Source organism: Pan paniscus, chromosome 19 (genome assembly GCF_029289425.2).
Source record: "Pan paniscus chromosome 19, NHGRI_mPanPan1-v2.0_pri, whole genome shotgun sequence".
NCBI classification, from domain to species: Eukaryota; Metazoa; Chordata; class Mammalia; order Primates; family Hominidae; genus Pan; species Pan paniscus.
In genome coordinates, this window is record NC_073268.2 from 88,371,076 (window position 1) to 88,515,254 (window position 144,179).

Sequence of the window (144,179 nt, forward strand, 5' to 3'; positions counted from 1 at the left end):
TGGAACGGTGAGTCAATTAAACCTCTTTCCTTTATAAATTACCCAGTCTCAGGTATTTCTTTATAGCAGTGTGAAAATAAACTAATACAGCTCCCTATGTCAGCCAGCTGTCTTCACCAGAACCTCCTTTCTGAGTTGCAGAGAGGACCTCCCAGGGGGCAGGCACCTTTGTGCACCCAACTAAAGCCTCTGGCCCCCAGGTTCCATATCCCACATCCTGCCAGCTCCTGGAGCCAGGCAGCAGCCTCTCCACCCCCCTTGGAGGTGGCTGGGAACACTGGTGCCTGGCTCAGGGAGGCTCCTGGAAGCCCTGGTTATGGCTCACTGCACTCAGCCGTCGGATTAAAGGGGCTCAGAGTGAGGACAGCCTGCACGGCTGGGCCTGCTGGGCTCCCCTGGAGCGAAGCCAGGCAGCCCTTCCTTCCTCTGGGCTGGCCAGTGGGGCACCAGGCAGCTTGAAGGAGCTGTGGACAGAAAACAGAAGCTGAGTTGGCCTCAACCTTTCCATCCAGCTGCCACATAGGGCAGGGCCCCTCGGGAGCTGGAGGTGGCCTTTCCCAGGGGTTGGAGCCCCTGGATGGGGTGTTCTGGCCCAGCCCACTGGGGTGTTGCCCTGCTTGGCGGACAGCGTCCCACCCGGGTCTTGTTTAGAGTGAATCACTTGGAAAGAGACCTGTAACTGTATCCTGCAGGAAATCACAGGCTGGAAGCCAGAAAGAAACCAGGTCAAGCTTCATGGAATCAGGCCGCCAGGAAGAAAGGCAAGGAGCCCAACATTTATGGAGTGTCTTCTCCATGCTGGGCACACTCAGCAAATGCAATGTGGCCCTTGTCCAGGGAGGTCGGGCTGAACCTCGTTTTGCAAATGGACCAAGACAATAAGTGATTTGGGGGCGGTTTAAATAAGCGGCAGGTGGCATAGCTGGGATGCAAACCCAGGTGTGCCTCACTCAAAGATCGATCAGTACACCATCAGTCACACCCAAGTCCACCCATTAATAATGCGGAGGTGGCCTCTCCTCACCGGCACCCTCCTCCAAACCCCAACTTAGGAGCATAGCAGCAGAGAGCCTGGCAGCTCTTGGAGGCCCCTCGCTATATAAGGTGGTGTAGTCTGGGGGTCAAAAGCATGCAACCCAGCTTTGAGTCCTGTCTCTGCACCTATGAGCTGTGTGACACTGGGCAAGTGTCTGAAATGAGGGATTCTGCATAATGTTTAGGAACATAGCAAGTGTTTTGCATATTTAGCTATTATTATTATCATCAGTATGGATATTGAATCTCAAAGACCCAGCTGGTGGCACCAGGCCTTCCCTTACCAAATCCCCTCCCTCTAAACCCCAACCAAGGAGCAGGTTTCCCAGCAGGTTGCAGATCCCTCAGGACAGCTCTGCAGAGGGAGTGAGACCAGCAAGAGAGGAGGGGCTCAGTGATTGAAAATAAACACTCCTCAGCAGACCACCCACTTCATCTCCCACCCCTCCCACTGTGAGCGGGGCAGCGGGGAGATAACACAGATTCCTCCACCTAAGTTGAGTCAAGGCAAGCATGTTTCTCTTTTTCAGAGGAGAGGAGACCACGTGAAGTCAAACACAAGCACCCCAAACTACCTCCTTGCCCCATCTCTCAGGTGCAGCCCCACCTGATGCACCTGGGGAGGAGTTAAGAGCTGGGAAACAGATCATCACAGGCTGGGAAGCCAGAGGTGGGCACGGAGCACACAGAGGGGTTCTCCATGCAAAGACACACGCACACTCCTGTCCAATGGCTCCTCAGCTCAAATGCCCTGGCCTGTGGGTGAACCACGCCACCATCTGACCTTCCCCCCAGGACAGGGCCCACATGGCCTGGGGGACTCTAAAAAACAACTTGGCATCAGATCCTCTTCAGGTCCCTAGAGACTGGACCCTTCTTATAGCTCCTGCCTGCGTCACACCCAGAGCATCTTGGGATGTTGAAAGTCCACTGTATTTGGAAAGACAACAGCACCTTTTCCTCTTTAATCCCTCACTGGCCTCGGTCAGAATGCAGAGTTTCTGCAGGTCTCTCAGTTTTTGTTTTGTTTTTGTTTTTGTTTTGAGATGGAGTCTTGCTCTGTCGCCCAGGCCAAAGTGCAGAGGTGCGATCTCGGCTCACTGCAATCTCTGCCTCCCAGGTTCGAGCAATTCTCCTGCCTCGGCCTCCCGAGTAGCTGGGATTACAGGCACGAATCACCACACCTGGCTTATTTTTGTATTTTTAGTAGAGACAGGGTTTCACCATGTTGGCCAGGCTGGTCTCGAACTCCTGACTTCAGGTGATCCGCCCACCTTGGCCTCCCAAAGTGCTGGGATTACAGGCGTGAGCCACCGTGCCCAGCTAGGTATCTCAGTTTTAATACTGAACCCACTCTCCCTCCATGGAAGCGTCTGTCTGCGTACTCTGAAGACCCCGTGTTGCAGCCATGATTCCTGCCCCCCTTAGATGTTTGTAACACGGTGGTCTCAGAACACCCCCTCTCCAGCAGCTCCCAACCAACACCCATGGGTGCCATCCAGGCAGCAAGCTCCACTCAAGCTGGGGCTCACCAGAACGAGTTTGCATCCAATTCTCAAGCCTCAACTCTTCAGCTTTGTTTCCACCCTTCACCACTCCCCATAGCATGCAAATAATACCGCATTTTATACGGAAAACACTATAATAAGATCACACCTTTTAAAAGATATTTCCACCTCGCAGCCTGAAATCAGACTTCACCTTTCTCCCATTCCTCACAACCACCAGGCCAGCCCCCTCCCCGCACACACGCGCATGCACACACACACGCACACACGCACTCACACACTCACACACACCCGTTTCACTACCAGACTTCCCTAAGCCACTTTAATTGAAAAGGCATGATTTAGACTAATTGACAGCAGATGGGTTCGGCTGCAAAATGCAGAGAAGCATTTGTTGAACATGATTTACAGCAACGAGGCAAAACTTTCTCCTTTTTATATCTTTCTCTGAGCTCCATGGCCAGAACAGCTCAGCAGAAATGAGAGGAGAAAAAAAAGTAATTAGTGTTTAATTTTTTAACAATTTTTAACTCCCTTTTTAATTGCTTTACATAAACCTGTCCTAGAATTTTACAGCCTTCAAATCTCTAAGTCTGGTCCTTGTTTCTGGTTTTAATTACAGGGAGGCTTGTCTGGCACATTAAATTAGAAGAAAAAAAAAAGCACACACAATTTCAGAACTATTTTGCTGTTGGACTCTCGACTGAACATCTAATATTTCAGCGTGCGAATGGGAAGGCACTGCCCGGGAGGGCTTTGGTAGGAGCAGACGTGGACCCAAGGGCTTCTGCAGCATTGTTGCATCGACCCAAAACTGTCTCTTAATGTTACGAGGAGGGAAAGAGCAGTCAGGATACAGTATCTGATGGGCCGTAGTGGCCCCTGGATGCTCAGCACTGCTTTGAATGCAGCTAGTTTCCTAGAACGGCTGTGTGCAGACTTTTGCAGGCTTTGGTCAGGCTGTAAGCTCTTATTTTTAAGCCGGGCCATCGATCTCATGCTCACTTCTCAGCAGTCCCTTTTAAGCAGGACAGTAACCAGAAAGAAGCACTGTGTGGAGAATACCAAGTGGATGGGTCTCCCCAGTGCAGGGTTCGTACGAGGGGAGAGTCAGGGCAGCAGATTCAGGGCACACGATGGAGGACCAGGTGGCCGTCTGCATCTGAGTCTGCATCTTCCTTGCAGGGAGAGAGGGCTTGCACCTGGACTTGTATGAACGAATGGAATCTTCTGTGCTGTCCAACATGGTAGCCACCAGCATATATGTGGCTATTTAAATGTACATGAATGAATATTCAATACAATTTAGAATTATCTTGCTCGGTTGCATGAGCCACATTTCAACAGCTCAATAGCCTCAGGAGGCTAGTGGCGACGTAACATATCCAATAGCACAGATATGAGACATTTCCATCACCAAGAAAAGTTCTACTGGACAGGGATGCCCTAGACCCTTGCTATTGAAAGTGTGTTCTGTGGCTAGGCCCTCTGCATCCCCCAGGAGCTGGTTAGAAATGCAAGATCACAGGCCTCACCCAGGCTTACTGACTCAGAATCTGCATGGTAACAAGACCCCCAGTGATCCAAGTACACATTATAGCGTATGTCCCGCTAGCTCGTGAGGATGAAAGTCTCAGAAGCTCCCCGACCCCGTAGCCTAGAAGAACCTTTCCAACTTGCAGATTGCATATGACCCTCTGGGTTGGGGATTATGGTCAATTTCTCCTTTTTCAGCTTGTTTGTATTTTCTGGATTTCTGCAGTTACCTTTACTTCCTCAAAAAAGAAAGCCTGGCCAGGCAGAGTGGCTCATGCCTGTAATCCCAGCACTTTGGGAGGCCAAGGCAGGAGGATCCTTGAAGGCCAGGAGTTCGAGACCAGCCTGGGAAACATAGCAAGAACCCCCTTCTCGCCAAAAAAGAGTTTTGAAAACTAGCCAGGTGTGATGGTGTGTGCCTGTTGTCCCAGCTACTCGGGAGACTGAGGCAGGAGGATCATCATTTGAGCCCAGGAGGTTGAGGCTGCAGTCAACTATAATCGTGCCACTGCACTCCAGCCTGGGGAACGAAGCAAGACCTTGAAAAGAGAGAAAGAGAGAGGAAGGAAGGAAGGAAGGAAGGAAGGAAGGAAGGAAGGAAGGAAGGAAGGAAAGGGAGGGAGGGAAGCCAGCCTAAGAAAGTTATTTTACTAATACCATGGTTTTGTAAAACTTTGTTCTACCGGTAATACAAACTCCCTGTCTGCAGTCAATGTAAGAGCTGGCATCCATGCCACGAACACAGGAACCTGCTGGAAGCCGGCAGGGGAAGAAAGGTCACATCCCTGAAGCAGCAGCTGCCTGGGGCCTGGAGCAGGGCAACGGGGCGTGGATTCTCTTAAAGGTGAGTGTGCAGGCAGGGGGAGGGCGGAAAGATGGGGGCAAGGGGTGGTGTGTCATAAAATGTCCTGAGGACATAAACCTTGCAGGGCCCAGCCCCCCACTCGCTGCTTGCGTTCATTAGCACTGAGGCCGCAGACCCCCTTGGCAGACCCTGCCCGTGCCTGCCCTGGGCTCCTGGAGGACTCCTGCTGGGGGCCGGAGGGCTGCCTGGCGCCGCTGGGCGAGCAACTTCAGGGATGGAGCCAGGCCAGCGCCGGCTCTCCACACATGGTCATTACCTCCCGAAAACCCAGGAGTTATTACAATTAAAACACGTTGCAGGGGGGAGTGAGGGCTGGGGGAGGTCCCTTTAGGAAGGAACACTGGGATTAAAAGAAATTAGAGCGGTTGTCTTGGCAACGCAGCCAGGCTGGGCCTACCCTGTGATTATTTCAATGGGAACAGCAGGATGGGGGCTGAGTGGGGCTGGGATAGCGGGTGCTGGAGACCCACGTACCCAGCTGCATGGGTGAGAGCTGTGCTCTGCTCTCAGAATGGGACTCAGCAGCCAGGGAAAATGCTCCCCAGGGTGATTCCTGCCGGCTGTCCTGTTCTCTGTAATTGTTACTTATCCCGTGAAACACTGAGTAGATGGCCCTCTGTCCTCCGGGGAGTTCAAACCCCAGACCTCTGTGATCCCTTTCTTTTTAAAATAGAACACTCCCAAGAGGGCCCCCGCTCTCCTGGCTTCATGGGTGGAAATCGCCCGGCCTGGTTTCCTATCAGTTCAACTCTGGCCGTTCAGAGCCGCAGGTGAAACCCAACCATCCCTTTTTCTAGGTGGCCTCGAAGCAAGGTGGAATAGAAAGCACAAGAGGTGTGCATGGCGGGAAGGGCAGGAGAGCTGGGCGAGTGAAAACGTTTTGGAAGTAGGCCCATGATAATGAGCAAGATGGAATCTGTGCCTGGGACACCTCCAGGCACCAGCACGGGATTGGGGTCTCTACGGAATGGGAATCCCGGTCTGGCAGAGCTACAGGGCCTGCGAAAGAGAAAACAGTAATTAGTTCTCCATCTTTCTGCTTGTCTCAGCAGCCCCGAGCATGTTTGGCAGACGGGCGAGGAGAACCTGTTTGGAAACCACTGGGGGAGAAGAGGATGGGGTGAGGGGGGAAGGGACAGGAGGAAGAGGAATCCAGTCTCCAAGCTTCCGGGGGTAGTTCTTGGCAAATGCCCACATCCCCAGTCTCATTTCCTCTGGAACTACCTTAGGGAGTCTAATAGCAGAGAGAGGCCTAGAAACACCAGACCCAGTACACCAGAAGAGTTTCAGGTGTACCAGGTGAGCGTTCCATGTGGAAGGTTAACTGGACCGGAGGCAAGGCCCCCTCAGAACCCAAAGCTGGAGATCTCTGAGCTGCCTAAGCCCAGCCAGGAGATGACATTTAGGAACATTCTCTTCCTAGCCTCCCCGTCCCTTTTGAAAACTGATGATTTCCAACCTCAGGTAGCCACTGTCGGTTGTTTGGGGCCTTCAGGAGAGCTTTTCCTATTTGTATGTGCAAGGTCTGAGGTGTCCTGATGGAAAACACGTTCTTAGAATTTGGCCTAAGTACAAGACTTAGCCACTGATTCCACGTGACCTTCAGCAACTCATTCAACATCTGTTTCCTTATCTATAAAAGTATCATCTAATTTACAGTGTCATCATGAAGGCTTGAAATAATGGACTTAAAATGCCTAGCTTTAGGGTAACAAGTCTTCCCAATTTGTCTAGGTCGGACGGGTTCCCAGGACTTTCAGGTTTAATGTCAGGCAGTCCCAGGTGAACGGGACAAGGTGGCCGCCCTACCAACTACTGAGTATGCATGAACTGGCGGGGGCGGGGGGCAGCTATTTTATGTTGGGGTCTTACTCCTTTGTAAAATTCTTGACACATTCTGTGTATATAAGTGCAAAAAGTATATATACATACACACATCCATATACATGAACTTTCCAGAGATAAACTGGGAGGCAATTATTCGCATTTCAAAAAAAAAAAAAAAACCTCCACCTGGCAAAATGATAAAATCCAGCATCCTTCTGTACAAGATTGAGGCAGAGAAAGAGACTGTGTGTGATGGAAAATTCAGAGATAATAAGCTGATGGATTGGAAAGCAATGAGAAATCATTTCTGAGAGCCTTTCATTTCTGGGTGAAACCCCAGCACTTTCAGAAGATTCTCTGTGCCCAGCTTTGCTGGACTCTCTCTAGCTACAGAGCCCAGTGCACCTATAGCATGGCTCCTTCGTGCATTGGCAGGAGATCACCAGCAGCCATTGGTCCGGGGAAGTGCTGTCAGGCTGGGGGTCAGAGGAGAGGGTCAAAAGCCTCCATGATGTGCTCCAAGTTCTAACTTGGCATTGCTTTTCATCACAGGAGAACTCTGTTTATTTTATTTTATTTTATTTTATTTTTGAGACAGAGTTTCACTCTTGTTGCCCAGGCTAGAGTGCAATGGCGCGATTTCGGCTCACTGCAACCTCTGCCACCTGGGTTCAAGCGATTCTCCTGCCTCAGCCTCCCAAGTAGCTGGGATTACAGGCACGTGCCACCACACCCGGCTAATTTTGTATTTTTAGTAGAAACAGGGTTTCTCCATGTTGGTCAGGCTGGTCTCAAACTCTCGACCTCAAGTGATCTGCCCGCCTTGGCCTCCCAAAGTGCTGGGATTACAAGTGTGAGCCACCGCACCTGGCCCTCTGTTTATTTTTCTACCTTCCCCTTGGTTCAGAGGGTTCAGGTTGCCCAGCTTTTATCAACTCTAAAAAAGCTTCAGGTGGGGAGTTCGTGCACCAATCAAAAACACCAGCATCACATCATCTTGCTGGAGTTTTTTTTTGTTGTTGTTGTTTTTAACCACCTAGTTCTTGGAACAACAGGTGAGAGGGAATAGGAGGGAAAGGAAGATGATAAAAAGATCGCAATACCCTCCCCATTCCCCCAGCTTCAAAACTCAGAGGTGACGGCTGAATAATGCAGGCAGCTTGGTCTGGTGGGGGAATCTTCAGAAGCAATGGAATCACGTGGAGCAGGCCACGCTGAGACCCTAACCCGGCTCCACCACAACCCACCTCAGCCTGGGCTCCAGGGTCTGCAGGTGCAAGCCACCAGCTGAGCAAGGGGTAAGGGGAGGTGCAATGAGGGCCTTCTGGCTGTCCTCCCCTCCCCACCACCACCTGATGCTTTCAGGTGAAACCTGAGCCATGTGGCTACAACCACAATCAGTTTAATGAGCTTCATTCACTCCCAGTCTAAATCGGGAAGAAAAAGGGCCCCACTGGAAACACATCCTGTCTCCTCCTCGGTGAGGTGACAGTGGGGCCGGGCACAGCAAGGGGGAAGGATATTGGAAGGTGCTGAAAAGGGAGAGCTCTCCCTTCTCCCCATTGGAGGGATCAAAGCCTTTATTTAATGTGGCCAGAGCAGATCACAGAGCCTCCAGGAGTGCTGGCTCCTCCCTGGCATCCCAGCTCATAGGCTCACGTGGTCCCAGATTCCAGCAGGCCAGCCCCATGGAGGCTAAGATTGCATCCTAGGGAGCAAACGGTGGCTGCCGAAAGTAGCCCAACCTTGCCAGACCACATAAGGCTGGAGACACAGGCAGCAGGACGGTGTGTTGAGGGGGTGGGGAGGGGCTTGGCAGTGATGCCTGGGTTTATTTCTTGGATTTTTATTTTGGTGAGAGGTGCCCTCAACATCTTGGATAACTAAGGCTGGGTCCTGCATGGAAGAGAGAGCTGAACCAAAGGTTATGTGACCACACAATGCACCCCCATCTCTATCCGAGCCTATTTCTGCCATCGCATTTACCAAACTACTTTGACATTCTCTCTTTCCTTGCCCCTCTTCTTCTCTCTCTTTCACCTCTTAGAGGGCAAGACTGAGCTTTTTTTCATGCCTTTGTATCCCATGCAGACAGTAAGCACTAAATAAATGTTTGCTTACCTAAATAGATTCTTTACAGCTTTATCATGATGCATGTCTTGGGAGAGAATCTCCCTGGCCGACAGGCCAAATCCCAGGAGTCCAGACAGAGCCTCCAGGCCTCTTCCTACCTCTTGCCTCCGCTTTTCTACACATTTCGCCAAAGGAGGCTGGGAACTCGCTCCACTACTGTGCCACACCAATTAACAACAACAAAAAAAAACACAAGCCATAGAGGAGGAAAAGTAGCAAAGGAAAAAAAAAAACAGACAAGGAGGAATGAAATGTGCATGTGTACACATATAATACGAGTTAGCCTATCCCAAAGCCCCCTGGGCAGAAACCAAACAGGAAATCGAGAATCATTACCAAATGCACTTCCCCGGCTCGCCCAGCCCCTGGCCCCCAGGAGTGGGTCAAGGATGCGCAGACGCAGCTCCCGGGGCCTAGGAGCCCCGGGAGGGCGGGGCTTTGATGGATTGATTGGCATTTCCTTCTCCCGCTACCCTCCTGACCTCTGGGGAGGGCGTCTCCGTGGATGGCTGGTGGGATGGGGCGGAAGCCTCTTGTTGCGGACACCGCCCGGGAGCAGCGGGGCTGGAGCTTTGCCACTCAGGCCTCCCACGGTGCTGGAGCAGAAGGTGACCGGCAGCTGGCCTCCCTCACCCCACTCCACAGAGAGCTGTGTGATGGCCCGGGCTTTGAGGTCAAGACCTTCTGCTCTTAAGAAAACAGATCTGAAATTTTGGCATCAAAATAAAATATGTGCAGAGGAAATAAGTAACCCTTGGAGCGCAAGGCAGGCCATAAGATTGAAATAAAATGTTCAAGCAGAAACCAGAGCTAGGTGGCCATAGGTTCAAGTTCATCCCGGCTGGGTCATTCCTTTTGCTCTGAGCTCTATGGAGGACTGAACCCTTGCTCGGTGCACTCTGCCTCAGCAATCCATCAAGCTGTTTCTGTAAAGGGCCAGAGAGTAAATATTTCAGGCGCTGTGGACCATCTCTGTTGCCACTATGCAGCTCTGCCCGTTGCATGAACGGAGCCACAGACCATACATAAATCAATGGTTATAGCTGTGTTCCCACGAAACTTTATTTATAAAAACAGACAGCTGTTCAGATTTGGCTTATGGGCTATATTTTACCAACCCCTGGCGTAGATCATGAAGACAACAGAATGATATAATGGTTCAAGGATATGGGCTTTGAAGTCAGGCAAACCCAGTTCAAATCTCTGTCCAAGACTTATTACTGCTGTCATCTTGGGCAAGTCACTTAACTCAATCAAGCTCAATTTCCTCATCTGTAAAATAGGATAATAATGCCTGCCTCACCAGGTTACTGTGATGATTAAATGATCTAATTAATGTAAAGTGCTTGACACTCAATAAATGCTGGCTGTTAATCATTCTCATTATGAGGAGAATTAAGTAGAATTGAGGGGAGGTAATTTTGAGCCTTTCACTATTAGTTACTGCTATTGTTACTGGAAAGCTCCTGCACACCTGAGTAATGAGGGCTGGCAGTGTCTTTCTGTGCAAAAATTTATTTCCTACAATTTAATATTCCACAGATTCACTGCATGCTATTAAGTCAGTGGTTGCATATTAGAATCATCTGAGAACCTTTTTTTTTTTTTTTTTTTTTGAGATGGAGTCTCGCTCTGTCGCCCAGGCTGGAGTGCAGTGGCGCGATCTCGGCTGTCTGCAAGCTCCGCCTCCCGGGTTCAGGCCATTCTTCTGCCTCAGCCTCCCGAGCAGCTGGGACCACAGGCGCCTGCCACCACGCCCGGCTAATTTTTTGGATTTTTAGTAGAGACGGGGTTTCACCGTGCTAGCCAGGATGGTCTCGATCTCCTGACCTCGTGATCCGCCCGCCTCTGCCTCCCAAAGTGCTGGGATTACAGGCTTGAGCCACCATGCCTGGCCCATCTGAGAAGTTTTTAAATCTCATTGTCCAGGCTGCAACCTAGACCAATCAAACCAGAAGCTCTGCGAGTAAGACACCGCCAGGCATCACTATAGTTTAAAACTCCCTAGATGATTCCAGTGTGAAGCCTAAGTGGAGAACCCCTGGGCTACGTAGCTGAAAAGAACAGGGGAGAGTCCTTTTGTTCCTTACTACTCAAGGGGGCGTCCAGGGACCAGCACCATCAGCATCACCTGGGAGCTTGTGAGACGTGCAGAATGTCAGGCCCCCCACCCTAGACCTGCTGAATGTGAATCTGCCTTTTGACAGAATCCCCAGGGACTGGTGTGCATATCTAGTTTGAGGAATATAGCTGTTCCACAGGCACCCGAACTTGGCTCATGAGCAGAATCACATGCAAAGTTTAAAAAATTACTAGACTTCAGGCCAGGCACAGTGGCTTACATCTGTAATCCTGGCGTTCTGTGAGGCCAAGGCAGGCAGATCACTTGAGCCCAGGAGTTCAAGACCATCCTGGGCAATATGGTGAAGTCCGGTCTGTAAAAAAAAAAAAAAAAAAAAAAAATTTAATTAGCCAGGTGTAGTGGCACCTGCCTGTAGTCCCAGCTACTGGGGAGGCTGAGGTGGGAGGATCGCTAGAGGCCAAGAAGTTGAGGCTGCAGTGAGCCATGATCACGCCACTGCACTCCAGCCTGGGCAACAGAGCAAGATGCTATCTCAAAAAATAAGACAAAAGAAAAAGTAAAATAAAATAATTTCTAGACTTCATCACCAACTCACTGAATCAAAATCATTGTTGGGTAGCCCAGGGATTGGTACTTTTCCCCAACGTTTTATTTGAAAAATTTCAGACATACAGAAATGTCGTACCCACATACTTACCACCCGGATCCTGTGATTGTCAAGATTTTGCTACATGTACTTTATCACAAATCTATGCGTTTATCCTCCGTTTATCTATCCATCAATCCAACTCATTTTTTCAACGCATGTCAAAGTAAATTGTAGGCATTAGGACACTTCATCTCTAAACACTTCAGTATGCACATCATTAATTTTTAACAAGGTCTGTAATTGATTCCTGGGCTGTGAACCCAACATCCTACCTTGGGCATTCAGGAGTTATTAATCTAGTGACAATCTCTCTGTCCTGAGGGGACAGTAGCTAAGACATTAGAGAACAGTCACTCACCACTGTCTGTATTCTATCTCTTAGTATTTAGTTAACAATGGCATTAAGTGTCTTTAGCCATGTCTCCTAAACCTTCTCTGGTGTTTCTCCTCCAAAGAAATATCTCCAGGCAAAACACTCTACAGTCTTTCCATGTTCCCTTTGTAGAGACTAAGCTGAGTCTCCCACTGCAGTTATCAATTCTGCAGCCAACAGCCTTAAAGGGGCCTGAGAGACAGGATGCTATGTCATCTTTGCTTCTGGATTTTGGCGTATCATCGGTCAGGGTGCAGCAATTTCACCTACGCATCTGGCTTTCCCTCCATCTTGGGTTTTCTTTTGACAAGCACCTGTCTAATACAAAAATCCAAGCCCTGTCAGGGCTGATGTGAAAGATATTTTTCTGGCTAGGTCAACCCAAAAAGGAGGCTGGCCCTAGGACACAAGGCAGGATCACTCATTGTGATCAACAATTCAAGGTCTTTTGAGAAAGAGGCTGACCATTCCACTACTGCACCCAGATTTTTTTTTTTTTTTTTTTTTTTTTGAGACAAGTTCTTGCTCTGTCTCCCAGGCTGGAGTGCAGTGATGCAATCATGACTCACTGAAGCCTCAGCCTCCTGAGTAGCTGGGCCTACAGGTGCAGACCACCATGCCCAACTAATTATTTTTTTAGAGATGGGGTCTCACTATGTTGCCCAGGCTGGTCTCAAACTCCTGGCATCAAGCAACCCTCCCTCCTTGACCTCCCAAAGTGCTGGAATTACAGGAGTGAGCCACTGTGCCCAGCCTGCACCCAGCTTTTTAGGACTCTTCCAGAATCCCTGAGGTGGGGCTGCAGTTAGTACCAATTCAGTCTGTATTCTTCTGCTCCTCCCCAAGGTACTTGGATAGCCGCCAACGCTCATGGGATAAATTAATAGGAGTTACTGCCCCTAAAGAATTGCCTAACCACTTCCAAATGCTCTCTTCCAACTGTCTAGGAGAGGGCTGTCTCAGAGTCTGAACACACACAAGCCCCAAGTCGCTCTATGTCATAGATAGAGACAGCTGGGTCACAAATAGTGTCATCCATCAGCATTTCCACCTACAAACATGAAAAGACACATGGGCTCCTCACTTCCAACCTTGCTCACTATTTTGCAGGCCACCCGCTCTCTGTTTGCATGGGGCCTCTAACCTTGAAACCCGACACCCTCCTTTCAGGAGCCACCCATGTTTAAACAAATAAATACCCCAAAGTAACCCACTCCCCGGTGGTATTCAAATAAATGGCCCAGGAAGGAGGATGGGGGGAGGGGGACTCCTGGGCCTCCTATGCCACTGGCCTGCCACAGAGCATCCTTGGGCCACTGCTATGCACAGGGCCACATAGAGGGACAGCATAGGTGAGGGGAGAGTTTGCCGCCACTGGAATTCAGGAAAGAGGAGGCAGAGGGATGGATGGTGTCCAATCAAAGATGAAGATCTGGCCCAGCATGGTGGCTCATGCCTGTAATCCCAGCACTTTGGAAGGCAGAGGCAGATGGATCACTTGAGGTCAGGAGTTTGAGACCAGCCTGGCCAACACGGTGAAACACTGTCTCTACCAAAAATACAAAAATTAGCCAGGCATGGTGGTCGGCATCTGTAATCCCAGCTACTCAGGGGGCTGAGGCAGGAGAATCACTTGAGACTGGGAGGCAGAGGTTGCAGTGAGCCGAGATCGCACCACTGCACTCCAGCCTGGGTGACAGAGTGAGAGTCTGTCTCAAAAAAAAAAAAAAAGAAAGAAAGATGAAAATCTTTGAAACATGTGCGGAGATTCTCTGTAACTCCCAGTTACTCAACCATAAGCCTTTAAATTCCTCTGGCCAGGGAGGGAGAGCTAAGAACCATTTGGTGGGTGGAGAGGAACAGGGATCAGTTATTTGATGAGTCAGAAATGCTTAAATGTAGTTCCGAGACTCTGCAGTTCTCACTCCTGCAGTGAGAAGGGGAGGGGTGGAGAGAAGTGGGAGAGGGAGACCCACAAGTCCAAAAATCTCCTTGTCTCTGGCTCAGTGGCGAGAACCACTGAAATGTCTTTGTTTCATGGAACGTGGACAGCTAGGAATAAAGTCGCTGCTTTGTCACGAGTCAGTTGGTCAATGGAGTTGCTGCTATATTATTTAGGATATTTTAAAATCCTAAAAAGGATTTTAAAGCATAAGGAAGAAGATGACAATGGTCTGCTTCAGAGCTGTGGACAGCTTCCTATGAAGGAAAGGAAGGAGAAGAGATGTTCTCAAGGGTTGGCCTAGTCGGTTTATAGATGAGCAAGGAAAGTGTGAACTAGATTATACTAGAAAGCTGGCCCCCTAAGTGTGTAAGGAAGTGAGGAGGAAAAAGGAGACCACGTTTCAAAAATAAACACAAACCCCAAAATAAACACTGTTAATGGAAGTGACTAATCAAGGGTGTGCTGAACTTGGTGGTTCTTGATAAGATACAGGAAGAAACGTACTTGGAAAAAATAACAGATCCCCCCCTACCTTTTGGTAAATAAAGTGTTGGGGAGAAGGTGGGGGGATTAGGGTTCGGACTTGGTTCAACGCTGCAGCAGAGGTTTAAGACACAATTTCTCAACCTTAGCACTACCAACTTTGAAGGCTAGATCCAGACAGTTGTGGGGGCTTTTGCCTTGTGCATTCTAAGTTGCTTTTTTTTTTTTTTTTTTTTTTGAGACAGGGTCTCACTCTGTCACCCAGGCTGGAGTGCAGTGGTGTGATCAGAGTTCACTGCAGCTCGACCTCCCAGGCTCAAGCCATCCTCCCACCTCAACCTCCCAAGTAGCAGGGACTACAGGTGCATGCCACCACACCCGGCTAATTTTTTGTATTTTTTGTGGAGATGGGGTCTCGCCATGTTGCCCAGACTGATTTTGAACTCCTGGGCTCAAGTGATCCACCTGCCACAGCCTCCCAAAGTCCTGGGATTACAGGCCTGAGCCGCCACACCTGGCCACTGTAGGATTTTTAATGGCATCCCTGTCCTTTACCTACCAGATGCCGGTAGGACCCTTGCCCCTAGCCGGGACAACCAAAAATGTCTCCAGACATGCAAACAACCGCTGGATGGGAGTAGGGGGACAAAATCACCCCCACTTGAGAACCACTGGTTTATAATATGGGGCATAGCTCCTCTCAGTGAGAGATGGCTTACCATGACTTAGGGCTTGGCCTAAGCAAAATTTGAGGCTAATTCAGCATCTGCACTGCAGGCCTAGAATTTGTCGTTCTGCGGCACTTCTCACTGTAGCCTGTTTTCCCCCTCCAGGGCCTCTGGCCGCTCTGCACTCCTGGCAGTCGGGGAGAAAACAATGAAAGGATGTGCCAGAGCCCCCATGCCCACCTTTGGCATGTATGGCTCTGTGGGTGCAGGATGGGTGAGTAGAGGTGCCTTCCTGCAGGGGGAGTGGAGAGACAGCAGGAAACACCATATCTGCCTGGAAGCTGCAGCCCCGTGTGAGGCCACAAGTCTAGTATCGTGACCCCTGGGGATGGATTTCAACCCCCACTCACCCCATCTGGCCTGGCACCTGTGGGCATTATGTAAACCGCAGCCCTGATTGTACGATGACTCAGCTAGAATGTACCCTTTGCAGTTGTCCTCATCCTCTCTCTTCATATCACTGAAGAACAGAAGACCAGAGAGGTGAAAAGAAAGTCTACAGTGGCTAGCTGTTTGGGTCAGGATGAGTTTCCTCTTACTGCTGCAACAAATGGCCATAAACTTAGCAGCTTAAATCAGGACAAACCTATTATCTTCAATTCTGGAGATTAGAATTTCAAAATCGGTCTCAGTGAGTCAAAATCAAGGCATCAGCAGGGCTGTACTCTTACATAGGCTCTAGAGGACGATCCGTGTCCCTGCCTTTTCCAGCTTTTTCTAAAGGCCACCTGCATTCCTGGCCTCATGGCCCCTTCCACCATCTTCAAAGCCAGGACTACAGCATCTACAAATCTCTGACTCTCCTGCCTCTCTCTTAAAGGGACTGTTGAAATTACCCTGGGCTTAACCAAGAATTATCTCCCTGTCTCAAGAACCTTAACTTGATTACATGTTCATGGATTCCAGGGAGCAGGACATGGGTATCTTTGGGGACCATTATTCTGTCTACCACATGGACAAAGCCAATACTCAGCTCAGATTTCCAAGTCCAGTGGGTTTCTGCTTGGGACTGCACTGAGAGCAAGACCATATGCACAGGATTGCATAGAAGAGCTGGCATTTTGGCTTTTATGGGAGGGGTCTTCTCAATGGTCCTCCTTAAACGACTCCAATAAGAATCAGAAATAAATACAAGAGGCTTCTCTTTTTTTCTTTTCTTTTTTTTTTTGAGACAGACTCTCACTCTGTTGCCCAGGCTGGAGTTCAATGGAACAATCTCAGCCCACTGTAACCCCAGTCTCCTGGACTCAAGCGATCCTCCCACCTCAGCCTCCCAAGTAGCTTGGACTACAGGCATGTGCCACCAAGGCAAGGCTAATTTTTGTAATTTTTTTAGTAGAGATGGGGTTTGTTATGTTGCCCAGGCTGGTCTTGAACTCCTGAGCTCAGACGATCCACCTGCCTCAGCCTCCCAAAGTACTGGGATTACAGGCATGAGCCACCATGCCTGGCCCTGAGCCTTCTTACCACGAAAACAGAGGCCGAAACCTGTAGATGTCTACTAAGGCCGTCGGTCATTAAAGCAATTATTGCCAGCCAAGAAAGCCTTCAAGGCCCACCGCAATCCAGATGGGCTAGCCAGGAACCTCCATGGAGTGAGCTATAACATGATGGGGTTTTATTCAATGGAGGATTTGTCTACTGAAGGAGGGAGGAACACTTGACTGAGTCAACTCAATAGTTCAACAAATGTTCTTTCAGACTCTGACCTAGGCACAGAATGCCAGGGAGAAGTAAGAACAGCCCTGGGCCTCACAACCTGGGACGGTGGGTGTTGCTCTCATTGTCTTCTCTTTATAAGTGAAGAAACAGACTTAGATCACAAGGGCAAGAGCAAAGGAGTCAGAATTAAACTCAGACCTGCCTAACCCTACAATTTGACTCTTAACTGTGTCACTGTTTGGAATTCCATGGGACCTGTATTAGTCTGTCCTCACGCTGCTATGAAGAAATACTCGAGACTGGGTAATTTATGAAGAAAAGAGGTTTAATTGACTCACAGTTCCATATGGCTGGGGAGGCCTCAGGAAACTTACAATCGTGGCAGAAAGCACCTCTTCACAGGGTGGCAGGAGAGAGAAGGACAGCCAGCAGGGGAAATGCCATAGGCTTATTATAAAACCATCAGATCTTGTGATAACTCACTCACTAGCACGAGAACAACATGGGGGAAATCGCCCCCAAGATCCAATCACTTCCCACCGGGTCCCTCCCACAGGAACTACAATTCAAGATGAGATTTGGGTGAGGACACAACCAAACCATATCAGGACCCATTCTATAAAAGATATGTAGGAAGTGCTTCCCCAGGGGTAGGGGTGATTACTTCTACCTGGGGAAGGTTAGGGGAATGTTTATCAGGGAGATAGTAACACTAGCAATAGCTAACACATGAGCTGGATGTATGACTCAGGCCCTGTGCTCTCAGAGCTACATATATTAATGCATACCTCCCTCTCCCACAAAAAAAGAAAAGAAAACCAGTGAGGTCAGTACTACTACAATCTTCAGATTATATAGGAGGATGCTGAGATGCAGAGATATGAAGTAAACAGGCTTAAATCACACAACCAACACAAGGTGGGGCTGGAATTGAGATGCTATCCCATCTCCTTCCTCTAAGCATTAGAAAGGCATCTAGGAAAGGTCTAATCCTGAGCTGGAAAGGCATCCATGGGCTCTCTGCAGGGGCTCGGAAGGGCTAGACAGCCAGCCAGCTGGAAAGCAATGCGGCATCTCATGCATTTGAGCATGTACAGGTCACTAATGGCTGTGCACAAAAAGGACCCCAGCAGGAAGCCATCCACTGGCCCCTGGACCAACACTACCAGGATCTTATTTGTTAGGAGGGCCAGAAAAACAGAGCTCGTCAATGTGCAAGTACACAGCTCTCTGGCTGCTTCCATTGGTCTCAAATTTGCCTTGGCCAGAGGGGCCATTGACTATGGTCCATTTTAAGGAGGAGAAGAGACATCCAGGATGCCAACTGGGGTCCAGGAGACACAGCCACCTGTCCCACGAGCTCCAGAGTGAGCCTGACATAGGGCAAGTGGAAGCCACTCCTCAGACTTCAAATTCCTCTTGCAAGACAAAGGCTAATGTAGGGAAGAGTTGTAAAAGACACTGTTTCCAGAAATCCTCTGACCACCCACAACGGTCTTGGCTTACAGAGTTTGCAGTGACCTAATCTGTATTTAGCAATGCTATCCCTTTGGTGGAGGAGGGTAAAGATTACCCAAATCCTGTAAGCAAAGCATCAACCACATCCTATGCTGTCTTCACTGACACACACCACTGTGCTGTCTAGGAATCAGGACAATCGTATGCCACTGTGCACCCAGGAAGCCTGACCTGCTGTGTCCCAAGTCTCACTCAACAATGCACGCTATGGCGGCAGGTGTTCACTGCGCCGGGGATTTTTATTGGGTGGACTTGTGGAACTTAAAATCTCAGTTGCCTATCTCACCTTGAACAAGTAAAAATGGTTTCAGATGCTTCTACCTTGCCCCATTTAAGTTTTCCCCAGAGATGGGCTGCTGAGCAGAGCTGGTGGGGACGTGGGGGATGGTTATGGGCAGTGGAGAGACAGAGAAAGGTGAGACCAGCCCACCTGGTCTGTCTTGCTCAAAGCCCTTTCCTTTCCCTCTCCATCTCCCCAACCCATGATTCAGAAAGCTGCATAGAATCAGCTTCCCCTCGCTGCCCTGATGCTTTCCTCCCCAACAATCTGCTTTCTACAAAAAAAAAAGTGTTCTAAATAGAGCGGAACTGAGCATGGGGCCGCAGCCCGGATGAAGTCTTCCCCTCCCTGGAGAGCCCAGCGTCTCACATGGAGGCTGGTCCACCCCCAGTGCCTCTTACTCAAAGCATTTTTGACCCGGGAGCACCCGACCTTGACTGAGTGCACAAAGCTACCACAAATGGATTTTGCTTCTGCAGCATTTTGCCCGGGCTGGAGCCTTCCTCCCTCCCAGGCATCCCAGATGCCTTCTCCGGTCTCCTCTCCTTGCATCTGCCCTTACAGGCATCTAGGGGATCCTATTCCAGGTGAGGACTCAAAGTTCTGCAGCAGTCAGAGTTCTCCAATAACTTGCCTGGTGAGACTGGATGGCTCAATTAACCCAACTGGACCTCAGCATTCCCAAGACTGAGAACTAGGACCACCAGCTCTCTCTCACAGGATTAGAGTGTTGGGTTATAATTTTTAAGTTAGAGTCTCCTGTTGCTCTCAAGGGGGCCTGAGCATCAGTCTGGGGGTGGGTCCCTTGACATTCCTCCTTGATTCTGGAAAAGTCTACCCAAAGCTCATACCCACCAGGTGCAGAGCCAGCAGCAGCTTTTTGGAATCAGCCATGGCACACACATGGTTCTGTGCATTTCACCCATTAACACACACATCAAGAATCATTCCAATGCCAGCCAGGTTTATTAATGAGGTTCTCACACCCTCTGGAATAAGCATCCTATCCTTCAGTCCTCAAAAGACAGGGCTCCCAAAGGGGAGAGTGACTGGTGGTTTCTCTTACCACCATGACACCAACTCAACCCAGGTACCAAGCCTAGGCCGGGTGGCCCTGTGACAGCCCTGGACCATCTTTGGAAGAAGGGTGGAGGGGTGGCAATCTGGAAGGGAGGAGGTAGGCAAGCAGAGGTGGGAGGACTCAAGGGGAAGTCATGAGTCCCCCCTCTCCATCTCCACTTCCTGGGGCCTCCACTGAGTTAAAGCATAAGGAATCTGAAGCCAAACTGATTGTATGACCAGTCAATGAGTCAGTACCACCCTGCTCTTCATGGCCTCTCTGAGGTCAGCACCTCCAGGATATCCGTTCACCCAACCAGGCAGAGGCAAGGAGTTTAGAAAGTGAAATTAACTATGGGGTATACCTCCTTCCTTCGCCATCCCAACACAGAAAGAAAATAGAGGGAAGAGGGGAAGGAGGGGACTGGAGAGATAGCTTAAAGTGTGTAAGTAGGAATCCTGGATTATACAATCCATTCATAAACAAGAATAACACTTGTTCAAAGACGGTTTTTTGGTTTTGTTTTTTGCCTCCTGTCATGCACTTCTGAGCTAGGAAATATCCGTTCTTCTCTATTCCCTTCCTCTCCAGTCTGTTTCAGAGCAAGAAAACTTAAATGCTGAAACAAGGTATTTTTTCCCCCTCTGGATGAACTGTTTTACAATAAGCTACCTGCTGGGGTCAGGAAACGTTAGATCAGTGGCTTTCTGCTCACACAAAAACTCACACAGGGGGTCAGGCTGAAGACTGCCCCCTCGACCCCCCACAGAGAGATAGTCACCCACATACAACCCCTCTGGATCTGTGCCACCTTTTATTGGAAACAATTTCTCCCTTCTGCTTCACCACTTTGCCCCTTGGTTCTCAGTCAACCAATGTTCCGAACTCTCCTGCGCACTGGAGGGGAGCAACCCCCAGCCAGCGCACCTGGGGCTCTGTGTCCACAGGCTCATGGGAAGTTGGAAGGTGAGGGGTAGTGGGAAGAAGACACGGGAGGGAAAGAAAGAGCTGTGCCCCATGCGCCAATAGGAAACATATTTCCTTTACTATTAGGTGTGTTATACTCAGAAGAGGGAGGAATGATCAAAATCAAAATAAATAGCCAGCGGAAATAGGCAGCCCCTCCCTGGGAATGGTAATTACACAGGATGGAAGTTTATCCAAACACTGGAGAAAAAATGGTTCCTGTAGGAGGACAGGGAAAGGAACGTTCCTTACTGGAAAGGAAATTTGTTTATGACATTTTATTTGCTCCTTATTTTTTAATGCGCTTCTGGCCCCATGTCCTGTAAACAGACCAGCTTTTCCATTCTCTGGCAGTGCCAGGAGAGCCAAAGACCAAACAGGCGGAGCTGGTGCCAGGATCCTGGGCCACTGAGGTCCTACAATTACAAGAGCTGAGGCCCAGGCCAGGGGGTCTGGAAGGGGGCCTTGCTGGCTGGCCTCTGCAGTATGCAGGGAAGGGTGTGATTTGAAATCTAGGTGTGGAAACGGGGAGAAGGTTCTCTGCCTCCTGAGCTCCCCCGAGGCTTGGAATCAGCTCTCTCTCTGCCCCAGTAGAGGGAGAAACAGGAAGGGCTTCATGCACCCAATGTATATGTCTCATGAGTGTTTTGCAGGGTCTCTGCAGTCGGTAGATGAAACTGACAGATTCTGGAGAGAACTTGGCCTTTAGGAAAACGCCTGACTGATGTTAAAGTCACGTGAGACTGATGTGGTGTGCATGGTGACCAGAAGGAGAGACCATTGAGTGCCAGTGTCTGCAGCTCAGCTCTGTCCCCAATCCCAAATAAAACCGCCACGGCCAGCAAGAGTCAGCGACACCTTCCCACAGCCGGACAAGAGACGCAATGGCAGAAGTTCACATTTGACGTTTCCTCTTCCCATCTGGGCATAGAGATCATCTGAGGCAGAGTTATGGCAGACGAGCCCTGATGGCGCCATGTTCAGAGTATAGAGAGAGCTCCAACGCCACACTGCTTGGGCGCTGTGCTCCTGGCACCGCCCTAGGAGCTGCACCTGTAATATCTCGGCCAAACTTTGCAACCACCCAAGGAAGCAGTTTAAAGGAAGGAAACTGAGGCACAGAGGGGCTTAGTCACTCACTCAAGGTTACACGGCTAGGGGCTGGTGAAGAAGCTCAGGCCCAGGCACTCTGGGCCAGAGCTGTCGTCCTCCACCATGACTCCATCCTGCTTCCCTTTGAGAGCCAGTAAGCCTGGGCAGAAGTCCTCAACTCTCTGAGCCTGGTAGTAGAAAAGCACTAAGCCTGCACACCCAGGCCTGTGACAATGGGGCATCCAGAAGGCCAGACCCACGGGCCTCAATGGCCACAACAGAGGCCAATAAGCTGCACCTCAGTAGCCCCACAGGGGGTTCAGTTTGCATGGCAGGAGCTGCAAGTCCTCCCCAGCACTCCTGTTCTCCACCCCCTCCTTCCATGGAGTTGGACATTTCCCAGCTCTCTTGCATCCAAGTGGAGCCTTGGGATCAATTCCTGCCAATGGAAAGTGAGCAGAAGCGATGGGTGTTTCTTCCAGGCCAAGACGGTCAAACAGGTGCATGCCCTCTCACAGCACTTTCTCTGTGTTCACTGGTAGAAGAGGATGCCTCTGAAGGTAGTGATATCCTAAAACAGAGGGAACCAGGGTCCCTGAATTTCTGCATGAAAAAGAGTCTCCGGTCCCTACTATTGCTAAGTCACATTTGACTAATGTGTAAATGAGAAAAACTTGTCAAGTGAAGGAACTGATATATGGAGGTGTTTTGTTGCAGCAGCCTTTGGTGACTGATACATAGAGAACCACAACACTGCCCTTAGGGACAGGGGCCTATGGGTGGTCTCTACAGCAAGTCAGTACACCTCCCTCAGCCTACAAAACAAGGTCTCTATCCTTCTCCCAAAGCCACTGCGAGATTCCAAGGAGAAGATTTACAAAGAGCTTGAAAACTGGAAAGTCCCATAAAACCACTGAACTTCATTATTTCCTGAATGGCCTGATCTTTCTTGGCTGAACGTTATATCATTTCTCTCATGTCTGAAGCCGTGCCTAGTGACTGTGGTTCACAGATGACAACCTCTTGGTCCAAACTCTTATTTTATTGGTGTGTATGAATTAAGAATGGGGTGAGCTTTCAGTGTCTCTCTTCTCCCAAACAGGCAAAGCTTCTGCCCTACATGTCAGTTCTCTTCAATCCTCCTTTATCTGCTCCACACACCCCCATACCCCCACCCCCACCCCCACAAACCCCCAGGAGGAGAAATCAGGAGTCAAGGGAGACAGACTTTTCCTCCCAGGGCCTGCTTGCCCCTGAGTGGTGCCTTTTCTCCCTTGGCCTTTGGTCCTCAGGTGGTAAGACCTTGAACCTAGGTCCAGTTCTCATGGCAAGGGGTCTGCCTATTAACACCGAAGGTCTCTACCTGTGAGGTTGGATATTAATGGGCAGGTCCCTTTTGTTTTTTCTGTAGTTCTCCCTATTAGACAGAGTGAAATTATTTGGATATTAATGGGAAGATCCTTTTTTTTTAGTTCTCCTTGTTAGACAGGGTGAACGAAACTCTAGAAATTTCGGTCTAAACTTTTGAACTGATATTTTTATTTCCCACCTTAAAAATGAAACTAGCTCATGGGGTAACTGGCAAAAATCAGACATAATTCTATTTTCAGGAAGAGTTTCTACATGGAAACCAACCAATCAGGCAACAAACAAAATTTCTCTGCTGTTTGGAAAACACTTTCTTTCTTTATTGATTTTTTGAGTCAGGGTTTTACTCTGTCACCCAGGCTGGAGTGCAGTGACTCAATCACAGTTCACTGCAGCCTTGACCTCCCAGGTTCAACCGATTCTCTCACCTCAGCCTCCCAAGTAGCTGGGACTACAGGCATGCACCACCACACTTGGCTATGTTTGTTTTTGTTTTTCTTTTTTTAATTTTGTAGAGATGGGGGTCTCCCTATGTTGCCCGGGCTGGTCTGAAACTCCTGGGCTTAAGTGATCCTCCTGTCTTGGCCTCCCAAAGTGGAAAACACTTAATTGATTACTCCTAAGCAAGCAAAAAAAAAAAAAAAAAAAAAAAAAAGGCAAATTTGGTGGTACACACAATAACAATATGTTGGTAATAGGAAAAGTCAACTCAACATCATTTTTGTACATCCTACCATGTAAAAGCCATCATGCTGCAACTTCACAAGCTCTGAATTTCAGATTGTCCATGACCCTGGTTTTGAATCTCAAAGTTCACATAAAAGACTTGGTCAAAGCAATTGATTCCTATAAAGTCTTGTTTGCCGATGATTAAATGAGAAGTACATGAAATGCCCATCACAGTGCTTCCCATGTGACCCTGGATGTTTGGGAGCATTTCAACCATAAATTTCAATGAGTAAAGAATGACTCAGTCCCTGTTCTTATGAAAGAGAGAGAAAGAGAGTTGGGAGAGAAGAGGGTGCCAAAACAAGTCCATTATAAGTGCAGTAAATGAGATACTAAAGTCCTATGGTCAAGGAAGGAAGATTGACATTTTTTTGAGTACCTATGTCAGAATATGTGAGGGAGAGGTCACAACTGGTTGAGAGGGAAGGAGAAATCCAGGACGGCTTCTGAGAGAAGGAAGCATTTGAGATGAGCCTCAAAGCATTCATAGGATTTCAGTACCCTGGATGCCCAATGTCTATCCTTTAAAAAATAGACTCTTCTGTGAAGAATTGCCAAAGGATTAACGATCATGCTGAATTCAATAAAAAATCATTACTGGGCCAAGCATGGTGGCTCACACCTGTAATCCCAGCACTTTGGGAGGCTGAGGTGGGAGGATTGCTTGAGTGGAGGAGTTCAAGACCAGCCTGGGCAACATAGTGAGACCCCATCTCAAAAAAAAAAAAATCATTACTGGAATGTGCAAGAAACTTTCTGAAGTAAGCAGTTCTAGAATGTGAGTAGTGATTTGGGAAGCCATAATGCCCCAGGTAGATGAGTAAGATGCATCCTGGGCCGGCGCAGTGGCTCACACCTGTAATCCCAGCACTTTGGGAGGCCGAGGCAGGCAGATCACGAGGTCAGGAGATCGAGACCATCCTGGCTAATATGGTGAAACCCCGTCTCTACTAAAAGTACAAAAAATTAGCCGGGCGCGGTGGCAGGCGCCTGTAGTCCCAGCTACTCGGGAGGCTGAGGCAGGAGAATGGCGTGAACCCAGGAGGCAGAGCTTGCAGTGAGCCGAGATCGCGCCACTGCACTCCAGCCTGGGCAATGGTGCAAGACTCTGTCTCAAAAGAAAAAAAAAAAAAAGATGCATCCTGGACAGTCACTGGGGTGGACCAGGAAATGGGCACTTAGGGTCTGGCATGGAGCAGTGTGTCCTGCTGTGCTGTACACGACAGTGGGTGGCTGTTAGCAAGCACCACCCATGAGACCTTAGCACCCACAAACTACAATGTTTTAGAATATCCTGGATTACACTGTGGATGTTTAAAGCAAAGGATAAACAATGCTCCATCTAGTTTAGTTTCACTGCAGCTCCTACTTGAAAACTGAATAGACTCGGTGGCCATCCAGCCCCTCTTGTCCCGATATTTCACTCCATGGTGAGTCACAAGCCCTGGTCAGACCCTAATGGGCATAGCCCCACCTTGAACAGTTCCTCTTTCAGGCTGAAATCATCTGCTGCGTATGAAGACTCAGATGGGATAGGAAAGTTAAAACTGAGAAATAGGCGTACTCTGTTCTTTTCCAATGCTTGTCATTATGCTCATTTTCGTGAGGGACAAGGCCTTTGCCTTACACCTGGGACCTAACATTAATAGTCCAGGAGAGAGGATGGAAGGGACCCATGAGGACTACCTGCTGGGGTCACTCCCCTGAGCCACCACATCCTGGGCATCGGCAATCCCTGGGCTGGCCAGAGCCCTGGGCAGAGACAGTTCTACAAGCAGAACATGTTTTTCACCCTTGCCCTTCTCACCCCTCCAAAACCCAGACCTAAGTTACCGAAAAAGGCGGGACATAGTGGGAAGGGGCAGGTGAAAGAGGAAGAAAAGACGGAGATGGAAAACAATTAAAAAAAAAAAAAAAAGAAAAAGGAAAACCCCAACAGAACTCGATAACCCGAGGGCCCAGTGATCGGCGCCGCACGGCATACAAAAGCCAAAAGGCAGGTCCCAGGACGGGTCAACTTAAGACTTAATATTTGCCTTTCACTAAGCAAACTAATAAATCCCCTATGGTTTTACCACGCAGAGCTCCCAGTTTTTATTTATTGGTCAAAACGGCAGGCAGGGTTTCTTTTTTTCCCTCCCAGCCACCCTGGGGGTAAATAGTGGTCCCCCTTCCACCCCTCCTGTCATCAGCCTGTATGTCTATTTACCTTCTCCCTCAACAAACTCATGTTCAGTGCAACTGACAATGCGTGCAAACAGCTTTGAAGTATTCTTTGGTAATGGACTTCCCGGACAGCCCTGTTTTTGACTTGCACAGCCAAAGGCAAAGGGAGAAAGGGATACTGCTTGTCAGGAACCAGCTGGGCCAGGCAAGGCTGAGAACTTGATGCATTGCAGGAAACTCAGAGGATCGTCAAGACCAACCCCTGCCCCTTCTCTGTCCCTTTTATAGATGAGAAAACTGAGACCCAGAGAAAAGGCTAGAGTGACTCACATGTGACCTGGACTTAGTTGAAGCCAAGGGCAGGGCCAGTGATCAGGTTTCCAGACCCCTCAGTTTAGGGCTGTCTTCAGGCCTCCCTCCACCTGTTCTCCACCAGCCTGGCATATAAGGGTCTTATCCAAGGTCAGTGACCACTTCCAGGGTCACCTTGAAATCCTTTAAACTGCAGCCTCCTGAGCAGAGGGACTTGTTTCACCACGAGAACCTCCTATCTCTCTTGTCAACATGACTAATATTTTCCCACATGGGTTTCCAGGGCCGCTTGAAGAGGATCAAAGTTCTCCTGTGGATCAAGTTCCAATGCCATGGAAAATCTCACAGGCGAGGCTAAACAAAATTGGGGGGTGGGGGCGGTGTCGGGGAGCTAATTTGAAATAGTTATGTTCATAATGAAATTAAGGCAAGATGAAATCACTTTACATTGCACCTTGGACAATGTCTAACGTACTATTCTGACCTGAGACCTAAAACCCCAGCAAATCATTAAGACATGGACTCCTAGAAGGCTGATAGCTTATCCATCAAATATGCCAGCATCGTGGATGTCAGAACTATTAATAGAAGAGGCTCCAGGGATCGTGTGGCCCAAACCCCTCATTTTATATGGAAGGAATTAAGATGATGAGGAGCTTTCTGAGACAAAAACTTAGGTCTCTCTGCCTCCCTGCACTATGCTTTTTTTTTTTTTTAAACCAGCACAAACATGGGGAAGAGGGCAAAAAGCATTTAGCACAAAATCTCATTAAGAAATTGACATTCATGGCCGCTTGACAGTGTATGAAACACTCTTTAAAATTCAACTCCTTCCCCATCAGGCTGGGTATCACTCAGCTTCTCTCACAGTCCTCTCTCCCCTGGGCTGAACGATCCTTTGCCTGATTTGAAAGGGGATTCCTGCATTAGTCTGAGATAAATCTAGAGAAGAGTGATGCTGTAGACCACTTCAGCCTCTCAGGTTCTGTCATTGCATATGGATAAGGAGATAAGAAAAGAGAGGGCCAGGAGCATTCGCTCACATACTTCAGGAGGCCAAGGCAGGAGGATTGCTTGAGCCCAGGAGTTCGAGATGAGCCTGGGCAAGATGGTGAGACCCTGTCTCTACAAAAAAATAAAAACAGAAAAAATTACCTGGGCATGATGGCATACAACTGTGATCACAGCTACTCGGAAGGCAGAGACAGGAGGATTTTTTGAGCCCAGGAAGTCGAGGCTGCAGTGAGCTGAGATCATGCCACTGCACTCCAACCTGGGTGACAGAGTGAGCCAGAGAGAGAGAGAGTGAGAGAGAGAGAGATTGAGAGAAGAGATTGTTGCCTTTGACATAAGATCAGGACTTCTTTTGAAACCAAAGAATGAAAGTGGAACATAAATGAAGGGATCATCTGAAATGCCTTCATCTTTTAAAAAAGAAAAATGGCACCCAAGGAGGTGGGTGAGCATCCCTCCAATGGTAGCGAAGGTAGTGAGAATCACTACAGGGGCAAACACCAAGGTGCATGATATGTCCATAAGTTCATCTCTACCCTAGCATGTAATTCCCTCCCTGTGGTCTTGCCATGCCGGATGAATGAAATTATCTGAAGGCCCCTGTTCCAGCACTGCAAACACTCATCCCTGTCTTTCAGCAGAGAAGATGGAGGTCAGATGCCCTGACAAGCAGCAACAACTTCAGGACGCCACGTGATCCTGAAAACCTGGCTTTTTCTAGTCCACAAAAGAACCTGTAATTTGCATTCAGGTTGTTCTTGTTATGAAGACCAAAAAAGTTGAGCTGGTGCAACTATCCCTTACCCACTCCCCTCCCTACCCCCGCCCTGACCACCACCTCCAAATTCTGCTCCCTCATCCCAGATAAAAGTCAGTGTCTAGAAAGGTAAGTATAAGCTGGGAGGCCCCACTCCACACTGAATTGAACTCAAAGGTTATCTAGGAGCCTTTAGAGAGAATGTACATACTTAGCCCCAGTTTACACACCCTTGATATTTTAAAGGATTCTAGAGTTCAAAGGAATTTCAGGAAGTCCTCTAGCCAACTCCTTTGCTTCCCAGACAACACCATCCCAAAGGTTTTAGTTCTTGATCTCTGTCTAGCAAAGATGCAGATTTGGAATCCTGGCTCACGATTCTACAGACAGCATGTGTATGCATGTGTGTGTGTGTGTGTGCTTGCACACACGTTACAGTCTCTCTTCCTCAGTTCCCAGTGGCTGTGTTAGTTTTGTTTCTTAATGAACTGTTTTGTTTTTCATGAGAAAGTTAGTTTCTCCTTTGTAAGTAAGGCTGTATTGGAGAGGAATCCCTGATACCTTGAAGGCCTGCCATGCCCACCATCCACAACACTCAGAAGGACATGGTCTCAGTTGGTTCTTCATACAACCCTACCATCCTGGAAACAATTGATTTGGTCAGCATTGGTGCCTGATCCAATAGCATCCATCTGTGGCTGCCTGAGGGCCAATGAAGTAACCAGACGCAAAAGCTCTGAATGCAGATTGGCTAAACCAGTCAACAGCATCAGTCAGTTAATAGTAAGTAACAAAGTAGAGGCATGGTCGTTGAGTCACCCAGGAGGGTGACCAGTTTTCCCAGTTTTCCCAGGACTGTCCCAGGTTTAGCACTGAATGTCCTTCATCCCAAGAAACCCTTTAGTCCTGGGCAAACTGGGACCATTGGTTACCTTCAGCTCATCACGATGGCAGAATTCTAAAGTCAGGAGAGCGAACCCTGCTGCTGAACAGAGGATCAAAATGACCATGATGGTATTGCTTTTGTTATCTTTGAAAACCAACTAGTGCTTCTGCATCTGCTGAATGACCTTGGGCTTTTTGAAAAGGCTTAGCTAGGCAGTGGCTGGGACTATTTCCTGTCTACCTTACTATCACTATGACTTTTGAATAAACCAGGATTTATGAAGTTAACGTAAGTGGATCTCTGTTCCTTGACACCTGTAGGAATCCAAGGAATACAATGCCTGTAACTGTGTGTCAAGAAAGGAAGGAAAAGGTGAAAACCCATCAACAATCTGTAAATTTCAATAGCTCTAAACATCTCCAAGAGGTTCTCCTCAATCATTTTGTGATGAATCTGAGATGTCCACAAGGACTCCACTGTTCTATTTAGAAGACACCAAATTCACTAAATGGTCATACAAGCACAGCAACTGCAACATACAAAAAACTTTAATTATTTTTGCAAAAAGAAAGCCATCTATTCGCCTTGGAAATAATAATGAAGTACAAATAGCTCTGACTCTGCATTTGGACAAGGATGAACCATGATAGATATTTAGAAAGGGTTTTAAATCATGTGTATGGTGGCTACAGAGTAAAAGGAACAGAGAAGACTCAAGCTATTGTCAGGTGTGTGTGTGTCATCAGCACACACTGGGGGAGGAGAGTCCTCACTAAGTGCCACAACCCCTGATAGCTGTTAGCCTCTCATGAAGCACCATGATCTGGCATGGACTCCCAACTGCCACTTGAGAGAAGGTCTTCACAGCAGACTGTGCATCTGTGTCACAAAACACGGCTGCAATGAACAACAGTGTTCATTTTTTGCCCTTCCAAATGTATTCTTGTGTATGATCCAAGCAAAGAAAGTTGAGGATGGAGAACACGAGCCTTCACCATCAGTTCTGCTGCTGAAGCCTTCTCCAACAGCCCTAAGGTCCGAGAGCCTGATGAACTTCTGCACTGATCCGTGTATCATTCTGGAACTTGGTGGCCAGATCCCAAACAAATGAGAAGAGTTACTATTCCAAGGCTGCTTGCAACACACAAACACTGGCCTCTTTACACGGAGCAGGAACAAAAATTTAGATCCTATTTGACCTAAGTGTGGTTAACTATTCACTCTGTATCCGGCTGGAAGATAATGGAGCAAACAAGAATTGCTGAGTACAAAGGCACAGCAGACATGGGAGGCGGGGGGCAAGAAAGGGTGTGGTAGAAAGCCCTTTGGTTCCCTGGGACAGGGAGGGGGAAGAGTCTCATGAGCAGTAGCAGCAGAGGAAACACTTTCCACAAGGAAGAAGGACAAGGTCTGTCATAATGAGTCTTCTTCAACTGTAGGTCACCTCCAGCGATGCATCCCTCTGCTCCTTCAGGTCAACACAGACTATTTCTCGGTGTAAAGGTCTTTTCTTTCTACCCAAATGGCACCTCAAATCCAGAGGTCTCTTTATTCTCCAAAATAAGATGATGATGATGATGATGATGATTAGTATTATTATTATTTGAGACAGGGTCTCTCGCTCTTTTGCCCAGGCTGGAGTGCAGTGGGGTAATCACAGTTCATTGCAGCCTCAACATCCCAGGCTCCAGCCATCCTCTTGCCTCAGCCTCCTGGGTAGCTGGGACTACAAGCACATGCCACCATGCCCTGCTAATTTTTTATTTTATTATTATTATTTTTTTAGAGATGGGGTCTCTCTGTGTTGCCCAGGCTAGTCTTGAACTCCTGGGCTCAAGAGATCCTCCCACATTGGCCTCCCAAAGTGTTGGGATTATAGGCATGAGGCACCATGCTCAGCAAAGAATTCTTGATCAAATCCGGAGCTCCTGCCTCTCAAGAGGTGGTCCAGCCTTAGCCAGGTCCTTCCAGGGGGTCCAGGTGGCACGCGGGGGTTCCGTTAAACTTCCTGGTAGGAATGTGGATCAGTCCTTCCCATCCTGTAGACAAAAAAACAGCATGAGAATAAGATTCTAGCTTCTGCCCTTTCAGGGGCTAGCATCACATTGCTGTCTTTGGTTTATAATGCTTTAGCTGTTGAACAGAACATATACTTCAAAAAGCAGTATTTTAGTTAAGTGTCGGGGGTGGGTGTGGGGGAATGCCTATTTATACCTCTCAAGGAACTATCCATCCACTGAATCATCACCAGGAACCCTCCTACACAAATCCCACTACGAAATCCAGAGCTGATTTTTTTAAATGCCACTGAGCGCAGCCAGTCCAGAGGAAGTGGAAAATTCTGTTTTTCAGCCAGTCACTATTATTTCTGTGATTTATGGGGCAGGGAGCATGGGGGTGGTAGATCACCCACTTTATAGTGGAAAGCCGAGGCACAGAGGGTGCCGGTGTTCTTGCTACAGAACAGCAGGGCTCTGGTCCCTAATCCTAATGTTTAGGATTTACTAGGAACTTCTCTCTGCTTCTGAAACACCCTTAACAATAAATTAGGAACTTACTCAGAGTGGATAGCTCAGAGGAAATGGTAAGACACCATTAAATATATTTATTTTTCCCTAATTCTGATAGCAAATAAATTAAGATGGAGTTGGACTCACGATACTTTCCTTGATGTTCACCCCCCAACATTACCTTCCATTACTGAGTAACAAATATATTGAATAGCACCAAATGCCTTCAGGAGAGTGCCCTATTTTAAAACTGATGAGTCTTAGCAGTGCAAGTCAGGGGCCTTGTATTAGTCTGTTTTCACACCACTATAAAGAAATACCTGAGACTGGGTAATTTGCAAAGGAGAGAGGTTTAATTGACTCTCAGTTCTACATGGCTGGGGAGGCCTCAGGAAACTTACAATCGTGACGGAAGGCAAAGAGGAGGCAAGGACCTTTCTCACATGGCGGTAGGAGAGAGAAGAGCAAGCAGGGGAAAGGCCAGACACTTGTAAAATCATCAGATCTTGTAAGAACTCACTCACTATCATGAGAACAGCATGGGGGAACCCGCCCCCATGATCCAATCACCTCCCACCAGATTCCTCCCTCCACGCCTGGGGATTATGGGGATTACAATTCAAGATGAGATTTGGGTGGGGACACAAAGCCAAACCATATCAGGCCTATTCACAGATACAGATAACATAGGCCTTACGAAAGAGGCTGCCCTCTGGGTCTCTGATTCTAGCAATCACTATCAACCCACAAGGAATACCTGGGCAACCACAAATCCATGCATTCACAAGTACCATATTGGATTAGATGCTGTGGATACAGGAATCAGCCAGACAGGCAAACCCCACCCTCACAGGCCATAATGGAGACATAACATGGATCAAAGGTTTCCTTAGGCAAGTATGGGGCCAGAGGACAGCAAGGCCTTGAGGGAAATGCACGATGGATTCTGGGGGCATTTGGAAACCAACAGGCCCCCTTCTGTCCCTCAAAAGACCTGGGGGCCCCACTCAACCTGGTGCAAAGGAACTCTCCTTCATGAGGGCTCTAGCTGAGGCCTTGGTGGGGATGTGTGCAGTGGCCAGGAAACCCAGAGAGAAGGGCACCAGTGGCCAGAGATGAGATAATGACACTGTGGTGTTATTTTATAGACACACACACACACACACACACACACACACGGGTTTTCGTCCTAAGTTCCTAGCTCATAACTCCCATAGCCCTTGTTACAGTCTTTTGCTATAATGTTGGGCCTCAGGAAACAGAATCCCTCTCCTGCCCTCCTTACACCTGCTCCAAGACAGGACTCTAATCTTCCCCACCTTTCTGACTCATGAGACCCTCCCCAGAGAGGAATCTGGCCTATACCTTGGGGAAGGAATGCTGACGTCATGAAGCTTCCATGAAACCCCAAGAAGTCAGGGTTCTTCAGGGAGCTTCCAGATAGCTGGGCACATGGAAGTTCCTGGAGGGTGGAGCATCCAGGGAGGACAGGGAAGCCCAGTGCCCCTTCCCCCACACCTCACCCTATGCATCTCTTCACCTGTATCCTTTGTAACAGCCTTTAGAATAAACCACTAAATGTGTTTCCCTGAGTTCTGTGAGCTGCTCCAGCAAATTAATTGAACCCAAAGAGGGGAGTCATGGGAACCCCAACTTAAAGCTGGTCGGTGAGAAGTTCCAGAGGCCCGGACTGGCCACTGGTGTCTGGGGAGGAGGGGGCAGTCTTGGGTACTGAGTCCTCAACCCATGGGATCTGATGCTATCTCCAGGTAGATGGTATCAGAGTTGAATTGGTGTCAGGGAGAAACCTGCACACATTCGGTCACCAGTGTCTTCCGTGTTGATTGTTGTAGTGTGAGGGCAGAGGAAAAGCATGGTTGGAGAGAGTTTTCCCTACACAGTCATAATGAGAGCCCAGAGGGACTGACAAGCAGAAAAATGGTTCAAGACATTTCTCTGCAGATGAACTGGGACAGGAGAGTCTGCATTTTAGAGTCAACTAAAAAATAAAAGGATGAAAAATCAAAAAGGCAACCAATGTGCAGACACAGAAGTGCTTGTGTGCTCCGGGCAGCTCTCTGATTGGTGGCCAAGAAGGAAGCCAGGAGTCTTTGCCACAGGTGTTGCCAGGGCCCTCTGGACACACCCTTTCATTTGGACCTGAAAACACCCCACACAAACCCAAAGTTCTGCTGACCTTCCTCTGGTTTCGTTTCTCCACCTGGTTAGCGGCCCTCTGAGCTGTCTCGGAGAGAGCCCTTTTCCCCTGGGAGATGCATGCAGCTCGCAAATTAATTGGCAACAGCCGGGTGAATCACCCAGGGACTTCCTTCTTGTTGCCGGGCAACTGCATGCACTTGGCAGTGGGACATTAAACACAGAGGGGAATGCTGTGAGGCATTTGCAAAATAAAATAAAAAGCAAAACATACAACACCCCAGACTCTCATCCCAGCCGGGCTGGCCCAGCCAAGGGGTGTGTGGGGGGATGAGGGAATCCACACAAGGGAGGAAAATGAGGTTAGGCCATAAGCAGATCCTAACTCTCCCTCCTTCCCACAAATCAAACTCTTCTAGATATGGCATTTGTATTGCACTAAAGACACACCTCTATTAGCCTAGAGAAAGACCATAGGAGGAGCAGGAATTAGAAGGCATCTAGAGATCTGATCCCCTAGAATTACAGGGAAGGTTTGCAAAGCTCACTACGGAACTACCATAGCTACTGATTATGCTTCTCCATCGTACATCACTCCACAGGTTAAGTCACCTGACTGAGGTGACACAGGCCCCTCTAGGGCAGGATCCTTCCATACCCTCCCCTCCACCCCCAGTCCCTTTCCACTTGAATATTTTCATGTCTGTTGCTATGGCCACTGGGAGTTGATTAGACAAACCCTCCCAACACATCGCCTTGCCCTGTAGACCATGTTTCTGGCCTTTTTAAAAAAAACCCAGACAGAAGTGAAATCTATGTACATTCTGTGTTTGGAAAAACAAGATGGGGACAAGAAATGGAAGAACAGTAGCAAGAGGGCTCCTGTTGGGGGCTGAATAGTAGCCCCCAAAGATATCCACATCCTGATCCCTGCAAGCTGTGAATCCTACCTCATATGGCAAAAAGGCCTGTGCAGATGTGATTAAGGATCTTGAGAAGTTGGCCTGGACTATCCAGGTAGGCCCTAACTGTGATCACAAGTGTCTTTATAAGAGAGAGGCAGAGGGAGATCTGATCCCAGAGAGGTAGTAGGCAGTGTGATAATGGAAGCAAGAGGTTGGAAGGATTCAAGGAAGGGGTCAAAGAAAACAGATTCTCCCCTAGAACTTCCAAAAGGAAGCCCCGCAAATGCCTGGACTTTTGCTCAGTGAAGCTGGTCTCCAGAACTGTGAAAGAATGAATTTGTGTTGTTTTAAGCCACTACTCTTCCCCAAGGCAGGACTAATCTTCCCCACCTTTCTGACTATAGGTCTTGAGACCCTCCCCAGAGTGGGACCCGCCCTATACCCTTGGGGAAGGAATGCTGATGTCATGAAGCTTCCATAAAACCCCAAGAGGACAGGGTTCTCTGGGGAGCTTCCAGATAGCTGAGCACATGGAGGTTCCTAGAGGGTGGAGCATCCAGGAAGGGCATGGAAGCTCCACACCCCTTCCCCCACACCTCACCCTATGCATCTCTTCACCTGTAGCCTTCGTAACAGCCTTTAGAATAAACCACTAAACGTGTTTCTCTGAGTTCTTCAAGCTGGAGAACCATCTTCTTCCTTGTCAGTCCCTCTGAGCCCTCATCGTGACTGTGCAGGGAAAACTCTCTCCAACCATGCTCTTCCTCTGCTCTCACCCCACAACAATCAACACAGAAGATGTTGGTGACCAAATCTGTGGGGATTATCCCCCCGACACGGAGCTGCGGACACCTGCTGGGTGTTCTCCAATTCAATTCTGACCACTGAGTTTGTGGTCATTTATCACACCAGCAATAAGAAACTAATCTTGTCAATACAGTGTATTTTCCGAGAGCCTTTTGAAGAGAGTATCACAGGAGAGATATTGGTAACAGTGAAGGGGAGCTGGGCAAAAGGGGTGGGAGCTGGAATTTGGCTTGGAAAGCTCAAACCAACACCCTGCAGCCTCAGCAAGAAAAGAGCAGGTCTGTGAGAGCATCTAAGGCAAGAAGTGGCCCTGGCTTCGAAGTGGAATATTAAATTAAACCATTTGCTGACTGATAACTTGGGCAGGTGGCTTCATCTCTGAAAGCCTCAGTTTCATCATTGCAAAATAGAGATATTATTATCCACCTTGCAAAGCTCTTAGGATTAAATGAGATAATACATGAAAAGCAACTGGCACATAGTAGATGCCAAATATACCACAACCCTTAGGAAAGGGTAGGTGTGCACAGATGAGCATAATCTGTTAGTTGGCCACTCCCGTATCTATTCTACCTTTTCCTCTTGGTAACAGAACTCTAATTTGGAGGTCACACATTGCAGCCCAGAGTAAAAAGACTACATTTCCCAGCCTTCCTGTAAGTGAGATATGACCATGTGACCAAGATCTGGCCAAGGAGATTAAAGCAGAAGTGCTGCAGGACTTCTGGGGAGGCTGCTTCAAAAGGTGCTGGAAGGACCCCAGTTTTTACTTGCCTGCCTTTACTATCTTCTGCTTTCAATGAGGACATGATGGCTGGTGCTCCAGCAATCATCTTGGACTCAGGGACATGGAAAATGGAAGGCATGCAGTCAGATGGTCTAATAAGAAGATGGGAGCCTAGATGGCTGACAACTCCACAGCTATCACGTTAGCCTTAAATGGCCTCCCTCTGGATTTCTATGTGAGAGAGAAATGCTCTTCTGTCTTAGTTAAGTCATTGTTGTGTTGTCTTGGATTTTTTTATTTTTTTTAGACAGAGCCTCACCCAGGCTGGAGTGCAGTGGCACGATCTCAGCTCACTGCAACCTCTGGCTTCCGGGTTCAAGTGATTCTCCTGCCTCAGCCTCCCGAGTATCTGGAATTACAGGTGTGTAAAACATGCCCAGCTAATTTTTGTATTCTTAGTAGAGGTGGGGTTTCACCATATTGGCCAGGCTGGTCTCGAACTCCTGGCCTCAAGTGATCCACCTGCCTCGGCCTCCCAAGGTGCTGGGATTACAGGCGTGAGCCACCGTGCCCAGCCCGTTGTCTTGGATTTTTAGTAATCATCATGGGTACAATATATCACAGATATAGGCAAGTAGGATTCAGAGTCACTCAAAGACAATGGTTCTCAAACTGTAGCCCTGATCAACAGGCTTGACATCACCTGGGAACTTGTTAGGAATGCAAGTTCCTGAGCTCCACTCCAGATTTACTGAATAAAAAACTCCTAGAGTGCAGCCCAGCAATTTGCTTTAATAAGCTCTCCAGGTGATTCTGATGCAAACTCAAGTGTGAGAACCACTAGTCTAGAGCAAGATTTCTCAACCAGGCATGCTTGGGGTGGGACAATTCTTGGTTGTGGGAAACTGTCCTGTGCATTGTGCGATGTTCAGTGCCATCCCCAGCCTCTACTCACTAGATGCCAGAGCCCCCCCAACCTGATCCTAGGCGTGATCATCAAAAATGTCTCAGACATCGGGGTATGCCTGGGATGGGGGGAGCGGACAGTAAAAGTGTCCCCAGTGTAGAAACACTGTCCCAAAGGAGTGATTCTTAACCTTGGCTACGCTATAGAATCATCTAGGAAGCTTTTCAAAATTCCACTGTCTCAGCCTCATCCCAACCCAGTTAAGGCAGAATCTATGAGGGCAGGACGGAGACAGCAGTGAAAACTCCCTGGCTGAGTCCAATGATGAGCCAACGTTAAGAATCGCTCATTGCAGAGGGGCAGCCAGCCAGAAGAGGAACTGTGTGCTCCGAGCTGGTGAAGGTACTGAATCCTGATCGTGAGCAGGACATAAGAGGTTCCAAAGCAAAAACTGTAATAAGAGTGGCTGGGGTAGACTTGGGAACCAACGTTGTACCTGCCAGATGGGTGACTAGACGGGGTGGAATTCCTGGCAGCTGTGTCACCTCATTTCCCATAAGAACAGGGTGGACACCTTTCAGTCTCTCACATAAATAACCACACAAAGCCTCAGTTTCCTCCCCTAATAAGCAGCAAACAATAAGCCAGCTCCCACGAGGTGCTAAGCATTAGCTCATCCCACGAAAAGAACTGTGTTAATAAAGGCAGCCATGTGACCGTGAGCCTCTTTCAAGATAAACTCCATGGGCACAAGGATACTCTCCGAGCAAGCACAGATTTCACATATATTTAATGGAGCCCTGACAATAAGCTTGGCAATGGGGCCATAAAGGAGGTGGAGCGGAGAAGGAAGAATTAAACGAGAAACCAGTGACCAAGAATGAGGGAGGGATGAACAAGCAGATGCCCTCTCCTTAAAAAGAAAGATTAAGTCCCGTATAAATTCTTTCTCCTGCCGGGAATTATTTTTTCTTCATTATTTCATTCCCAGCCTGCTCTGCTAAAATGCTGAGCCGAGCTTTTCCTTGTTTCCCTTGGCCTAAATCATTAAGTCCAGGATGTCAGTATGGGGAGGCAAGGGGGTGTAGAGAAGAGGAGGAGAAGAGGAGGAAGCCAACCGGCTCTCACTCTCTCAGGTGTACCAAGTCACTGCAGGACCAGGATCAATGGCTTCCCTGCACTCTACATTTTCAGCCCCACCTGGCTAGCCCAGATGGAAAGATAAAGGAACAAGTACCAGTCTATAAAGCATGTCTCCCAGAGGCCTTAGGGCCAGCATGTCCATTCTTTCCCAAGGGATTTGCCTTCTATTCTTTCAGTCCTTTTACTGCAGCTGATTGGGACAAGGAAGAAGTCCAATTGCTCCATACCAGCAAGATCAGAAAGACAAGGAACCCAGGATTCTGTTCCAGGTTCCTTTTCTGTGCCTAAGGATTTCTAACAGGTCACTGCAACAAGTGAGTCTGAAGAATATCGGACCTTGTTGCTTCCAGTGTTCCCACCTTCTTCTTTCTTTTTTTGAGACGTCGTTTTGCTCTTGTCACCCAGGCTGGAGTGCAGTGGAGCGATCTCAGCTCACTGCAACCTCCGCCTCCTGGGTTAAAGCGATTCTCCTGCCTCAGCCTCCCGAGTAGCTGGGATTACAGGCACGTGCCACCATGCCCAGCTAATTTATATAATTTTTTTTTTAGACGGAGTCTTGCTCTGTTGCCCAGGCTGGAGTGTAGGAGTGCAGTGGCGACATCTCGGCTCACTGCAAGCTCCGCCTCCCGGGTTCATGCCATTCTCTCCTGCCGCAGCCTCCCGAGTAGCTGGGACAACAGGCGCCCGCCACCACGCCCAGCTAATTTTTTTTTTTTTTTTGTATTTTTAGTAGAGACGGGGTTTCACCATGTTGGCCAGGCTGGTCTCGAACTCTTGACCTCAGGTGATCTGCCTGCCTCGGCCTCCCAAAGTGCTGGGATTACAGGCGTGAGCCACTGCACCCGGCCCACATTCCTTTCCTTACCCTCACCACCCCCTCCTCACAAAGTCAGAGATCTCCCACTTGACTCAAGTCCCTGGGTTCCCTCCAGCCAGTAAACCTCGTGTGCAAATGTCCTGACTCTTGCAAACGTGTTAAAAAACAAACCTTAAAAAGCTTCCAGATGTTCTGTTTGTATTGTGGTGCTTCTCTGCGCTGGTCTCCAGAGGCCAATACGCAGTGCACAGCATCCTGACTGCCCAGATAAAATATGAGGCAGCCAAGAGGCACAGCCTGGGGGTGAGTGGGGATGACCCTTCCCCCAGGACCACAGCTCCCCCAGTTCACCCATTAACTCTTCCATTGCCAAAGGGCAACTTTCCACGCAAAAACCTTCAAAAGACTGCAAAGGAACAAGTCTGATAAGCTTTTAGGTTTTGTCTCCTCTGAGTGTCCACCTCACTTCACCATTAAACTTCTCACACCAACTGCCTTTGGGATGTCGAGTCAGGGACTCAATGACACAAGAGTGACCCTCCTACTTAAGATGCTAAGTTACCATTTTCAAGGACATCTTAGGAGCTGGACCATCCAGAATGAGGGAACAGAGTTCATGAGTTGTCGAGGCCCCTCTGGGGCTGGTGGCCTCTGATCTACAGAAAGGTAATTGCCAACGGGCCAGCTTGTGCACACACACCACACACGCAACCCAAGGTGCACGCACCTGAGGGCCCACGATTCTTTGCACAGGGTGACGCCTGCTCCCTTTGATGCTTGCCGGATGTGTTCCCAATGGGCAAAAACCAGACCTCAATAAAACCCGGCATTATCAAGAGGCCGGTGGTTTGTGATTGCACCAGCCTGTTATCTCCGAGGCCCTGGGTGGGGCTGCTTTGCGGTTCTCCATTGAAAAGCATTAACTTATAGGTAGATCAAAGACCCTCCCGAACCAGCCGACCTGGATCCCTTGTTTGTCCCGGTGGACTGTGCCAAAAGATGGACTTTAAAGATAATAGGTACCCCAGTCCCAGACTCCCTTCTGCCCTCCCTCTCCTTCTCATGCACTACGTCCCTCAGGGGCCATCCAACAGCCAATCATAAGGCCTTTCCTTCTCTTTCTGCAGATGACCCATTTAGAACAAGTGGGGGACCTGGCCGGACAGAGTCCTGGCCCTGCTGCAACAATGGGGATCGAGGGGGAGAGAGAAACAGTGACTTTGAGACCAGGCAGGAGCTCTTCTCCCCTTTAATCAGGCCAGGAGTGAAGTTCCAGAGAGACGGTTGCTGATTCCACTCTCTCCTCATGAGGGATAAACTGCTAAGTCCTCTTCCCTTGGTCCCTAAAGTTCCCTGTTGGTCTCTACTGCCCACCCAGATGTTTGAGAGCCAGCAGTCAGTCTGCAGTGAGGACACAGTGGGACCTCTGAGTTGTTTGGATCTCGGTCACCGAGCAGGACTGCCCATTGATATGGGAGAGAAAGAGCATGTGTCCCCAGACTGTGGGTGCTGGCAGCCTGCTCGCCTCCTGATGTTCCCCAACCCAGTAGTGTAGGTCGACCCGGTCAGCTGCAGGCTGCAGTAGCAGCCATGTTTTTCTTCTTGTGTTGAGGGTACCAAGCTCACTGTCTGGCAAAGAAGAGGCAAACGAATGAATGAATGAACAAATGAATGGATCGCTAGCAGCACAAGCTAGTCATTTTAAAGCATGGGAGGCCGTTAGAACATGAACCCACTCATTCCTACCAACAGGAAAACACTTCAGGTGGCAATTCTCAGAGATCCCACAGCTTAATGATACGAAGTCAGATCAGGGTTCCAGTCCTGGGTTAGTTAGCCTCTTAGGAGTCGTAGGCTCCTGGGCAAGTTAACTCAAATCTCTTGAACCCATCTGTAAAACAGGGATAATTTCTAGGCTTGTTGTGAGGACTGAGTTAAGTACTAAAGACTCAGTTAATTTTTTTTTTTTTTTTTTTTTTGAGATGGAGTCTCTGTCTGTTGCCAGGGTGGAGTGCAATGGCACAATCTCGGCTCACTGCAACCTCTACCTCCCGAGTTCAAGCAATTCTCCTGCTTCAGCCTCCCAAGTAGCTGGGACTACAGGCGTGCACCACCATGCCCAGCTAATTTTTGTAGTTTTAGTAGAGACAGGGTTTCATCACATTGGCCAGGATAGTCTCAATCTCTTGACCTCATGATCTGCCCACCTCGACCTCCCAAAGTGCTGGGATTGCAGGCGTAAGCCACCATGCCCGGCCTATTTGTTCTTATTACTCTATTTCCCTATGGCATTATCTCCATTTCAAAAATACAGTCAGCACATTTCTGAAGAGGAAGGACATTAAGCCACTTCCGTGGTTATTTTCCTGCTATAAACCATTCCTAAAATGTGTACAATAAAGCCCAGATCCATCTTCCATTACTCCTTTTATTTCCTTTTTAAATCAATAAAATTGTTTGTAACATTTAGATTAACCCTTACCTCGCCTCCTTCTGTATTCCCTCAACCACCCCTAAAAGTTCTGAGAACTTGTGTCCACATGCAGGGAGGAGGTAATGAAGGCAGGAGTCATGAGCAGGGCACTTAAGACACCCTCACCATGAATGATTTAGCTCAGCTACTGATAAAGGCGTTATTCCAAAACAGCTAAGACTAATCCAAACTCTAGCTTGGCTATTATTTCATGCTACATTACATAGAAATCCAACTCCTGTATCTTTCCCTTGTATCTTTCATCTTTCTAATTTGTGTTCTCTCTTCCTTGAACCCCTGGTTTGTCTGTCTCTGTCTCACTCTCATTAGAGACACCACGGCCTTATGAGCCAAGATAGGCCAACTCAACTGGAAACGATGCTTATGGGGGCTCTGTCTGTTCTGCCTGGTCCTGGCCCCGCATGGCCTGGCCAGCTTGTGGCATCTGTGCCAAGGTGAGCGGGGGAGCTGGGCCTCGGCACCCTCCCATCACGATGGGGCCAGGCTGTTACCCAAGGCTGCAGCTGGACTCTCAGAGGCACGGGGAGGTCAGGCAGCAAGTTCACAGAACAGGCCACCCACACGGCACATCAGGGCTGCTGGACTGTCCCCAGGGCCAGAGCCGCTCTGGCCCTTGGCCCTGACTCGGAAGACTCCACCATATGGCCTCCCTCTGGGAGGGTGAGAGGAAGAAAAGAAGTAAACCAGGGGCTAGGAAGAGCCATGCTGCCCTCTGAATGCCAGAGACCCTTCTTGGGCACGGGGTTGGTGGGTATTAGATTTGCTCCCAGCAGGTCTGAGACAAGAAAGGCGGTGTCCAATAAATGAAACGGGTAACAGCTGATAGCAATACGATAGATGAGCAGATGAGATTGGGCTCTCCCTTTCTGCTCTTCTCGGGTTCGTTCTCTCTTTCTCTCTCCAGCCCCTAAATGTGTTTCCAGGGTTTGATCTGAACTTCAAAAACCCTAAAGTTTTTGGGAGTCTTCACACTTTTCTAATTAAAGACCCAAACTGGATTTTCATGTTTGCAGAGAACTTTGACCAAAAGTGTAGGCAGCACAGCAAAACAGGAAGAGAATGATCTCTCTCTTGTTCTCTTGTGTGTGTGTGTGTTTTTTGTTCTCTCTCCCTCTCTCTCTCTTTCTCCTCCCCCTAAAAAGTACTGGGGGGTAGGGGAAGGAAGCAAACAAAACCTCTCTGCAGCTTTGGCCCCTAAGTCCCCTGAGCCTGCCAGTGTTCTGTTGACAGCCTTTCTCTTTTCTGCGGTCCTATAGGCACCAGTTCCATCCCTGTTGGGGCAGGGGTGGGGGTGGGGAGAGCTGGGCAAGGCTCTGGGAAAAGAGAGGAAGGAGGCAAAGAGTAGATTCTCTGGCACAGCTGCCAAGAAAAGAGCCCAAATGCCTCATCTCAGCGGAAGGCAACCCTCCTGGGCTCCCAGGCATGCTGGGGCTTGCTGAAAACCAGAGCCCTGGCTGGCAGAGGCGGTGGACAGGGAACCAGAATTCAAAGGGGCGGCCGAAGGAGGGGGGTGCGGGGGAAGAGGGGGAGGTTTCAGTGAATCATATAAATTAGAGACAGAAAGGATGTCAGGCCACCTTCATTTCCTTCCTCTCCTAATGGGAATTATCTCATTAGCCCCGAGCTTCCTAGAGGCTAACTTTAAATGATTCCTGTAATGGGGGTTTCAATGTACACCCCACCTCCCCATCCGATCTGACTCTTAGGAGAGCTAAGAAAGGCTCTTAAAGGAACAGCAATAAAAAGATGCCAGTTCTATCTACTGACCACTGAATATTTCATGCAACCTAAGGATGGCCCTTTCTCCTTCTAGGTCCACTTTTAGGAATTTATTGTGAGAAAATAGTCATGAATATGGTGATGAGCTGAATAATGGCACAAACTCTTGCTCCCCTCCACTCCCTAACAAAAGACAGTCATGTTCTAATCCCTGCTATGTATGAATGTTACCTTATGGTATATGGTAAAAGGGACTTGGCAGATGGAATTAAGTTACAGGTCTTGAGATGGGGAGATTATCCTGGATTATCCAGATGGACCCTAAATGTAGCTGTAAGTGTTCATATAAGAAGGAGGCAGAGGGAGACTTGACTACAGAGAGGAGAACTCCACAAAGGCAGAGACTGGAGTGATGTGGCTCCAAGCCAAGGAATGCCAGCAGTCATCAGAAGCAAAAAACAATTCTCCCCTGAAGCCTCCAAAAGAAACCTGCCCTGATGACAATGACTTGGTTTTAGCTCCAGAAGTCTCAGTCAGACTTCTGACCTCCAGAGCTACAAGAGAAAAATCTGTGTTGCTTTAAACCACCAAGTTTGTGGTAACTTACTACATCAGCTTCAGGAAGCTAGTACAGATATAAATAAAGTTTGCTGCAAGGATTGTCATCAGAGCCTTATTTCACAGCAAAAGGGAAAAAAATGTTGGAAACATAAAAAAACTATTAAAAAATAACCATGTCACATGTTCCTACAATGAAATACTAACAATCAAGAAAATATTGAACTATTACTTAATGATAAAAGATTAACATCCTATAACTAAATATGGTTCCTAAGTATTTCCTTTGCTTTTATACATTTTTCTAATAGTAAGCATCTTATAATTCCTTCTGTCATTGTATAAGTTACATGTTTATTTGCAGAGTGGTATGAGTGTTAAGGATGGTTTGATCCCTTTCTATGAATAAAGATGCAGGAACTGGTGGAAATTTAGTAGAGGAAGTCAAACGGAGCAGGAGGTCCAGAGTTGGCATCCTTCTGGGTTCTGAAAACCTCCAAGGTTCCTGGCAAAAAGACTCTCCTCTACACACACCTCATCCTGGCACCATGAGGCATCTGGCCTGCAGACCCTGCCTGCTAACAAATGAAAGAGTCCAGTCTCCTTACCATGCAGCTCAATTCCCCAACCCCCCACCTCAAGTCTGGGAGAAATACAGACTTGAGGTGGGGGGTTGGGGAATTGGGCTGCAAAAATAACCCTCAAAGCATGGTTATTTTTGCCTCCTTACTCTTATCTGTCTTTCAAGGTTGGGTGGTGTATTAGTTTACTAGGGCTGCCATTTCAAGTTAGTACAAACTGATGGCTTAAAACAACAGGAATTTCTTCTCTCACAGTTCCGGAGGCCAGAAGGCCAAAATCAAGGTATGGAGAGGGTTGATTCCTTCTGGTGGTTTTAGGGGAGAATCTGCCCCCTGCCTCTCTCCTGGTTTCTGCAGGCAATCCTCAGCATTCCTTGGCTTGCGGATGCACCACTCCAATCTCTGCTCCATCTTCATAGTGCCTTTCTCTCTGTCTTCTTCTCTTCTAAGGATGTGTCATTGGATTTAGGACCTGAATCCAGGATGATTTCATCTCAAGATCCTAGCTAATTCCATGTGCAAAGCCCCTATTTCCAAATAAGGTTAGATTCTGAGGTTCTAGATGGACATGAATTTTGGAAGTTCACTACTCAAACTATTACAGAAAGCCTTCATCTTCTCTTTCTCTTTGGAGACAGGGTCTCACTCTGTAGCCTGCCTGGAGTAAAATGGTGCCATCTTGGCTAACTGCAACCTCCGCCTCCTGGGCTCAAGTGATCCTCCCACCAGGATCCTCTACAAAAACATACAAAAATTAGCTACCTGTGTGGCTAATTTTTGTAGAGACAGAGTCTCCCTATGTTGCCCAGGCTGGTCTTGAACTCCTGGGCTCAAGCAACCCACCCACCTCTGCTTCCCAAAGTGCTGGGATTACAGGTATGAGCCACCATAGCCAGCCTCCCTGCTCTCTCTCTACTTCAGTCCATTTTTTTCTCTAAGTTTCAGTAACTCCACGAGGTCTTCTCTGATTCTTCCAGGTCCCATCCCTTCACAGAACTTTTCTGTAGTCTGCATCCCACAATTCAGCCATAATGCCATACTCTCATCCCCTGTTCATTGCCCAGGACCTACAGATGGAAGTATCCAAAGGCAGATGGACACTCCCTAAACGGATGAACTTCCCAACAACTGCAGTTGCCAATGTTAGAATGGGTGGCCTCAGGAGAGATAAAATTCTCCATCATTAAAGTGTCCAAGCAGAAAGCACCTATCTGGACAGGCTGGGAGGATGTTGTGGGTCTGAATGGGAGATGGAATGAGGTGGTCAAAAAGAGTCTGATTTTATTAAATATGAGAGCAAAGACTGTACTCAAATAACTTAGCACAGTGCTGAGCACTGAAAAGGCACTAAGCAGATGGGTATTATCCCACTAGGGATGTTCCTTTAAATCTCAATCTTCCTCCTTTCAACAAATGCATGGAACTATACAAAGCAAAATAAACCATGAGAAAGAAAATGCTAAGTCTGAGACTATTTGTATATTCAATGGCCATTTGCAGACCACCTCCTTGGTATACTGCACTATGGGGTAGAATCTGACACTCTTCTGCAAGTCTCTCTTCTTTGATGGCAAGGTGACAAGCAGGGCATGGTGGCATGAGCCTGTAATCCCAGCTACTGAGGAGGCTGAGGTGGGAGAATCACTTGAGCTTGGGAGTTCAAGACCAGCCTGGGCAACATGGTGAGACCCCATCTTCAATTTTTTTAAAAAGGAGCAGCAGCAGCAGCAGGTGATAAACCAGGGCAAATCCCATGCCAGGAGACACCTAAATCAGCACCCCCAATGGTTATGTGACCTGAGAAAGGAACTCAATGCCACCAGAATGTCTAGATGAGCAGTTGGAGGGTCCCTTGGCAAAACCTAAGAGATGGGGTTCTGGGATCTATTTTTGCGCCTGCCCAACCCACTAAGAAAGGGAGAAAAGGCAGAGGAGCTGCTCTCTGCAGCTGCCAAGGGCAGGCTGTCTGCTCATGCTGGAGCCCAGACAAAGCACACCCACCCGGTGGTGATTTATCAGCCGTGGGAGGCCCAAGAAGCTCTCAAGCCGCAGGTGGGTGCCTGTAAAGCCACCCTCCCTGGGGAGCACAGACCTCAGGCCTTGCTCTGCTGCTAATCACCATAAGCACCCCGGTGCCTCAACCCCGATCTGGGTGGCCCTTAACCACTCCCAAAGCCCTGTCACATGCTCGGTGATCTCAGCCGGCCTCACATAAACCCTGTCAAGTAAGTAGGACAGGTGTTGTTATTATTCCCACTTTACAGATGGGGAAACTCTGGGGGAGCAGTTCGATGGCTTGCTCAGGGCCACCCAGGGAGCACATGTCCCAATTCCTCCCATAGACTAGGCAGGCAAGTGGCATCGCCACTCCCTCTGTGCTGCCCGCCAGCACTTGAGGGTTTTACAAAGGTGGCAACAAATACCAGGGATGTCTCTTCCCCCTGGGCCCTGGGTCCCTTTTTGGACACTGGGGAGCCTGACTCACTAAAACTCCTGTGTCTTTCTGTTCAATCATCCTCCCTCCTCCTGCTTGACAGTTTGGAAGTGGAGGGGCAGGGCCCTGGCAGGAGTAGACATAGCTTGTGCCCAGGCTGAGCCTCCCCCAGGAGCAGTAAAACATGCCTTTTGGGATCTGAGAGGAGAAGCTGCCCATTCTGTACTTTTCCAGACGTGGAAAAAGAAAGGAGAAGGCAGAGCTGATTTGAACTCCTGGCTCAACTCACCAGCCCTGTAGAGGTCCTCAGAGATGAGCCTTGTATTTCACTAAGCAGCCCCAGGAAGCGGTTTGGGGGACTTCAGAGCAGAATGGAGCAAGAGGAACACTGCCCTTGTTGGGGGCCAGAGGTCGGTGGGGTGTGAGTTAGTGATCCTCAGGTCAAGGGCCTCCACGGGAGGGTGGGCCCCCTGGACCCACATAACCCACGCTTCCCAAAGGCCTTCACTGCAGATTCGACGGAGCCGCAGGAACCAGGACTCAGGAGGTGGCACCTGCAGGGCCGGGAGGAGAGGGACATGCAAATGAGGCCAGGCCATCCACAGCCCACTCCTCCTGGAAGCCCAGAGTCTGGCTGGCAACTTGAACCTGATCTTCTAAACAGGACAAAAAAAGAAAAAAAAGTTGTGATTTCCCCTGACCAACCCATTTCTTTTTCCCCCTTCCCCCTTGCACCCTCAAGAGGCACCTGGGGAGCCACCAGCAACTAAGAGTTCAAGGGGCTCCTCTGCATTTGGGGTCAGGCAGAGAGGAGCCACAGCAAGGGAAGGTGAATGGACAGTTGCAAGCTGTGAAAAGCCAAGTTGCCTCCAGGCATCTAGGCCTGCGTTTGGTTCCCATGACACTCTTACTGGCAGCGTTAATAACTAACCACGTCCCAGACAGGTGCTGGCGGCCTAGCCTTAGGAGTTCTTGTTCAGGGCTGGAAATGAGTCACTTCCCTTTTATAGTTTGCTAGGAGACTGAGTCACCCAGGGGCCGACCCTTTCACACAAGTTCTCACACCCTGGCCAACTAATATCCATGTTCATACCCTAGACCTACCCATCTACCAGGTCAGCCAGGCCCAGTGGGGCTGACCCTCATGGTCTATGTCAAACAGCATCCCCAGGAGTGACCCAGTCCCTGCCTTTTCCCTTTGTCCCCCTACTCTCTCAATGGAGATGGCCCACTCACGGTCCCAAGAGGCAGCTTCTGCCTGGGCAGCTGTCTGAGAAGGACAGAGTCTGACAGGTAGGCGCCCATGCCCAAGGCCCAGTTAGATCCACCTCATCTTTGACCTTACTCTAAACATTGCTCTTATACATCCTCAATCCTCTGTTTGGAAACCAAAAACACCAGAAGTGGAAAGTTCCAGAGCTGATGAACTAAAGGACAAAACTGCGATGCAGTAAGTCAGCTTCAACCCTCTCGGGAAGGGCAGAGGCTGAAAGCAGGTAAACTGAGGCCTGTGACTGTTAATACACTCCCCTACTTCAGGAGTCAGGTGGGAGGCAGGATAGGTAGGTCATCGAGTCCAAGGCTCCGAGCACCCACATTCGTCAGGTGGCTCTGGTGTCAGTCTCTCAGGACTAATCTCCTGATAGACAACAAATAAACGTCATTAGAGAAAACAAGCTCATATGCATTTTTCAGTAACCCTTCTTTCCCCACTCTCGTGTGGCCTCTCTTATGTTTGCCAGCAGGTGGGTACCCATGCCCAAGACCCAGTGACATCCACCTCACCTTTGACCTTTACCCTAAACATTGCTCTCATAACTCCTCAACCCAAGGGGTGCATTTGGTCTCTCTTTTTTAATTTAAAAAATTAATTTTTCTTAATTAAAAAAGAGAGTGTATTTAAGAGAAAAAGAAATAATGAAACTAAAAAACAGGAGGTTAAAAAAAAAAAACCTCCCCGAAATAGTTTGGGGATTTACTTTTTTTTTTTTAATCCTCAGAAAGTCCCTCTTGCTACCTGGTTTCTAAAACAGACAATCAACAGAGATGACATCAGATTAAACAGCACTGGGTGTCTCACTGCCAGGGGCTCCAGGCAGGTGTGAGACTGACAGGTTGAGAAAAGATGACACTATTTCTTCCCTTAGAAGATGAAAACCAAGGAGGAGAAATGACAGCAGAGGCTGAGCCCCGGGTGTGGTGGGAAACGTGACACCCTGCCAGCCGTTGGCCTTTTGGGTGAACTCTGCTCGCTCCTCTGCATGGGACGACACTGCAACACGGTGCTTGTTAGTTCCCCCATCTCTCAGGTATCACAGCCAAACTCACCCCAAGGGCTCAGAAAGCTCAGCCTGTGGCTGTCTCACCTCCACAGAGCCCCCTGGACTTTCCAAGCCTGCATTTTGAACTCTGTTGGCTGCGGCCGTGGCTTTCACTTGACCTCTGCAGAGAGAGAGGGGCTTTCCCTGGGACACACATCTTGCACATAGCAGCTAAGAGCGCCAGCCAAGCTTCGTCGATAGCACCAAGGGTCCAGATGCCAGGAGAGAGACTCCACCCCCAGAGGTGGCTCAAGAGTCCAAGTGAGTCATGAGGTCTGACCAGCGACCATAATGTCCCAGGGTGAAGTGGGAGGCCTGGAGATGGAGCCCGCTGCAGGGACAGGAACCACAGTGACTCACAGTTGGACCCCGAGGGGAAGTTCCATCTGCAAATCCTCTAAATGGCTCTGGTCCCCGGGTGAGCTCATCCGCACTGCCGCTGACACTCAGAACCAGGACTGGCTTCTTTCTCCCAGGGCCCGGGTTTTTCACTCTCAATTATGGTTATGGCAGAAACCAACATTCGAGCCGCAGCACCTCTCCCCTACCCGCCACACACACACACACACACACACGCGATGGATGGACCTGGGGAGACAGCGTGTCCTCCTGGAGCGTCAGAGTTTTCACCTTTAAAAACAGTCCTTCCTCCTAATGATCTCACCACAGAAGCTTTTGGAGCTATATGGTAGGGAATGTGACAGTTCTTTAAAAGGAAGTATGTGAAATCCACACAAGGCAGTAACATTGTAATATCACTGTTTAAAACTTTGGCTCCAGGGACCCGGCCATGAGGCTACCATCTTGCTCCATCTCCCTGGGCCATTGGCCTGGGAGCAGAAGAATGCAAGGCATGGGGGAGGAAAGTGTCCATGTTGCCCAGGAGCCTGGCGGGATCACTCAGAAACACACTCAACCTTGGGAGAAACACACAGGTAAAGACCCCACCACTCCCATTGCCCTTTCCTGCTCTAAGCGCTTCCAGCAGACTGCAATATGTCCACAATTCTAAGGCTTTATCAGGTAGAAGGGGGTTCTGGCGTGGCCCCCAGCTAGCTCTCCACCGTGTGCATGAACAGCAAGGTTCCCCAACGAAGGGCACCAGGCATTCATTTCCCTTATAGGTTCTGTTTTCAGGTTACGTGCAATCACAGGACAGCTGCTAATCACCACCAAGACGGGGCCGTCCTGGAAGCATTCTTAGAAAGACACGCTGGTTCTGCGAGCTCTGAAGCACCCTTAGCCTGTCCTGCCTGGAGGATCATTGTGGCTGCAGGACGAGAAAGACAAGAGGAAAGACGGCCGACCCATTCATTCCTGCCGTTGTCAAGTTGTCCTTTCTTGGAGGGAGGAGGAAGACGGGAGGGTGCTAAGAGGCTGCAAGACAACAAGGGGACCCCTCAGAGAGCATCAGGGAGACCACGAAGAATGATCTCAAGCAGTATTAGCTGCTCCATGGCATGATAATGTCCCCGTTGGGTGTTCCCTGCACTCTGTACCCCTCATGCCCTAACTTCATCAGAACAGGAGGAAGGGGGCATTTGCTGTCTCTCTCTTCCTACCCATCTTCCCCACTCCCTTTCATTTCTTTTTTTTTTTTTTTTGCTGCTGGGGCTGCAATCTGCCAGTGTGACCCCTGGTGGCTCTGCAGGCAGCAGGGTGAGGAGAGTGACCCTCATATGAAGCCACGACCCCAATGCAAGAGACTATCCTGAATCTGGGAGTCACGGTTGTTGAGAATCAGTCCCTGTGATGTGGCACCGTGGCGTTTGACCTTATCACCACCATCGGTGTCATTCTATGGTAACGTATGTGTGCCATTGTGTGCCTGGGACACAAACAGGCACTTTCGATACCCCTCCTGCTTGGACCCTTCCCCTGCCATCCCCTCCTCCCACTGGCCGCCCTGTTGCTCTCAGCTTCCCTGTAAAGAGGCCTTTTTCCCTCAGAGGGAAGGCCCAAGGCCTCTGGGCCTGGCCTGGTCTGACAGTCACCGCCCCTCTCGGCGCTCAGCACTTACTGAGCTTGATTCTCAAGCACACCATATACTCCCGCCTGCTTTGGGCCCCAATGTACCTGCTCCCTCTGTCCCAAAGGCTCTTCCCCAAAACATCCTCCTACAAGTCTGTGCTCAAATGTCACCTTCTCCATTCAGCCCTACAACCTGCCCTCCACCTCTCTCCCTGCACTGCACACTGGAGCTGCCTTTCCTGCCTCTGTGTTTTTTTTTCCATAACACTATCACCTCCTTACATACTAGATAATTTACATACTATTTTTTACTGTTTAGCCTGCCCCACCTTGACAGCCAGTGTGGATGCAGGACAGGAAAGACAAAAGAGGAATGATGGCTGACCCAATGCTTCTCATCTTTCCTTGCCCCATGATGTGGTTTGGCTCTGTCCCTACCCAAATCTCATCTTGAATTGTAGCTCCTATAATTCCCAGTGTTGTGGGAGAGACCTGGTGGGAGTTAATTGAATCACGGGGACAGTTTCCCCCATCCTGTTCTCATGGTAGTGAATAAGCCTCATGAGATCTGAAGGTTTTATAAGGGGAAATCCCTTTTGCTTGGTTCTCATTCTCTATTGCCTGCCCCCACATAAGACATGCCTTTCACCTTCCGCCATGATTGTGAGGCCTCCCCAGCCACGTGGAGGAGGTATGTCTGTATCAGCAGACATAGGTCTCAGGTATGTCTGTATCAGCAGCATGAAAATGAACTAATATACCCCATTAGAAGCCAAGCTCCATGCCAGCAGGACAGAGCCTGTTTTGTTCAGTGTCTGTTCTCTGCCTAGAGCAGTGCCAGCAGTCCCGTAAATATCTATTAGGTGAGTGAATGAATGAATGAACCGATCGATGAACAAGTGAAGGGTGGAATTACTGCCACTCATGGGGAGGGGGCTATGCATCTCATGGAATGAGCTGGTCTTCAGGGTGGGGTTCCCTGGGGAGTGGGGGAGAGGGCTGGCAAAGGCAGAAGGTGCTGCTTCCAGAAAGGCAGTGCCCGAAGTTTGCCTGGAAATCCCCTTGGCATCACTCATTAACTAACCCCCACCCCAATACACATCCAAACCCAAACAGTAGCTGAAGAGTAACTTCAACCATAGACTCTCTTTCCAGGCCCACGCTCCCACCGGTGAGTGCATGTAGTCATCTGGGCACCTACTGTGTGCTCCTTGGATCCCAGGATGAGCAGTGAAGAAAGGATGGCGGGGGATGAAAGAGATCCCCTCCCACCCTCATCCCACTCTCAAGGCACTAGCTGGAAGGCAGAGGCAGCACTGCAGATGAAGTTCTGAAAGTGAGACGGTGGGCAGGTAAAGGAGCTGCCAGCCCCATGGTGCCATGGCTGTGGGGTTTTAAGCAGGTGAGGTACACAGATGGTGACACAGGGAGGGGGTGTGCTGAGCACAGTGGCAGGGTACGGTCAAGTCCAGTCTTGGGGTGGGATACAGACCAGGTGAGCTGGGCTGAAAGGATCCAAATGTGAGTGGGAAGTGATGGGAAGTGAGGTGGAGTGTCCAATGAGATTTGGTTGTTGGGACAATAAACAGAGAGCCATGATGGGTTTTTTCAAATAAGAAAATGCCATGTCCAATGCTGGATTTCAGAAAGAGGCTTAGGGAAGATACCGATAGGATTACTTTGGGGAGGAAAGACTTGGAGTCCAACGCCTGGGGCCCCTTGTGGTTATCCCAGCTTGTTCTACAAAAGCCAACATGAGAGGGATGACTCGGAGAAGGGAGGGAAAGGATCAAATGGAAAATTGCTGTGGAGTCATTGTCAGGACTTAGTATTCTAGTGAGTGGGGGAGTTAAAACCAATGTCCACCTTCCTTCTACTTGAGCCATGTGGAATATGATAAAGATAAATAAGGAAGGGAACTAATAGGCATCTACTGGGACCTAGACTTTGAATTTGGTTATTTCATTCAATTCTCAGTCTCCCCTGAGGACAGGGTATTAGCATCAGCATCTTATAGATGAGGAAATTGAGGCTTTGTAATTTACCCAAGATCATATCCAGAGCTAGGGAGATTGTAAAACACAGAAGAAAACCACTGACATTCATTGTAAATGCATAATACATCCCAGGCACTTAACTGTATATTCTTCCATTTCACTTCAAAACATGGAAGAGATTATTTTTATGATCTCCATTTTATAAATGTGGAAAGCATAGTCCAGAAAAGTGAAGGTCACCAGCCCCAGGTCACAAAGCAAAGACACAGTGGAAATGGAATTTGAACCCAGGGCATCTGGGTCCACACTCTACCACTACGCTAGCCTGACAGTGACAAATTTGCAACATAATCTGTCTAGTTCCAAAAATGTGTTTGCATTGTACAGCAACTCAAGCAGTATTAGCTGCTCCATGGCATGATAATGTCCCCATTGGGTGTTCCCTGCACTCTGTACCCCTCATGCCCTAACACCATCAGAACGGGAGGAAGGGGGCATTTGTTCTCTCTCCCTCTCTCCTCCTACCCATTTTCCCCACTCCCTTTCATTTCTTTTCTTTCTTTTTTTTTTTTTTGCTGCTGGGCCTGCAATCTGCCAGTATGACCCCTGGTGGCTCTGCAGGCAGCGGGGACAAACCTCTCCCAGGCTTCATACTAGTAGAGATGATCTGTTGCTTAGTACTTACGACTGAGACTTATACCCAGTGCTGTAACTGCTGTGGATGGTGGAATCTAGACAGCCCTGGGCAAACCCAGCCCTTGCAGTAGGAGAGCGGCCCCTTGTTCCACATCCTGTTTTATTGGGAGCAGACTTCAGTCGGCAGCATGCCAGAAAGCCCTGATATCCCATTTAACCCCATGGACAGTCTCTGTGCTCCTGAAGGCCAGCAGGTGCAATCCACCTGTTTATCTCCTGGACCCGCAGGCTTTGAGTCACCTGCTTCATGTTCTCCCTGCAAACTGCGAGACCTCTGTGCCCTGCAGTGGACTCGGCGTGTTCAGGGCAGGTAGCAGGAGCTGTTGCATGGTGCCCCGGGGAGCTGGGAAAATTCATGGTCACTCAAAACAGCAATAGATCCCAGCAACAGTCTAGGCCTGGCTCCCTCACTAGTTAACTGTGTGACCTTGGGCGAGTGACTGAACTTCAGTCTCCCCATCTGTAGGTTGGGCATAACAGGACCTGACTGCTAGAGTTGTGAGAGGTGAAAATGAGTTGATTCAACTAAAAGCCAGGAGCACACAGCCTGGCCTGAATTAATTGTGATGACTGTTTGTACTTATTAACCCCTGTCTCTGGGGCTCTCCGATGGCTAACTGCAAAGCTCCTGCCTGCCAACTGCTGCTCTGAGCTGGGGGCATTAGGGATGTCTGGGCAAAGGGTTGCACTGAAGAAGGAGCAAACCTCAAAGCAAGAAGAGCCACAGGGAGGTAGCTGTACTATAATTGCCAAGTGCAACTCACCTCTTTCTTGTCCTTTCCTGGTTCAAAGCACCCACTGAGTCAGCCAGAAACCTCTGATTCCACCTAGAAAAATAAGGGAAGAGTTACACCAGGAAGCAAGATAATGAAACTCATCTTGAAGCTTAAATGTGGACGGAGTGGTTCCTCAGTGCCAGACAGCTCCCCCCAAGCACATAGGAGTTTAATAGCTGTTTATTCTTCCATATAGACTAAAACTACATTCATCAGAAAAAGGGGAATAATTCATTTCCTATCCCAATTATGGATACAGCAGACTGAAGAATATTTTCAAAGAAATACAGTTTATTATGATCACAAACTTGACCTAGAGTAAACTAAGATGTAAATGGATATTTACACTGGATAGTAATTTTTTTCAAGTTATAAAAATACTTAAGTTTACAATGGACATTTACTACAAAACAACCTAATGCCACAGTGCCAAGTTGTTCTGTTTTTATTGGGTCTTTTACTCCTATGATCCTATTTCTGAATGTTTATATGTTCTAATTTATTATATGTCTGAATTCACTGAATGGGATGACATATGAGGAGCATCTAGTGCCATGTCTGGTCCCTATTTATTACTCAATAAACATCAGCTATACTATTATTAATTACACATTCCTGTTGTGGGTTTCTCTTTCATTCCACCCATATAATTCCTGAACAAACGTACACAGATATCAGCATACTTGCTGCTGCTAAAATAGATATTTAATCTTTAAACCCAACCTCTGTTCAATCTAATTCAGACACCAGGAAGAGTAGTATTTCAAAAGGTGTTTAAAGATAATAGCCCCATTCTAACTTTCCCCATCATTAGGCTCAAAGAAATCACTCTAGACCCTTAGGTTGGCAAATGAAAACAGAGAGAAGAAAGAAAAAAGGGAAAAAGAATACCATCAGATTTGAAACAGAAAACTTGTAACCTTCACACACAAGAGAAAGGATTGTCTCTGGCTGGTGTTTGTTCTTTTGCTGGGTGTACATTATACATGATGACTCCGGTGGTTTCTGAGTTACTGAGGACAGGATTGGGCTGGTACCCTGTGGCCAACTCCATCAACCAGCACCTACCACCAGATCAGATGGGAGGTCCCCTTGGGCTCCAGCACCCCCACAGCCCACAGCAGCAATACATGTTTGCTGGGCCTGCCTCCCACTACCACACCCATGAACTTAACCCAGGACCAACCTCCAATGCACAGGCTCTTGACTGCAGGGCAAAGGAAGTTGACAGTTTTAGTCCCAATGAATCATGCAACACTTGGGACCTAACTGGCCGATGCTGGACCTGACCTGCAAATGCTAGAAAACTCACCACAACAGAGCAAGCAAAACTCCACAAGACCCACCAACTCCAACCCCCGCATCTGGAACGGGTTCCTGTTTCTACTTTATACAGAGCCACCCCCATGCGTAACCCATTTTCAGTTTGTTACTAGGTAGGAAGCATCCAATAAACTCATTCAAGCTAAAGCCCAGCTGAATGGACGTAGCTTCAGTGTTACCCCTCCGTGGGGGATGTGCATTTTATCCTGACTCAGTCTTAACTCTTCACCCTGTCCCCGTGAAGCCTCAATTCTGCCAATTTAATAATGGCAGAGATTGGGGAGAGAGAGCAGTGGGACACTGGAGAGGGATCTTTTTGAAATCCTACAGTGGGGAGTAGGTGAAAGAGGGGAGGCAGAGGCTTACAGTGGAGGCTCTCAGACCTGGCTACTCATGGAAATCCCTGCCCCCTCCCCTGGGCAGCTGGAAAATCATTCTGAAGCCTGAGCCCCACCCCCAGAGGTTCTGATTGCTACAGGTGAGGCCTGGGCACTAGGAATTTTTTTTTTTTTTTAAGTTCCCCAGGTAAGTTTAATAAGTAGCAGACTCTGAGGATCATCTGGCCGTCTTGCTGAAATTTGCATTCGGGGGGTCTGGGGTGGCAGCCTGAGATTCTGCCTTTCTAAAATGCTCTTGGATGAACCCAGCACTGGGGGTCCTCAGAACACTCTGAGTTGCAGGGACTTAGAGGTATCCCCTCTTGCCCTCCTATGCTCCCGAGGAACCTCAGGCAAGCTGACCACATCCCTACCTCCAGCCACAGCTTTCTCCTCTGGGGTGGAAAACACTTTTCCAGGAGGCCCCAGAGACGTGCCCAGTTGACTTCTCGAGTGCCAACTGGGTAAGAGACATTACTCACGTCCCAAGAGACAGCTGCCCCCTTTCCCCTTTCCTGTAATCCTGTTCTAAGCAGTCCAGCTTGTACCCTGAAGTGCACCTGGATCACTGCATTCAACACAATGGTTTGTTTCTGCTCTGGTCCTTAAAGGGAGTAGGGGTCTCTTGCCTGCTGGCTTTTTGCATTGGCAGGATGATCAGGGCCACCAAGACACAGGGCCGCCCAGGGAGCCTGACTCTGTCCGGGGCCCACTGGCCTTGGCATCTGCCCTGTGAAGCCCTTCCGTGGCTTCATACACACCTCCCCACCACGTAGCACTGCCCTTACTGTCCTCACCGCGGACAGCGGTGGGACAGGGAGTGGATGGCACTCCCTCGGAAAGAGGCCAACAGCAGCACGCCACGCCCGACTCCAAACCTCTGAGGGAGGCCACAGACTGCAACTGGCTACCCACAACCTGCCCCCAAGGGTCCCTCCCTGCCTTCTGCACCCCCGGCCCCACCCCTCCTGGTTCCTTCCAGACATTCCCGGGGATGCCTGGAGCCATACACCACCTAGTGGTTCCCAGCTCAACATCAGCAGCAAGACACCTCCAACCAAGACGGAAGAGCCCTCTCCTCCAGGACACCTTAGACTGAGGAAACAAGAAATAAAAGGCCCAGCAGGTGAGGCCACAAGGACACATTAGGCTGGAATACGTCCAGTCCCACAAACTTGCCACGTTCTCCAAAAAGTGCACCAGGAAGGCAGGAGGCCGTGCTGGAAAAGGCGGCCACGCGCTACAGGAGAAGACCAGGCTGGAGAGGGAAAAATACCTGGAACGGGAAATGGGATGTCAACACTTTATGAGCTAGAGCCCCCTCTTTGGCCAGAATAAGAGTTGCAGGTTGGGGGAATTCTTGGACATTCTTGATGGGTCCAAAATCAAAGCGGAGTGATTTCAACAAAACATGCCAAGTAGTCAAGAAGCCAAACCACTGGGTCCAACTTCTAGAAACCTACCCAAGGCCAACACATCCACTGGGCCCCCAATACTTTTAGGGTGCCCAAGAAAATGTTCTAATTCCTTTGAAAACGAGAATGAATAAAATGACGGTAATATGAATGCCTAGATAACAATGAATCCAACCTGGATTCTATTCATCCTTGTATCACTGTAATTGTAAAATACAATTTTTTTTTTTTTTTTTTTGAGATGGAGTCTCACTCTGTCCCCCAGGCTGGAGTGCAATGGCACGATCTCAGCTCACTGCAACCTCCACCTTCCAGGTTCAAGCAATTCTCCTGCCTCAGCCACCCAAGCAGCTGGCACAAGCCACCACACCTGGTTAAGTTTTGTATTTTTAGTAAAGATGGGGTTTCACCATGTTGACCAGGCTGGTCTCAAACTCCTGATCTCATGTGATCCACCTGACTTGGCCTCTCAAAGTGCTGGGATTACAGGCATGAGCCACCGCGCCCGGCAGTAAAATACAATTTTTAATGTTTTATTTTTATGGAGGAAGGGGCCTAGGAAGACAAAAGTGCCAAAGATCATGAACATCACCATTTGGTTCTGAGTTTACCTACTTTTTTTCCAGTCTCCAAATTTGTCAGCCTTTACTGAAACCCCTTGCTGAAAGCTCTTTCTGGGAGACCCCCACTTGAGCCAGGGGACCCATCCCCACCTGCCTCCCATAGGTACATCCTTTTTACTCTGGGCTCTATTGAAAGTTTTCTGACCCACTCCAGGCAAGTTCATCAGAGGCCCCGGCACCCTGGGCCTGTTTCTGGCCAGGCAGAAGCTCCAACAGCTGCCACCGCCCCCTGTGTGTAAGAAGTGCAGTCTGGCAGGACGGAGCAGCAACTCTGAAGTCCAAACACACACACTCAGCCCCCTGCAGCATAAACACGGAGGATACATCACACCCAGGCCTATAAAAGATAATTACACAATCTGATCTGGCAAATTAGTGCCGCAGAATGTCTAATTCTCACAATGAATTCCAGGGTTGGATCGGCAGGAAAAATTAACCTGGATCTTTATTGGGATTTGCCCCCAGGTCAGGATTAGGGTTTATTTATCTCCTTTATTTTTCTGCTGCAGGAGGGTGGAAGGCCTTCTCTCCTGCCCGCCCCTCCCCACCGTATCCAGGCTTGGCTTTTCGATAAGCAAGCTGCCCGGTGATCTTTCCCACGCACTACCTAACCCAGCTCAGCTAAAATCAAAGAAAGCACCAACTAGGAGATACGTGTGATTTTTTTTCATAAGGAAGAGGAGGTCAGGCATCCCATATCAAGGGATTCACTAGTTGGAACAAACTCAATACAAGGTAAACAAAAGAATGAACATTTCCAGATGGCAATGTACCTCCTAATTATTCTGGCCCGGCTCTGAAATGTTTACTTGGAGAACACTCACATATACACATTTCTCCAAACACCTTTTTCTTTCTTTCTCTCTTTCATTTGCTCTCCCTTTCCAAGGAGTCTTTCCAGAGGAGATAGTGATTAACAGGAGTCGGTACTCATCTCCTATGCTCATTAAAGAGCTAGACACCAAAGAATTGTTACCGCAACACCAAGACAAGTTGACACCAAGCAAGGATTATCTTTCATCTAACAAAAACAAACCTGATGGCAGGCCGGCAAGTTTTCTCCTCTCTTTTTCTATCTTCCTGGGGGTTTCCCCTGCGGATGATCATTCCCTACCCAAACTCCCAAGTCAGCCCTGCAATGACCACACACCCAGAGCTTGAAAGACAAGACTCCAGTCAATATAGAGGGTTAGCATTCACACTTTTAGCCTACAGAAAATGTGAGTCTGTCAGATAAATGAGGTAAGCTTCCCTGCATCTAATACCCATGTGATCTGCTCACAAAATTCTTAAAAAGTGCCTCTCTCTGAGACTGACCTGGGTGAAAGAGAAACTGTGCTTTTCTAGGCTTACCAGTGGAGGGTTACAGTATTTTGCTCTGGCGTGGGCACCAAACTCCTCCACTTTGGGTTAAGGTTTATCATATGTGGGAACCTCACCTAAAAAAAACATATATACACGGGCAGAGGTGTGTATGTGTGTGTGCTCACGTGTGTGCATATATATATTTATATTTATATATATAAAATTATATATATATATATATAATTTTTTTTTCCAAGGGCAATGACTTTATGGAAAAACAAACCAGTTCTAAACAACTGCCTCTGACTTAAAGCAATGAAAATGTTGTTTTCTTGTGCCTCGCCCAGAGGGATTCTAGGTGACCCAGTGAGAGGTGGTGGAGAGAGAGACTAGAACGTGCAAACTTATCATCAGCTGGAGTGCAATCTTTGTAGAGTTCTAGCCAAATCGCAAACTCCAGTTCCAAATTGGGTGAGACAAGCATGCACTTTTTGGAAGGAGATAAACACCCACTCCGTGCAGGCTACATTGAGGAGTCTCATAAGGAGCTGAGAGATAGCAAAGAAAAATATCCCTCTTCCTGAATGGTGAACACAGTGATGCCAGCTTCATTCTGAACAGCCATCCATTCTAGGTGTGAATAGAGGCCATGGATGAGGAGCAAAAGAATGCCAAGGAGTCAGTAAAAATGCTGTAGACACAAGGAAAACACAATCTCAGCATATTATTAAATGATCAAAATCATGTCATACATGTATGGGTTCTAGAGGCAGAGAGTTGCAAACTAAAATCTTAGTCTAGACATTTTTTTTTTTTTTTTTTCAGATAGAGTTTTGTTCTTGTTGCCCACACTGGAGTTCAATGGCGCAACCTCAGCTCACTGCAACCTCCGCCTCCCAGGTTCAAGTGATTCTCCTGCCTCAGCCTTCGGAGTAGCTGGGATTACGGGTGTCCACCACCACGCCCAGCTAATTTTTTGTATTTTTAGTAGAGACCGGGTTTCGCCATGTTGGCCAAGCTGGTCTCGAACTCCTGACCTCAGGTGATCCACCCGCCTCGGCCTCCCAAAGTGCTGGGATTACAGGTGTGAGCCACCACGCCCAGCTTAGTCTAGACTCCTTCTGGGTGTCCATTTTCTCACCTGAAAACTGGGGATAGCTGTAGTGACTACTTCTTGCCCCTTGTAAACCCTCTACAACCATAATTGTTATTTTTATTTGAGGATGTAAAACAGGACTATGCTTTTTTCTATATTGCTTATTTCTATATATATAATTAATTCTAAATTAAACTGTGTATTCACCTGCTTTGCATATTTCCTGCACCATAGCAAGTAATCCATAAATGTTAGCTATTGCTAATACTGTAAAAAAAAATTATAGAATTGCATGGGTTATAAAAACAAACTTGGAAGAAGGAAGCAAAAGGTTAACATTAGTTATCTCTGGGTAGTCAGTTTAAGACTTATTTGTTTTCCTATTTTTACATGTCTAAAATAAACAGGCATTGTTTGGTGAAGACAAAAGTGTCATGGTATTTAAAAGATAATAAAAATAAGATGGACATTCATTGTTTTGAACTAGAAATAAAACTATTAAGTGTACTTAAAAAAAAAGCAGTAAAAATAGAAGCTACAGACTTGTTTGCTAAATCAGAAATGGCTTAGAAATCAAGGATAAACAGTACCCCAAATAGGGTACTCTTGGGACCACTGACATGACCCAAAGTGAGACAAGAGCCAGACGCACCCAGATGGCAAGTTCTGCTGTCAATTACAGGGATGGGAGGACAGCTCTTTCCACTGAATGATACAGTCAATACTGGCTTGAATGTGAACCTGACTGAGAATCCTAACCCAGCTAACAGGCTGCAGGCCACAGGGTTGAACAGACCTGCTCTGTGGCATTTCCCAAATACCTGTGCCATTATAGACAGACGGTTCTCACAACACCCACCTTTCGGTTCAGGACCTACAGCCCCTTGCACTTCCCCACGCCTGTTACACAAGCCCAGGCTGGGAGCAGAGGGCGAGCTCCACGACAGCCTGCAGAGGCCATGCCAGAAATACGGGGTCTGCGGCCCCACATGAGCCCAGGAAAGCAAGAGTAGACTTGATCCTCAGAGTCCTTCTGCCAACTCTTCAGGCCTCCCAAGAAGGTGGGAATGCAGGTGACAAGGGGGCCTCGCTCAAGTGCCCAGAGCTCTGAAGCTCCCTCCTACTTTCTTGGCTCCCCTTCTTCCTCCCAGGTCCAGCACAAAGGGGAACCCGAGGCACAGTCCTCAGCCCATCCTAATTCCTGTTGCTTGCCCTCTTCCTTGAAGATGTCCCAAACCCCCGTTTCGGACCTTTTTCCTAAAGCCCCATTTTGCCAAATGCCTACAGGGCAGGCTGATGACTGATTCCAGCCAGGATCTCAAATTCACTACATCCAAACAAATCCCCATATATCCTGAACCAGGCTCCTCTCAATACCTCCCCATTTCAGGAAACTGAACCTCACTCTCTTGGTCACCCAGATGGGATGCCCTCCCCTCCCATAAAGCTCATCACTGGATCCAAGCACCTCTGCTAATGCTGTTCATGATCCAACTTCTCTTATATTCCTATGACCATGAGAATGGCTAATCTCAGGTCTAGGATATTCCCATAATAATAATGTCATGTATTTGTCTATTATGTCTCTTCTTTCCTTCCTTCCTTCCTTCCTTTCTTGCTTGCTTCCTTCTCCGCCGCCCCCACCCCCCAACTCCTTCTGTCTCTTTCTTTCATTTTTATTTTTGAGACAGAGTCTTGCTCTGCCACCCAGGCTGGAGTACAGTGGCCTGACATGGCTCAATGCAGCCTCAACCTTGTAGGCTCAAGCAACCCTTATGCCTCAGCCTCCCAAGTAGCTGGGACTACAGACCTGCACCATCAGGCTCAGCTAATTTTTAAACATTTTGTAGAGATGGCGTCTCCCTATTTTTCCCAGGCTGGTCTTAAACTCTTGGCTTGAGCCATCCTCCCACCTAAGCCTCCCACAGGGCTAGGAATACAGGTGTGAGCCACCACACCTGGCCTCATCTCTTTACATATGTTCCTTTACTTAATTTCCTTGACAATCCTCCCTCATCTTGCATCATTTCTTGCCCTGTACACTGCTCTTCCATTCACTATCTCTATTTCCATGCTGGAAATCTCCAAGATCTTTGATACCTCAGGGTCTTTGCACTTGCTGTTTCCTTAACCTGAAACATTTTGCTTAACTTTCAAAGTCTCCACTCAGACTGCACTTCAGAGCCTAATCTGAAATCATATTTGTTTATTTCATTTTGGTTTGTGTCTCTGCCCACAAGATTGTTAAGATCCTTGAGTGCAGACAGCTTGTCTGTTTTATTCTCCATTTTATAATCAGCACCTGAAATGGGCCCTTTTAGGGTTGAATGAATGAATGAACACGAGCATCCCTAGGTGAAAGATACGGCAAGGAGGTACAGGAAGATTTAAAACTGGCTCAAGGTCTTATGGCTGGTAAGTGGCTGTGTCAACCTTTGCACCAAGGTTCTCTTTGCACAGGGGTAAAGCTGTGAGTGACCTTCTACTGTTAAAGCAACTCCCCATGTGGCTCCTTGATTTCAGACTTGCCTCTTCTGGTCCCTTCTACGGAGTTTTCCCAGCTGCTCATTCTAAAACACCAATTAGTTCTGCCAATCTCTGCTCAGTAGTTGTCCAGGGCTCCCTACTGCCTTCCACGTACAGACCCAACCTCTCTGCCTGAAATGAGAGGCCATCTGTACTCTGACCCCTTCTCTTTCCTCTCCAGCCTTGTTTGTAAGATGTCCCTATAGTCATCTTATCTCATATCTACCCCCACACACACACTAAAGCTCACTGCTCCCCACCACCTGTAACACCTTCCCCGCTTTGCCTCTCTGCAATACGTTCCCTTGAAGCCCACTCCCAAGTCCCACCACCCATAGAAAGCCTCCTGATTTTCTGGCCCTTGGTGAAGGCTCATACTTGAGCCTTGGGGTTCACTGCCTATGTCCCACGCTTAGCAGTAAGCATAAGATAATGGGGGACCAGGCGTGGTGGCTCATGCCTGTAATCCCAGCACTTTGGGAGGACGAGGTGGGTAGATTGCCTGAGCTCAAGAGTTCGAGACCAGCCTGGGCAACATGGTGAAACCCCGTCTCTACTAAACTACTAAAAAATTAGCCAGGTGTGGTGGCGTGTGTGCCTGTAGTCCCAGCTACTCCCGAGGCTGAAGCACAAGAATCACTTGAACCCTGGGGGCGGAGGTTGCAGTGAGTTGAGATTGCACCACTGCACTCCAGCCTGGACGACAGAGCAAGACTCTGTCTTCAAAATAATAATAATAATAAGATAATGGGAAAAAGGCTATCCATCTCTTGCTCCAAAAAGACCTTAAATTCCTTTAGGGTGGGTAACAGGCCTCATGTGTTTGAATTCCTAGAGCCTAGCACAGTGCACAACTCATTCGTACGAGTAGCCCTGGTTAACTGAGAGCAAGCTATGCCCCTCGCTCTGTGGTCTGTGGTCCTCCACCAACCTGTACAGACAACCTCCGCAACGTCAGAGCTCTCTGGAGACTGCTAAACTAGAAGGGCTGGACTTTCTGCTCTTGGTGGCTTGTCCATCCCTCCAGTCTTTCCCAATCCACCTCCATCTGGAGCTGCTAATGACTGTCCAAGTTTCAGCTCTCTCCCGGGTCTTCCTAGAGCAGAGTAGTCACTAACTTGAACTTAAAGATGGAGCCCAACATACTGTGCTTAAAAAAAAAAAAAATCAAAAGTTTATGAGCCCATGGGGGTTTCCTCCTTTAAAATCACTTCTTTGCCCCTAGGGATACCCATTGAATACGGTGTCCGTACCCATCAGCAAAGCAGAGGCCACAGAGGCCGAGCATCCCCTGGCAGAGATCATGATGTCACTGTGGTTGAACGCTGCTCCCAGCCTGTGAAGGCGGAACCACAGAAGGTGTCCTAGGCCCAGGTCCACCAACCTCATGCCAAGCCTTTGCCCCTATGTCTCGGTTTCACCATGTTTAAATGGAAAATAAAATGCTCCACTCAAAAACACTTTTCCAATGATATTTTAAGGAAAAATGAGATCACAGAAAATTAGGGAGGTAAGTTTAAATGGTGTGACCCCAAGCAACTTTTTTTTTTTTCAAAGAATCCCAAGAGGCTTGTTCACCAGAATGGTGGGAGGGGTGGGGAAGAACATTGGGGAAGATTGTAAGCCCCAGAGACCACCTGCACAGCAGCAACACTTACGCTAACGTGAAATGCTCACAATGCTATAAAAGCCCACACCTATTGCAAACAGCTCTGTCTTCCCTGGTCCTCATGCGCAACCGGACCCTGAAGTCCTTAGGTTTGTAAAAGCTGCCGACCGGCCAGGTCAACATCTGTCCCTGCCAGAGATACCAAATGTTTCCTAAACCCACCTCAAGCCCAGCTCACTGAGCTATGAATAGTTATTAATGTTAACTCACGGCATTAATTAAAAAACGTTCAGCCAGGCAAATTCTCATACTTTTAAAAAGTCATTTGGGTAATCGCCTTTCCATGCCGCAAACTTTCCAAACGACTGACAGGTTGACATTTCACAATGTTGTTTGTTTTAATCAAGAAGGAGGGGAAAGTCAGTGTGGTTCCCCAGTTCATTTTTCAGGTGCCTTGATTTATTGATTGGCAAATCCCCACTTAATAGCTGTACAGCGAGGCTGGGGATGAACGTGGCTCCCGCCACCCTGGGTTGGTGTCTGGGCTGGTGAGGAGGGAAATGGCTTCAGGGCAATGCCCCAGCCCTTCCTCCCCCTTCTCTTGAGTTTTAACACCCAGCCCCCAGGGACCAAGGCCACACTGCATGACTCCCAACCCTTATTTCAGAGGCTCACCCTCCCTACCAGACAAGGGCGACTTCCTGAACCAACACCGAAGGCGGTGGTGCTGGTTCAGCAAACTCAGGAGTCGGGGGCAGAGTGGACTAAACCCTTGGTGGTTTTCCAACCTAGTTCTTCAAAGCAGCAGAGCTCAGAGTCAAGCCAGTTCTGTGAGTATGAATCCTGCCTCCACTGTTTATCATCCTTGGACAAATGCCTTAATTTCTCTGTGCCTCAGTTTCCTCATCTGTCAAAATGGATATAATAATAGTATCTACCTATAAGTCCGTTCTGAGGGTGAAATCAATTAATATTTGTAATGCACTTGATATGGTTTGGCTGTGTCCCCACGCAAATCTCAACTTGAATTGTATCTCCCAGAATTCCCAAGTGTTGTGGGAGGGACCCAGGGGGAGGTAATAGAATCATGGGGGCCAGTCTTTCCCATGCAATCTCATGATAGTGAATAAGTCTCACGTGATCTAATGGGTTTATCAGGGGTTTCCACTTTTGTCTCTTCCTCATTTTCTCTAGCCACCACCATGTAAGAAGTGCCTTTTGCCTCCCGCCATGATTCTGAGGCCTCCCCGGCCGTGTGGAACTGTAAGTCCAATTGAACCTCTTTTTCTTCCCAGGCTCTGGTATGTCTTTATCAGCAACGTGAAAATGAACTAATACAGCACTTCAAACAGTATCTGCAGTAAAATAAATGCTGTGTTTGTGTGGGTTTAAAAACCTCCCTCGTCCCTCAAAAACTCTAATCCAGGAACCCAACAGTCAACTGACAACAGACTTGGATGTGCCCTGGCTGACGTGAGCAGGACAGGCTGGACCTCACCCATTGCTCTGGTGCCCTGTTTCCCCAGGGCACCACTGACGCCTCTCCAAGGCCCAGCCAGTCCTAGAGCACACGGTTTGAAAGCCACTGCTTATTCTAAGGACTGACCATCTTCAGCTTTCTACTGGACACACACACGCCTGCCCATGGCAAGAAGTCTTTTATGGAAAGCCAAACGCATTCTCCTGGAAAGGCCACACAGAGCACTCCAGCCTCCCTCTCCAGGTGTCCCCCCACCCTCTGTGTCTGGCGGCAAATGGCTAATGACAGATGGGCAGCCGGAGGAGGCCTGAGGTTTGCATGGAGGCTCACACTCACCCCCCAGCACATCACCACCGGGAGAACACTGCAGCCAAGCAGCCTAATGGAAACAGACAGCAGCAACCACACAGCCCTTAGGGAAGAAGGAGTTTTCTTAAGGAAAAAAAAATCACTAAGCCCTCAGGCAACCTTATAACAACAAAAGACAAGAAACTAGTGAGCAAAGACCTCTCTCTACAATCACCAGCACACCATAAGGTATTTCAGTATTGATGGAACGCCAAGTATGTGCCAGGGATTAGACCAGGCACTGGAAATGCAAAGAAGAGAAGGGAGCTTCCAGGCTTTCCAGAGTGGAAATCTACTAAGAAAGATGATACCAACTAACACTTATATTTTGTGATATGGATTATACATGTTTGTGCATATTATATATAATATATACATTAATGTATAGAATACACTCCATGTGCACACTGAGGCTGGGGGAGAAGGTGGCTCCCACCTCCCTGGGTTATCGGGGCAGGGGCGTCTGAGCTGGTGAGGAAGGAAATGGCCACAGGGTCATTTGCCAAAGGGTTAACTTGGAAAGAAAGCTGTTGGGTATATCTGAGTATGAATGGCAACTCTGGTATTCTCTAGCTGTTCCATCTTGGACACCGAGGTTTTTATAGCTTTTTAAGGCATGCACACCACCAGGCAGGCAGATAATAAGTGATCAATTAATCACCAAGGACAGAAAATGAGAAAGCCTGGCAGAGGTGGTATGTGAATGAGGCCACAGGGAGGTAGTTGGCTGTGCTCAAAGTCAGACAAGTAAGTGAGAGGAGCTCCCAGGAGTGCAGGGGTCGCGTGGCCTCGGGCCTGCATTTACACTGCTTTATCATCTCCATTGGCAAGATCTGAACCATTCTTCCTCCTCCTTCCTGTCTCTCTGGGGTGTCTGGAGGTACAGAAGAACCAAGTTGGGGGGCGGTGGTCAAGGGATGGGGAGAGGTTGAAGATCTTCGATTGCAGAAGGAAAGCCAGCTAGGAGGTAAAAGGATGATTCTTTTCCTTGTGGAAGCCATGTATGGGCAATGGTTGAAGGCGTCTTTGGGTTTATCAGAAAATCCTAACAGAAAAGAAATGATTTACCAGGTAAGAATGTGCAGATATTCTGAAATACTAAACGGAAATCCTAAAGCCCCATAATATGACACCTTCTTTGCCAGGCTCGGCTGACATTAAAGCCTCGTGCTGTGACCAGGAGCCTGATGGGAAGGTTGTTTAGCTGGGCTCTCCTGATCCCAAGGCCACCCCAGAGCACAGGACGACAGGCCCCTCTTGGAACCAGGCAACCGGGGGAACCCAGGCCTGCTCCTCGTGTCACCCCACTGGCTTCTGTGCTGTGGTGGGACTGTGGTTTTCAGAAAGTTACTTAAACCCAAAGTCTGAGATAAAGACAGCGATGGGAGCCTCAGTCATCCCATTCCAGGCTTCCGACATGGGACCTGTCAGTACCCCTGCACACCTGCTAGCCCAACAGACATGATTAACCAGGGAGGAAGGCAGGGAGGAAGAAGGTGGGGAGCAAAGCAAAAGAGGTCTGACCCTCCTCCCGAAAGTCTCAGAAACTCCAAACATGCGGTTAAACAGCCTCTTGAGGAGTATCACTTTGCACACTATGGCATGTGTATAAAGGAGCAAAGAATAAACACATGCCTTGCCTCCAAGGGCTTACAGTCAAATGCAGAAACTCAGCATAGCCCAACTCCACAGTGCACATATACAGGCTGTAGAATCATGCATGAAACCAAGACACGTGCAAGCAAAGTTTTACCAATGTACACAAGTCAAGGTTCAAGTTTATAACCGAGGAGGCGGAGATTGGGTATGCTAACTGCCTTAAATGTTTCAGAAAAAAAAATAGGTAGAATTTCAAATTAATGTAGGCATCAGTTCAAGCTTAGGACTATTTGTTTCCAGTATCATTTAGTATACATTCAACTCTTTCTACCGGGCTGTTCAGAGACCCACATCGTCTGCCTCCAACTCTCATGGCTTGTAAGTTTCTAGCTGGGTTTCTATTACAAGAACTTGTAGGCCTATGTTTCTGTTTCTGTTAAGATGGGTGCCTCTTGAAGGCATGGTCCAGAACTAAGTATCTTTTTCTGTTGTGAGATGAATGTAAAACATTTCAGAGTTTCACCTTAAGAAATCCCATTCCGGCCGGGCTCCGTGGTTCACACCTGTAATCCCAACACTTTGGGAGGCCGAGGTGGGTGGATCACCTGAGGTCAGGAGTTCAAGACCAGCCTGGCCAACATGGTGAAACCCCGTCTCTATGAAAAATACAAAAAATTAGCTGGGCGTGGTGGTGGGTGCCTATAATCCCAGCTACTCAGGAGGCTGAGGCAGGAGAATCGCTTGAACCTGGGAGGCAGAAGTTGCAGTGAGCCGATATCGCGCCATTGCACTCCAGCTTGGGCAAAAAGAGCGAAACTCCATCTCAAAAAAAAATTTTAAAAAAAGAAAAGAAAAGAAACCTTACTTCCCAAAATATCCTCCATTTAGTATAGGGATGGAGATTATTCCAGCATCTTGTATGTAGATAGATGTAGAAGAGTCCAATTCTGCCAGGCCATTTCCAATAAATAACGGGCAAAACTTCACATCATGTGGTCAAGAGATTGTTGAGAGAACTGAAGGCTGTAACTTTGACCACTAAATGGCTTAGGAGCCTCAGATAGACACTTGCCTTATTTACATCTTTACAAATTGTATACGTTGGATATTTGTACCTTGGGTTTTGTGTGTGTGTGTGTGTGTGTGTGTGTGTGTGTCTATGGTTACGTAGGATCAGTGAAATATGGGTGCCCAACTTTGGGGTAAAGGAAAGCCTTGGGGTGGAAGCAAAGCCAAGCCTAAAACTCCCAGCCCAGCCATTATTCTCTAGACCTCAGGGCCTGCAAGATTCATACTGTCCTCCCAAAAAATGTCCTGGGCCTCTTGTGTAGACATTCATACCAACTAGGCCCTTCAACCAGAAGATACTTAGAGAAGACTCCAAAGTTCCCAACCTCTAGGCATTTGAGAATTCATAACCAAAACCAGGCTCTCAGTTTAAAGCGATACTGTGATGAGCGACAAAACACGTGAGCCTTTTGAGCCCATCTGCAGAAAGTGTCCACTTGACACGGTCACACAATGAGTAGCCTCTGAGGTGCCCGGGGCCACCTCTCACCCAGGCAACAGCAGAAGGAACTGGGGACTTATACTAACACCAAATCAGAACCTACTACTTTTAGACACTGCCAAGAAGCAGAAGACCGCAATTTATTGGTTAAGAAAAATACTGCCATAATTAATTATTCATCTCTGCCAATAACAATAACAACCAACAGTGAGAACGCATGATCCTATTTGCATTTCTTTTCTCCATCTAAAATAAATACACCAATAAAAATTTAAAAATAAATAAGGCCAGGCACGCTTGCTCACACCTGTAATCTCAGCAATTTGGGAGGCAGAGGTGGGAGGATTGCTTGAGGCCAGGAGTTCAATACCAGCCTGCTCAACATAGGAAGACCCTGTCTCTACCTTATTTCCTTTTTATTTTTTGAGACAAGAGTCTCGCTCTGTCGTGCAGGCTGGAGTGCAGTGGTGTGATCTTGGCTCACTGCAAACTCTGCCTCCTGGGTTCAAGCTATTCTCCTGCCTCAGCCTCCCGAGTAGCTGGGATTAGAGGTGCGTACCACCTACACCCGGCTAATTTTTGTATTTTTAGTAGAGATGGGGTTTCACCATATTGGCCAGGCTGGTCTCAAACTGGCTGGTCTCGAACTCCTGACCTCGTGATTTGCCCGCCTCAGCCTCTCAAAGTGCTGGGATTACAGGCGTGAGCCACCACGCCCAGCCTCTACCTTTTTTACAAATGAAAAATAAAAATAAATAAATACTCCATAATCCCACAGCTCTGAGTATGCTGTAAGTCTGAGAGGTAAATAATCAGGTTTCAATGTTAAATGTCAATCCCCTTTCATCCTCCTTTCCCTAGAAGCAGCCAAGTATAAACCAGAGTCACAGTGATGTAGGAATCCAAAATGCAGAACTTCCCAACAGCAGTCGGGGTTTAATTTGCCACACATCTCCCACTCTGGAGGTATTAACTCAAATCCTGATGGGGCATCGATGGCGTGGCCGATGCTATGTTGGGAGCTAGGGCTTCGCCTCTGCCTGTGTGGTGTGTATTCCAGAGGGACACAGGTCAAAACAAGTAAACACAAACATTCAGTTATAAATCATGAAGTTTCTGCAAAGTAGAATGATATGGGGGTGGGAACAGCATCACAGCAACTGCAAAGGCCCCTCCAAGAAAATGACTTGAAGCAGATGCCTGACACAGATACAGTCAGCTACATGAATGAACCTAGGGAGCTGCATGCTGGCTGCACCCCAGGCAGAACTGGGGTGGACCCCAGCTCCAAAGCCACACTGTAGAAAGTGGAAATTCTGAAAATGTTTTAAAAAAATAATTAGACTTGGGAGAACACAAGACCCATGAGGATACAGGCTGGGGAACACTCCTTTTTACAAACTGCAGGCATGACCTCGAGGTAAGGTGAGAAACACAGAGAGCCCTGGAGAGCAGTCCTTGTTCTAGCACCTTCCACCGAGCTCAGTAACACGACAGTACATTTTGAAGCAAAGGGAAAAATCACGAGATGTTGCCTTTACCAGATAACTCATCTTGCTAAGGCACCTTTACCCCTCGTGGTCTTGAGGGTTCTGGGAAGGCATTGATGAGGACCTCCAGTACGTCCACCCAGCATTTTATTATCCTAAGTGCGAAGCTTGGTTACAATTTTACAAAATAAAATGAAGGCTTCCTGATTCCTAGTCCCTAGTTGGGATAACCTCCCCAAAGCAAGCCTGGAAAATCCCTGGGCGGCCAGGTCACTGGGGCTCAAAGTCCTCCTCCTCCCCACCCCACCCACCCATGGAAAAGTACTGGCATCTCAGCGGCTGGGTTTCTTCCAGGAGGCCCTGCTGGGGATGTGTCAGTGCCCCCAACCTGAAGCCCACAGGGAAATCTCACCCCACTGGGTTGAGCCCCAACCTCCCACTCTGGCCCCATTGGTTTCACACCCTTGAACAATCCTGCCCAAATAACCTAGCAGCTAAGTGTGGCCAGGGGCCAGGAAAAAAGCCCTGAAAAGCAGTGAGCTCTTCAGATCCGAGAGCTCACAGCTTAGCTGGGACGCTGCCCACTGTGGAAAATGGAACGTGAAGATCTGGTACAGTGAGGGTGGTGGGGGAGGGAAGCCCTGACCCCCACCCAGCCTGTGTAAGAGCAGAGGGTCAACTTCCCAGGGTATCTGGAAAGCTCTGGCAAGGGTGGGCAGAGGTGGGTGGCGATGGGGCCGGCGGACACACGGCCTCGTGCTTTTCATGCGATGACACACCTGACTGGCCAGGCACACCTGGACGTCGGGGCAGGCCAAGCTTTCCAACAGTCACTCACTGTTCCTTGAGTGGAGAGGCCTGGCAGCCACGCTCCTCACAGACAGGGGGGTTTTTCTCCTTCTTGGTGGGCCACGCCTCCCCCGGGCACATACTGCCTCTGTCCGAGGGTTTCGTCCAAGCCCTGGGCTCTGACCACAAAAAGCGCCCTTTTCTTTGGCGGGCTCGCCTCAGACGTGAGGTACCAGAGAGCCAAACCGTCTGCTAAAAGGACATCCCCAGCACATTTCTCCCTAGGCAGAGGGTCTGTGGCTGGCGGCCACAAACAGCACATCCTCCCTCCATCCTGGGGCCTTACAGAATTGCCCCTTGGTTCCTGCTATATTCATGGCAGGACAGTAAACTAAAGGAGCTCTTGGCTTGCTCGGGGTGCTCCCGTCTGACCCAAAGCAAACTGGGTAAATCCCTGGTAAAAACCAAGTTGTTGAACACAGGGCTTCAGGTCTCGGCCCATTCGGTGTGGCCATTCCCACTCCAATGTCTCTGTAAAAATGCAAAAATAAATAAATAAATAAATAAACACGAATGGCGACACCTTCCTCCAGCAGAGAGAGATTATGGCCTCCACCAAAACACTCAATGGGTTCCTGGCAGGGCTTCCACCCCAACTGTGGACACTAGATAGAGGGATGCTCTTCATGAGAGTCTTGAGGGTTCCTTGTTAAAAAAAAAAAAAAAGAAAGAAAAAAAAAGTGGGTTTTTTTTGGTTTTCTTTTTTTTTTTTTTTTTTGGTCATACAAAACCTAGTTGTGAAAGGAAAAGAAAATGCCAGCCCTGTTTGACAGACATCAGATTTATGATCGTTTTTTAAGCCTCAAGTACGTCACAAGAATCGGCCCACCCACTGCACTGCCCTGATTGTAAACACGGCCAAGTGCCCATCCCTGCTCTTCCCCTATCGGACCTGGGCTCCTCCGCTTCTGAACAGCCCTTGTTTCCCTCTCCTGGTCTCTGGTGGGTTAAAAAGATGCCTGGCTGTATATACATGGAGAGCGTACACCATGGAGCTCTCTGAGCTAAAACCTCCAAGACAAACACAGCCCGCTCACGCCTTCCCCGTCTGCTGGCAGGCCGCAGATGTTAATAAACATGGTTGGGGTTTAGGGTTCGCCCATTGATTCCTCCATCCATTTTACACTCGACAAGTCAGGAGAGCATTTTTTCCCCCTTCCCTTAACGTACAAACTCAGTAAACTGTTGTAAGGCTTGGCAACAAACTTATGAATTTTGGCCTCCAGATGTGGCTGGAAATAAAAGTAAACACAGGGTGTGAGCAACTGCGTTTCAGGTTTGTGTCCTGTGAGGCTGAGTCTGCAAAAACCAGGGCTCAGAGAGACTCATTTGCCCTTTGCCATGAGACACCGGGAGATAGTTTTCCTAAAGGTAGGGATGCTGTTTGGTGCAGGCAACAGATGTAGAGGTCCACTAGAAAATGTAGGTGAAGGTTTAGAGTGCAGAAATTTGGCCCCCTCTCCAGAGCACCATTCATAATCCATCCCTCTTGGCCAGGGTGGGTGACAGTGTGTCCTACAGCAACTCTGGCTAGAACACAAGTCTATAGGAGGAAAGTGCTCAGATCAGAAAAAAACTGAAAAAGCCTTATCATGAGATCCATTTCCGGTACCATTCCTACAGAAGCAGGACACAGAGAGATGTTCAAAAAGAAAGCAAAGGGTCAAGTGTAAACTGATAGGTCTACTTCAAACATGAATCAATAGGTTTTGTTTGATTTTACAGGTCGAAAGACTTGTGGGGCTTGAGGGCCTTTCAAATCAGAAGTCCAGCTTATCTATCCATAGCAAGAGGAAGGACAGAAAATACCACGCACATCTGAGAAATGTACTGCGTATATAACTTGCAATTATAAGATCCGTTTTTCATCTTGCAGATGAAGATTGGATCAGGTAAACTACTGATCCAATGTCTGGAGATAAATTATTATTATCTTCTTTTCTGGGACTGAACAAAGATGGATTGTAAGGACCACTGTACCCTTGTTAACATATACGCCCAGACTGTCTTTTTCCCCCTTGCTAAGAAATCATTTCCACGGGGGGATCATCTTCAGTATGTGCAGTTGGTCAAGACTTCACACATATTTCCTCTGAATTGTTACCAAGAAAACCTTCGCTTTATAAATTTTTGTTTTATTACTTTGCTAAAGCAAATACACACCAAAAAAAAAAAATGTGGTATTCCACTTCAGTGAAACACTATGCCTAGAGCTCTATCTCTTTTTTTTCTTCTAAAGAAAAATCACAAATGCCACCTTATAAAACAGTACATTTCAGATGCCCATGGTATTTTCTGTCCTCTTTCTTGCTATAAATAGATAAGCTGGACTTCCGATTTGAAAGGCCCTCAAGCCCCACAAGTCTTTTGACCTATACAATCAAATAAACCTCTTGGTTCATGTTTGAAGTAGACCTATCAGTTTACACTTGACCCTTTGCTTTCTTTTCTGAACATCTCTCTGTGTCTTGTTTCTGTAGGAATGATACGAGAAATGGATCTCATGATATGACTTTTTTCAGTTTTTTTCTAATCTGAGCACTTTCCTCCTACAGTCTTATGTTCTAGCCAGAGTTGCCGGAGGACACACTGTGACCCCCCTGGCCAAGAGGGATGGATTATGAATGGTGCTCTGGAGAGGGGTCCAAATCAATTTTCACGCAGGTGAAAACTTGGAAAACTACTGGGAATTGTGGCTTTGGGGGGGTCTTTAGCTATATGCTTGCAACTTACCATGAAAAGAAAATGGTTTGGCTGTTACATGTATGGATTTTTCATCTTGTTTTGTGTTTTGAATGAAACTTTAAAGGGCATGTTAAAGGCTTCCACTTCTAGATAAGAAATCATAGAATCATCAAATTCTATCCTCAGAAAGACTCATGGAAGGTCAACTTTTAATTCTCTGACTCTGTACTTTGATGTAATTAGGGGCTACAAGCCCTTCAGTGAGCTGGCTCAGCTTGTAGAACTGAAATGTACTTTTCTATTTTTGGAATTAGGTGATGAGATGTGAAGACGAGATGTAAAATGTAAAACATTTTAAGATGTTACATAAAAATCTGGATTCCTGGATGGTCTTGAAAAAAGGAGAAGATCTGGCAATCCTGCACCTGTGTTCCTACTTAGAAGCAAATCACTAAAGCTGAGAAGCTGCTACCTCTTTAAAGAAGAGTGTGTGCATTCCAGTGTACGACAATCCACATCATGCTAAAGCATTGGCCTTATTCATTCATTTGGCTCTTCTTCCTGAACCTTGTAGACATCTGAGTTTAGAATTCCTGGTTAAAAAAAAAAAAATCATCTCCACTTGAAGGTTCTTGTTTGATCTTTCTCATGTGAATATCAAAGATGGATATGAATATGCAACACAGCTTGGTAAAAAGAGCCTCACAGATAAAAGCGAATCTAATATCAATGATCAATACTCTTAGAATTTCCCAGTGCAAATCAGTAAAACTTTTTGGTGCTTTGACATGTTGAAGGTCCTAACCATAAAACAATTTGGTTGGATGTGGCTTAGATCTTTGCATTATAGATGTTACTTAACAATAGCAAAAAGGAAGCCAAGAAACAAATCTTACCTCCCAACACACACACATTTGAGTTACCGCCATATGTGGGTCACAATACTAATGTGTTCTCAAGAGGCGTATAATCTTTCAAGGGGCTTACAATAGAGCAAAGGTGTGTTTGTTTAACAGCATGGGAACCAGTTTGAAGGGGCTCCCAGTGGCCAAATCTGGGACAATATGAGCACCAAAATAATTAAGCAAAGTAGTGATAGGTGAACCATTGACTAATTAGGAATTCATGAGCCCATACCAATAATGAACAGACATACAGACAAATAAATAGGGATACAAATAAAAAGGTCTCTTGCTAACAGTGGAATGCCAAGAGCCAAACGGTAAATATTGAGGGAGAACTGGAGTTGGAAAATCATTTACAACCATCATGGTGACGACCTGATCAAGCAAGAATCATCACCAGATGCTAAATCTGAAAGGCAGTCTTTGAGAATGAGAATCTTTGCATATCCTTAAAGTGTCTCTCCACTGATTGCTTATTAGCTACAAGGGAGGAAAAACACATTAATTGTACAGTGAGGAAATCAGACAACATCTTACATGGGTAGTCAAAACTGACATCACCCATCAGAAAGAGATGGACATTGGGTACCTCCAGATGTGACATACTGAGAAAGATATCGCATCGCCTATGCAGCATTGTAGCCAAGAATCCATAACTTCAATCTAATCAAAAGCAAACTTCAAACACAAATGGGGAATTTTCCATTTAAAAAATTGGAGGAGAAACTATAGTCTTCAAAAATATCCATTTCATCAAAATCAAAGAAAGGCTATAGAAATCTTCCAGATTAAGGAGGCTAATGACATATGACAATTTAAAGCAATATCTGACTCTACATTGGATTTTTTTTTCAAACTTTAAGTTCTGGGATACATGTGCAGAAAGTACAGGTTTGTTACATAGGTATACATGTGCCATGGTGGTTTGCTGCACCTATCAACCCATAGTCTAGGTTTTAAGCCCCACATGCATTCAATATTTGTCCTAATGCTCTCCCTCCCCTTGCCCCCCACCCCCCCAACAGGCCCCAGTGTGTGATGTTCCCCTCTCTGTGTTCATGTGTTCTCATCATTCAACTCCCACTTATGAGTGAGAACATGCGGTATTTGGTTTTCTGTTCCTGTGTTAGTTTGCTGAGAACCATGGTTTCCAGCTTCATCCATGTCCCTGCAAAGGACATGAACTCATTCTTTTTTATGGCTGCATAGTATTCTATGGTGTATATGTGCCACATTTTCTTTATCCAGTCTAGACTGGACTCTGTACGGGAGAGAAATTGTGTCATAAAGGATAGCATTAGATCAACTAAGAGAACTGGAACACGAAGGAGATTAGGTAAAATAATTGTATCAATGTAAATTTATAAAGGCGATAACAGAGTTACGGTTCTATAAGAGAATCTCTCTTCTTAGGAAATATACACCGATGTATTTAGAAGTAAAGGCCCATGTTGTATGAGCTTACCCTCAAACCATTTAGGAAAAAAACTGCAGAAAGAGATAAAGAAAGATAAATTGAAAAAGTGAATGGCGTACAATGTTAATAACAGGTGAATCTGGGTAAAGGGGTTATGAATGTTCTTTGTGATGTTTTGATAACGTTTAAAATTATTTCCAAAGTAAAAGTTTAAAAAAAAAAGTGTGTGCACACGCACATATGTGTATAAAAGCAAGACAGCACATGAGCACACATTAAGTACAAATCTGTGGCACAAGCCACTCGGAGGTGAAGGAGGGAGTACCACTGATTAGAGAGGTCAGAAAGGTTGAACATGGGTCTGAGAGACAGGGTGCTCTTAAGAGTTGAAAGGGTTGGGCTTTTAACTCTAACAATAATAGGAGCCAGCATCAAGCAACTGGAGCCTCCATGGCTGCCAGGGGAAAAAATACTGCACAGAATGGACTCTATATGTCAAAAGGGAATTGATTTTAAGGCTAGAGAGACTGGGAGCCAGGGGTGGACCTAGGTACCAGGTCAAGGAGCTCACTTTCAGGATACAGTCCAGTGTGGAAGCAGAAAACCTCTTAGCAGGAGGCAACACATGCATAACCTACTAGTTATGCATAACCTACAGGTATGTAAGCTAGACTGCAGTGACAGGCAATCGGGAACCGCTGCAAAAGTCTGGGTGGGTGGTCACCAAATGTCAGCCATAAATTCCTGAGAGGCCACAGCACTGACATTAGGGTCCCACAAGACCCAAGGCACATTAAGCATTGTTGGAAGATTGAATATGTAATTTCTTACACAAACATGTTGTATTTTCCAACTCCTACAGACCACTATTTTCCAAATATTTACTAGATAAAATATTAAATCATTAGTCAATAGGAGCCTGCGAAACAATGTAGTACTAAACGGGTCTTCAATGTTCAAAAGAGTGAGAAGCTCTGGAGATGAGGTCTCAGCCTCCTGGCCAGGGCATTGCCATGGAGATCTGTCCAGGTAGGAGAACAATGCCTTTGGTTCACTTAGAACACACCTAAAGATGGCAGCATGTAATGTACTCCGAGAAAGTACAGAGAGGAACAAGGTAAAGCTCTTATTTTTAAAAAGCTAGTGTTACGGCTCATGCCTGTAATCGTAGCACTTTAGGAGTCCAAGTTGGGCAGATCAGTTGAGGCCAAGAGCTCAAGACCAACCTGGCCAACATGATGAAACTCTGTCTCCACTAAAAGTACAAAAATTAGCCTGGTATGGTGGTACATGCCTGTAATCCCAGCTACCTGGAGGCTGAGGCAGGAAAATCGCTTGAACCCGGGAGGTGGAGGTTGCAGTGAGCCAAGATCACGCCACTGCACTCCAGCCTGGGCAACACAGTGAAACTCTGTCTCAAAATAATAATAATAATAAATTAAAAGCTAGTGTTACAGGTAGGGCATTTAAATCATGGTGACAAGCTGAGTAAGAGCAAAAAGGTAAAGGAATAAAAATAGAGTTTAATGTTGACATCCAGACACATTATTTTGCCCTAATGAGAAAGGCAGGAGCCTAGAGCAGAGCTCAGCCTGGAAACGAGGACAGGGGTATGCTGGACTTCAAGGATCATGGACTTGAAGTGAACGTACAGGGGGCCACACAGAGCTGACACTTGGAGAAATCTCAAGGGCTCAGATGCAAGGTTGGGAGTGATTTTTATGAGGGGTGTAGTCAAAATCACGGCAGGAGATTGGACTTCAGAGCAGAAGCCAAGAGCCGAAGCTCATCCCTGTTTAGAGGTGGGATCTGCAGGAGCCTGTGGGTAGTTCAGTACTGAACCATCAGAAGCTGAGCAACCACAGGGAAGAAGGACCAAGGAAGGGCAACTAGATCTGATGAGGTTTGCAGGGTACCAAACCACAGGGTCATAAAAGCTGGACTTGGATTTCCAAGAAGAAGGAATAGGTGAGTGGTTAATATAAGATAGAGGATTCCCAGAAATCCCGATCTCTCTGTAGAAGGAAGGAAAATATTAAAGGGCAGTGCCCAAGATAAGTTTAAAGCTAATAAAGGCCCTTATAGAGGATCACAGACAGAGGGTCAGAGAGAAGAGAGGGAGTAATGATTCATATCAATTCTCAGTTGCACCCACAATTCTCTGGGCTCAGTTGGGGAGAGAATCACAACCCAAGACTTGGGCAAGAACTAAGCAGCAACTGCTTGGGAGGCACGGGGTCGGGGAGTGTGAGCAAATTCAATGTCAGAAATTGTCTGAAAAGAGTCAAGGTGAGGATGAGGCACAAACAAACTGGAGAGGCTGTGCTCCTCAGTGACCTCATCTCTATTTGTGATTTGGGGAGTAAGGGGTTAAGAGGGATAAGGGAAAGTCAGCACAGAAGTCGCTAGAGGAGGAAGGCAGGAAGAGCCTGCACTTCATGGAGAAGGGCAGGAGGAGGCTACCAGCCAGGTAATGTGCCCTGAGAGAGGTATTTTTATTCTAGTCTGAGCCCCGTCCCTTGTCCTCACCCCATTCTATCTGCATATCATTTACCTGTGTTTAGTTAGAAACCATGGTAACGAGGAAGCCTGAAGAAATGATTGAAATATTAGGAGGATACCAGGCCACCACGAGGCCACACTTCTGTTTTCTGGGGAACCAGATCCCTTAGGAACAAAGGGTGAGATGACAGGTAGCCCGCAGCAGTCTGTTCCAACAACCGGATTTGCCCTTTATGGGACAAATGAGCTGCCTGTGGTAAAACAGGGGACTAGAGATAACTGAAGCCTAGATTCCCAACGCTGCACCGGCTCTGGGGCTCTTGGAGCCCCTCCTGCCAGCTCTCACAGTCCTGCGCATCCTACAAGCGGGAAGCAATGAAGTTCATCCACAAATGCAGGAGGAACCTGACCTAGACTCTGCTGCTGCTCTTGGATCTGACTGAGTGATTCTGCATTCTTCTCCCCATCCATCCCCAGTGCTTTATTTTTATTCTTATTTCTTTTTAATTTTACTTTAAGTTCTGGGATACATGTGCAGAACGTGTAGGTTTGTTACACAGGTATACATGTGACATGGTAGTTTGCTGCACCTATCAACCCGTCACCTAGGTTTTAAGCCCCACATGCATTCGGTATTTGTTCTAATGCTCTCCCTCCCCTTGCCCCCCACCCCCGCACAGGCCCCAGTGTGTGATGTTCCCCTCCCTGTGTCCATGTGTTCTCATTGTTAAACTCCTACTTATGAGTGAGAACACGCAGCATTTGGTTTTCTGTTCCTGTGTTAGTTTGCTGAGAATGATGGCTTCCAGCTTCATCCATGTCCCGCAAAGGACATGAACTCATTCTTTTTTATGGCTGCCATCCCCACCATTGTACTTATGATTGAGCAAGATCCCATAGAAAGGTGCTACAGGCTGAATGTTTGTGTCTCTCCCAAAATTCATACATTGAAACCTTAATCCCCAATGCGATGGTGTTTGGAGATAGGGCCTTTGGGAGATAATCAGGTCATGAAGTCCCCATGATGGGATTAGTACCTCTATAAGAAGAAATATGAGAGAGCTTCCTCTCGCTCCCCCACTCCCTCACCCCCAACCCTGACCTTGTGAGTCAAGAAGAAAGTCATCTATAAACCAAGAAGGGGGCCTTCACCAAGAATCTGACCACGCTGGCACTCTGATTCTTGGACTTCCCACCCTCCAGAACCATGAGACATAAGGTTGCTTAACCTGCCTGGTCTGTGGTCATTTTGTTATAGCAGCCCAAGCTAGGACAAGAAAGCAAAGTTTTTAGGAAAATGCACGGCTGTGAGCTGAGTGTCCACTTCTCCATGGACAAGATTTAGAGTAACTCAGAATGTCCCATGGCTGATGGCAGGCACACAGTGGTGCCACAGAAAATTGGCTCAACCCACACTGGTGGCATAACCCAGGGGTCCCTACCCCTTGGGCCACAGACTGGTACTGCCCGTGGCCTGCTAGGAGCTGGGCTGTACAATAGGAGGTGGGCAGTTGGGGAGTGAGTGAAGCTTCATCTGTATTTACAGCCACTCTCCATCACTGGCATGACCGCTTCCTGTCAGATCAGTGACAGCATCAGGTTCTCACAGGCACGAGAACCCTATTGTAAACTATGCATGTGAGGGATCTAGGTTGTGTGCTCCTTATGAGAACCTAATGCCTGTCAGTGATGATCTGTCACTGTCTCCCATCATCCCCACATAGGACCATCTAGTTGCAGTAAACAAGCTCAGGGCTCCCACTGATTTACATTACAATGAATTGTATAATTATTTCACTATTATATGTAATATAATAGTGAAATAATTGTAATATGTAATAATACTAATGTATGTAATAAATTATATACTAAAATGTAATACATAATAATACTAGAAATAGAGTGCACAATAAATATAATGTGCTTGAATCATCCCGAAACCATCTCCCCAACCCCACCCCACCCCATCCCTGGTCCATGAAAAAAACTGTCTGCCGTGAAATTGGTCCCTGGTGCCAAAAAGGTTGGGGACCGCTGGCGTAACCAACATAAACAAAAACACACACTCAGGCCCATCTCTCAAGCTCCGGCTTTAAGGACATTTTCTGCCTTGATTTATTAAATCCTGCAGTAGACAGCATGTGAAAGCCCAGTGCCGAAGGACCCCACAGACTTCCAATGGGGTCAGCTCCCCTGAAACCACAAGACTCAGAGACCCGTGGTGTTCCAGGAACCGATTTAAATGTCGCTTGAATCCTGAGGATTTTACTTTATTATTTTTTTAACTCTTGGGAAATGGTATGAAATGGCTGCTGTCACCCTTGCAGCATCTGCCTCCCAAGCCCACTGCATGGGTTCTCCCGACAACTCCCCTTGGCTCCCCTCCTGGCCAAGTTCAGAAGTGTGATGGGCTCAAAGGAAATGCCCCAGCGCCCACAGGCACCCAGAGGCTGCGTGCACCCTGGTGGTCCCTGTCGAAGCGGTCACGGCTCACCGCCAGACACCCTTGGTCCTTACAGCTCTGGCTCTGCCAGCCACAGACATCTTCAAACAGAGCCCATGAAAAGAAACACTGCTTCAGCTTTGCTCCCACCGCCATCCTGGGACCCAGGGTCCACAAGGAAAATATTTTCTTAAAGTAACTCCCTGATTTGTGGGGGTTTACCTGCCGTAGGGGAAATTTTTTAAAAAAAGAAAAGGAAAGCATTAGGAGCTTCTGTAAGAGCAGCCCAAGGAGGGGAGGGGAAAAGAAATGTCACCCTTGCTCTCTCCAGACCCGCCTGAATTTGAGGTTTGGCACAAATACCAAGACAGGGCTGGCCAAGAGAAAGGTGTGGCCCGGTGAAGGACATGTCCAGGAGTCCAGCAACTGTAAACTTGAATCCCAACCCTAACCTTGCCTAACTCCCAGCCAGGACTGCCAGTGACTCACTCATCTCTCTTGCCTTGGTGGCACCATCCAGTAAAAGACAGGACTTCTGACCTCACTGGGGAGCAGGAAGATTAGCTCATGTTTATAAAGCGCTTTGAAGATTAAAAAGCCTGTGCCTAAAGGGGGCTATTATTATTATAACTACCTGTGAAAAAAGAGAAAAAAGATTCCCATCTAGGTCTAATATTAGCTCTCATACAGAGCCAGAGGGGCAGGGAGGCACTGACTTCGTAGCAGCTCATACTTGTGCCCCTGGCACTAAGACGGTGCTTCCCAAAGTTTGGGATGGGGAACATCATGGGGGGTGCATGGATTGGTGTTAGAGGGTGGGCAGACAGCACAGAACAGTGTGTAATCACCGAAGGAGAAAGCGACTCCCTCTTCCATTCTTTTTTTTTTTTTTTTTGAGATGGAGTCTCGCTCTGTTTGCCCAGGCTGGAGTGCAGTGGCACGATCTCGGCTCACTGCAACCTCTGCTTCCCCGGTTCAAGTGATTCTCCTGCCTCAGCCTCCTGAGTAGCTGGGATTATAGGCATGTGCCACTACACCCAGCTAATTTTAGTATTTTTAATAAAGACGGGGTTTCACCATGTTGACCAGGCTGTTCTTGATCTCCTGACCTCAGGTGATCCACCTGCCTCTCAATTCTCTTTTAATCCTCCTGATTCCATTTCAGGAGAAAGTCTCCATTTGGTGCTGCTAGGTCTGTAACATCTCTCCCTGGCCAATTTCCCTTCATTATAGACACAGCAATAACCTCCCTCAAACTCAAAGGTTCGGCAGACAACTGTAGCTACCTAGAATTTATAAACATTGTTTTGATTTCATTGTGCTCATTATTTGTATAATTACTTTGAATCTATGAGAAGTGATACTGATTCACTACATTTCACTTTAAAGTCACATTTCTTTTTTTTTTTTTCTTTTTCCACATTGAAGCGATTCTCTCACCTCAGCCTCCTGAGTAGCTGGGATTACAGGCTCCTGCCACCACACCCAGCTAATTTTTGTATTTTTAGCAGAGATGGGGTTTCACCATGTTGGCCAGGATAGTCTCCAACTCCCGACCTCAGGTGATCCACCCACCTCGGCCTCCCAAAGTGCTGGGATTACAGGTGGGAGCCACCGTGATTGGCCAAAATCATGATTCTTTAAATTGGAGTTTCTCAACCTCAGCCCTATTAGCATTTGGGGCCAGATCATTCTTTGTGGTGGAGGCTGTCTTGTGCCTTATAGGATGCTGATCACCCTGTCCTGTGCCTTGCAGGATGCTAAGCATCTTTGGCCTCCTCTTCTCACCAGATGCCAGAGCATCCCTCCACCACCCAACTGAGACAACCAAAAATGTCCCTAGACATTGCCCAGTGTTGCCTGGGGGATAAACCCCCACCCCCAACACCTCCTCTGTTAAGAACTACTGCTTTTAGATCAATTCACTAAAAAACAAAAACAAACAAAAAAAAACTTAAATGTGTTTAAATAGTAAGGTTGTACTAAAATGGCTCCAGTTTAGGAAAACCTGTAACAGAGAAGCAGTCCTTCTCGCCCATGTCTGCTCCAGCTCCTGAGTCACGATCTAATGCCTCCAGGGCAGGCATGTGCTCTGGAGCCCTCGTAGCCAAATACCATCATCCCAGTGGCTCCATTCATGGCAGGGGTCCTATCTGTGCTGACTGATTAGAAGAGCTTTAACCATTTCTGGAAGTCATAAACAAGGGTGTTTGGAAACAATTTTCATTCCAGGCCCCTTCCCTGGTGTCAAACCCTGCTTATCAGATCTTGAGATCTCAGTGGACACCTGCTTGTCATGGCTGGAGCAACTGCCTAGAGGCCAGAGAAAGGAGGCTCATGGGGCATCAATGGGAAACAAGGGTGGGCCCATTCAGGAATGTTGTTAAGCCCAGAAGGGCCTTACAAGAAAGATCTAGTCCTTTCTTCCACCTTATCAAAGGAGAAACTGAGGCCCGAGAAGAAAGGCTCTATGATGTGTCCCAGGACAGATGCAGCCTGTAACAGAACATGGCATAGAACTCGAGGCTTCCTCCAGTATTAATGTTCTCCAACACCACACTGTGCATGGCAATCCCCAGGCTAAAGAAAATGTCACTATCCTAATACTCAAAATAGGAGGCAAAGGCTTACACATATGCTGCTTTTGACGTTTAAAACTCAGCAAGAGCAAAACTACACAAATGAAATAATTAAAATCTGCATTGGCAGCCACCCAGCAGGCAGGGGCAGAGCCTGCTCCATCACCTGCTAAGCCCCCAGCACCCAACGGGCGGATGCCTACGGGCAGCTGCTATCAGAGGCTCCTTGGCATGCCTATCGCTGGGCTTTCCATGGGATGTTTTCCTTTCTTCTGCCTCTCCTATCTGGCATTTTCTTTGAGACGGAGTCTTGCTGTGTTGCCCAGACTGGAGTGCAGTGGTGCGATCTCAGCTCACTGCAACCTCCCCTTCCCCGGTTCAAGTGATTCTCTTGCCTCAGCCTTCTGAGTAGATGGGATTAGAGGCACACGTCATCATCATGCCTGGCTAATTTTTGTATTTTTAGTAGAGACGGGGTTTCACCCTGTTGGTCAGGCTGGTCTCGAACTCCTGACCTCATGAGCCGCCCGCCTCAGCCTCCCAAAGTGCTGGGATTACAGGCGTGAGCCACCGCGCCCGGTCCCCTCTGGCATTTTCATTCCACACCTCCTTCTCCCGAGATCACAAGGAAGTTAAATTGCCAAACTTCCTGGTTCATGCAAAGTTAAGACTGTCCATTAAATAGACGCCAGAGAAAATAAAGTCTAGTTTTGAAGATTTGGTATCAGCATGGCTCAAAGTACTTCTCTGTCTCAGGGACCAGCACCAGGCTTCTAAATGAAATCACAACCACAAAAGAGGCTTCTGGGACCTTCAGCAAAACATGCTCACTGTCCTCCAGCCCTGTCTCTGAGGGTCCCCTCTCTGGAGTGGGAGTAGAGGCTCTCTGTGTACTTCCAAAGACACTCTAGGAATCAACTTTTATTATTCCCAGTGTTCAGATGAGAAACCTGGAGGTCACACATACCGTAAATGACAAGACCGTGGACTGAGGCTTTAACCAGATTTGCTCGTTCCAAAGCCCATACGGCTACCCCCTCTACATACTGCTTCCCTATAAGCAAAGCTAACGTTGCCTGGAGATCCTTACTTTGTAGTTTGGAAAGCCAAGCCCAGGTAAGCTACGGACAGATATTAACAAGGCAACTTATCATTGCGATCCTATCAATGGTCTGGGCCATCAATCAATCAATCAATCAATCTTCACTGAACCTGCCACATAAAATCCCAGAGTTAGCCATGCAGGGACCAGCCAGGCATGGGAACCACGGTCTAACCAAGAACCCTGTGTTCTCACACAAGCTTAGAGAGATGGCACAGGGCGATGCCTGATTGATTGCTGATGAATGGCACAGTTACTAAATGCTATAAAGTCCAGAGAAAAATCTGAGAGTTGAAGCTGCTTTGTGGAAGAGCTGAGACGTGTAGCTGGGCCTGGAATGGTGAGAAAGACACAGATCTGCACAGAGGATCCAAGACCACCAAGCAAGAACACAGAATTCCAGGCCCTTGTTCATGTCCTCTGCAGCCCAGACAGAAACGCTGGTCAGGTCTATGCCATAAGCACGTCCGGGAGGCTCTCAACTGTCTATTCAGTGTGACACACCTCCCTCCAAAAACAGATACACACACACACACACACACAAACAACAACACCTGGACTCATTTCTGCTCAGCTTTAGAACGTAAATGATTGTTTTTAAATGAACAAATTTCTACTTCGCTTAGAAGAGCTTGACAGGAGGTGGCATTTCTTTATTCAAAAAGAACCTGTGATGTCCCTATTACGGGTCAGTGCTTTGCTGGGCCCTGGGAATAGAGGGAGGAATAAAAGATGGATCTTGCTCTTAGGAAGCTTCGGGGCTAGACTGGAGGACGTTGAAGGAAGATGAAAAATAAACAAAAATTCTAAAAATGTATACTATGGAGAGGTTACAACACCGCAGTTCAGAACAGCACCACTTCCCCTCCCCATCCCTGACATTTCCCAGGCATTTCTGGTTTTCTCAGTGCCTGTGTAAATGTGGTCCCTGGTCCCAGACGCCTGATTCATTCATTCTCCATGTTTGATGACACAGGAAACCCCTGAGAATGAAGGAATCAGGGGTATAACAGGCCCTAAACAAAGCCAAGATGAGCCATGTTTGTCCCCGAGAGAATCAACAGCCCCTGTATGAAAAGAGTGCTGTACAGTGGGATGGGACGAGGCAGGTTTTATAATCTGATTAAAATCGCCTGTTGGCAGTTTTCCGCTCTCCTGCTCACCCTAAATCTACAAAGAAGCTCCACTCCTGGAATCCCACACAGGTAAACCCCGTGACCTGGGGAGGATGTTTGTTGAAGAGTTGTCTCTCGTGGCGCCAAAGAGTTTGGGACAATGTAGGTGTCCGTCACTGGGGGAATGGACAGGTCTGCCTGGATCAGAAGCTGGCAAACTTTCTCTGTCCAGGGCCAGATACTATTTAGGCTTTATGGGTCAGGAGGCCCCAGTCACAATTCCTCAGCTCTGCCACAATAGTGAGAAGATAGCCATGGACGACAGGGAAATGAATGGGTGTGGCTGGGCTCCAATCACACTCTATTTACAAAAGCAAGTGGCCAACTGGATTTGGCTCAAGGGCCACAGTCTGCTGACCACAGGTCTAGAACATTCTTCTCCCAAGTATCTGCCCAGTCTCTGTTCAAATGTTATCTCCTGAGAAAACCTTTCTTGGCCACACTCTTTTTTTTTTTTTTTTTTTTTTTTTGAGGCAGGGTCTCACTCTGTTACCCAGGCTGGAGTGCAGTGGTGCAATCATAGCTCACTGCAGCTTCAACCTCCCCGGGCTCAGATGATCCTCCCACCTCAGCCTCCCAAGTAGCCGAGACTACAGGCATGCACCACCGTGCCTGGCTAATTTTTGTATTTTTTGCAAAGAAAGGGTTTCACCATGTTTCCCAAGCTAGTCTCAAATTCCCGAGCTCAAGCGATCTACCCTCCTTGCCTCCCGAAGTGCTAAGATTACAGGCGTGATTCACCGTGCCCAGCCTGGCCATACTCTTTTTTTTTTTTTTTTTTTCTTGAGACAGAGTTTGGCTCTTGTTGCCCAGGCTGGACTGCAGTTGTGCGATCTTGGCTCACCACAACCTCCGCCTCCCAGGTTCAAGAGATTCTCCTGCCTCAGCCTCCCAAGTAGCTGGGATTACAGGCATGCACCACCACGCCCGGCTAATTTTGTATTTTTAGTAGAGACGGGGTTTCTTCATGTCAGTCAGGCTGGTCTTGAACTCCTGACCTCAGGTGATCTACCTGCTTCGGCCTCCCAAAGTGCTGGGATTACAGGCGTGAGCCACCGCGCCCATCCCCGGCCACACTCTTAACTGTGCCCTCCATCACTCTTTATCCCTCACCCCTCTCTTTTATTCCACAGCATTTATCACTTCCAGATCAATTTGTCTATCAGCTTAGAGTCTGTTTTCACTCTAGCAAGGGAGAGCAAAGGTTTTTTTCTGTTTTGTTGGTCACTAGCGCCCAGCACTTAGTAGGCGCTCAGTGAATATCTGTTGGGTGAATGGACGAGCAGCTGCCACGTTCATCTGTACACGTCACCCAACAATGTATGTGCCTCGTCTTTCAGGGCTAGAGAAGTCCTGGAAAGGTCAGCCAGGTTGCCAAACCACCTCCCTGCCCCAAGGGAGGCTGCATGCAAAACTACCCCACACAGATCTCAATCTATCTTTCCTTCCTTCCTTCCTCTCCCTTCCCTTCTTCCCTTCCCTCCCCTCCCCTCTTCACCCCTTCCCTTCCTCTCTCTTTCCCTTTCTGTCCTTCTCTCTCTCTCCAGTGAAACAGGGCAGTGAGATGCCTGTTGGTACCAAGTCCCAGGGGGTCATCACTCTGTGCTGCCACTGAGACAATTCCAGGAGCCAACAGCATTTTCTTTTAGAATCTGCCAATCTTTTCCAAACATTCCACAGAGGACTTTAAAAGAGGGAAAAAAAAAAAAAAAAAAGAGAGAGAGAGAGAGAGAAGTGAAGAAAGTGACTCCTGACAGCCCACCCTGTAACCACCAAAAGCCAGTCCCACTTCTCTCCAGGAGACTGATAAAAGAATTTTTTCTTTTTAGCAGAGAATAATATTCACCTCTCTTCTAGCTATTGTGGGTTTTTCCTCCCTAAATTCCAAAACCAATCTTTCAGTGCTGACATAGTAAAATCTGCCTTCCTAAAAAACCTCAGGGCTTTTCAAGCAGCCAAAAACCTCAACCATTGCACAGCCCACAAGATTTTGCAGAACAGATTATAATCCCCAGCCTCCCTCTCCTCCTCGTGAATCACAAACCAGCTAAACTCCAGTGACAGATTATGGAGCTACTGCTCTGAACCCTCCATGGGTGGAGGGAGACCAGACAGGATTGCTGGCTGCAGAAAGAAAATCATTCCACCTCATCTGTGAAGGAATGAAACTGCAGCTTTTCTCTAAAGCACAAGTTGATGGAACTTTGATGTATATTGTTCCCCTAATCCCAAGGCCACTCATTTTTTTTTACCTCCTTGGTCTTGTGGACATGATCTATAGCAGGGGTTCCTAACCCCCAGGCCATGGACACATTACTGCTCCATGGCCTGTTAAGAACCAGGCTGCACAGCAGGAGGTGAGCGGTGGGTGAGTGAGCAAAGTGTCATTTGTATTGACAGCCGCTCCCCATTGCTCACATTACCACCTGAGCTCCACCTCCTGTCAGATCAGTGATGGCATCAAATTCTTATAGGAGCGAGAACCCTATTGTGAACTGCACATGTGAGGAATCTAGGTTGTGCATTCCTTATGAGAATCTAATGCCTGATGATCTGTCACTGTCTCCCATCACCCCCAGATGGGACTGTCTAGTTGTAGGAAAACAAGCTCAGGGCTCCCACAGATTCTACGTTACGGTGAATTGTATAATTATTTCATATTACAATGTAATAATAATAGAAATAAAGTACACAATAAGTGTAATGTGCTTGAATCATCCAGAAACTACCCCCACCCCACCCCACCATATCCATGGAAAAATTATCTTCCAGAAAACCGGTCCCTGGTGCCAAAAAGGTTGGGGATTGCTGCTCTATAGAGCCTCATGCGGCCTCAAAGTCCCTCACCTCTCAGCGTCCCTGGAAGACTTTTCGGCTACACTTTCTGTCCAACCGGTTCTGCCCTTTATTTTTGTTTCAGGGAGGATTATTGCCATGGCAATGTCCAGGTGACAGAGTCAGGAGGGGGAAGAAACCCACCTGTATTCAACCCTTAATCCCTTAAAGCCTGTCAGAAAGCAGCAGCCTTGGAAAATAAGAAGCCTCGCCAGTGTTTCCTATCGATCACAAGACAGAATAAACCAGAAAACAGCTCTCCACGAAGAAGCCTTGGTCAGTCAAGTGTCCCTAGGGGCTCTGCCAATCTCCCTGCATAGGAGATCTGCCCAACACACATTTGCATTTTCAGAAAGAGCAGAGCAGAAAGGAAGCAGAAAGCCAAGTCTGTGGTGGGGAAAAAGGAAAGTGGGTTTCCCATGAGATTCAGGTAGCTCCCCAGGACCGAAGGATCAGCTGGGCACGTGTGCTTCCTATCTGGGCAGTGCTGGTCATTTCTGTTTGCTGTGGCCACAGTGTGGCCATCCTATCGGCACCTCTACCCAAGAGTGGGTGGAGCAAACAAAACAAAATTCAGTTCCTGGGTATTAGCTTAGCACCCAGTCCACAAACCTCCTCTGCCTCTGAGGAAGTGAGAGGCCCTTAAAGCTACGGGCGTTCACAAAGAAACAGGAGGAAATGAGGAATTCACTGGAAATTTTTGCCATCTATGCTAGGAGGAACATCCCAGGTACCCACAGGGACTATCAACAAGTATCCACCCCAAAAAATAGATTCAATAAAACAATAAACTTACAAATATGAACTTGTAACTGTGGTTTACTATTCTTGGGGAAGTCTGTTTTATTTCTTTTCTTTTATTATTTCTTTGAGACAGGGTTTTCCTCTGTTTCCCAGGCTGGAGTGCAGCGGCACAGTCATGGTTCACTGCAGCCTTGACCTTCAGGGCTCAAGCAATCCTCCTGCCTCAGCCTCCCAAGTGGCTGGGACCACAGGTGTGTGCCACCACATCCAGCTAATTTTCAAATTTGTTGTAGAGATGAGGTCTCACTACATTGCCCAGGCTGGTCTTGAACTTCTGGGCTCAAGTGATCCTCCCGCCTCGGCCTCCCGAAGCGCTGGGGTTATAGGTGTAAGCCACCGCACTTGGCCTGTTTTAAATAAGTGTTGTATACTTGTGTGTGCTGGAAAACAGCTATCCAGAAAACACCACGGATAGACAAGCTTCCCCAACCAAATCGTGTTCCCAGTTCATGCGTTATCCACTGACCCTCATTTAAACCTGGTTTCAGCTCCCTGTGTTTTTCATTTCATTGTTAAGGAGGCATACACTAGATCCTTCCTCTTCTTGGGCTCAGTTATCCACAGAGATACAATATTTTAAAGGTTGTCATGTCCTTGCTTGGCTTATCAAGGAAGTAAGGGACAGCCCAAGGGCTTCCCAGGTAAGGAAAAACAAAGGTTTTATAAAGCCACGGCTGGTGACAGTGCAAAAGGAAAGGCTGCTTCCATTGTATCTGGTCATTGGGTTTGCTGTGTGCCTATCAGGTTTATAAAACAAACTGCAGCAGTGAGAGGCTGTGAGTAAGCTCTCTTCCTTCCCCTATTAACTATCTATGCAGTAAGAAGGCCTGATGCACCCATTTAGCTGGGAATAGTTGCCAGAACTTTAAGGCTGATGCCTGGGAGAGAGTCAGTGGGCGGCACCGGGCTGGCTTTCTGAATTCAATCAGAGGTGGCCAGCCCCCTCTAACCATGATCCGAATGTACATGCCAGATGAGGAGCCGTCGTGGTTGAACAGGGAATGTTTCATGCAAATCATGGGTTTGGAGCAGGATTTTGTGGAGGGAGCATCCTTGAGAAAAATGTCGGGATGGCTACGGACTGGCAGGCTATTAGTCACAGAGCTACCACCTCCCCCATGCACGATGAAAGTTCTTACCACCCTGGATGCACAGATCAGCAGTTAATAATGAGGTCTCAGCATGGAGGAGACACATTCTTTCACACACATGCACACACACACATATGCACACCTGCACACACATACACACATACATACAAGCATGCACAAGAAGTCTTAGAGCCCCATCTCCTTTTGGCTGGGATTTTGCATCCTGAGAATCTTGGGTGTTACCCATGGGAACAAGCTCCTCCGAAGCCACACATGGTTGAAACTCCTCTCCCAGTGACAACGACGTCACGTCTCCCAGGCACTGGCTCCCTTGGGAATGTGTGAGTTGCTCCCCTGGGGCAAAGAGCAGCTGCTCGGGGTGACTCATAAATTGTGCTCTCAGCCCTGTCACCCACTGTGCCTCCCGTCCATTACTCAGCCTTCTCCCTGCGCTTGTTCCTATGGCTGCCCCTCAACCCAGCTCACCGCTGCTCCCAGCTCGCTGGGCACTTTGCAAGGATTGGCATTTGCTTCGGGCAGACTCTTCTCTGTCCCTGCCTTCTCTCCTCCATGAGACCCAAGGCAACACAATTTGCCCTTTGAGGAGTTGGGAGTGGGAGCAGAGATCGGGGTGACAGGGGACAGAGAGATAAAGGCAAGAAAAGAATGTTCCCTCCGTTGAAAAACAGTTCAGCTCCAGGGTCACCTCTTTGAAATCATCAGTGACACCTCACTCTGCGTACTCCCCTCAAACACAGCCCCTAGGCATTGCTTCTTCTAGGATCTGGGATTTTGGACACTGAAGGGTCCTGGCTGCCTTAAATCCTTTCTAGAAGAAAGTGGAATGAGGCAGAGGATAAACAGACAAATACACCCAACAGGTGAAATAAAACTTGAGCTTCCTAAGCAATGCTCTGTTTCTACAAGCAGCTCCCACTTGTGGAAAGGCAGAGGGATGAGGAGGGTGGACATGAGTCAAGCCTCCCCCTTCCACTCCCCACTGTCAACCCCCACCCTGACCCATTCAACAGCCTAGGGAGTTCCCTGCTTAAGGGAATCTTAGAACACACACCCTCTGCAAATACCTACAGCCTGTGTACTGAAACTTAGAAATTACTTCTGAAAAAGTGACATCATCAACAGTACAGGATTCTCAAAAACTCAGTCCCTGTTTCCTTTTTACTTCTGTTATTTTAAAATACCAAAGATACTTGTATTTTCTTCTTTTCCAACTGTTAGTGAACTCTATTCCAATCAGCAATAAGCCCAGCAATTTTTGTACTAGGTACCTACTCCTACACTCCCTGTTTAATAATCAGTCATCTAGAATAGGGACTGGCAAGCTTTTTCTGTAAAGGACCAGAGAGTAAACATTTTCAACTTTGTGGGCCATGACATCTCCATCGGAGCTACTCAACTCTGCCATTGTAGCATGAAGCACCCATAGGCAATATGCAAATGAACAGGTATAGCTGAGTCTCAATAAAACTTTATTCATAGATCTGGAAATTTACATTTCATATAATTTTCACATGTCACAAAATATTCCTTTTTTTGATTTTAACTTTTAATGTGGAAAGGATTCTTAGCTCACGAGCTGTACAAAAACAGGTGGCAGGCTGGTCTTGACCCACAGACTGTAGTTAGCCAACTCCTGGTCTAGAACCATACATTTAAATGGAAACCCTGAGAGAGCTCTTTCTTTTGAAAAGAATATGATAATCGTGATAATAGCTCCCGTGTATTGAGCACTTGTTCCATGAAAGAACGTGATATGGAAAAACAGCTTTTTTGTTGGAAAAACAGCTTTTCATCCTCATATTAACATATGAGACAGGTAAATATTTTCTCTGTGTTTTGTGGAGGTAGTCACTGAAACTGATGAGAAGACAATTAACTCACCAGGTTCACTGCAGCAAGGACTGGAACCTGAAGCGCAATTCCAGACAGAGATACAGGATGCACGGGTTCAGCATTCTTAAAAACACAGATTCCCATTATGTTAAGGAGGTGATGAGAAGGAGGTGTCTGGGGAGCCACCCCATGGGATTTATATCACTTGTTCAGAAAAACCTTCCATCAAGGCTACCATGAAGGAGTAGTCTTCCTGCCCAACTCCTAAACATTTCGCTCAAGTGAAACACAGCTCAGATGGACTCCAAGAACCCTTTAGAACTGGGGAGAGGGAGGAGAGTGGATGCATTTGACAAATGGTTAAGGGCCACCTTGTACTGGGAGTCATAGAAGGTACTGGGGGTGATAGAAGGAACGGTGATTGAGAAGCCAACTGCAGGGATGTGAGCCTTGGCTCATTATTTTTGGCTCTGGCAGATGCCTGGGCCCCCTGCCCCTGTGAGTACTACCCCAGGATGCCCAGAAGCAGGGTTCTGTCTCCACATACTACCCCCAACAGGAGGTCTCTGCGTCCAGCAGCCTCCGCTTCCAAATATTCCCCATTTCTGCTCTTCCTCTAGGCCCAGCCCTCCCCACTGTCAGCCTCCAAGGTCCAGGCTGGAGGCAAAATGTCCCAGAGCTGAGTCTGCTGCCACCCAGAGAGAATTCTATTCAAAATGAGGGCCCTGGGAAAGAGTTGGGTGGCTGCTTTCAGTTCCTCTTAGGCCCGATGCCTGATTTCTTTTCCATTCTGGGCACCAAGGCTCATCTGGACAGAAGAGCACACTCCTTGGCTGCCTCTGGGCCCACCACACCCGGTGGAGAGGCACGGATCCTGGATATAAACCGACCAAAGCAAGACAAGGCCGTCTGCTGGAGCCGCCCTCCGCCCTCCAGACACGCACACTGGTTTCCTAATCCTTGGGATTTCAGGAAAAGGAGGCCCGACCCGCCAGGGCACTGAGAGGGAGGGAGGGAGGGAGGGAGGGAGGGAGAGAGGGAGAGAGGGAGAGAGGGAGAGGGAGAGAGAGAGAGAGAGACCAGGCGGGAGGCAAGCTTCTCATTATGTAAAACACTTGGCTCATTCCTCTTTCTCTGCATCCTGCTAGCGATTTTGTATCCGGTTTGGGAATTCCAGGAACATCTGCGATTGTCTTTTGCCCAACCACACATGTGCAAGCTGTAGGGCTCAGTCATGTTCCTACCTGCGGTGCCCTGTCATTAGCCCTGAACTGTGTGTGCTTTCTCTCCTCGGCGGCAAAACATATAAAACCCTGGCCGGCGACCACACCTGCAGGACTCCACCTCCCCGCCTCCTCCCACTGAGACCAAAGACAGAGAGACCAAGTCACCTTTCCGACAGTGAGAAATGCCAGGGCGAACAGGGCTTGTCTGAACAGTCCAAGTCCTCTAACCAAACAGACAGTACATTTTTAACACAGCGTTCTCCCCTACCTCTCCCTGTTTGTGTGGGAAGGCCTGGGGAGGCCGGGTGGAAAAGGGTAGGTGCAATTCAATTCAAGACTCTCAGAAGGGGTGCTCGCTTGCTTTGGTTCTACTTCAGCCAGCACTGATGACCTCCACCCAGATCAGAAAGGAACTCTTTGGACTATGAGTCTCCAAAGTGCAAGAAACATTGACCTCAGAAGCCAGCGACCACCTCTTCTTGCCACTCTGGGTGTGGCAAGATGGTATAAAAAATAATGCCTACTATTGCTGTCTTCCGAACTAAAATAAGCAATGCATAGAATGCATTTGAAGACTGAATGGTACACAGTCTGCAGTCAACCAGTTTGTTATGAATATTCATGATTATGATCAGTCCTCATCCTCTTTGTAAAACTCTTTCCCTCCTCCCCTTTTGTGCCATGCTGCACACTCCTGGCTTCCTTCCCCAGTCCCACTGTGCTTCCCATGTCCCCTGATCCCCACTGGCCTCCACACACCTAAACACTGCAGTGTTCTCCAGGAATCCATCTCTCCTTAGTCTCCCAGCTCTCCCACTATGGACCCAGCCCATGACTCCATCTTTTGCTGGGTGTGGATACACACCCCCAGTCCCTTGGCACAAACATTTTGGCCAGCCCTGGGTCCAGCTCCACCCTTTGCTCCTACCTGTCTTGCAGCACTGCTGACACTGTCCTGTAATTTCTTCATACGCTTATCTCACACTTGTCTGATCAGCAAGACTCCATGCCTGCATTTATCCCCACAACCTGGTATTATGTGATGTGCAGTAGGAACCTGGTCAACACTGTTTAAATAAACAAAGCACCACCCCTGGCCTCTCCGCCTCACCTCAAATCCCCATCTCTAGAGGTCAAGTAGACGTTTTCCCAAGCAAAAGACTCAGGCGATTCCAGGAACTCACCAGAACCCCTCCTGTGTCCTCCATCTCAGCTTATTCACTGCACCCAGATCTTAGTACAGGGGAGACAATCAAGAAGTGTGTGCTAAATAATTAGGGAAAGAATAACCACTTGTCTAGCTCAGGTTTACACTTCCGACATCATCTCGGGTGCACCCTCTCTTTCCCCACAAGCATTCTGACCCCATGCTGTCAATTCTACCTTCCCAGTGGCACCTGCTTTCATCCCCGCTTTGTCTCTGCCACTGCTGAGGCCTGGACCCTTACTGCTGCTCCTCCAGTCCACCAGCCAGCCCTCACCGCCGTCTGTCCCTCCCTAACCTGCTCTGAGAGGACCAGGCCAGGCCAATTCCTAACTCACAAGCTTCCCAAGCCTCCCACACTCACAGGCCAGCTGTAGAAACGCTGTCCCTTCTTGGCCCCACCCACCATTTCAACCCCATCTCCTCCGTCACCCCCATGGCTCCAGTCCCACCCAGCTACTTACTGGTCCTGGGAAGCCCTGTCCAGATTCACCTCCGGTCTTCAGCTCAAAGCAGGCTTCCTCTACCTGAACTGGCCATCTCTTCTTGCCCACTACAGCTCAGCCTTAACAGCCGGTGAGCCTTCAGGGCCTCCTCAAAACTCCTCTCTGACAACTCTCCCTGTCTTCCCCAGACGCTCTGGCCACATTCTCACACTGAAGTCAGGGGGATCACGAACCCAGAAGACACAAGCCAGACACTCTCCTTTATGTTATGTTTGTTTGCCACCCGCCTGAAGATAGGGACCGGATCTTACACTTCTGGGCCTGGAAAAAAACATCTTCCACAGAGCAGATGCTCGTATATTACAAGTATCTATTTATACATGAGTCTATATAAGTGCGCTTCCCTTCTCCCCACCCAGTCACCACTGGAGTAAGCCTTATGCAATTTACCAGTGACCACCTGGCAAGCCACAGGGCCCCCATTTTGCTCACATCAGGTAAGACTCATAGTATCTTAGGGAGCATCTAGTTTGGTGGTTAACAGTGTGTCGTCTGGAGGCTTCCCCCAGGGGCTTTCAGGAAGGATAGCAAACCGAGGCATGCCTCTCAGGACTCTCCGGCCCCCTTCAGCTGCACCATTCAGACGTCCCACAGATTCCGTTTTCACTTAAGATTTTGTTTACACAAAGGGATGGCTACAATTTGCCGTCCCTTCGTGTAAACAAAATCTTACATGAAAATGGTTGCACAAATAGGTGGCTACAATTTTTTTAACTAAACTATCAATGTACTCCAACCAGTTCACCTTATACAAGAGAAGAGAGAGGACCAGAGAGGGAAGGCAATTTGCCCAAGGTCACACAGCTAGTAGGGGGCAGATCTCCCTCCAAACTGGCCAATGCACTTACACCTGCCAAATAAGGCCACATCCCAGGGAGAGGCCCTGCAGCACACAGAAAAGAAGAAGCTGCACAAACCAGGGGTTCCCCCCAGTTTCCAACCATGGGTTCCATCACCTGCCTCATGTTCCTCAGTGGATCATTCAAGACCTCCTCAAAGGTAGAGGGGTCTCAAACTCAGCGGTCTTCAGGACCAGGTAGCAAACAGGAATGTTGCTTCAGGTAGCTTCAGGAACCAGGTAGCAAACAGAAATGAATGAAGCTGGCTGGACATAAGAATTAACTAGAAGGTGAGAGAAACCATGATGAACCCAAGGCACTTTGCAACTCACAAAGTCCATAGCCAAGGGAGAACCCTGACTCGGAGTCCTCAATGGGCCCACTTTTTCAATCAAAGCCGGAGATCCAAAACTTCATAGGAAATATCCACCATCTCAAAAGTGGCAGCTAACTCAAACCATTTTAGCGCCAGTTATCAGTAAAAAACACACCCATACCCAGGCCTCTGGACTGTTGGTTTGTGAACTCTGCCCCTAAGGAATGTCTTTCTGGTTGAGAGAGCAGTTAAGAAGACAGACATGCAAGGTCTGAGATCCTGAGGTTATGGTAACCCTTGGGTCTGAAAGAAGCTTTATAGCATAAGATGTAACTTTCTCTCCTTTTTTTTTTTTTTGTTTTTTTTTTTTTTTTGAGAGGGAGTCTCACTCTGTCATCCTGGCATGATCTCGGCTCACTGCAACCTCCACCTCCCAGGTTCAAGTGATTCTCCTGCCTTAGCCTCCTGAGTAGCTGGGATTATAGGCACGTGCCACCACACCCGGCTAATTTTTTGTATTTTTAGTAGAGACTGTGTTTCACCCTGTTAGCCAGGATGGTCTCAATCTCCTGACCTTGGGATCCTCCTACCTCAGCCTCCCAAAGTGCTGTGATTACAGGCATGAGCCACCGTGCCCAGCCGATGTCACTTTTCTAAAACTGAGGTGATTTCAAACAACTTACACAAATCCAGTTCTTGTATCCATGGTGCCCAGACAGCAGCTTGGGATATAGAGTGTTCTGGGGAAAACAGGCAGCAGAAAAAAACCAGTCATGTTTTTCTAATGAAACCCTTAAAGTGCCCTCCTTAAGTCAGTCCGGTTCTGATTTTAGAGTAATAATGACGACAATAAATTAAAGAGAGGAGTCCTAGCAGTTTCCAGCCTGAAGTTGTTCTCTGTTGGAACATCCTAAAATTCAGACAGACATAAGTAGGAGAAATGACCCTAGTTATCAGGGCCAGCCCATCTCCACTTCACTTTGCATCCTGTCCATAAAACAAGATGATTTACAGATACAGAGGGAGGGACCTCTCGCTTCCCCTCTGCAAAATTTATTCCTCTTTAATGAGCTGCCATGCCCCTCCCTTCCTTCTAATCTCTTCCTCCCCTTGTTTGCTCACCCTCTTCTGCCTCTGCCTTTGCCTCCTCCAAGGGAGAGTCAGCGTGTCCAGGTGGCAGGATGCTACTGGTAGAATAAAATGGTTTAGGAACAAAAGAAACAAGTGAAGTTGGCAGAAGGAGGGAAGCTATCTTCAGACTGAAGAGGTTGGACTGGCAGATATGGGATTTCCTAGGACGCACCTGGCTTTTATTGGGGAAAGAAACTTATTAAAGTGAACTATCCCACCTCTGGTGAAGAATCAGAATGCAGTGCACAGTGGCCAACGGGGGATGGGAGAATGGCTTCCCATAAGGGAGACACAAATGATTTCTGCTCCTTGCACACAGCTTTGGGACTAATGGGGACCAGGATCTATAATCAGACACCACTGCAATAACCCCACATGCTTACCCTTTCTTGCTCCCACCTCCCACTTGTCTTCTCCAATAAGTGATCACCCTGAGCCCTGGAGGCAAGAGGTTAGAAAGTGAGAGAAGGGCTTGAAAGTTACATGCCTGGTGATGAAGATTCCTGCCTTGGACTATGAGAAGGTCTCCTCTGGAAGATAGTAAAAAATCCCTCAACGCAAATAATAAAAAACACTTTTTTGATATATGAAAAAATGCTCAACATCATTAATGATCAGGGAAATGCAAATCAAAACCACAGTGCGATACCACCCTACTCCTGCAGGAATGGCCATAATAAAAAAATCAAAACATAATACATGCTAGTGTGGATGTAGTGAACAGGGAACACTTCTACACTACTGGTGGGAATGTAAACTAGTACAACCACGATGGAAAACAGTGTGGAGATTCCTTAAAGAACTAAAAGTAGATCTACCACTGGACCCAGCAATTCCACTCCTGGGTATCTACCCAGAGGAAAAGAAGTCACTATCCGAAAAAGATACTTGCACATGCGTGTTTATAGCAGCACAATTCACAATTGCAAAAACGTGGAAACAACCCAAATGTCCATCAATGAGTGGATGAAGAAACTTTATATATATATGAATATATATGAATATATATGAATATATATGAATATATATGAATATATATGAATATATATGAATATACATATGAATATATGTATATATGAATATATATGAATATATATGTATATATGAATATATATGAATATATGTATATGAATATATATGAATATATATGAATATATATGTATGTATGAATATATATGAATATATATGAATATATATGTATATATGAATATATATGAATATATATGTATATATGAATATATATGAATATATATGAATATATATGTATATATGAATATATATGAATATATATGAATATATATATGAATATATATGAGTATATATATGAATATATATGAGTATATATATGAATATATATGAGTATATATATGAATATATATGAGTATATATATGAATATATATGAGAATATATATGAATATATATGAGAATATATATGAGTATATATGAATATATATGAGTATATATGAATATATAAGTATGTATATACGTATATACGTATATGTATATATGTATATACATATATGTATATATGTATATACGTTTATGTATATATGTATATACGTATATGTATATATGTATATACGTTTATGTATATATGTATATACGTATATGTATATATGTATATATGTATATACGTATATGTATATATGTATATATGTATATACGTATATGTATATATGTATATATTCATACATATATGTATGAATATATGTATGAATATATATATGTGTGTGTGTATATATATATATGAATGATGGAATACTACTCAGCCATAAAAAGGAATGAATTAATGGCATTTGCAGCAACTGGATGGGATTGGAGACTATTATTCAAAGTGAAGTAACTCAGGAATGGAAAACCAAACATCATATGTTCTCACTCATAAGTGGGAGCTAAGCTATGAGGATACAAAGACATAAGAATGACACAATGGACTTTGGGGACGCGGGGAAAAGGGTAGGAAGGGAGTGAGGGATAAAAGACTACAAATTGGGTGCAGTGTATACTGCTCAGGTGATGATGCAAAAAAACTCACAAATCACCACTGAAGAACTCACCCATGTAACCAAACACCACTTGTTCCCCAATAACCTATGGAAATAAAAATTACAAAAATAAAACACTTCTTTGTCATACTTCACAAAGCTCCTTCATAGCCATGAGCCCATTTAGTCCTTTTAACAACTTCTTCTAGGTTAGTATGACTTCATCTTATGAACAAAGGACTAGGGCCCAGAGAGGTTCAATGACTTGGGCCAGGTCACACAGCTCGCTAGTCACAGATCTTCTTACTCCAAGTCTAGAATTATTCCTACTTAACGATACCTACCCAGGTTGCTTGGGGTCAGGAGACCAGGAAAGGAAAGGAGGGAAAAAAAATATAAAAGAGAAAAATGCAATATCCATGGTTAAAATAAAAGATGCAAAGGTCAAATGGAATTTTTGAAAGTCCTTCTCAGAAAACACTGAGAAACAGCCAAGCATGTATCCTGCTAAGTCATATTTTTCTTTTCAACAACAAGATATTTTTTCCCCTCTGCATCCCAAAATTATGTTGTCTCTCTTCCCTTCAGGCCCCAAATGCCTTTTAATCTTTGCAACAACTCTACAAGGAGGAGAGGGTTGGGGCGGAAGACTGTCAGGCATGATGGACTCCAGATTGCCCATAACTTCATCAGAGACCCTCTGCACAAACTCCCCAGCAGCCAAGTAACCCAGATGGCTCCTCTGGGACTGTTCTCTGAGTGAGACAAGGCAAAGTCAAGATTGTGCTGTGGTCTTCAGGCTCCAGACCCCCAGGTGCTCAGAAAGAAGGGTCTCTGTGGACTGGGTCTGTGTGTTGCTTCACGTGGATCCAGGACACACACCCCCACTGGCCAGACAGACACCTGTGGCCATTTGACTGAGTTTGCTGGAAGTGAAATGAGGATTTCTGAAGAGTATAGCCTGGTGTGAGCTGTGAGAATCTCACAGTACCCGTGAGAGCCTGTATGAAGATAGAATTGAGACCAGGTGACCTGGCAAAAGGGCTCCACCCACCCTGAGTAAACTTCAAGGCCAACCCACATCTCAGACCTGGTAGACCAGTAGGCTGGTCTCTCTCTCTCTCTCTCTCTCTCTCTTTTTTTTTTTTTCCTATTTCTCCATGGGAACTTCCATGCAAATGTGCTGCCTCTGACCCTACTAAAAACAATGGGAAATTTCAAGTTTTCACTTTTGCCTCTCGAAGTTGCAAGGCAACTTACCTTGCAACATCAGGAAAGACTGGTTCATTATACTAGCCTTAGAGATATAAGTACTAGGTCCTAAACTGGACCCTAACCCAAGCTTTGCTCACATAGAGGGGAAGGCCTTGGAGAGAATGAAATGAGACCCTTACGGGGGAAGCGCACCCCCTCCCTTAAAAGACTCGAGTTGAGACATTTAGTTTGGGAGCTCTCAGCTCCTGTTCTCTCCCTCCTGGGTTGCTCAACCCTCCCTCAGGTACGCAGCCTGGATCCAGGTCTGCCCACAAGGCCCTGGAAGGTGTTAGCTGATAATGAAGGCAGTCATTTAACCATCTATCTGCCTAAGTGTATACAACTCCTCCCAGGGACCTCTGCAGGCTAAGAGAAGGTTCTTTTTGAGAAAAAAAAAAAAAAAATGTTGCAAATTCAAAGGAAAAATGCTCTGATGCAGGGTTTCCCCATCTTGGTACAACTGACACTCTAGAGCGGACCACTCTTTGTTGAGGGGGCTGGCCCTGTAGGATGGTTGGCAGCGTCCTTGGCCTCTACCCACTAGATGCCCAGAGCACCCCTCTCCCCACAAAGCTGTCACAACTAAAAATGTTTCCAGACATTGCCAAACGTCCTCTGCAGGGCAAAACTGCCCCTGGTTGAGACCACTGATCTAATGGCAGAAGTTGGTACAGAGCTGAGAGCGGGAGGACCCATTTCTGAAGCCCCATCAGATAACCACCTGGGCAGCTGCCCGGCCAGGTTTGCCCGCAAGACTCTGATCACAGAGCATTCTGGAGACCTCGAGGTGAGGCAGCAGAGGGAACAAAATGGCCCTTCTACCTCGGAAGCAAAGGCCAAGGCAAAGTCAGGTTTCCAGAGCTCTCAATCCTTGGCAGGGGCAGGGGAACGAGACGTCGAAGGGAAAGCCGGACTCAAACGTTTCAGAGAAACCAAGGGCCACTTCCAAAGTCCTTGCCTTTGAATGGAGATGGCTTGTCTCACTACTGTTTTCTTTTCTAGTCCTTCTTTATTCACCGTGGTTAACTCCTCCTCTCCCAAGGTGTCCGTTTGTCCCTCCTAAGGAAAAGCCTCCTAGTGTTTGTCAGTCTAAGAGGAAAGAGAAACCTGAAAAGGCCTGGGCTGCTTTTAATTTACCTGGGCAGGTGTCTGTGCAGCCTCTGAAACTATCCTGAAGTTGGAGTCCAGCTGGGACCCTGATTAAGATGCAGAGAAAACCAGAGAGGAGAGGAGAGGAGTGAGGTGGGGGGCGGGGGCGGGCTGATTAATTGAGAAAAACGCAACCATGCCGTGTTTGAATAAGATTGCCCGGTGGAATGCAGAGCCCTTTTTTGTGTGCTCATTCGTTTGAAACAAAAGCGAATAGAGGGAACTACAAAGGGGTCAGGGGGAGGGGAGAGCGGCAGCCAATGGATTCCTGCGAACAGACCCTGTGTGGGGGGACGGAGGCGCTACCTTGGCAGGCACTTGTCAGGGCAGTCACGGGCATTTGCAGATGAAATCTTTTCCACACAAGTCCTTAACTTCATTTTTCATTCCTATTCTACCATGAGGAGTTCATCTCCAAAATTTAATCATTTAAACTTCCTCTCTAGACCAGCACGGTCCAGGACAGAAGCCTCTGGGCAATGAGCCTTAGAAACATGGCAAGTCTAAAACTGAGATGTGCTGTTGAGTGTGAAATACATGCCTGATTTTCTAGATAACGTATATTTTCTCGATAATGCATATCATCTCCCTAATAATTTGTTTTATATCGATTGCATGTTGCAGTAAGATTGGGGATATACTGGGGTAGAGATCAAATATATAACAGAAATTGACTTCATCTGTTTCCTTTGTCCTCCTTTCGGTGTGGCTACCAGAATGTCTGAAATCACCTGCGTGGCTTGCGTTTTATTTCTTTTGGACAGCACTGCTGTAGGTGGATGATTCTGGGTAGCTGGTCTCTCTCTTCCACCCTCCCTCCTGCCCTGGATTGCAGACCCTCCTCAGGTTGTCTGGATCCTTTCCATGAGTATATCAATCTTCATTCATTTGCCAAAGACAATTTGTGTGCAGAATTTTTTCTGCACACAAAGCACTACGTTGACATCTATAGGAGACCCCCAAATGAAAATAAGACTTTTGGATAGGAGGCCAAGGCTCCGAAGAACTTGACAAGGCCCCTTAAGAAGCAAGGCTGAGAGAGCCAGCCCCAGGGCTCCCACCGACAGAGAAACAGCGAAGCCTTCTCCCAGGCCTCGGCTGCCATATTGGACTGATTCCAACTGAGCAGCCGGGGAAGGTTAGTTTTCATTTCACCTTCCACAGAGAAGTGGCTTTTCTGGTTCTGCTTATCTTCCGGGTGACGCTAACCCTGCCACCTGTTGTCCTTCTATAGATCACAGCTTTTTTTTTTTCCCCCTTCTGACACAAGGATTGTACGGTTTTGAGAGAAGACCCTGTGTTTGAGGAGATGGGGTGTCAGGTCCTGGCCACCGACCCAGCACCTTCACTGGCCTTCAGCTTTGGTTTATGGCAGGCCCAAAAGAAGGCAATGGGAAGTGGTTAAGAAGGGCATTCTCCCAGGACTTTGGGAGGCTGAGGCAGGTGGATCACCTGAGGTCAGTAGTTTGAGACCAGCCTGACCGACATAGTGAAACCCTGTCTCTACTAAAAATACAACATTATCTGGGCGTGGTGGCAGGTGCCTGTAATCCCAGCTACTCGGGAGGCTGAGGCAGGAGAATCGCTTGAACCCAGGAGGCGGAGGTTGCAGTGAGCCAAGATCGTGCCACTGCACTCCAGACTGGGCGACAGAGTGAGACTCTGTCAAAAAAAATAAAAAGAAAGAAGAAAAGAAAAAAAAGCAGCAGCAGCAGCGCTTTCATGGGCAGGCACAGTGGCTCACGCCTGTAATCCCAACACTTCAGGAGGCCGAGGCAGGCAGATTGCTTGAGCTCAGGAGTTCGAGAACAGCCTGAGACACATAGTGAAACCCCCATCTCTACCAGAAATACAAAAATTAGCCAGATGTGGTGGCATGTCCCCATAGTCCCAGCTACTCAGGAGGCTGAGATGGGAGGATGGCTTGAGCCCAGGAGGCGGACTTTGCAGTGAGTTGAGATCATGTCACTGCATTCCAGCCTGGGTGACAGAACGACACTGTCTCAAAAAAAAAAAAGAAAGAAAGAAAGAAAAAGAAAAAGGAGGACATTCATCATCCCAGCCCACTGCATGGACTTTGAAGAGTATTTTCATCCAAAATGTCCAAGTTAAATATCAGTGGTCAGTATGATCTAGAAGAGGGGTTCTCAATGGAGAAATATTGACCCCCTCTCCAACGGGCGTTTGGCAGCATCTGGAGACATTTTTAGTTGTCACAATGGGGAAGGTGTACGCTACTGGCATCCACTGCATAGAGACCAGGGGTGCTGCTACACATCCCCCCCCCCCACCAAAGAGAATTGTCTAGCTCAAAATGCCCATAGTGCCGAGGCTGAGAAACTCCAATCTACAATATGGAGGAGACCAGTATCCTCACAACCCCCACCACCACCAAGCCAGAGCTTGCTCTAATCTCTGGCATCAGGAGTATCCATCCTCCTTCAACACTACCTTCCAATGCACCTGGGAGTGAATCCAGGAAAACCTGAAGGATCAGGACAAGAAGAACAACTGGGAGAAGAAAAACAGCACAAACATGATTAAATCAATTAGTCCCGCTAATTACCAAGTGTCTAACTTAGCACCTGGAGCAACAGCTGGGGTTGCACCGAATTGAGCAAACATCATCCCCAACTTGGGCAGGCTCTGGGCATACTGAGTTGTTCCTCCCTGCCTTCTTCTGGCAAAAGACTTTGAGTGAGAAAAGACTAAGCAATAAAGTCCTAGAGCAGAGTGACCGCCCTCTGGAGGCAGGTTCAATGCCACAGCCCCATCAGGCGCACCTGCCCACCCCACTGAGGACATTCCCCGAAGAGACAATTGCACAAGGCAGTAACACCTCCTCTTGAGCTGAGGTCCTGGCTTCCCAAGCTGCTGACGTCTGCAAACAACCTCCATGAAAAAGTCCAGGGAGATCTCCCACCTCCATCAGTATTGCTGACCCTACGCTTATGAAATATGCAAAGAGAATGAGATTGCCTCTTCTCCCCACTCTGCTTGAACTCATTCTACTCTGTTCCTCTGGGTCTGTGTTTTCTCAATTTCTCAATTATAAAAGACCTGTCATTTGTTCTACGAGGTGCTCCCACAAAGACCCACAGCCCTGCATCTTGACGCTATGATTTCCCTCCTTGGAAGTGCCTACCACTGCAAAGTCTTACCAGAAGCCCGCTGAGCTGGTAGCCTCCCCCAGCCACTCAGTGGCTCCACACTACCACAATGCAGTAACCAGACCCTGTGGCACCATGCATCTCACAGCTGCTTCCTCCTTGTCACCACTGAAATGCAGCTGTCCACAACCACGTGGCTGCAGGTAAGGTCCTCCAGGATTCCACTCAGGAACCACATTTGATTTTGATTTAATACCTGCTGTTGAAGTTATTCTCCCAGGTTCCATATTTTACCTGGTTAACTGGTGGCTCCCAAAAGATATGTCCACATCCTAATCCCAAGAAGCTTTGACTATCTCCTTATGGGAAAAAGGGTCTTTGCAAATGAAATTAAGGATCTCAAGATGAGATCATCCTGGATTACCCAGGAGGCCCTAAATCCAGTAACAGGTGTCCTTTATAAAAGAGAGAGCAGAAGACAGACACACAGAGGAAAAGGCCATGGGAAGACTGATGTGATGCCACCACAAGCTAAGGAATGCCTGGGGCCTCCAGATGCTGGAAGAGGTAATGGAGGATTCTTCCTTGGAGCCTTTGGAGGGAGCACAGCCCTGCTGACAACCTGATTTTGGACTTCTAGCCTCCAAATTCTATATTTGTGTACTTGGATATTATCTATCTCTCCCATTTGAATATATGCTCCTTAAGGGCAGGGGCGTGTTTGCTTATTTACTGCTAAAACTCCAGCAAGGAGAATGCCTAGCATATAGTTAGCTATTAAAAATATCTGGTTGGGGCCAGGCGCAGTGGCTTACGCCTGTAATCCCAGCACTTTGGGAGGCGGAAGTGGGCAGATCACTTGAGGTCAGGAGTTCGAGACCAGCCTAGCCAACATGGTGAAACCGTGTCTCTACTAAAAACACAAAAACTACCCGGGCATGGTGGTGGGTGCCTGTAATCCCAGCTACTTGGGAGGCTGAGGCAGGAGAGTCACTTAAACCTGGGAGGCAGACAATGCAGTGAGTTGATATCACACCACTGCACTCCAGCCTGGGCGATAGAGCAAGACTCAGTCTCGAAAAATAAATACATAAATATCTGGTTGGATGAATGAAGTCATAGTCCATATTTTCAAAAGCAGAGATAGTCTAGAACATGCTACTATATCCTAATTCTGGAGCATTTCTGCAAATAAAAAAACTCCCTGCATCTTCCCTTTGGGTTACCAAGGATTTTTACACATATCACACTGACCCCCCTGAGAAATCTACCCTGATTTGTCTTTTGGGGAAAAAAAAAATGGGAATTTTCTCTGAAGGGAAATTCCTGTGCTTCTGGTGGATAAATAAAGCACATTGCCTGAAATGCCCCTAAATTTTTAATAAGTGTTTTAACATCGTTTATTATGTCTCCCATTGCTAGCACTTTCTTAAAGAAACACAAATTAAGAGGCACAGTAGGTGAACATTTGGGGAAGGGGATGGTTCCTCAACAGGCAGAGGTCATGCTAGGAGCAAACTGATGCTCCCCAGTGTTGGCCAAGTGGATGGTCAACACTGAGATTTGCAACATCCCTGCACCTGGGGATATTCATAACGTTGACATCACAAACAAGACCTCTTCTTTAGGGACTCCAGACCAAAGAAACCTCTGTGTAAAGGAATGACACTCCTTGGTTGATGGGTAGCTCAGCCCAGATAAGCTCAACAGGACCCTCAATAACTGGCCATAGAGCATGCTCTGGTCTTTCCAGAAGGTACAAATGGGGCCCTCCCTCTTCACCCTTTCCTAAGATTTAGATCTGCTAGTAACATCATGGAACTTTTTGAGTTTGGGATAATAAGTAAACAGAAGTCTTTTAAGATTTTGATGCAGGGGACATTAACAGGAGACAGAATTCGGAGTAGCAGGAGAATTTGAAAATGTTAAAGAAACTTTGTCCTTCCAAAGAAAGCCAAAAATATTATTTGCACTTCAGTCTGCATTTGTCTGGAATGCTTACAAAACTAATTAATATGGTGGCTTCTTTTTTTTGAGCTTCCAGTTAAAAATTGCCGACTCACCATTTTGTTTTCCTGGCCCGGGGACAACGTCTGAAAAAAAGCTCTTCCCTCCAGAGATAGAGAAAAGAACAAAATAAGCCCCTCTCTGCTAGGGAAGGGGAAGGGATACCTCTAAGTAGAGCACATTTTAACATCTGCTTTAGGCTGAAATGGTACCACACACACCAAAATCCACCATCTCTCATCACATTTCCCATGGAGAACTCAGCCAATAAAGGAAGTGACATCTCAGGTGTTGGTCCAACAGCCATCCCAATTATAAAAGTCATCTCCATTATAAAAGACCTGTTATTTGTTCTGCGAGGTGCCTTTTGCCCCAGCTGTACACAAAGGGCAGCAATGGCATAAAATGATGACGCTGGAGTAGTGACAGCCGGAATGTCGCCGTGACAGTCAGAAAAGGTTGAGATGACCAACTAGCATCCCTCCCTGGGCAGGCAGATGAAAAAGAAAAAACTCAGTAAAAACAAAGGTTGGATCATGTGTTTCTTAACTCTTTACCAGTTCCAAAAAGAGCTAGGGTGCCTCCCTTGCTAATAACAAGAGGAAGAGCAGTAAAAACAGTCATGAAACACTTCCATGAGAGGGGCATCCGCCCTGGACACTCCACAGGCATCCTTTTACCTTCCCACTCACCAGCGCCAGCCTCAGGAGGGGGCATCATGGTCCCATTTCTAGAGATGAGGACTTTGAGGCTCAGATGAATGGAACAGCCATTTGCAATTAAATTATTGTTTGGTACTGCTGGGTGCTGTATTCGTTTGTTCTCACATTGCCAGAAAGAAATATCTGAGACTAGGTAATTTATAAAGAAAAGGGGTTTAGGCCGGGTGCAGTGGTTTACACCTGTAATCTTAACACTTTGGGAGGTGGAGATGGGTGGACCACTTGAGGTCAGGAGTTTGAGACCAGCCTGGCCAACATGGTGAAACCCCATCTCTACTAAAAACACAAAAATTAGCTGGGCGTGTTGGCACACGCCTGTAGTCCAGCTACTCAGGAGGCTGAGGCAGGAGAATCACTTGAACCCAGGAGGCAGAGGTTGCAGTGAGCCGAGATCGCATCACTGCCCTCCAGCTTGGGCAACAGAATGGGACTCTATCTGGAAAAAGAAAAGAAAAGAGAAAAAAGAAAAGAAAAGAAGGAAGGAAAGAAAGAAAAAGAAACAAAGAAAGAGGAAGAAAAGAGGTTTAATTGGCTCACAGTTTCACAGGCTGTACAGGAAGCACGAGGCTGGCATCTGCTCAGCTTCTGGAGAGGCCTCAGGAAACTTATGATCATGGCAGAAGGCAAAGGGGAAGGAGGCCTGTCTTACTTACATGGCCTGAGCAGATGGAAGAAAGAGAGAGGAAGGGGCGGGTGCTACACACTTTTAAACAACCAGATCTTGTGGGAACTCTATCACAAGAACAGCACTAGGAGAATGGTGTTAAGCCATAAGAAACCACCCCATGATCCAATCATCTCCCACCAGGCCCCCTCTCCAGAATTGGGGATTACATTTCAACATGAGATTTGGGTGGGGACACGGATCCAAACCCTATCAGGTGTCAACTTGGACAACCCAAGATTCTTCAAATATTTATCCTCCCCAGTTATCCTGAAGCTGAAGGCATTCATTCGCAAACACTTTTACCTCACAACCTCTTCTGAGGATCCCACTCATTACCCAGCTTTTCCCTATACCTCTCAGCATTGCCAGATCCCATCCCCAGCAACGCCTATCCCCTGGGAAAGAATTAATGCAGCCAAAGTTTTGGAACCCAAGGTTCTCCAAATCCCACACTTTGGCATGAAAAATGGTCAACGTTTCTAAGCACCCTAGGGGTATTTCTCTTGCTGTCTTGATGATACAACCAGAACGTAGGCAGCACCACCAGTCACACCCATCCAGGAGCCTACCTTGGTGACCCACAATTTAGCACCCCTATTTTCATTCCTGGTCAGTTTGTCCAAATACGAAGCCAGGATCAGCAAAGTTTTTCTGTGAAAACCCAGAGCGTAAATGTGTTTGGTCTGGTCAGCCACACGATCTCAGTCGAAACTACTCAACTTTGCTGCCGTAACTCAAAAGTAGCCACAGAGAGTATGCAAATGAATGTAAGTGGCTGTGTTCTAATAAAAGTTTATTTACAAAAGGTGGCAGGCTGGATTTGGTTCATGAGTTGTAGTTTGCCAACCCCTGTATTAGACTGTAAGCACTCTGAGGTGAGGGACTCCGTCCTTCAGTTCTCTGAATCTTTTTCAGACTTTGTCCAGAGTCCTGCTTAGACAAGGGACTTTGCGAATGTCTGCTGCCTGCAAGGAAGTTCCCTGGGGATCCACATGGGAAGAGAGAGTAGTGGGAAGGACAGAGGCTTTAGAATCACATACACCCGGATCCAAATCCCAGCTCTGCCACACAGCAGCCATACACTGTGGTTTCACTGTCCTGAACTTGAGTTGTAAAATGAGAAGAGCACTACCTACCCCATAGAATTGTGAGATTCAAATTAGACTAAATGTTGTTAACTTAAAAATAAAACATACAAGGAGTGCTGAGAAAGTAGGCACAAGGTTAACATATGGCTGGGGAAATTTTGGATAATCGTTTTGAAGTCTGTCCATCTATCTATTTGGGGTGTCATCTATCTGTATCAAGGACTATTGAAATATACATGGCCAGGAGCAGTGGCTCACGCCTGTAATCCCAGCACTTTGGGAGGCAGAGGCGGGCAGATCATGAGGTCAGGAGATCGAGACAATCCTGGCTAACACAGTGAAACCCCATCTCTACTAAAAATACAAAAAATTAGCCGGGCGTGGTGGTGGGCGCCTGTAGTCCCAGCTACTCAGGAGGGTGAGGCAGGAGAATGGTGTGAACCTGGGAGACGGAGCTTGCAGTGAGCAGAGAGCGCACTATTGCACTTCAGCCTGGGCAACAGAGCAAGACTCCATCTCAAAAAAAAAAAAGAAAGAAAGAAACATACATATTTCTCCTTATAAAAATTTATTTCAACAAAATAATCACGGATATATGCACAGGTTTTGTTACAAGGATGGCCATTGCAGCAACGTTTTTAATTTTTGCTACTTTCAACAATCTAAATGTCCAACCACAGGGGATTATTTAAATTAATTAAAGTACACCATGCAACAGAATACCAGGCAATTGAAAATGCTGTAGGACAGCAGTTCTCTATGCACGGTCCCTGGACCCTGAGAGTTTCCTGTACCCTCTTCTGGCAGGGAGGGCAGTCTACAAGATAAACACTACTTTCATAATAATATCAAGATGCTGAGGTCAGGAGTTCGAGACCAGCCTGACCAACATGGCAAAACCCCATCTCTGCTAAAAATACCAAATTAGCTGGGCGTGGTGGCACATGCCTGTAATCCCAGCTACTCAGGAGGCCAAGGCAAAAGAATCGCTTGAACCCAGGAGGCAGAGGTTGCAGTGAGCCAAGAGCGCGCATTGCACTCTAGCCTAGGCAACAAGAGCGAAACTCCATCCCCCCCACCGACCAAAAAAAGAAAAAAAAAGATGTTATTGCCTTTTTCACGGAGTACATCTGCACCAATGGTCCAAAAGAAATGGCAGGTATAATTATCAACACTTTAGCATGAATGAAGGCAGTGGTGCCAAACTGCTACCCCACACTCAAAATAAATATATATTTATGCAAATTTCACCTAAGAATATCCTTGGTGATGCAATAAAAATGGTCAATTTAATAAATCTTGACTCTTGAGTATGTCTCTTATTTCAATACTCTGTATGACAAAATGGGAAGTGTGCATAAAACGTTCCTGGCACATAGTGGAATATGATGTTTGTCTCAAGAGAAAGCACTTAGGGGAGTATTAAGCTGCCAGCAAAACCAGCTGCATTTTTCACTGAACACCATTTTTACTTGAAAGAACTGACAGACAAATTCTGGGTATTCACACTTGGGTATCTGGCAGACATTTGCTCGAGAATGAATTAAGAAAGCCCGCCATTTCAAGGGAAATAATAACGGTGAAGGATGATACAATTTGAGCTACAATAAAGAATTATAAGTTTTAAAAATTTGTCTTCATCACCATGAACTTGACAGATTCCCAGTTCTGACAGACCTCTCTAATATCGAGAGTGAGGTTAAAGAATGTGATTCTTTGACATTGTAAAATGAAATGTATTTATATTTGGAAGATCTGTATAACTTAATTGAATCAACATTTTCCAAATGACTAATAAATGATGTTTCAAAATCTGGCATGGGTAAAAGATCCATTCAAAGTGCAAGGCTGAATAAATATTAATGTAACAGAATAAGAAAGTTCATTAAAATGGTTTTTTAAGTTTACATTTCAACCACCTTTAAAAAGACTACCATTTGTCAAATTTTTGTGAAATACCAAAAAAATGCATAATTATCTGAAAAGGCTATGAATATACTTCTCTTTCTTCCAAATACATGTCTGATTGAGGCTGGATTTTCTTCATATACTTTACAACAACATGTCTTTATAGATGGAATGCAGACGCAGATTTCAGAATCCAGCTATTTTCTCTTAAGCCAGACAATATAGAATTTAGCAAGAATATAAAAAGTCTTACTCTTCTCACCAATTTTTATTTTGGAAAATATAGCTATGTATCATAAAAATATGATGTTAACATGCAATTGATTTATCATTATTTTAAAATAAATATTTTTTATTAATTTTTCAATTTGAATTTCTAATATAGTAAAAATCAGTAGTTCTGACCAACATAAAAAAAAGCTCTTTGAGGCTCTCACTAATTAAAAAATGCAAATGAGTCCTGAGACCAAATGTTTCAGAATCTCCATTGTAGAAGAATATTTAACAACTAGAGGAAATACCTACAGGACACTGTTAAATAGGGGGAAGTCAGACTGTAAAAGACTCTGGCAAATACAGGTGATTTTATTTCATGTTTTGGGGTGGGGGGGGTCTAATTTTCTAGAATACACAATGCATAGGTGAATAGTAAAGAACTGCTTTCAAAATTATTTCAGGTCTTGCCCCACTTAGACTCTCTCAGGAAGTCTGTAGACAGTGCCTAACACATAGTAGGTGCTTATTAGCTCTTTCAGGTGGCCTAAAATAGTTTTTCACAGACAGACAATGACTAATTGGCTTAGCATTAGTGTCCTCTCCCTGTCATGCTGGAGGGATGTTTGTTTGCTTAACAAAAAGCCTCATACTTTAAAATATACATGCATATATATTTCTGAGCATAAAATATATATATCTTAAAGTATGTCATATACATTTATCACCTACACAAATATAGCATTTAATCAACGCTTATATTTAATATTATTTTCCACCATGCAAAGAACAACATTTACAGTACACCTTAGGCTTCAATGTAGAATAACCTGATTCCTAAAATAGAATCTATTTTCTTCGGGAAAGTGGAAGAGCTACTAAATTCTCAAACGACAACAACGTACGATGATTTCAATTAAAACATTTCTTTTTTAAGCCACAGGAGATGCTGGGAAAGCCATAAAACTCAACCCAGGTTGGAGGTGAGGAGTCCTAACATCTAAGAGAAGGTTGAGAACGGAAGCTTGAATTTGTTTACCTTCTGTGAACAGGAAAAATAATCATTAATAGCAATGCTCCCATATCATTAGAAGATGCTAAGAAAAGAATAATTTAAAAAAAAAACAACTGCCTGGTCTTTGGTCACCTTGTTCGTGCTGGGTGGCCTTGAGTAACCAACTCTGAGATTTCTGTTTCTGCAGCCGTAAAAATAAGCTAATGAGCATTTCCAGGGGGCCAACGAGCGCCAGAATGCTAAAGACCAAGGTGGTTGGTTCAGAAGAATTTCTGGAATGGGCATCCTGGCTTTCAGAAGCTGCAGAGACCTCCAGCCTGGCACCCAGGAGGAATGATTCTGAATCTCTGCTCCCTCCTGCATGGAGAACCTCTGGGAGGCCAGTTTTGAAACCCATTCTTGTTGACATGCAGAGCAGCCAGTTCTGTTTCCCCCGGCCCTGGGGCCCAGCATCACGGCCCCTGAGGCTATTTCCTGGTCAGACCCAAGGCATACACAAGACCCCTTCTGAGGTTTTCCATGCCACCTCTCCGGGCGGCTCTGGCAGGTCGACATTGCTCCCCTAGGCTGCATAATTAGCAGGCTTCCAGTCGCCATGTGGTTGTGGTTGCCCGCTCCAAACACAGCCCTGCAGCCCCCTCCTCACTGGCGCCACCTCCACCGCCAGTCCACACACGTCCCCACCCTTTCTTCCCCCAGCCGCACCTCACCAACTGTGGGTCCCCACACGGCAGCTCCAGGGCTGCTGCCACCCCTCACATTGACACGTTTCCTAATCCTCTGGCAAACGCAGAGCAAGTCCACAGAACCCTGCTGTCACCACCTCGGAGCCAAACTTAGTCTCAACTCATTTAGAGACTTTGCAAGCTTCGGTGGGAAAAAGGAAAATGCAGAGAGCTCAGACTAATCTGTGTCTATCATCTAGATCCTGTCCTCTTCATCCCACGCCATTCTCCCTGCCCCTCCAATAATCACAAATCCCACTATTAGAAGGTAGAGTTTTAAGAGGTCATTTCGTCTATCCCTCTGTCTTTGGGTAGGACTGTCTTCAAAATACACATTAAAAATGCTCTGTCTATGTCTACAGGGCTGATGCCACAGCCTCCTCCTTTGTATAGGTGCATGGGCAGTTAACCTACAGGTGAATGCACAGTCAAGTTCACACCTACGCCTTCGACAAGCAACATTAAACATACAACCAAACACCATCTGTACCTGTCTCCGTGCTGACTGGGGACACTCCCTAGACCACACTGACAGCCTCCTCCTCCCCACCCACACCATCACAATGTCTTCTTCAAGTCAGCATGGAAAGGGCAGGAGAGCACACATGAGTTGATGAGCTTTCCATTTTAAAGAATAGGGACGAGCAAAGCACTCCCTCTCCTGTGTTTGAAAGTTTACTTGCAGCTTCAGCAGGCAAAGGGCTTTTTTTTAATATAATAAAAAAAGTTATATGACTTTAATTAAATGCACTTATTAAAAGGGTGAAATATTTGGAGAGGCTGTTTTTGTGCTGGAGGCACATTTTCCAGCGTGCTGTAGAGCGTCTGCATCCGCCCGCTCTAGGCAATTTTTAATGCACAAATAAATCCGCACCTGACGTGCTGACAGATTATTACGCAGTGTGGCAGCCAACAAAAGTAAACACAGGGGCAAGTTTTAACCTCTTGCAGTCACAGAGCTTTCCCTGCTGGGCCCAGCTCAGGTGTACAGGACTGCTGGCAAAGCCTTTTCTTCCAGTTAGGCATCTTCCTGTCCAGGAGCCCAGCCTTGGAAACAGGAGGCTGTCATCCTGTCTGGAGTGTGGCATAAGCCACAGGACAGGAGACGAAGGGAGGGGATAGAGAGGAACAGCAGCACCACATCACATTCCCCAAGCACCCTGCCTTCCATCCTGTTTATACTGTGGCCATAAGATCCACAGGCTTCTGCCCTCCGTCGATCCTTCCAGCCGGCAGAGCTGGCTGTGCAGATGTAATGCCCAGCCAGGTGCTTCTCCCAGCTCTGCCCAATGTGAAAGAGTCAGGACAGTTACTAGAGAGCTAGAGGGTAATCGGGCAACTTCCAAACTTTGGACTTTAAGTTATGGACATGTAAATTAGCATACGGTCAAGGCATTTCCTGAAACCAAACTACAGAACTGCTCATCTTCTGTTGCTCTGGTTAGATAGGGCTTGCAAAGCGACACTCCTGGAAAGGCACATGTTGCAATGGTCAGAGGCTTTGGTTTTACTTGCCTGGCCTCTGTGACATAGCTCAGTGGGTTCATTTATTTTGCATATCATGTTTTAGCTCCATGGCTACTAGATTGTTTAAAACCTAGGTTTCCTCATCTGTATAATATGCCTTCGGCTGGGGGAAGGAGAGTCTTGGGATGAAGGCATGTTCTCACAGTCTGTCGGGGTTGACATTCACTCATCCATTAGTCTATTAGTCTGTCACTAAGATCAGACAGTTGTATTCTGCATCTGTGAATAATAACAGCTCTTGTTATTCTAATTTATTTGGTGTTTACTACAATCCATACCTGATGCTTTAATACATGCTCTCATTTTATCTTCAAACTCTCCAAGGTCCAGATCATTAATCTATTTATTATCACCACTAATTTGAATATGCACCATGTTGCCCAGTGTTCACAGTTATCCAAGCTTTATCATGTTCATTCTCTCAACAATCTTATCATACTCAGTTTACAGATGAGGAAAAGGATGCTTAGAATGTGTTATTTTGCCCAAGGAATCCATTACATGAGCCAAAATAAAAGCACAAGTACAAAAAAACAACCACATCAAACTTTAACTCACTAGAACATAGATATTGCAAATATAGAGCAGATTAATTAGGACCACTGAAGAAATATCCTTGTTTTTTTCTCTATAAATAAGATTGGGGACCCATATACTTATTTTTAAAACAACAGGAAAAGTTTTGGCACAATGAAATGTGATCAAATAAACAGAAAATTCCTGCAGTGGGTAGAAGGCTGAGGGAGGTGACCTTCAAGAACCCTGCCAACACATCTCTTTGGTGAACTGACTGCTTTGACATTGGAATCTACCCCCTGCCCCTAGAATTTGGGGGAGAAGCTTTGGCACGAGCTTTACATTAGCAGCATCTCCATTCACATTCTACCTCTTCATGACACTCGGATTGAATGTCCTCTTTCGTACTGGCTGAGAATTTTGGGGCTGTGGCAAGGAAAGAAGAAGAGAATTTAGCCTATAGATTATCTTTGTTTGCATACTTTCCCTCTGGTCTAGGAAAGACCAGCAAAATTCTGATCATCACACTGAATGCTTCTCCCACCAGCACCCAGGAGAACCAGTTAGCCATTACCAGGTAGATCATGTCTACCTGTACTACTACACAAGCTACTCTTGTGTGTAGCTTGCACACATTTGTCAACCTCCTGAGTTTGGGGAATGCCCCACCTCATGAAACAGATGCTGACACCTGCTACTAAGGCTGACAATGCCAGGCCCTTCTATTGCCAGCCTCCCTTGCATCTAAGGCAAGAACACCAGGCTTAGGTTTCCCTAGTCAGTCACAACTATGCCCAACTTTGAGCTGGAATCAGCAGAAGCCCTGAAAGATCCACTCTGGTGAGGGTTGGGGTAACAGCAGAAAGTATTTGAGTACTTTCTAATTTGAGGCTATTACAAAAAGTGTTACTATGAACGTTCTAGCTCATAGAACACTGGTGGCAGGAGCTATGGTGTACAGGAATTCTGGCAAAGCACTGGAGCAATGGCCTGCTTAGAGAGAGAGTGATTCCAGTGAAGCCTCCTACACCCAGTGTCAGTGGTGTAGGCTAAGATGGGTTTGCCCAGCGGTAGGAATGATATCATCATCAGACCAGCTTTTCTGTGCTTGAGACATGTTCTTGGCAGCAGAACCTCCAAACCTGGCTTCCCTACCCTCATGGAGATGCTAAGCTATACAATCTGCATTTTTTTTTAAGAGATGGAGTCTCACTATGTTGACCAGGCTAGTCTTGAACTCCTGGGCTCAAGCAATCTTCCCATCTCAGTCTCCCAAAGTGCTGGGATTACAGGTGTGAGCCACCAGGCCCAGCCACAATCTGCTTCTAATAAACCCCTCTTTGTCTTAAATTAGCCAAAGGTGATTTCTGTTGCTTGCAAACAAGAACCCTGATGGATATAGGATCCTGTACAAAAACCCTGGCACTGGTGTTTGGAAGTTATACAGCACTGTGTCTGTTCAGTTGGTTTTTGTGTTGTTTTGCTTTCATTAATTTTAACTTTTTATGGCAATAACATATACAATAGAAAAATGCACATTTCATGAGAGTACAGGTCATCAAATTTTCATGAAATAGACACAACCGGCTGGGTGCAGTGGCTCATGCCTGTAGTCCCAGCACTTTGGGAGGCTGAGGTGGGCGGATCACGAGGTCAGGAGATCGAGACCATCCTGGCTAACACAGTGAAACCCCGTCTTTACTAAACACGCAAAAAAATTAGCCAGGCATGGTGGCGGGTGCCTGTAGTCCCAGCTACTCAAGAGGCTGAGGCAGGAGAATGGCGTAAACCCGGGAGGCAGAGCTTGCAGTGAGTCGAGATCGCACTACTGCACTCCAGCCTGGGCGACAGGGTAAGACTCTATCTCAAAAAAAAAAAAAAAATAGACACAACCATGTAACAGGTACTTACATCAAGAAACATATTACCAATCCACTCAGAAGTCCACCTCCTGCTCACTTTGTCTTTACCACCAAACAAGGACAGTCACTCTCCCAACTTCTGACACCACAGATTAACTTTACCTATTTTTTGAACTTTATGTAAATATAGTAATACAGTGCATAGTCTTTATCCGGTCTAGGTGTGATCTTTGTTATCTGTTTATCTGTCACTCAACATTATGCTTGAGGGATTCCTCTATACTCTTGTGTGTAGCTATAGCTATTTATTTTCATTGCTGTATAATATTCTGTTAAAGGAATATACCACAGTTCATTTGTCCATTCTACTGTTGGTAGTCATTTGGGTACTCTCTAATTTGGAGCTACCATAAAAAAATGCTGCTATAAACATTCTAGTACATATCTTTTGGTGAAATATGAACACATTTTTGTGGGTATATATCAATGCTCATAAAGTATGAATATGTTCAATTTTAGCTGAGACTGCCAAATATATTAGCATGATTTTTTTCTTTAAGACAGGGTCTCACTCTGCCACCCAGGCTGGAACGTAGTGGCACCATTATGACTCACTGTAGCCTTGACCTCGCGAGCTCAGGCTGTCATCCCACCTCAGCCTGCTGAGTAGCCAGGACTACAGGTGCACATCACCACATCTAGCTTTTTTTTTTTTTTTTTGGTAGAGACAGGATCCCACTATGTTGCCCTGGCTAGTCTCTAACTCCTGCACTCAAGTGATCCTCCCACCTTGGCCTCCCAAAGTGCTGGGATTATAGGCATGAGCCACAGCAACTGACAACAATAATTTTTAATTGAACTCTCAAAATAATTTTTACCCCAAAGGCATGACACTGGGAAAGAATAAGAAGTGTAAGGAGACAGATGTAGGTAAAACTTCATATGGAGGCATTTCCCCGCTTTACTGCAGAGGTATTAAGATCTATAAAGACCCTGGTGTTCGGCATTTTGCCACTCGGCTTGACCTGGGTTAAATAACTGCTGACAGGTCATTGTGAAAGTCAAGGGCACAGCTGGGACAAGGCATCTGAACTCTTGGCCTTCTGACCCAGCAGCAGAGAATCACACATTTTTGCCAGCACCACTGGCCCCAGGGAACCAGCAGCCAACACTAGTGTCTCACCCAGTATCACCGCTTTCTCCAGCATCTGAGAGGGGATGGCTTGCATTTGGAGCCCTATCATAAGGCCTGAATGCCTCCAGAATCAGCAGTCGCTTAAATTAGGCCAAGAGGGCCAGGTGTGGAGGGGATGAGGTGGGGATTGGTGGAGATTTGAATAAATTGAGAGCGAATGTCCAGTCTTAAGGAGACATTTATTACTCAGGTTGTTGATTTTTGCCATATGGGAAAAAAGAGGCCATTATTGCCAGATTTTCTGGCTTTTCAAGGGAGGCTAGAAAACTTTTTTTTTTTTTTTTAATAAGATATTGCAATTTGTGTTGTTGGCAACTAATTTTAAGAAGTTAAACATGGACTACTGTTAGCCAGGTGAAACACATCTATGGATCAGATCTGGCCCAGGAACCACTGGCTGACCATCTCCAATTTGGAAGGACTCAGCATTTCAGGCTCAAAGGAGAGAGAGGTCTTCTATGACTGCACAGAGCACACATGAAAGAAAGCAATTGAACACCAACTCTGGAGAGCACAGATGCTTGGAGTGTATTCCAAATCCCCTCTCTCTCTTACATAGAGAAACTCCCTCTATAACTATGACCTGTTTTGTTACCTCGATGTCGTCATCATTAAATAAAGAGCCCTTCGGATCATGAACACCTCAGACAAGGTGCCTCACACTTGAAGAAAACTGAGTCTTTTTTTTGTTTTTCCTTTGCATCTGGCCATTATGTGTCCTATAATGACTGCAGGTCACTGCCTCTGCCCCCAGCCCTCATTTCTCAAGGCAGAATCCATTTGACACCTGGAGCGGCTAAGCAGCACTTGAAAAACGATTTACCCACCAAGAAGTCATCAATGAGAAGACACTCTCTTTAGCAAATCAGACCTTGTTTCCAATCAGCCCAATCTCCATGCTTGAGTTTTCAACATTTTACTCAGCGAAGCTGGCTGCAATCACATGAATGTCGATGGGCTACTTAATTCTTCCTTTCTACTTCTTCCCCAACCCGTAATCACAAATGCCATTTCTCTGCCTCTGCCCTCCTTCCCTCTACCTGACTGCCCTCAGAATACCACACACGCATACACACTCCACTTACACATGCACACACACACGTCCATTCATCAATTCCAAGAGCGAATTGGTGGGAACAATCCAGCGACAAAAATATATGGGAATAGGTTTGCATTTACTTCCACTTGTCTTCACCACCCACTTTCTAGTTCCTAGTTAAGTATCAGGCATGTAGTGGGTGTTTGATAAATATCTCTCCAATGTCCTGTAGTTCCTCAGACAAATTTGCAAGACCTCATGTGTGCTATTAGAATCAAACAGCTGTTTTGGAGTGACATGAGTGCTTACCAAGGATGTAGAATCTCACCACGCCTTGCAGACAGGTTGAGACAGGTGTTCACCAAACAAGGAAACAGGGACGCAAAAAGATGCTGAAGCCATCTGGGCAAAGGGCAGTTTGGAGAGGCAAGAGGAAAATCCTGTTGCAAGATCCCAAGCCTCTAAAACCCTGGTGTGCCTACCTCCACAGTGGCTATATCTCATCCAGTGATTATGACAATTATTCAATAAATTACTATGTGTTCAATAAGCATTAGCTACATACCAGACACTTGACATCATGAACAAATGTAATTCTCGCAGCAACTCTATAAGGCTCACTGAGGAATCTTAGGATAAAGAGCTTGCCCAAGGAGCTTATCAAGTTAATCTCAGAGGTTCCCAAGGGGGAACTTGGAGGAATAAGGTGAGGGAACATTTGGGGTTGTCACAACACACAGGTGACTGCTGAAATTTAGTAGGCAGGGGGCAGGGAAGCCGGAGATCTACATCATTCAGGTCTTTTCCCACCCAAATGCCATCATCAGCCCAGTTGAAAAACACTGCTTTTTAAGCAAGGGCAGAGCCAGGATCTGCACCTGCCTACAAGCAAGTCTGCCTCAACAGCCCCTGTCCTTCCTTACCATTCCATTCTGAGGCTTCAAAGCCATTAATGTCACATAAGCTGCTTCCTGGTAGAACAACTAACTGCCCTTTCAGTAACATCTAGGAAACTTCAGAATGTAGAGAACAGATCCAGATCTAGAACAAAAATCTGTTCTCTCCCCAACAGAGCAAAATATATATAAATAGATTTTTTGTTTGTTTGCTTGTTTTAGACAGAGTCTCGCTGTGTCATCAGGCTGGAGTGCAGTGGCACGATCTCAGCTCACTGCAGCCTCTGCCTCCCTGGTTCAAGGACTACTCCTGCCTCAGCCTCCCGAGTAGCTGGGACTACAGGCACGCGCCACCACGCCCAGCTAATTTTTGTATTTTTAGTAGAGACAGGGTTTCACCATATTAGCCAGGATGGTCTCGATCACTTGACCTCATGATCCACCCACCTCGGCCTCCCAAAGTGCTGGGATTACAGGTGTGAGCCACCATGCCCGGCCTTGCAAAATATATTTAAGATGTATCTTCCATATATAAAGCAAAGTGCTAAACAGTGTTGTGAGAAAGAGCTTCTTTCTTTTTCAAGACAGAGGCATTGCTTCAAAGGCTGCAATTTCATACAAGAAAAAGGAAAGGAAAAGAATAATGCAGACTGTGAGTAGCACCAAATGCCTAGTAAAGATCATACAAGTGGCCGGGCACAGTGGCTTAGGCCTGTAATCCCAGCACTTTGGGAAGCTGAGGCAGGCAGATCAGCTGAGGTCAGGAGTTCGAGACCAGACTGGCCAACATGGTGAAACCCCATCTCTACTAAAAATACAAAAATTAGCTGGGCATGGTGGACCGTACCTGTAGTCCCAGCTACTAGGGAGGCTGAGGTAGGAGAATCACTTGAACCCAGGAGGTGGAGGTTGCAGCAAGCCAAGATTGCACCACTGTACTCCAGCCTGGGCAACAGAGTGAGACTGTCTCAAAAAAAAAAAAAAGATTGTACATGTTGAAAGATTTTAACACCATGATGCAAGTGTTCAGAGCTGGCTTCATGCAGAAGGGAGGACTTCAGCTAGGTTTCAAAAGCTGGAACTGATTCCCATCAGCAGGAAAGGAGGGAAAGAGAGACAATAAAATCAGGTGTGCAGAGGTAAGAAATCAGCTTGTCAAGCTTGAGGGGCACCGAGGGGACCACCGTGGATAAAACACAGAGTCCGTTTCATAGCAGACAGGGGTAAACCTCAAAAGGTATTTGCACGGGATCAAGGAAGGATTTCATCTCTATCCAAGGATTCCAACCTATCTTGTAGGAAGTAGCAATCCCTCATGGGTTGTGTGCAGGAGGGATGAAAGTGGTGTTTTCAGGAATGAACAGACTGCATAAGAGTGGGTGGGGGTGAGTGGTCAGTTAGAAGTTCTCTCAATAAATCCAGCATAAGTAAGAGTCTCCATGAGGTAGGAGCAACGGAAACAGCCACTGAACCCTGCCAATTCCTTCTCAATACCCGTTTTTGTGTTCGATTGGATAGGAACCGTTTTGGGGACCTGAGAAAAGCAGAAGGGTTGAACCTTACTTCATAATGTAGAGGTTGATAACCAGAAGAATGACGGCCCTACTGCTGATAAAATATTGAGGACAGGGAGTTTAACCACAAAACCTTCAGGAAGAAATGGCCAGGAAATAATAACTGCTAATGGGAAATCAGTGCTGTGGTCTGCAGACAACCCGGACATTCTCAGACACAAAATGAGACCTCTCCCATCAGCCAGGTTTCAGGAGATGCAGCAGGGGCGACTTCACGTGGTAATCTGCTATGTTGGTGGCTCCCAATGAAACTCACCTGCTGAGATCCATGCCTTCATTTAATCCCCTACCCTTGAATTTAGGCTGGCCCCGTGACATGCTTCAGTCAACAGAATGCGGCAGAAAGTGATGCTGTACCAGTTCTAGACCTAAGCCTTCTGCCGTGTATTAGTCTGTTCTCACGCTGCTAATAAAGACACACCTGTGATTGGGTAATTTGTAAAGGAAAGAGGTTTAATGGACTCACAGTTCCACATCGCTGGGGAGGCCTCACAATGATAGCAGAAGACAAAGGAAGAGCAGAGGGATGTCTTATGTGGCAGCAGGCAAGACAGAGAATGAAAACCAAGGAAAAGGGGTTTTCCCTTATAAAACCATCAGATCTTGTGAGACTTATTCGTTACCACAAGAACAGTATGGAGGAAACCACCCCTATGATTCAATGACCTACCACTGGGTCCCTCCCACAACATGTGGGAACTATGGGAGCCACAATTCCAAATGAGATTTGGGTGGAGACACAGCCAAGCCATATCAAGTCTGTCTAGCAGCTATCTAAGAAAGTCAAGCTAGGCCGGGCACGGTGGCTCTCGCCTGTAATCCCAGCACTTTGGGAGGCCAAGGCGGGCAGATCACGAGATCAGGAGATCGAGACCATCCTGGCTAACACGGTGAAACCCCGTCTCTACTAAAAACACAAAAAATGAGCCGGGTGTGGTGGCAGGCGCCTGTAGTCCCAGCTACTCGGGAGCCTGAGGCAGGAGAATGGCATGAACCCAGGAGGCAGAGCTTGCAGTGAGCCGAGATCGTGCCACTGCACTCCAGCTTGGGCGACAGAGCGAGACTCTGTCTCAAAAAAAAAAAAAAAAAAAAGAAGTCAAGCTATCCTCTAGGATAGCTTGAGAGACCACATGGAGAAAGAGAAGCCCTTAAATGATATGAAAAAAGAGAGAAAGGCCTAGTGTCCTAGTGGCCCAGCGGAGCCCAGTTCCCCAACCAATTCTCTAGCAGAATGAAGCCTTATGAGTAACCACTGACCAGATCAGCAGAATAACCACCCAGCCAGGCCTAGCCCAAACCCCAGAATCATGGACAAATACAACAGTTGCTGTTTTAAGCCACCATGTTTTGGGATGGTTTGTTACTCAGTAACAGATAACTGATACACTTCCACGAGGCCATGGGTTGTGCTGGAGTGCCCTGGTGGTCCATGCCAACAATGGGATCATGCAAAGCTCTGTGCACAGGCAAATATATGTCTATCCTTGGTGATGGGTAGTGTGAACATAAAGAGAAGCCATACAGAGCCACTGCCATCTGCAAGTGCTCCCTCAAGCTACTGGTGCCCAAGCTTGGCACATAGTTGGCACCTAAATAAACATTGGTAAAATTGATGCAGAGCAATCAACCTGATTTTAATGGACTCTAGGAAGCATATCCAAAGCTTACTTATTCCTGCAAACCTTCCCAGAAACTTGTAACCTTCAATGTCAGGAAATGTTCTCATAAATCTGACCATACTCCCTGAGGCTCCTGAAGCTCATTTCCTCTTGTCCAGTATGAATGGATAACAGCTGGTCACTATTCCAATATCCACTGACACTGCACCTTCCTCAGCCTTACTGACTTCTCCTCTCATCAAGAAAGAAGACTACTGCCTTTGCCTCCTTGCAAACTTGATTCTTTTCAACCTTTTCTAGAGAGGTGCTATTTCTGTTTAACAAGAGCCTCCTGGAGATCTTGTTACAATGTGGATTCTGACTCCATAGGTCTGGCATGGAGCCACAGATTGTGCCTTCTAACAAGTTCCCAAATGATGCTGATGTCGCTGGTCCAAGGACTACACTTTGCATGGCTGCCTCATTTTGCAGATAAGGAAACTGAAGTGCAGAGCGAGGAAGGCTCTACCACCACCATCAGAGCCTTAGGCTTGATTGCACAGACCCTTCTGAGTTATGTGACTGAAACCAGTGTGGGAAATCAGAGCAGGTGTTTCTCAGCTGTAGTGGTTCTAGAGCAGCTGCTCCCTTGCCATCTAAAGTCAGGTTGGCTACCTTGGAACCATCCAAGAAGCTTCTCAAAATGCAGATTCACAGGCTTTCCTGCTGGAGACTGACTCAATAGACCTGGCCTGTGGCCTTGGGAAATTGTGTTTCCAAAAGAGCTCCACGGGTGATTCTGATGCACAGTGGGTTTGAGATTATTCATCTAGAATACAAGGGAGGCAGTGACCCCACAAGAGTAAGACTCAAAAATATTAGCTCACCAGTATTTATTAAGAGGGTTCTATGCTCTGGGCACCATTCTAATTTAAATCCATATCACTTTTTTTTTTTTTTGAGACGGAGTCTTGCTCCTGTTGCCCAGGCTGGAGTGCAATGGCACAATCTCAGCTCACCACAACCACTGCCTCCCAGGTTCAAGCGATTCTCCTGCCTCAGCCTCCTGAGTAGCTGGGATTACAGGCATGCATCACCACACCCGGATACTTTTTGTATTTTTGTAGAGACGGAGTTTCACCATGTTGGCCAGGCTGGTCTTGAACTCCTGACTTCAGGTGATCCGCCTGCCTTAGCCTCCCAAAGTCCTGGAATGACAGGCATGAGTCACCACGCCCAGCCTCGTATCATATGATTTAAACTTCGCTACAACTCCATCTAGTAAGTGCTATCATAAGTCCAAATTTATAGAGGGGAAACCAAGGCACAAAGCAGCTAAATAACTTGGCAAAAGTCACATCCCTACTAAGGGGCTGAGAAAGGGTCAGAAGCCAGTTCGTTTAGCTCCAAAATCCACCTGTTAACCACTATGTTCTCGACCTCTTATCTAAAGTGAAGATAAGCTCCCTGGAAAATCCCAAGAGTAAACTGATTGACAGGAACAGTGTTTCTCAAAGCAGAAGCCGGCAGGTGCGGTGGCTCACGCCTGCAATCCCAGCACTTTGGGAGGCCGAGGCGGGCGGATCACGAGGTCAGAAGATTGAGACCATCCTGGCTAACACGGTGAAACCCGATCTCTACTAAAAATACAAAAAAATTAGCTGGGCGTGGTGGCGGGCACCTGTAGTCCCAGCTACTTGGGAGGCTGAGGCAGGAGAATGGCGTGAACCTGGGAGGCAGAGCTTGCGGTGAGCTGAGATCGCACCACTGCACTCCAGCCTGGGTGACAGAGCGAGACTCCATCTCAAAAAAAAAAATAAATAAATAATCAGAAGCCACACACCACCAGCCCTACAGAACATTAACGCACACTCCTCGGTGGGGGGAAATGGCAGGAGATGATCTCAGTCAAATTTGGGAACAGAGAGCTAAACACCTCATGTTCTTACTCATGTGGAAGCTAAAAAAGTAGATCTCATCGGAAGTAAAGAGTAGAACAGAGGTTATTCAAGGCTGGAAAGGGTAGGGGGAAAAGAAGGATAGGGAGAGATTTGTTAAAGGCTGTAAAATTATAGATGGACAGGAGAAATACGTTCTAGTGTTCTATACCACTGTAGGATGACTACAGTTAACAATGATATATATTTTGAAATAGCTACAAGAGAGAATATTGAATGTTCCCAACACAGAGAAAGGATAAACGTTTGAGATCATGGATATGCTAATTACCCTGATCTGATCAATATACACTGTATATATCAAAACATCACTAGGTACCCCATACATTTATCTACAATTATTATGTGTCCATTTAAAAATAAATAAATAAGGGCCAGGCGCATTGGCTCACGCCTGTAATCCCAGCACTTTGGGAGGCCAAGATAGGTGGATCACTTGAGGTCAGGAGTTTGAGACCAGTCTGGCCAACATGGCAAAACTACATCTCTACTAAAAATACAAAAAAAAAAATTGCCAGGCATGGTGGTGCACACCTGTAATCCCAGCTACTTGGGAGGCTGAGGCAGGAGAATCACTTGAACCCAGGAGGCAGAGGTTGCAGTGAGCCAAGATCATGCCACTGCACTCCAGCCTGAGTGACAGTGTGAGACTCCATCTCAAATAAAAAAGAAAAAAAGAAATAAATAAAAATATAAATAAATAAATAAATAAATGTTAAATGTGGGAAACACTGAGTTAAACCAAACTAGATGGATTCTTTCTATGGAACTTCTCACAGACTTCACCAGCAAGCATAAGCAAATCAATTTCCAAGGGGTGGGGGGTACATTTTGTAACATTCTCCAAATGTACTGGTCTGCAGAATCCCTTTGTCCAAAAGCATCTCAAGACAACATGAGGATGCCAGGAAACTAACTGCCTGTGGGATACGTGGGCCCAAGGCAGTGCTTCTCAAACTTTAATGTACACACACAATACCTGGGACCCTTGTTAAAATGCAGATTCCAATGCCGTAGGTCTGGCTGGGGCTAGAGAGTCTGCATTTCTAGCAAGAGATGCTGGTGTTGCATCACCCTCAGCATGGCAGGGACCTGTAGGACAGCTCTGGCTAGCTCTGGCCCCGCCACCTCCCCAGGCAAGCCTTCTCCCAGCTCAGCACCCCCAGGAGAACAGCCCTTACGCAAACTTCCAGGGCGGTCTGGCCTCTGCTTACCTCCTCACCCCTGGAACTATTCCACAGAGTGCAAGTTTCATCGCAGGCCCCCAGGGAATCCAGACCCTTCTAGAGATCTATCCTTGGGTCCCTACCCCAACCCTTCTCTCTGTCTTCCATGAGCCACACCCCTCCCTGCCCTTGCCTCAGAAAGCCCTCATTCTGAAAGTCAGGTCCACTTAGCGGTCAGCCTTGCTCCCCAGCCGCCCAAGGTGGCTGGGATCCGTGGTGAGGAAGGGAGAGGAGGTGAAAGGAGGATAAGCAGAGAGCAAGGAGGCCCCGTGAGGTCTTGTGACCGACTGGGCCTCCTGGTGCCGCCGAGTTGGCAGTGCCAAAGCGCAGTGCTGGAATACTTGGCCTGTCTCTGGAGCAAACACCCAATCCAAACAGGCCCTAGTGTGTCTCTGAACAGACTGTGTAAATAAGGGGGGGAGGAAAAAAAAACCCCAACTGGCCACAGATCCCGCTTTCAAACACGTTAAAACAAAATAATCCCTCTCTCCCTCACTCGCTCACTCCCCACTGCTTGCTCTTTTTTTTTTTTTTTTTTTTTTTTTTAAATTTCCACCGGTGCCGAGGCCTCAGTGGAGCCTGGCTGGCGGCTTGTTAGAGCCTGCAGCCTACCTGTCCTGCATAGGAATGAAGCCGGGAGGAGTTACATGATATGCCCTCGTTGCAAGCCGGGGACACAGCTACTGCATTCAGAGTCCAGGAAACAGAGCAAAAGCTGTTCTCAGAGTGCGGCTGAGCGAGGAGCTACAGGGGAATGGAGGGGGCCAAGCTTCATGGAAGATTGTCCCATTAACCTGGCTTTTACCAGGGTGGCCCTCTCCCTAACCCCTAAGAATCACACCCTGCGTCCAAACGGCAGCAACCCCAGAAAACAGGCTAAGAACTCCCCCGATCAGAGCTAGATCTAGAAAGCCCAGCACAGGGAGCTGAGCCTGAGCAGCCTCTCTCCAAGGGTGGCTCTGAACTCCACATGTGTGTACAGACAAGGGGGCGACTTGCATGTGGTTTGTTTCTGGTCTTGTAGTCGGTTTGGAATTTTCTAAGTCAGGGTGGGGTGGGGGGATCGTGCACGAGTCATGTGCAGACTGGAACCCATCTCCCCCTCGGCCTGCAAGTTAAAACAATTGGGTTGTCCTTCTCAGCATCTGCCAATGTCTCTTACTCAATCTTGGATCAAAAGGGCGTTGGAGGAGGAGGCTGGGAGGGAAATCCAGACAGTTCTCCGCCTCTGACATCAGGTCCAGCTGTTAGCATCGTGCTGTGGGTCCCTGAACAAGAAGCAAAGTCAGGACTGGTTTGGCCAGGTAGGTGAGGATCCAGTGTTGGGTGATTCTGATCCATGCAGCCCTTAGAGGCGACACAAATGTGAACTGGACATTCTAGGAAGAAAGAGCCGACTGCCGGGTGACCTGTCTAGTTCACATCCACTCACCATTTCCCTCCTCGTTCCTATTCTTAGAAATAAGACTCTGACGCTCTCTTTTATACAGGCTAGTCCCCTATAGGCATTTCATGGTGATTATTTGCAATCCTCCTGACTTTCCTAAGAAGAGATCAGACTTAGCGGGGTTAGTCCTCATAGCCCGAGGCTGGACAGGAAGAGAACTCCATATCCTATGTCCAAGAATATCATCAAATCCTTATGAAGCACCAGTTGTTGTAACACAATTTTAAAAGACTGGTTCAAAGTGCCTGTCTGAGACTAAGCAGATCTGTGGGTCGAGCCAATGCCACACCCATTGTGGTCTTTAAGCTTCCTTTCCAAATTAAAAAACAAAACAAAACAAAACAAAAAAAAAACACCTCTTACACATTAATCTCCATTTAACATAGAGTGTCCATGGGGTATACAGTTATGGACTTGGCACTGTATCCAGCAGAGAGCCCAGAGAAATCAAACAATATGATCTTGGCTTTTAAGGATTTATACCTTTGCTGGAAAAGACCCAATTTACCCACCAAAGTTCAATGCCTTTCATTTCTTCAGATCGTACACGTCTGTAACTAAAAGCTCCCCCTTCCTTGAGCAGTCATTACGTACCAGGCACTATACTAAGGGCTTTCTAGGCAGAGGCGCTCACTTCTACAACCACCTTGTACAGTGCAAACCACTACTATCCCATTGCACAGATGGGCACATGGAGGCCTAGGGGACAAGCAACATGACCAGGTCCTACAGCTGCCAAGTGACAGCGTACGGACCTTGATTCAGGGTGCATGTCATTCCCTTGTGTCTCCTGCAGCACTTACCACCTTCTTTCTACCCGGCAATCAAGCTCGTATTCACCTTCCATCTCTATCAGAGCTCCTAAAGTGCTCTGAGCGCCTTCCTTAGCACCGTATAACCTTGAGACAACGTTTATTGAATAAATGACTTGTAAGAGAGAAAAAGGGAAACTCAACTTATCCCTTTGTTCAAATATTTATTGAGCACCTACTATACGTCTCTCACTCTGCTGGACATGGGACCCAGGTGGTCAATCAGAGGTCCTGGCCTCATGGGCCAAGTCTGGTGAGGCTGATTCCAGAATCACAGAAACAAGTTGCACCCATACCAAGCCCTGCAAAGCACTCACGTGCTCCCTTCAGAACCAGGCAGTGGGGACATGACCGTGAAAGTAGGCTCTGCCGTGGAGTTGGGTATCCTCTGAGGGGAGAACAGATCCACAAGAGAGGGAAAAACATGGAATTAAAAATCTCTAATAGTCTAAGGGAAAGGGGGGTTTCTAAAGTCCTCAAGAGGTCAAACTAGCTGGGCGCAGTGGCTCACACCTGTAATCCCAGCACCTGGGGAGGCCCAACCTGGACAACATAGGAAAAAGAAACCTCTACAAAAAATAAAATAAAATAATGAGCCAGGCATGGTGGCGCATGTCTGTGGTCCCAGCTACTCACAAGGATGAGACAGGAGGATCATTTGAGCCTAGGAGGTCAGGGCTGCAGTGAGCTATGATCATACCACTGCCCTCCAGCCTGGGGAGCAAGACCCTGACCCCCCTCCTCCCTGCCAAAAAAAAAAAAAAAAACAAGAAGTCAAACTGAGCTAACTTGGCACAGTACATCCTACTTTGTGTGAGAATTCCTCTCCTGCCATTTTATGTGACTCTTGGTCTCAGCAGTGACAGAGGTACACACATAAAATAAGGTAAGGACACAGTGAGATACCACTACACACCCACCAGAATGACTGCAATTTTACAAAGTGTCAGCACCTCCACCATGAGAACTGGAGCAACTGGAACTCTCAGACATTGCTGGTGGGAGTGTAAGTAGGTACAGCCACTTTGGAAAAGGTCTGGCAGTTTCTTATAAAATTAAACATACACCTACTCTATGACCCAGCAATTCCACTCCGAGTTATTTACCCAAGACACATGAAAACATGCGTCCACCAGAAGTTTTGTTCAAGAATGCTCATAGCAACTTTATTCGAAGCAGCCAAAACCTGGAAGCAGGGCAGGCACCCAGTGAGAGAAGAAATGGACACACAGCTGTGGGATGGTCACACAATGGGACACTGCTATGCAGTTAGGAGGAGCCTGATACAGGCAATAACACGGAGGAATCTCAAAAAGTTTGCTGAGTGAAAGAAGAGTTACACAAAAGAGCGCATCATGTGTGACTCCATTTATATGAAGTTCTCCTAGAACGGCAAAATTAGACTAGGCAGAAAGACATCAGAAGTGTTGCTATGGAGATGTATTAGTCTGTTCTCACATGGCTAACAAACACATACCTGAGACTGGGTAATTTATAAAGAAAAAGAGGTTTAGTGGATGCACAATTCCATGTGGTTGGGGAGGCCTCACAGTCATGTCAGAAGGCAAAGGAGGAGAAAGGCACGTCTTACATGGCAGCAGGCAAGAAGAGAGCTTGTGCAAGGGAACTCCCATTTATAAAACCATCAGATCTCATGAGGCTTATTCACTACCATGAGAACAGTATGGGGGAAACTGTCCCCATGATTCAATTACCTCCCACAGGGTCAGGAGCTACACTTGAAGATGAGATTTGGGTGGGGACACGACCAAACCATATCATTCCGCCATCACAGGAGGGTCTAAGGGTGAGGGTGGACTGGCAAAGACCATGAAGACACTTTGCAGGGCACTGGTATTATTCTGTACCTATGGTACACTTCAGATTCATTGCAGTACAGTGCATGCAAATTTTACTTTAAAAGAAAAAATATCTGCCATCAAATATTAAACTCGAGTGAATGATCTGAACACCACAGTATTTGGAGAGAAGAATACTAATGTCTGCAACTTACTTGGAATGGATCAAAGAACATGGGACAGAAAGAGGCCGGAAGAGCAGGTAAGTGATAAAATGCAAGTCAACTGTGGAATACAAAAGTCAACTGTGGGCCGGACGCGGTGATTCACACCTGTAATCCCAGCTCTTAGGGAGGCCGAGGCAGGTGGATCACCTGAGGAGTTTGAGACCAGCCTAACCAACATGGGGAAACACCATCTCTACTAAATATGCAAAAATTAGCCAGGCATGGTGGCACGTGCCTGTAATCCCAGCTACTCGGGAGGCTGAGGCAGGAGAATCGCTTGAACCTGGGAGGTGGAGATTACAGTGAGCCAAGATTGCACCATCGCACTCCAGCCTGTGGGACTAGAGCGAGACTCTGTCAAAAAAAAAAAAAAAAAAAAGGCTGGGTGCGGTGGCTCACACCTGTAATCCCAGCACTTTGGGAGGCTGAGGTGGGCGGATCACGAGGTCAGGAGATCAAGACCATCCTGGCTAACAAGGTGAAACCCTGTCTCTACCAAAAATACAAAAAATTAGCCAGGTGTGGTGGCAGGTGCCTGTAGTCCCAGCTACTTGGGAGTCTGAGGCAGGAGAATGGCATGAACCCGGGAGGTGGAGCTTGAGCCAAGATGATGCCACTGCACTCCAGCCTGGGCGACAGAGCGAGACTCTATCTCCAAAAAAAAAAAAAAAAGTCAACCGTAGAATCTACATGATGGGTATATGGGTGCTGGTGTCAAATTCTTTCCATTTTCTGTATATTTGTAAATTTCCATAATAAAATATTGGCAGGTGGAAGGAGCAAAGAACATCCCAAACGGCTTCATGTGAAAAGAACACTGACATGCTGAGTTTTCAGAAGGGTTTACACAAATCCCTGGTGTACAAATCAAGGGGAGTCGGGAGAGAGGAAGGGAAGAGCAGGCCTTTGGGACACTCGGGGCTGGATTTAAAGCCACCTGATGTAGAGATGCACTTGGGGTCTGAGCTAAGGCCAAAGTCAGAGCGGCCTGCGTCTGCATTCCGTTACCCACAGCAAGATGCAATTTCCTGTTCCACGAGATGAAGCACTTCTCGAATTTGAAATACCTCTCACTAAATAGCATTTTGATGAGTTAAGTGTAAATGAATCAGAAACAAATGGATTAAGTTTCTCAGCATACACACGGAATTGACACACACACATAAAAATAAAAGAAACGGGGAAGGAGGCACCATGGGGCAGGAGGGAAAGGGTCTCCGCTTCAAACCGTGCATAAAACCAACGTTTTAAAAAATACTTGATTGACTTGCGGATCTCCATCCTGGACATGGAGGGCTTCTGGGCCCAGCTCTTTAATATTCAAATGACTTTGAAAAATATTTCTCCTCCTGGAAAGCAGAGGGAAGAGGAAATGCTTTGAAGCCTTGCTAGTTATTTAATTAGTTTTTTCAAAGGTAAGGCAGTATATTTTTATCCAATATTAAATAAACTTTTTTTTTAATGGTATGTTCAAAGCCTTTAGGCCTCTGATGTTGGGATTTTTTGTTCTGTCTTGTTTTGTGTTCGAAAGGGTGAGTGAGGATGATGCTTTTTCTTGCCAAATGTTCTGAAATTGCAACATGAGACCCAGGAAGCCTAAGCAGCCACTCACCTATCAAGGAGGAGGGAGGCTTAGATGGGCTTTAGCGACCTCTCTCAGAGGTAAGCAGTGGCCCAGCTGGGATCAGAATGCAGGCGGCCTGGATTCTGGGTCCACGTGCAGAATGTTCTACTCTGGGCTGGAAAGCGATGGGCTTTAGCTCTGAGTTAATGACCCCAGGGCTACCCTTCCTACACAAGAGAGCTTACAGAAACATATTTTATCAGTCACCGTCCATCAGGGATGATGGCAGTGGCCATCTCCCCAAGGACACTCGCGAGACTTCTCAAGTACTCAGCGATCCAGGAGAGCAAGGACATGTGAGGTCAATGGACCTCTATGTGAGGATATGGGCTGAGAAAACAAAACAAAACAAAACAAAAACTCCTATGAAGGATTTTCTCTTAACCGGCCTAATGCAGACATAAGCTATACAAACACATTGCACCAAGATTATTTGGGGCACAGGGCATGAAATAGTGAGATGGGAATAGGAAGGGCATAAAAATGATTCTCAAATACTCCACGTTTCAGTAACAGCTCCTAACAGCCCATAATTCAGTGCATTAACAAATAAATAGAATTCACACTCTCCTCTATCACAAAAGTGGTAACGACTGGCATAAAAGTTTTCAGAAAAGATGTGTTCGGGGTGAGATACATTCAACACCAGAATCTGCTGGAGACAGAGTTCTCCAGGCTCTTCCCCTAAGTGACAGAAGCATTCATTATTAGTTGCACTAAATTGCTTCATTTAATTCTTGCAATGGCCTTATGAGATCAGCGTCATTAAACACATTGTACAGATATTTTTTTAATGGGCCACAGACAAAGTAACTAACCAAAATCACAGCTGGCAAGTGATGGATTCAAACCCAGGTCTCTCCAATTCCAAAGTCCCTGCTCTAATCATAGCCTCTCTTCCACGCCTGGCTGTACCCAGAAGGGCAGACTTCAACCCAGAAACACCTGTGAATTGTGATGGAGAGATGGGCTCTAGTATCTGAACAACGAAATTATACTTATAGGCTACTTTCTTTTCACAGAACAAATGAGCTTTCTTGGCTTTTAACAAAATTATCATTGAAAACTACAAAATTAAGATCACCCATAATCCCAGCATTCAGAGGGTTAATCTTTTGTTTAAAATCCTTCCAAAAGTCTTAAATGTGTTTATATGCCTTTTGGAAAAAAAATTTATTTTATAATCATTTTGGATTTACAGAAAATTGACAAAGATAGTACAAAGAGTTCCTTCACTCAGCTTTGCCTAATGTGAACATTTTACATAACCACGGGACATCTGTCAAAACTAAGCAATTAACATTGGTACATTACTTTTAACTAAACTACAGATTTTATTCAGAGTACTCCTGCTTTTCCACCAATGTCTTTTTCTGTTCCAGGATATCACATTGTAAGGCACTCATATGGTTTTAAAACAAATTGATTGTACGCAACAATATATCATGGACAGATTTCTTAATCAACAAATATAAGTCTATAGCATCACGCACCACTTTCTCGTCTTTTTTTCTTTTTTTCCTTTTTTTTTTTTTGTGTGTGTGTGTGTGTGAGATGGAGTTTCACTCTTGTTGCCCAGGCTGGAGTGCAACAGCGTGATCTCGGCTCACTGCAACCTTCATCTCCTGGGTTCAAGCGATTCTCCTGCCTCGGCCTCCCGAGTAGCTGGGACTACAGGCGTGCACCACCATGCCCAGCTAATTTTGTATTTTTAGTAGAGATGGGGTTTCTCCATGTTGATCAGGCTGGTCTTGAACTCCCAACCTCAGGTGATCCGCCCACCTCAACCTCCCAAAGTGCTGGGATTACAGGCATGAGCCACCGTGCCCAGCCTATAGCACCACTTTCAATAGCTCCCTAATATTCCACTCTATGGATGGGGATACTCTGCTCCTGAAGGGCGTTTCCACAGTTTGCATTTTTCACTGTCTCATAAACACAGGATGGGCAAACTTATCAATGGTGTCCTCAGAAGAAATTTCTAGAAATGCACTGATAGCATGTCAAGAATATGCCATTCAAGGCTTTTCATTCATTTGGCTATTCTCCTCCAGAAAGCCTGAACCCATTTGCCTTACCACCAATAAATGAGTAGCTTTAACTTAAATTCATTTTGGACAATAAATGACTTCCCTGGTAAACTAACTTGTCCACTACCCTCGAAAGAAAAAGCTATGGGACTGGAAAGAGTTAAAGGACTTTCGAGACAGTCATGTTCCCCAAAACCAGACTGATGATTTCGAAGAACCACCCAGAAATGAAAGTTCCATTCTCGTCAATTCAAGTTTGTCTCACTCTCCTCTCTGGGTCTGACAGTGAAAGAGATGTTCGGGCTTTCGGCATTTCAATCATGGAATTACTTTCGGGGTACAGGGGCAACCCCCACCGAGTTTAATTTCCTTCTCATCTCTCTGTAGTGTCTATTGAAACTCCCTAAAGGAAAAGCTTTGAGCAGGCTCCTGTAGTAATGCATGTAACAGGAAGGACAAAGGATTTGATAGTCAGCAAAGTTATACGCCTGGTTTTTTTTAATGGTGAAAGGAATAGGGGGAAGGAGAGAGATTATAAAACTGCTTGCATATCTAGAAATAGCTCAAATTGAGCTTGAACCAGGAACCTGCCCAGCATGCTAACTGCGGCCATGGTGCCTTGTCCAAAGGAAGCCCATATTTTATTTTGAGACTCCTGTTCTTTGGTGCAAAACACTTTGTCCCCATGCTTAGAAACACTATAAAACGCTATATATTTAGGATAACTGGGGAAAAAAGGCGGCTTGGAAGGTTCCGAGAAATTGAGCCCTACCCCATGCTGGGGAATTCTTCAGCGCCATTCTGGCTTGCAAAAAGAAAAAGAAAAAAAAAAAAAGAAAAAAGAAAGAAAGAAAAAAAAAACAAGCTACTGGTCAGAGGGAATGCTCTTCCATGCCAAGCTCAGCTTGAATTAATACACAACACAACCTCTTAAAGAGGGGCACTGCTTTAAACTAAGAGTCTCTTCTGAAAATGTAACTGATTTGAAAAAGCAACAGGAAGTTGAGAATATTCTGGAAGGAAAAAGGCTGCAACCTGATACATTTTCTTCACCCCAGTGTTTGCAATCTTGTCACTCTGGTCAAGGCCACACCTTTAAGTCAGGAGGGATGAAGCCTTTGAAGCAAAGGATGCCAGTTTCACTTCCCCAAGCAAAACAATGCCCAGGACCCATCCCGAGCTTGCTGCCTCCCTAGGGCCTCTGTGGTCTGGTTGAGTGGCTGGTAGAACCCATTTCACTTTGAATTCTGCCCAGAAACCACAGGAGGATCAGTCCACGGAAGAGAAAAATCTAATTGGTTACAGGGACTTAGCATCTGCCCAGAAGACATTCATGCCCTTTGTCCTACATGGTTTCCCAGCCACCAGGGAGGAGAGGACTTCAGTCCAGGGACCACATATAGAACCTGATTACTTTCAGTTACAAGATGAATTTGTTCTGGGGATCTAAAGCACAGCATGGTGACAATAGTTAATAATACAACATGGCTCGCTTGAAATTTGCTAAAAGAGTAGATCTTAAGTGTCCTCACCCCCAACCCCACACACACGGTAATTATGTGGGGTGGTGAATGCACTAATTAATTTGATTGTGATTAATTTGATTGTAAAACTTATTTCACAATGTATATCAAATCATCATGTTGCATACCATGAATATATAAATACAATTTTTATTAGTCAGCTGCACCTCAATAAAGCTGCAGAGACAAAAAAACAAAAGAGACGCTTTCTCTTGTTAGCTGATGGAGTATTGCGTTAAGTACAGGAGGAGCAAGTTACTGCAAAGAGAAACGAAAGCCTTGAAAACCAAAGCACTGTTATTTCCGCGTGTATCTTCCAGGGTGAAGCAAGCACATTTCTGTGAATGGGAGCTTTTTTAGACCTATTTGGAGATCTGTAAAATTTAGGTGATTCAACCTACCAACCTTAAATTGAAACCCAAGCCATTACAAGATCAGACTGTAGGGTTCTGAAGGAGTGTGTAAGTTTACATATGTGGGCTTTGTCATGAAGCAGAATTTGAGAAAAGGGACCACACTGATGTGAGGCTTTACCAAAGCCCCGTGCTATAAGCAATACTCCAACAGTGTTGTGTGTGTTTGTTTTCTTTTAATTGGGAATAGTTATGCATACTCTGTAAGCACAAACTGTAAAAGAGGGAGGTTATACGAATAGACTTCCCTACTGTAAATAAAACACACTGTTGGGATCAAGTAAAACTTGCAACAAATTAAGCCTGACATTTAGGAATAACCATGGTGTAATTGAGCTACATAGAAATCCAACATAAAAGACAAACTTCCTAAGGAGGTGACTCAAGCCACACCTGTGGGGGCAGATAGTGGGAGACGAGAGGGGACAGGGAAAGTAGCGAAGTCCCTGGAAGTCCCTCAGGAGACTGAATCAGAGAGGCTTCAGCCAGGGCTCAAAGGCAGGCAATGTGGATCCAGAATGCCACTCCTTGCTGTGTCGGAGGATTAAACAGAGTCATGTGATGCCTATTCTCAGGCCCAGAGGTGGCTTGGGAGCACCTGCTGGAAGGACAAGGTTGAGATCCTCAAATGTCCCCTTCTATTGGTCTCCAGGTCATTGAACTTAGAGGAGTCACTGAGGGACAGCCACACTCCTTCTCCTTTAAAAACCACAAGCTGCCTTGCTGCCTTCACATCACCTGTAATGCCCTCCAATTATACATTTATTTCATTTTAAAGAAAATATCAGCCAGGCACAGTGGCTCACGCCTGTAATCCCAGCACTTTGGGAGGCCAGGGCAGGCAGATCACTTGAGTTCAGGAGTTCAAGACCAGCCTGGCCAACATGGCGAAACCCTGTCTCTACTAAAACTACAAAAATTAACCGTGCATGGTGGCATGCGCCTGTAATCCCAGCTACCTGAAAGGCTGAGGCCAGAGAATTGCTTGAACCTGGGAGGTGGAAGTTGCAGTGAACCCAGATCAAGCCACTGCACTCCAGCCTGGGCGATAGAGCGAGACTCCATCCCCCCGACCAAAAAAAGAGAAAGAAAATAGCTGTAAGAAAGCTGGAGTGCTTTCAATTTCTCACAACTTGATTGGGTTGGTTCTCTGTCTACTTTCCTAGCTGGGACTAATCACTGAAGCACCCAGGGTTATTTACATGAACACCAGCTTCCAGAAAACTCTGCCCCTCCTCCCTTAGGAGGCTCTCAGGTTCCCCTGCTGCATAGACCTGGGGCAGCCACCACATTTCCCATACCCTAGAGAAGAAAGAACAAAGGGCCATTTGCAACACGGGACACTTCAGGAGGGAAATCCAGGGGTGGCCTCAACCACTAAAGTAACATGAGAGCTCGATGCTCCCTAAAGAGCCCAGCAGAGGGGGGCAAGGAGAGTCATGGAAGTGGGTGGGTAACCCGTCCAAAGGCTGGTTCACAGTTTGCCCCGGCCCCTCCATCCTCCCACCAGAAGACCAGAGGATTGCTTTCACTCCTGGGTCATTCCTGCCAGCCCTCCCTACTGTGCCTACCTGGAGGTGGGCAGTGAGAGGGACAGGGTGGGAAAGCCTTGGCCCCAGGAGACTCTGGGCAGGGCCCTGGATGGAGCACCCAAGCCATCCTGCTGCAGCAAACAGATGGTGTGGGCCGCCTGGGGACCGTGAAGTGCACTGCTCAGCTCTTATTCCCGAGAGGGATGCCTGTGTTCACAGGGCCTTATTCTACACACACCCAGCCTAGCAGCAGCTGGAGTCTACCAGGTGGCAAAAAAGTTAGCCATAAGAGTTTGGGGTCATTCATTCATTCACATCTTCAACATTTTTTTTTTTTTGAGACAGGATCTCACTCTGTCTCCCAGGCTGGAGGGCAGTGGCACAATCTCGGCTCACCGCAGCTGTGACCTCCTAGGCTCAAGCAATCCTCCCACCTCAGCCTCTTTTTTTTTTTTTCTTTTTTTTTGAGATGGAGTCTCCCTCTTGTTGCCCAGGCTGGAGTGCAGTGGTGCAATCTCGGCTCACTGCAAGCTCTGCCTCCCGGGTTCACGCCATTCTCCTGCCTCAGCCTCCCTAGTAGCTGGGACTACAGGCGCCTGCCACCACGTCTGGCTAATTTTTTGTATTTTTAGTAGAGACAGGGTTTCACCATGTTAGCCAGGATGGTCTCGATCTCCTGACCTCATGATCTGCCCGCCTCGGCCTCCCAAAGTGCTGGGATTACAGGCGTGAGCCACTGCACTCAGCCCCACCTCAGCCTCTTGAGTAGCTGGGATTACAGGTATGCACCACCATGCTTGGCCAATTTTTTTTTTTTTTTTTTTTTTTTTTAAGCAATGGGGTCTCCCTATATCTCCCAGGCTGGTCTCGAACTCCTGGGCTCAAGTGATCCTCCCACCTCAGGCTCCCAAAGTGCAGAGATTACAGGCATGAGCCACTATGCCTGGCCACATTCAACAATTAAAGAGTCTAATTTGCCAAGTATTGGAGATAAAATATGCAACAAAAACATCCAGCTCCCCAGTCCAGTGGAAGGAGACCTGATATGGTTTGGCTGTGTCCCCACCCAAATCTCATCTTGAATTGTAGCTCCCATAGTCCCTACATGTCATGGGAGGGACCTGGTGGGAGGTAATTGAATCATGGGGGCAGGTTTTTCCTATGCTATTCCCATGATAGTGAATAAGTCTCACGAGATCTGATGGTTTTATAAATGGCAGTTCCCCTGCACACACTCTCTTGCCTGCCACCATGTAAGAGGTGCCTTTGCTTCTCCTTTTCCTTCTGCCATGATTGTGAGGCCTCCCCAGCCATGTGGAATTGTGAGTCCATGAAACCTCTTTATCTTGATAAATTACCCAGTCTTGGGTATTTCTTCATAGCACTATGATAATAGACTAACACAGAACCAACATTAATCAAGCACACACAGCAATGAGCTGTGACTGCAGATAGAGGTAGCTTCCTCCAGGCTTAGGAATCCCATTGTGCAAGCAAGCTAACAAAGGATTGGCCTAAAAAGGTAGCGACACAACCTGAGGGAGAAATAATTCATCTGCTCTTGACTTTGGGTAGTTACTTAATCCTTCTACGCCTTGCTTTCTCATCTGTAAAATGGGCCAATATATATGTGACTGTGGGTAGGCTTAAACGTGGCAAGGTCTTTAAGGACTTTAGCAAAGTGAAAACTCTCAATCATGTTAAATTGTGTTAGTAGAAGGGCCCCTTGGAATGAAGGCATCGAGCTTAAGCCCACAGAGCCGGCCCCTGGGCTTCCTGTAGCAATGCTCCAATGCCCACACCCATCTCTTCCCCTGCAGACAGGCCCAGCCTATCCCTGAATCTCAGTAGATTCTGATAGATTCCCTCATCTTTGCCATTCTCTCATTTAGTCTGATTCCAGCGAGAGCCTCTAACCTCCCCTGTTATTTCAGCCCTGGGTCTCTTTAAGCAGCCACTGCCAAGCTGTGGGGGATTCATGGTGATTCAGCCCTGGCCCCAAGCAAGCTGGATGTGCTATCGCTCAGCCAGGATATGGCTGGGAGCCCACAGGCTGCTGCGAAGAGACAAAGCTCTTCTCTCCAGCCTTCGAAATCTCCCTTCCTTCTACTGACAGGCACATTGCGGGTCCAGCCATCATGCCCAAGGTGGTCAGAGGCTGGCTTCAGTCTCTTAAAGATTGAAGGCAAGACAATCATCCACCTCCACCCCAGGAGGAAAATGAGGCAGCTGAGCAGTTTCCTCCTGCTCTCTTACTCTCATGTAAGGCACCGTATCTGAGTGTAGACAGAGTATTTGCTTGTTTTCTCTTTCTTAGGAGGCAGGACCAGGGAGAGACCCAGCAAAGAGAAGGTCCCAAGCCTAGCTCAAATCTCCTGGTCCTGGAACATTCAGGAGCCGCCCCACTTCAATGGTAATTGGCCTATTTCCATCTGGTTTCCAAGCAACATGACACAAAATCCCCAGGAACCTTATCACAGAGCCAGTGAACTGGAAGGGCCTGGAGATCGCTCTGGCCCAAACTCCCTGCGCCAAAGCATGCGGGGCGACTCAGACACAAAAGGGAGGAAAGCACAGTCTCTGCCCAGAGCCCACGGTGGCACCAAGAAACTCCTTTTACCACTGAAGAAGAAAAGGAGGTCCAGTCTTTTGGAGGCAAGACAAGGTCACCTACAGAGGGCCTCAGCCAAGCAACTCACTAGAGGTTGTTTTCTGCATGACCACCTTCCCTGCACCGTGGATCCCTGGGGTGGGTGGTTTAGGGGCTTTCCAGGTAAGGCCAGGGTCAGCGCCAGGAAATGATGACAAGTCTGTCTGAACCCTTTCCGCAGACATACAATTGACCTCCTCCAGCCAAGCGTTGCTCCAGTTAGAATCTTTCTAAAACTACATAGGCAAATGTCTAGCAATTGTCATTCAACTCTCACAAAGGAAGGGTAAAAACTCATTTTAATGTGTCTCCCTTGTACCACGTTCTTAGTATGCCTGAATCCATTTCATCTCAAGGACCATACATCAAGCGCTGCCTTCTCAGGTACTCAACTCTGCATGCCTAGATGAAGCCACAGCACTCCAAATCTGATTATGGGGATATTTTAGGAAGATAGCCTTGCATTAAAAACTGAAATCCTAGCCAGGCACAGTGGCTCATGCCTGTAATCCCAGCACCTTGGGAGGCCGAGATGGGAGGATCACTTGAGGCCAAGAGGTCAAGACCACCGTGGGCAATACAGTGAGACCTCCGTCTCTACAAAAAATAAAAAATGGAAAAACTAGCTAGGCATGGTAGTACATGCCTGTGGTCTCAGCTACTCGGGAGGTTGAGGCAGGAGGATAGCTTAAGCCTGGGTGATCAAGGCTGCAGTGAGCTCTGATGGCACCACCGTACTCCAGTCTAGATGACAGAGCAAGGCCCTGTCTCAAAAGAAAAAAAAAAAAGAAAAAAGAAATGGAGTCCACTGAACAGTAAAAAAAGGATGAATTTTACTGTATGTAAATTATTCCTCAATAAAACTGACTTTAGGAAGAAAATCCACAGGTTCACCCTTCCTAAAGAAAAAAATACACATATAATATCAGGGAGGGAAAAAAAGAAGGAAATTCACATCTTTTTGCTTGACAGAAGTACGGTGCTTGCTTTTTCAATTAAAACTAAAAGGCTACTCCTTTAGGAAACAAAAGTGGGTTCAGCTCCAACAGCCAAGCAAAGCAATGGACTCACCCCACTGGGGATCCCACAGCTGGAAGGTCCCTGACCTACTTCCGCCCAGCTCGCCTGAAAGGCCCACGGGGCACCAGCCAAGAGTGGGAAGCAGAGCTGGGCAGCGGGTGCAGGGTGGTGAGCAGAGCACTCCCCCTCTCGCCCCACAAGACACACACAGGCTGAGGGCAAATGATTCCCAGACAGGGACCTGGTGAACAAAGAGGTTACGCAACTCACTAATCACTCAAGACAGCCAAAAACAGAACCTGACATCACGTGCCTGTGACCATCCCCACGGACTGCCTGTGAACTCCCGTAGAAGGTATTCAACAGTTTGTGGAATTACACTGAGCTTGAGTCGGGCTGCAGATAAAAATAAAGTCACTTTTCCCCTAATCCTGTAAGAAACTGGGCACTCAGGGACACGTTAACTCTTTCATGCTCTCTAGAGCCCATTTGAGTCTCAATGGATTCAAGGTTTGGTGGGACGGAAACATGAGTATAGTAAGAATCATCTTAGACTATAAGAAATTCCAAAAATGGCGGGGCAAAAAAAAAAAAAGGAAAAAAAGAAAAGAAATGGGGAAATTTTGTTACAGTCTTGCATATAACCAAGGTTTTCTCCTTGTCACGGACCAAACCATGATCTGAGTTTGGAGCCTTCTAGAATCCTGAAAACTAGCAAATCCATCTAGTGACAAGATGCACTAAAGCCCTGTGTGGTTTCTAAAAGTTGCTAAAAACTCTAGAATGGCAAACGTTGATAGAGTGGTAGGAGGATGGGGTACTGCACTGATTATCTTTTTAACCTAGATTTCATTAACAATCACCAATTACCGTATACATCCTAAACACCAGGCACTACACAAAGTAACTTAAAGTTATCAGTGCATTCAATCATCATAGTCCTAAAAGATGGGCACGGCCACTTCTATTTGATAGGTGGGAGCACTGAGGATACCTAGCTAGGTGATGGCAGAGCTGAGACTCAAACCCCCAGCTAACCCCAAAACACACACCCCTAATTTTGTCATCTGGCTCTCTGATTAAAAGTGAGAGGCTTTTCTACCCAGTGTGCTGAGCCCAAGTGCCCAAAGATGAACTGTTTCCATGAGTTGTCAGATTTCTGACCCAGAGATGGCAGGACAGAAGCATCTGACTGGATCAGGGAGGTG

General features: G+C 47.0%; 1 long non-coding RNA gene across 1 annotated transcript; it reads right to left on the reverse strand.

The window, feature by feature from the left end:
• Window positions 1-29,505: 29,505 nt before the first annotated feature.
• LOC112437597 (uncharacterized) lies at window positions 29,506-96,637 on the reverse strand. Its single transcript, XR_004667338.4, has 3 exons — window positions 96,332-96,637; window positions 54,484-54,546; window positions 29,506-31,014 (listed from the first exon to the last, which is right to left on the reverse strand). It is a non-coding gene; the product is annotated as an uncharacterized LOC112437597 (long non-coding RNA).
• Window positions 96,638-144,179: the final 47,542 nt, after the last annotated feature.